The sequence below is a fragment of the Staurois parvus genome, unplaced genomic scaffold (assembly GCF_062004578.1).
Source record: "Staurois parvus isolate SC_StPar_1 unplaced genomic scaffold, SC_StPar_1.0 ptg001490l, whole genome shotgun sequence".
In the NCBI taxonomy this organism is placed as follows: domain Eukaryota; kingdom Metazoa; phylum Chordata; class Amphibia; order Anura; family Ranidae; genus Staurois; species Staurois parvus.
The window spans coordinates 1-105,000 of NW_028319286.1; the positions used below are offsets into that span (position 1 = coordinate 1).

At 46.0% G+C, this 105,000-nt stretch overlaps 4 protein-coding genes across 4 annotated transcripts in view; 3 read left to right on the forward strand and 1 right to left on the reverse strand.

Moving 5' to 3' along the window:
* Positions 1–2,051: 2,051 nt before the first annotated feature.
* On the forward strand, positions 2,052–15,036 carry COX4I2 (cytochrome c oxidase subunit 4I2). The gene is made up of 4 exons (XM_089662535.1): positions 2,052–2,175; positions 9,747–9,905; positions 10,651–10,782; positions 11,724–15,036. The coding sequence occupies exons 1-4, from the start codon at positions 2,079–2,081 to the stop codon at positions 11,858–11,860; spliced, it is 525 nt and encodes a 174-aa protein (XP_089518661.1). The 5' UTR covers positions 2,052–2,078; the 3' UTR covers positions 11,861–15,036.
* A 2,107-nt stretch (positions 15,037–17,143) lies between these two features.
* Positions 17,144–40,792, reverse strand: BCL2L1 (BCL2 like 1). The gene is made up of 3 exons (XM_089662536.1): positions 40,607–40,792; positions 29,921–30,598; positions 17,144–17,510 (listed from the first exon to the last, which is right to left on the reverse strand). Exons 2-3 carry the CDS (start codon positions 30,407–30,409, stop codon positions 17,373–17,375), a joined length of 627 nt encoding a protein of 208 aa, XP_089518662.1. The 5' UTR covers positions 30,410–30,598; positions 40,607–40,792; the 3' UTR covers positions 17,144–17,372.
* A 13,803-nt stretch (positions 40,793–54,595) lies between these two features.
* Positions 54,596–73,975, forward strand: TPX2 (TPX2 microtubule nucleation factor). The gene is given in 18 exon segments (XM_089662537.1): positions 54,596–54,665; positions 60,974–61,119; positions 61,451–61,531; positions 61,610–61,676; positions 62,504–62,617; positions 62,704–62,820; positions 64,350–64,480; positions 66,432–66,586; positions 67,031–67,202; positions 67,471–67,609; positions 68,831–69,047; positions 70,169–70,267; positions 70,496–70,669; positions 70,798–70,944; positions 71,448–71,537; positions 71,539–71,560; positions 71,833–72,020; positions 73,562–73,975. Coding segments are annotated over 17 exon segments (2,109 nt in total). The 5' UTR covers positions 54,596–54,665; positions 60,974–61,034; the 3' UTR covers positions 73,673–73,975.
* A 15,827-nt stretch (positions 73,976–89,802) lies between these two features.
* Positions 89,803–105,000, forward strand: part of MYLK2 (myosin light chain kinase 2) — a 55,355-nt gene continuing 40,157 nt past the window's right edge. The window contains exon 1 of the mRNA XM_089662538.1: positions 89,803–90,114. The gene's annotated coding sequence lies outside the window, so the exon portion shown is untranslated. The remainder of the gene's footprint in view (positions 90,115–105,000) is intronic.

Sequence of the window (105,000 nt, forward strand, 5' to 3'; positions counted from 1 at the left end):
TGGGCACTGCCTGCCAGGCACTTCAATAGTTCAACAATGCATTTCTGTAGAGTATCAACCTAAATACACATCAGTAATCTGGGAACCCCTGGTTGTGAGACAGGGGAGAAATTCCCAGGCTTTCCTCCAGCATCCTTGCTGTGTTTCCCATATAGAAAGTGTGATGTAAAATTTGTCAGTAGTAAGAAGATCCAGCTAAGTCTGAATGAGTCAAGTAGGCCCCATTCACCCGGGCATACTTAAGTGTTCACCTGTGTGAGGGATGTATTTTTTCTGCATGAGATGCACAAGTGTTCCGTGGATCTGCCTGCAGGCAACCCCATTCATGTCAATGGGGATACAGCAGATGCACAGACACAGCTGCTACTAAATTAAACAGCATTGTGGGTGCGTGTCCCCAAATGAATACTATTTGCATTTGGGGACCAATACCCGCAACCACAGGGATGTCAAATTGGGAGCAGAAGCTGTGTCCATGCATCCCTCCAATGGTCATGAATGGGACTGTCTGCATGAAGATGGAACGCAAAACACCCATGCATCTCATGCAGGCAAAACACGCGCCTCACATGGATACACACCTGAGTACACCCATGTAAATGAGGACTAATTGGTGATACCATAGAACCATAGAGAGGAAGACAGTTACACAGCACAGACCCCAGGAAGAATACTCCCAGTGACCCTATGAGGTTCTCTATGGTGAAAATGACAGTTTAGTGAACATTCTGAGGAACAACTATGTTTGGACATCTTGAATGGCTTTGTTACCTGGAACTGCCATTTAAATTCTACATTAAAAGGCCAGTCCTATGCCACTGATAGACAGAATCTTAAGAGTCAGAAGTCTGAACTATCAAAGACTTGAGTTTGAGAATATTTAGTGGACGTAGCTTCAAACTCAAGTCATTGAGAATATTTAGTGGACGTAGCTTCACTGACTTGAGTTTGAAGCTACCTCCACCAAGTTTCTGTCCTTCAATGACTTGAGTTTGAAGCTACCTCCACAAAGTCTATCCTTCAATGATTTGAGTTCCAAGCTACCTCCACCAAGTTCCTGTCTCTTAATGAGTTCCAAGCTACTTTCTACCAAAGTTTCCAGGTCTGTTTCAAGACAACCTTCAATGAATATGTAGGAACTTCCAAAAAAGTCAAGTCCACAGTGTGTTATTTTATAATACATATTAACTGCCAGTATTAAATCATCATGAGGGGATGTGGGGGGGGAAATCACCATCGAGAGGCCCTTTTATTCTCTATTCTAGATAAACAAGTTTAAGCTGGTATTGGGCTTTACAACCCAAATGTGAAATATCAATTTAAGGTCGAATTGGTTTTCAGTTGCCTATTACTCTACTTCACCTTATGCATGAAATATCTGGCAATGTTGTCCATTGCAACCAATCATATTCTCTTAGAAGAATATAGAAGATAACACAGCTCTAAGCACCCACATCCTCTATCTAGTTCCAAAAAATCCTGGGTCCTTGCCCACGAGCACGTCCTAGCTCAATTCACTGAGTATAAAGAGAATGATGGGCGGCACACCAATGACATCCCTGATATGAAAGCAATGTAACTGCAAAACATCCCACCATGTAGCTGTTTGGCACTGATGCATTTCACCCATACGGGATGGTCTCTAAGAATAAGCCCTTATGGATGACCACCCCATCCAGAGTTTCCGTATCTCAATGACTTTAGTTCCAAGCTACTTCCACCAAGTTTCTATGTTAGTCAATGACTTGAGTTCCAAGCTACCCTCACAAAGTTCTTGTCTCTCAATGACTTGAATTCCCAGCTACCTTCTACCAGTTTCTAGGTCTGTTTCAAGACAACCTTCAGTGAATATGAAGGGACTTCCAAGAAAGTCAAGTCCACGGCTTCAGGGTGGGATGTTTGACAGTTTGTTGGACCTGCACTAAAAGTGATTTTTCTTCAGTGGCATCATTGGTGTGCAACTGTCATTCGGTGCGCAGTATGTCGGCAAAGTGAAAATCTGGCTTTATTTATAACACAGACATTTCTTTTTTTTTCATGTACAAGACCCTTTTTGACTGCTCTGTCCTCCTTTGCAGATGTTATCAGTTCTTGCACAGAGGTCGCCCCTTTTGGCCAAGCTGAGGGTACTGGGAGCTGCCAGTGTACGAGGGGCCCACACCCATGAGAGCTCAGGTGAGTGCCGGCAATGTAATGACAAAAGTGTGTGTCGAGGTTCACGTGGCCTGAAATGAAATGTGAGTCACAGAATGAGGTAAGAAGGAATTCACAACTGAAGTGAATCAATACATAAGCCTGGAAGACATGACAGCCTCCTTCAGTGGAGGAAAGGTCATTGGATCAAACAGGAAGAGGATGCCTCAGGAGACAAGGATCAATATTTATAGAACAGAGGACAGGGTGACATTAGGATGAAGTCACCTTGAATAAACAAATTGAACAAAGAATGAGGAGAGAAGGACTTTCTATATGACTCAGAATGCAGATCATCAATTTCAGCAAGGTACTCCAGTAGCTCAGCAGCTCACAATCAAAAGGAAACCAGCACATGCAATCTTAGATTACAGATCATTCCTACTTAAATGTATAGGGAGTGGAGTTCTCCTTTCATTTTTAGTTTCCTGGACAATATTGCAAAGTCAACCCGAGAAATCGCATTTTCTCCTAAGGTCATTTCTACGTTTTAGAGGTTACAGGGGGCATAATTAGAAGCAGCGAATCTGACATCCACCAACTATTCATTGCAGGTGAATCTTCCAGGTGTGTGGAGGCCTCTGCCTCCCTTCTTCTGAGCTTTCAGTCAGTTGTAGATCCCTTAACCTACCACAGTGACTCCCAGTTCCTTTAGTGTCCTCCCATAATTGCCCACAATGCTCCGTAGCCTTCTCTGTGTCCTAGCCCCCACAGTGCCTTCCACCTCTCGTGTCTCCAGTCAGCTGAAGTTTCACTAAGTTACCACAGTGGCTCTCAGGTCTAATAGTGCACCCAACCTCAAACAATTGCCTGCAGTGCCCCTCAACCCCCCACAACACTACCACCACAATGCTCCCAGGCCCCTCAGAGTCCTCAGACCAGCCTTTTTCAACCATGGTAGTCCACTCACAGGTTGCTATGGGTTCCTTGAGCAGTAAACAGTGATGGATTCATCTCCTATGTTATGGTGCCAACATTGTTTTGTCTCCAGCACCACTGAAGAATTCCCAGAATGGGACCAATGGAGCTTCTCCAGTCAGTAACCATTCAGATGATTATGTTCACTGTCTATAGGGGAAAATTCTTCCCACTGGCCACCATTGTAAGGAGCATTCTTCCCACTGTCCTCCAATGTATGGGGTTCCCACACTGACCACCACATTTCCTCATGACCCACCAGTGTAACAGGTCATTTCACTAACCACCAGTACAAGAAAGCCGTTTTTCCATAGGCTATCAATGTGGTGCAATTAGTATGCCACGAGCTAGGTTCTTCCATCAGCCAGCAACAATGAACGTTGTCATCTGGATGTGCTAGGGCAGGGGTGGGCAACTGTGGTTGTTCTTCAGCCAGCAACAATGAACATTGTCAACTGGATGTGCTAGGGCAGGGGTGGGCAATTGTGGTTCTTCAGCCAGCAACAATGAACGTTGTCAACTGGATGTGCTAGGGCAGGGGTGGGCAACTGTGGCCCTCCAGCTGTTGTAGAACTACAAGTCCCATGAAGCATTGCAAAACTGACAGTTACAAGCATGACTCCCAAAGGCAGAGGCATGATGAGACTTGTAGTTCACCAATAGCTGGAGGGCCATAGTTGCCCACCCCTGTGCTAGGGTAAGAGTTTTAAAGCGGTAGTAAACTCACTATACTAACATACTATACATACTTACCTGTAGGTACAATGAATATCTCCTAATCGTGCACCATTTAGGAGATATCCACATCAGCAATAGCCGATGACGTCACCCGCGCATGTGTGATGACACTCAACATTCACATGGTATACCATAGAACGCAGAGTGCATGTGCAAGAATGACGTCATCATGGCCCTGGCCATTCAAATGGCCGGAGCCCATGAACCTGAAAGGAAGACCAGGTGAAGATGGAAGCCCTGTGACAGCCTGCAGTTTGAAAGGTGAGTATGTCATAATGTGCTAGTACGGGGGTCCGTTTTTTAAAAATGTTTTGGTGGTTTACTACCGCTCTAATATTATAATGGGGAATGTTTATTTTATTGTGCTAAAAAGTGTTGAAATCAAAAAGCACTGTGGGTTTGATTCTACTTTATGGTCTTATTATTGCGATAAAGTGTGACACTTTTACTCAAGTTTAATAATTCATATTACTCTATCCCTGGGCTTTATCTAGTAGAAAATATCTCTTCATTGTTAAATATGCTTCCCGGAATCAATAAAGATTGCTTTAGAATTGACGAGGGAAATTTAGGTATACAACCAGCGCTAGAAAACTCCCTAAAACAACCAGGCATAACAAACCATAACAACCGAACAGAAAAGAACCCTACTGTGGGGAATTCCAAGGTCACTGGACGTATATGGAAAACCAAAGGAAACATGCAAGTAGGAAGTGAAATGAAAGCCTCAGATGAGCGTATTTCAACCTTTATATCTTGGAGGAACCTTGTTAAAAAAAAAAAAAAAAATACATTCTAAACCCCAGCTTGTGTTACATATTGTAAAGGTAATGTATTCAGTGAATTGCAGATTTAATATGAAGTAGGAGAATAAAAAAGAAAATGTACCTCTTTAACCCCTTCACGCCTAAGGGTAAAACAAATCTAAATGCCTAAGCACAATTCTGCAACGTTGACATGTGTTAGTAAAACCACTTTGTACATCCAGGTGGATTATACCGCGTTTTTTTCAGGACAAATTGGGCTTTCATTTGGTGGTAAATGGTAATGGACAGCTCCTATTTTTTTTTTTATCATCAAAGGAAAAGTGGCCCAAAATAGTAAAAAAAAAAAAAATAGTTTTTTTTTTATTTACCTGTGTGTTTCTTGTTACGACCATAACCTACCTCCATAGAACAACCCAAAATAAATTCTCCAGCTCTTGAGGATCGCAGCGATACCATATATGTGTGTTTTATTTGTTGTTTGTACCCATAGTAAAGCCCAGAAACAATAGTGTGCATTTTGTTTTTGGCTTTTTTTCTTTTTTTTTAACCTAAAACACACTGACACCAATTTTTTTTAAATCCTGACCTTTGACCCTGACCTTGACACAAATACTAACCCTGGTACGGAACTAGATCAAACCTTGATCTAGGTATTTTTCTTAATTTTTTCTTTTATTTTTTAATATTTTTTTTTTATTTTTTTTTATTAAAAACATTTTTTTTTTATCTCTCTATGAATGGAGAAGAGAGATACATTGTAACTCTCTAACTCCTGACATAGACAGCGAAAAAACAAGGGGGGCGGGCTGCACAGTGACTGATCACTGTGATAGCCAATCAGAGGCTATCACAGCGATCACGTGAATCGCAAGTCCCGGGTCCCAATCGTTAGAACGGGACCCGGGGCTCTCAGTGACACCGCGGTCTCTGTGCTGGGAGCGTGCAGTGCGGCGCGCTCCCAGCACAAAGACAGGTATGAAAATATGCGACCCCACGGAAAAAAACCCAGTTCCATGAGGCCGCATATTTGTGTGCCGTCGGCGTCAGGGGGTTAAAGTAAAAGCTGGAATTGCTTCGGTGCACAGCTATCCAAGCTGTGGAACTGCATGTTACTTCATTCTGTGCGAATGAGGGCAAAATCGAATGGTAGAAGGCTATTTTCTCTCCAGGTCAAATGTTATTCATTCATACAGAATCAGGAAAATAACACATTATGGTCAGTAATGGTCAATAGAAATCAAAATCAAATCTCCAGCTCAGTCTAGTGACCTTAATGCAGCATTTTCCTGGTTCACTTTACTGTATGAAGAATAAAAGACAGAGAGGAGAGAAAACATCAACGGAAAATAGTGGAATCACTAGACAGACATCAATGACACATGCAGCCCTCAGCTTTTAGAAAGAGTTGCATTACAATGTTAAATTATCCTTGCAGAAGTGACAACTCTGCCGGCCATGATGCTCTCTTTGTATGTAAACGGATACACTTTGTGTCTACCTGGAGATATCTGGAGCTGTTCCTCTCATCCTACACTGCAAGTTCATATTTATGGCACCACATGCCGAATTTCAAAAAGTACCGCTGGGCTGATATCACTCTACCCGACGGTAAACGGCACTGCAGCCTCCAAGGGAAACAAAGGTGCTGCCCACTGAAAGGACATAAATTCACTGCAATGAGGGCAAGTGGCAGATCCCTTGGAGACCTCCCATGAGACCCCAGATTGAGTAACCCTGCCTCAGATGAATACAAGGGTTGCATCCTACCCAGGGGCGGACTGACAACTCATGGGGCCCCTGGGAAATAGGGGATCATGGGGCCCCTGTGTCCTTGCCAGCACTCAAACCACACCCAAAAAGCCTATAAAAAAGGTGCCAGGGGCATTTCATGGGGCCCCCTACTGACCCCGGGCCCTCGGGCAGTGCCCAAGTGCCCGAATGGTCAGTCCGCCCCTGATCCTACCTGCTCATTATTTCATCAAAGCATTGCTGTAGTGTACCTGTCCACCCCAGTCCATTGTGTTTGTGATCTGAAATTCAGGGAACCCCACTTGCGATGCAGGTGATCGATTCCAAAACACACTTCTTGCAGACTCCAAGCCGTCTCTGGCATGCTGAAGACCTAACTGAAAATAACAAAAAAAAAAAAAAAAAACACATAACAAAAGAATTGTCAGCACAAGGGGCTTACTTGGGCGGCCAGGGGGTGGTAAAAGCAGGTACTTGCCCCCAAAAGACGTGCAGTCGCTCATGGCTCAAGTCGCTCAAATTAAATCCCCCGTCGTATTCCGCAGGCAGTTAAATACAACCCATTAAAAGAGAAAAAAAAAATGTTATGGCACACAAAGCAAATATGCAATTTAGAGCACTTTGGATTCTGCGTGAAGTTGATAAAAGATTTAAATACATCAGTTGAACAACTATTTTTGTATAGTTTCAGGGTTGTCAGTTAAAGTTTTACTGAAAGAAGAAAAAAAAGAAAAAAAAAGAAAAAAAAAAAGCAATATAAAGATTCATAGTATAAAATTTGAAATAGCCCAACCTATGGTTCACACTAACATGACTCTCCTGCGACTTGCGACACATTCATTTCAACGTGGGCTTGTCTTAATTGCTTCGACAAACAGTTACTTCACTACTTTTCTGTGTTTTCCTTGCAAACACGAGTGCCATAGATTACAATTTTACAATCACAAAAGACTCAAGGAAGTGGTTTCTTTGTCTCGTCTTTGAAATTTTGGCTTCGACTTCAGAGGGCGTTGCGAGTTCAATAAATGTGTCACAATCTGTAATGTTATCATTGGGCAAAGTCAAACATTTTATGATTGGGTCAAAGTTACAAAACACCAAAATCGCATTCGGGGCTCCGTCCGTGCGCACTAGTGGGCTTTTTAAGCTCAAAAAAGCTGGAAAAAATACTGGTAATAGAATTTTTTTTGTAGTGTGAAGCGTTGGATTAGCATTTTTATAGTACATGTAGGAAAAAGCTAAAAAAATAAATAAAATGCCCATCTCCAGGACCTCTCCAGGGCTTCCCCCATCCTCTGGAACTCCCTACCCTAATCCATCAGACTATCACCTACTCTCCTCACCTTTAGGCGCACTCTGAAAACCTATCTGTTCAGGGAAGCCTACCCCACCCTCAGCTAATTACAGATCTCCTCCACTCTTCCTACCATTCCATCCCCCACAGCTATCCCTCCCGTACCACTATCCCCTCCCTCCTAGATTGTAAGCTCCAAGGAGCAGGGCCCTTGAACCCCTCGTGTATTGAATCGTATTGTTACTGTACTGTCTCGTGTACTGTCTCCCATTATAATGTACAGAGCTGAGCAAACTGTTGGCGCTATATAAATCCTGTATAGTAATAATAATAATAATGTTAGTAGCCCTTTAGTAGTGTTTAGCCTTTTTTTTCCCAACACTCCAAAAAACAATAGTTTGTCAAGTGGGACTAGATGCATAATGGGGTAGGTTTGACAGACGGGGGAGACGTCCATCAGAATGTATTTAATGTGATTTTGGTTGCCAAATAGGAGCAGGCGTATGGGAATAAAGAGATAGGGAAGGGAATGGGGGAATGGTCGGAGTGGGGAGGATAAATGCAAGGTAAAGGGTTAAAGGGGAAATGAAAAGGATCCAGAAGGGAAGAAGGAGCAGGGATATGAAGATCCAAGGGGCAAAAGATATATATGTTCCTGGGCAACTCCTGGTTATCTAGAAGTCCAGATTTTAAGTTTCGAAACTGGTATCCCTCAGAGGGGAATACATTTTAGAGTATTAGGGAGGGTGAAGTTACTGTGGACCAGGGGCAGACTGACCATTTGGAAACTCGGGCACTGCTCGAGGGCCCGGGGTCAGTAGGGGGACCCATGAGATGCCCCTGGTACCTTTTCCATAGGCTTTTTTGAGTTTGGGCAAGGACACAGGGGCCCCATGATCCCCTATTGCCCGGGGGGCCCCATGGGTTGTCAGTCCACCCCTGATGTGGACCAATAACATTTAAGGTTTGATTTTTTTTTTTTTTGGTAGTTGATGAACCCACTGGCTTGTTTGGTTGCTTGGTGGATTCCAGCAGGAAGATCTCCTGGAAATAATTCCAAGCAGAACTCTTGACTTCCTAAATTCTTTCTGCAGCACCGTCTATTCCATAACCAATTAATGAAAAAAAATCCACCATGGAAGGTCAACATCCACCTTAATAGCAATCAAAGAAGGGGATTGAGCTGGAAACTGAACTACAAAAAATGACCAGAAATTACAAAAATACAGTATTCACTGTGTAAGCATCTTTCAAAAACAGCTAAAATCAAAAATATGAAAAAGTAAAAATGAAGTATGTCTAAAATTGTAGTTTTATCGAAGGCTAATCCATCTGCACGGTGGCAATGCTACAGTGTTTCCATTGCAGCAGAAACAATGTGGTCACCTTGTAACAGGAAGTGGAAAAAAATGGCTGTACTGGCAGGGTCAACAGGTACTAAAACTGTTACAGAAGGGGCAAAAAACACAAGAAACTGCTATGTGTCGATTTTCTTTTCTGTTTTAAAGTGGTTGTAAACCCTTACACATACCAAATGAAGTGATTGGCTTCAGGTGATACACAGAGACATACATTGTACTTATTTATCTGCAACGTTCTTTCCTCTACAGCTTTCTAAAATGCACATTTTACACAGCATTCCTGAGTTCCAGAATGCAGGGGGCGGGGATCTGACATCACACACTGCAGAGTGTAAACTGAGACTAGAGTGGAGGGAATGGACACAACCCCTCTACACATTCTGGAAGGGATACAGCTGAGGCTGGTGGTAGGGGGTCCATGGTCTGGGATGGCATAAACTGTCAGAAATAGCAGAGGAAGGAGAGAAATCACACGATGTGCCTTGGGTTGAGGCAAGTACACACTGTTGAAGGATATGGTTTGTTCATTTTTTCATTTCAGAGCTTTACAACCACTTTAAGCTGCCACCGCTGAGGATCACAACCAGTTGATTATAAAAATCTGATTCGGTGCAAGAAACACAAGTAGCTCTTTCGACACTTTGATGAAGCCAGTCCTATGGTTAAAGTATATAAAATGATTACAGAAAATAAAGGATAACTGAATGTTTCCTTTCTGTTGGACAGATGCTGCACCGTATTACACAAGGCCAAGATATTATGACCAACGCGCCTTACCTTTACCCGACATCCCATTCCACGAGTCGTTGACCGAGCAGCAAGTGTCCCTTAAAGACAAGGAAAAGGGGCCCTGGAAGCAGCTGAGCCAAGAGGAAAAGATTTCACGTAATGCACCGCAATCATTTCTGCAAAAATTGTATGCAAACAGAAATCCACCTAAAAATTTGAGTTAGAAATTCAAATATCTGTTATAACTCTACTGTCGCCTGGCCTCCAGCTTGGGAAGATTCCACTTCCGGTCAGGGCTAACCAGGTTGGTTGGGACAAAGTGGAGAAAAGGGGTGAGGACTATCATCCAATCACAGGCTGAGGTGGGGTCTGGGCCGGGATCTATTACGTAGCTGCACCCTTACACGGAGCTTAGAACGCAGCGCAAAGCCATGGGTTCTATTCCCATGATCTGCCGGTGAAGAGGTGCAGACTATCAATATTCCCATCTAGAGCAATGTGTGCAGTAAATAGAGAAAATGCCGCTCTACCAACCAGCCACCATAACCTGTGTATGAGGACTGTCTTCAGCCTTCAGTCTACATGGCCAAGAAACCACACCACTGATGCATTTTGCCCCGGGGGCTTAGTCATAGGATCATGTAGGACAAACCCTGGTGGACAGGATGAAATGCATCGAGGGTGTGGTTTCTTGGTGTAGCTACATTGCATTTTGCAGGAGGTGCAGGATGTGGCCAAGGTATTGTAGGTAAACTGGAAGGGGGTATTTGTGGAGCAGAACTACAAATTCTATATATGTGGATGTTTCAACCATATATTTTGCTGTTTATCAGGAGATCAGCTTTGACAATTCATCAAGGCTTCCAAATTCTTACCTTTTCTTTCTTCCTCTCTTGTACAGTTTATCGGATAAAATTCAACATGACGTATGCAGAGATGAACAAGCCGAACCAAGAATGGAAGACTGTAATGGGAGCCATCTTCTTTTTCTTAGGCATAACAGGTCTTATCATCTGGTGGCAAAGAGTTTATGGTGGGTACCATGGTAGTGGCTGCTAACCCATTCACCTACATAACGCAGGCAGTAGCTCACATGGTATTAGTTAGTTGTTTAGCAACCAGCAGTCAGAGTTTGAGCGAAGAGGTGAGCCCACTCCATTCGAGATCCAAGTCATTGAATGTTGAAAGGGAGAAAAAGAAAAAAGCGAAGAGGAGATGGCGATCAAAGTACTATATGGTCATACATTTGTGAATACCTGACCATCACACCTCATATATGGCCAAAATAAAGAGAGTAAGGTTTTTTTTATCAGTTAGGCCCCTTCCCCACAAGCAGACCAATGAGGTCTGCATGTCCGTTTTTCAGGTGGACCTGATCAGACCCTCCATTCTGCTCTATGGAACTACAGGTGTAAAGACTTGTCCGTTTACACCCACATACCACTAATCTGATTCGATTTGCCAAAAACAAATGGAAGGGGATCCATTACCCTCCATCTGGAGAGATGTAAACAGACAGCCGGTCCGTTTACATCCGATTGCCTATAGAGCAGAGTGGGCTGTGTCTGTGTCCGTTCTGAATATCTGTCAAAGAACATCTTTACGGCTTAGTAAATCACTGACCAAAACCTCGTATCTAACTGCTGAAATCAGAACTTTTGGTCTAGGACTCACGAAGGATTAAAACTAGAAAGCCAAACAATAGAAAACATTTAAAATGATATCATTTTAGGTTCTCTATTGGCTAACTAAGCTGTTAACCATTCACTAATCTCTGCATGGAGAACGGTGGACTAATCAGCTGAGGAGGAGGTAAAAATCTGAGTATGCTTTACATTGCCATGACAGGCAGTCCCTAACCAGTTATAGGACAGGGACTGGTGTTCCTCTAGTTTTTAAGGACCCCCCCTCGGCTGATAACAAGCAGCATCAGTTATCAATAAGCCTCCCCCTCTACCTTCTCTGCTCCAACAGTGTTACCTCCACTCCCGCATACCCTCGAAGACGACTGGAAGGCCATGCAGCTCAAAAGGATGTTGGACATGCGTGTGGGACCCGTACAAGGTTTATCCTCCAAGTGGGACTATGAGAAGAACGAATGGAAGAAATGAGGAGACGGCGAGGAGGTGATCAGTTACAGGACCTAGCACAAGTCCAGTATCCGTGCACACTGTGTTTGTGTACCACGTCACCAAGAGCGCACAATTAAACTGTTAATAAACTGACCTTATTAGTTTGTGCAATGTCCTCAATTGTAACACTTTCCTGATTCCAGAACGGCTTTGGTTTTGGAGTTAGAAAACACTTTTTAGCCACTGTTTTATATAGGCACCCTGGACAGTTGTGGGTTACCGGTTGGTGTCCTCCAATCAGCTGCACCGGTGGGTAATTGGCCATTGGATAAAAGAATAATTACACTGTTCAACAAATTTTTATTTTTTGCCAGTTTTGGAAACAAAAGGATCCATTTCTTAATGAATTTCACATTCTGAGTTCAAATATAAAAATGAAATTTGTCAATTGGCTCTAGTTTTTCTGTAAACGGAAAGTTTTCTACTATAGGCGTAATGACTACATAATGCACAATAATTATATAGATAGATGTCTTTCCACAAATATAAAGCAAGTGATATTGACTACATAACAAAGCCTAAATGGCATAATATATTGCATAGGATTACCAAGAAAAATTATAGCCATAAGCTAAGTTGAATCATTTTAATACTTAGGATTCTCACTAGTTTTGTCTTCAGTTTGTGTCGGTTTTGCTTCTCTTGGCTTTTCTCTTCTATTCGAGGAAAGGGCTATCTCTTACAACTGCACGTGACTACACGCTTCAGGTTCTTCCTCACTTGACTCAACCACGAAGGATTCTGGTGCTTTAGGAATTGGTAGCCCCTCTCCATGAGGAACTGGACGTATTGCCGATGGAATATTTGGATAGTGCACAGATAACTTTTTCTTCTTATTTAGCCCTTTTACAATTGGAGGCACCATACAAAAGTAACAATTACTAACATGATCTGTTGGCTCTCTCCAAATCATTGGCACAGCGAAAGGCATAGATGCCTTTTTTCCATTCAACCATTGCTCCAGTGCCGTCCCACAAGAATTGCAGCATATATGTGGTGCCCAGCTCTTGTCCTGGTCTCCTATCTTGCAGCCAAAATACAAGTTGTAGGCTTTCTTAATCATTCCTGTTATCCTCCTTTTTTGTGAGATAAAAGTTATTTCAGCGCAGATATAGCAGAAATTATCTGCTTTATTCACACAAGTTCGAGGCATTACTGAGTAGCCTATATAAGCATAAAACGAAATGTAAAGACGCTGTCGAACTACAATCAGCTACAGATACTGCAGCTTTTATGCAGTGAAGTGATGCAATTAAAGGCTAATATTGCATCATCTCAGTATACATGCAATTTTCTATTGGTCACCAGTATCAATTGCGCAATATGCAGCTGAAGTTGCATCATAATTTTGAATGGCTTACGTCATTAGATGGGTGAATATATCATGGAAACTAGAGCCAATCAACATTTTTTAGGGTCATTTTCGTTTTCAGCACCCCAAAATTATGCAAGATTAGCTAATTTTATGCCCAAAACTGTTTACCTGTTGAACAGTGTTATCGCACCGGGGACTTTATAGCAAGTGATGTAGAAAACACCCGGAACAATTTAACGTCACGGACCGTTTTCTAGACAACTTTTACACTGATGCACACCGATACCCACAGCCATTTGGGTACAATCTTCAGTGACTTTTGGCCGCAGGGAGAATGTGTAGCCACCTCGGGTGGGTATATTTCCTACAAAACATGATCATTTTTCGCTTTTCTGCATTTGACACAGTGGAGGGAAAAAGCTTCCTTCACCATAATGGAGCAAGCTGGACAAAGGTGAAACAGATAGATCTAGTTCAGGTCTACCTGTGCCATGAGTGCCATAGAAAGTGGTACATGTTCCACACCTAAATAACAAAGGGATTGTGGCAGTTTTCACTATAGAAAACTGCCAAGATCCTTGTCAGATTGGTTCTGGTGCACAAGTTGCAAACTGTCTGCCAGTAACCTGGCAGTAAGCTCAAATGCCTCTCTCTGCCCGTGCAGTAAACACACTACACGGGCAGAGCCTGCAAATTGACAGGTAGAATTACTTTCCCTGCTTATACATAAGGCCAACTGCCTTCTTCCTCCCTTTTGCTCTCAGCTGAGTAAAAGTGGACAGAGAGAGAGCAGAGCTGGGCAAGCTTGTTATGCCTGTGTTCCTTTTATTAAATTAAAAGGTACAATCTGTTCTGTTTTTCAGTTTACAAGAGTGGCGCAGGCTTTACGCCTTTGCCACCATTTGTTAATTCCCCCAGCATGACTGTATAGTTGCCAAAGCATCATCGGTAACCATGCCCATCCTGTGCAACACCTCAAAATGTGTCAAATCTTACAATCCAAGGACCCATCACTCTGTAACAAGTACCTTTTCCCCTATGCATTTTTTTCCCCTGAAGCGTTTTCAATTGAAATCAATGGAATGCACCAAAACGCGTGCCAAACTGAAGCACAATGGCGTGCATTTGAAACACACATTGCAACAAACTTTGAGTTGAATGTCAACGTGTGTCACGCAAATTAATGGAGGTTAACATTCGTTGATGTGCTTTGTGATGTATTGAAGTGCGGCTTAATGTATGCATTGACATGCGCTTGATACATTGCTATTGATTTTATTTAAAAAATGCATAGGTGTGAATCTGTCCATTTTTCATGGAAAAAAAAAAAAAAAGCTAAAAACACATGAAACTAAAGTTGTTTTCAATGTGCAGCACTGGGAGGGGTTACCTTTTAGGATTGAATCACTACATCAACCCATGTACAGTATATATAAAGAAAGATGTAATGGAGACTAGCGATGACCCTTTGCTTAGTAATTGTGGCTACATGCCTGTCGTTATATTTAGAGCCCCAACGGTGCACTCTGTATCCACATCAATCATGCAATTCTATACCTAAAAGGAAACAGCGACTGTATATACCACATGAGAATGGGCTATTGAGTACCTGCATGAAAAAAGTCTTCACACCTCTACAGAAAACGGAGACATCTCACGTTTCTATGAACTTTACTTGTCAGCCAGAAAGCTTCCATTGTAGAAAAGTGCGGCATCACAATGACAAGAAATCGGTCCCGTGCTAGGAAGTGTAAATCTTTTATCCCCACCTTTAAGTGTTAAGTAAATCCAAAAATGTATTGTATTCCTCAATAGCAATAAAGGATATAAATTCACTTTATCTGTTCTACATTCCTTTACTAATTCTGAGATTACCTTGTAGAAGTTACATCATCACTATGCTGTACATAGCCTGGGCAGAGAGCATAGCTGTGGGAGGGGTCCAGAAGGCCCCACCCACTACAAGCTGCCTGCAGAAAACTACAGGAGGGGGCGGATACAAGACCAGACATTCTGCTTCCTGTTATAAAGACCACTCACTGCTGCTCTCTCCTTGTTCAAAGTGTCACACTGATATACTGCACAGTTCTGGAAGAAGTACACAAAATCTCATAAGGATTGGAGCAAGAATAACCATGGGTTGCATTTAAATATTTGCTATCCTGTGGTTCAACTTAAAGCAAATCCTTTTTTTTGGGGGGGGGGAATCTATTAGTTTCTGACCTGAAGATCCTGCCAGTAACGGTACTTGATATTTTGGACTGGCAATGGCAAGCACAGTCCTTCAGTTGGCCAATGAGATGCTCATGCCTCCTGTTGTTACTGGCAGGAACTCGAAAACGATTTGCATAAACAAAAAAAAACAAAAACAGTAACTATATATAGTGAGACATAATGCCAAACATACTAAAAATAGAGTTTGGGTTTGCAAAAACTTTTCATCTAAAATGTTACTAAACCCTGGACCCTGCATTCCCTATATCCGCTCTCCCCGGACCCTGCATTCACTATATCCGCTCTCCCCGGAGCCCGCATTCCCTATATCCGCTCTCCCCGGAGCCCGCATTCCCTATATCCGCTCTCCCCGGACCCCGCATTCCTTATATCCGCTCTCCCCGGAGCCCGCATTCCCTATATCCGCTCTCCTTGGAGCCCGCATTCCCTATATCCGCTCTCCCCGGAGCCCGCATTCCCTATATCCGCTCTCCCCGGACCCTGCATTCACTATATCCGCTCTCCTTGGAGCCCGCATTCCCTATATCCGCTCTCCCCGGAGCCCGCATTCCCTATATCCGCTCTCCCCGGAGCCCGCATTCCCTATATCCGCTCTCCCCGGAGCCCGCATTCCCTATATCCGCTCTCCCCGGACCCCGCATTCACTATATCCGCTCTCCCCGGACCCCGCATTCACTATATCCGCTCTCCCCGGAGCCCGCATTCACTATATCCGCTCTCCCCGGAGCCCGCATTCACTATATCCGCTATCCCCGGACCCCGCATTCACTATATCCGCTCTCCCCGGACCCCGCATTCACTATATCCACTCTCCCCGGACCCCGCATTCACTATATCCACTCTCCCCGGACCCCGCATTCACTATATCCAGTCTCCCCGGACCCTGCATTCACTATATCCGCTCTCCCCGGACCCTGCATTCACTATATCCACTCTCCCCGGACCCCGCATTCACTATATCCACTCTCCCCGGACCCCGCATTCACTATATCCAGTCTCCCCGGACCCTGCATTCACTATATCCAGTCTCCCACAGTACACAGAACATGGAAATGTAACTATTTTAGTATATATAAATTGCTAAATACCTTTTATCATCAGCAGTATATAGCGGTCTTGTGACTTCTATCAATGTCCAGACAAGCACTGGTTAATCTTGTAGAATTTTTCTCCTCTAACTGTCCTATGAGGCTGCATGACCCCTGACCTCTATCTGGACAGCGCTGATTGGCCCTGTGCCGATCACATGCACCTCCCCCCCCTCCCCCCCCAAAAAAAAACCTCTCTAGCAAACACCAAACAGAGCATGTGCAGACTTGCCACTGCTGCTTTGTACTATGACAGGTGGATTGGGGACAGTAAAAGAAGGGGAGGAGCAGAGAAGACAGGATCAATCAGCCTTTTTAAGCGACGCAGAGGATTAACCCCTTAGGTTCCACAATGAGTATAACAAGTATGCTTTACTGCATTTACAGATTTTACTGTTGTGGGTTTAGTAACACTTTAACATCAATGGGACTGCCTTTCGGGGGATGCACGGAATACCGGGAGGTCGGTAAACATGGCGTTCACTGTAGATTGCCCCGTATGAATGGGGCCTTAAAAAGAGAACCTGTATTTGTGACTGTGACCACGATTAAAAGATCATAAAAACTCTCCTACGTGTGTTAGCGAATGGCGGCCCTTACATTTTAGGACAGACATACAAACGCTTGGAAGAAACAAAAAAAAAAATATTTATTTAAACAGTTTAATGTTCTGCTTTCTGCAGCAGAGACCATCCAAATTCTAAAAGGGTTTAAAATGGTTAACAAAAGGTTTTGCGATTTGCAGCCTTGTGACAAGTGTGTGGCCTCCGCCTTGGCTGTGGAACCTTCATGAGTCCCTGGTCTCCCCTCCCTTCCCCCCTCCACCTCTCAGGGGACGGCCGGACCCTTCGTCCTATCTGCGGATGAGGTAAGAGGCCAATAAGACGGCTCCGGCAAGCGTTACTCCCGTCAGGAGCCACCTCCCGAAGCGTTCTTGGCTTCTCCGGCTGTTGGCGGCGGCGTCGTTCCCATATAGACTGACAAACGCTTCCTGTAAGGAAACAAGATTAAGTTAGAATTCTCAGTAAAGTCCCACACCCAGACTTGCACTGTCAGCATCCGGGGGGGGGGGGCAATCATATCCCCTACAAAGGGGGGCTGGGAGCTATTTATATACAAACTACAGGCACTCAGCAAACTTTTTTTGCGCACATTTCTTTCCGACAACTTTCGTCATGTTTTCAACAGTCACACATCTTAGGGCTCATGTACACTGCAGCTAATAAACGCACGTTCAGGGGCTGTTCTGCGGTTTTTCAGCAGCCCCTGAACTCTCCCTGATGTTTTCCTATGTGTCCATGTACACATCGTCGTTTACAGGCAGTTGAGTTTACAGTTGTTTTTTTGAACGCAACAAACTTGCGTTCAGACGTCGATTTTATCAGCGTTTCAAATGCAAAACGCTTGTAAACGCGGCAAATCGTGTTTAAAATCGTGTGCAATTTTTTTAAACTCTTACAGTTCCCAATGCTGTCCAGAGCCTTTTTTCATCATGAAAAATGTATGCAAAGCGTTTTCAAGGTACTCAAATGGACAAAACACTAAACACAGGATGTTCCTACGGAGCTTGTCACACATTGTAATGACAAATTCACACCTCAGACCTCTCCCACCCTTGGAAACAACAGATATGTTAATGACCATTCACACCTCATATCTTTTGTTTCCAAGGGTGGGAGAGGTCTGATAATGACCAATTCACACCTCAGATCTCTCCCACCCTTGGAAACAAAAGATATGTTAATGACCAATTCACACCTCAGACCTCTCCCACCCTTGGAAATAAAAGATATGTTGATGACCATTCACACCTCAGACCTCTCCCACCCTTGGAAATAAAAGATATGTTGATGACCATTCACACCTCAGACCTCTCCCACCCTTGGAAACAAAAGATATGTTAATGACCAATTCACACCTCAGACCTCTCCCACCCTTGGAAATAAAAGATATGTTGATGACCATTCACACCTCAGACCTCTCCACACTTAGAAACAAAAGATATGTTAATGACCATTCACACATCAGACCTCTCCCACCCTTGGAAACAAAAGATATGTTAATGACCCTTCATACCTCAGACCTCTCCCACCCTTGGAAACAAAAGATATGTTAATGACCATTCACACATCAGACCTCTCCCACCCTTGGAAACAAAAGATATGTTAATGACCAATTCACACCTCAAATCTCTCCCACCCTTGGAAATAAAAGATATGTTAATGACCATTCACACCTCAGACCTCTCCCACCCTTGGAAACAAAAGATATGTTAATGACCAATTCACACCTCAGACCTCTCCCACCCTTGGAAATAAAAGATATGTTAATGAAAAATTCACACCTCAGACCTCTCCCATCCTTCGAAATAAAAGATATGTTAATGACCATTCACACCTCAGACCTCTCCCACCCTTGGAAACAAAAGATATGTTAATGACCAGTCACACTTCAGACCTCTCCCACCCATGGAAACAAAAGGTATGTTAATGACCATTCACACCTCAAATTCCTCATGAAGACCCCCTGCCAGGAGGCCTTAATGACTCCCTCCACCAGACCTTTCCCACCCTTGGAAACAGAAGAAATGTTAATGAGCAACTCACACCTAATTATCAACACATACTGCTGTCTCTGCTTCTACTCTCTGTATTTCTCTGAAACAGTTTGAAATAGTTAATAATTTACCACTTTTCAGTGCATTCTGGGCATTTGGGAGGTTCTCCTGTGCTTATCTTTAAAAATCCGCTTTAACGCGTTATGCAAACGCAGCTAAACAGACGTTTTTTAACCTACATTTTCCAGCAGTCAGTTTCCATCGTTCAGAAACGTCCCGTGTACATGGGGCCTTAGAAATGGTCAGAGGCGTGTTTTATTTAAAAGTTGCAGGACCAGCTGTTGACCAGTAGAGGGGGCAATTTATGAAGAGAAGCTCTGCCCTGGACATCTCCGGATTGTAACTGTAAGGCCTTGTTCACATAGACATGCTAAAGCGTACACCCGTGTGAGGGTTGTGTCTGCCTCCATATGTACAAATATTCCATTTATCACCGTGCAATCAGTCCTAAGCATGTCAATAGGGACGCAGCTGGCCGACACCCATGTGAGTACACAACTCCCAACGTTGACAGTATGTGCTCAGGGCCCCGCACCTACATAGCTGTCCAATCAGGAGCAGCAGTTTTGTTCGTTCAGCCACTGCATCCCAAATTATATGAATGGGACTGTCTGCATGGGGGATGCATGGAACACCTGAGCATCTCTGTACAGACAAATACAGCCTTTGGATAGGTATATGCTGTAGTATGTCCTGTGTGAACAAAGGACTAAACCCCCAGCATTGACATCAGAAAGATATTACAGAAAAAAAAAAAAAAGGCAAAGAGGCAGGCTGAACTAAAAAAGCTGACCCAATTCCCCCATCCACATGTTGGAGGTAATGGGGCAATACTCCCTGCTGTACCTTTGTATTCTGACAGCAAGGAGACTTCCCTCCTTGCTTGCCGTGAGAATGCATACTGCACAGCAACGCTGATTGAACTGCAAAATCACTATATCCGCTCTCCCCGGACCCCGCATTCACTATATCCGCTCTCCCCGGACCCCGCATTCACTATATCCGCTCTCCCCGGACCCCGCATTCACTATATCCGCTCTCCCCGGACCCCGCATTCACTATATCCGCTCTCCCCGGACCCCGCATTCACTATATCCGCTCTCCCCGGACCCCGCATTCACTATATCCGCTCTCCCCGGACCCCGCATTCACTATATCCTCTCTCCCCGGACCCCGCATTCACTATATCCTCTCTCCCCGGACCCCGCATTCACTATATCCGCTCTCCCCGGACCCCGCATTCACTATATCCGCTCTCCCCGGACCCCGCATTCACTATATCCGCTCTCCCCGGACCCCGCATTCACTATATCCGGTCTCCCCGGACCCCGCAGTCACTATATCCGCTCTCCCCGGACCCCGCAGTCACTATATCCGCTCTCCCCGGACCCCGCAGTCACTATATCCGGTCTCCCCGGACCCCGCAGTCACTATATCCGGTCTCCCCGGACCCCGCAGTCACTATATCCGGTCTCCCCGGACCCCGCAGTCACTATATCCGGTCTCCCCGGACCCCGCAGTCACTATATCCGGTCTCCCCGGACCCCGCAGTCACTATATCCGGTCTCCCCGGACCCCGCAGTCACTATATCCGGTCTCCCCGGACCCCGCAGTCACTATATCCGGTCTCCCCGGACCCCGCAGTCACTATATCCGCTCTCCCCGGACCCCGCAGTCACTATATCCGCTCTCCCCGGACCCCGCAGTCACTATATCCGCTCTCCCCGGACCCGGCATTCACTATATCCGCTCTCCCCGGACCCGGCATTCACTATATCCGCTCTCCCCGGACCCGGCATTCACTATATCCGCTCTCCCCGGACCCGGCATTCACTATATCCGCTCTCCCCGGACCCCGCATTCACTATATCCACTCTCCCCGGACCTGGCATTCACTATATCCGGTCTCCCTGGACCCGGCATTCACTATATCTGCTCCCTGGACCCTGCATTCACTATATCTGGTCCCCCACAGTACACACAACATGGAATTGCAATGATTTTAGTAAATATAAACTGCTAAATACCTTTTCTCCTCAGCATTATATAGCAGTCTTGTGACTTCTATCAGTGTCCTGCAAAGCACCGGGTAAAGCTTGTAGGAGTTTTCATTCGCCCCCGTTTGTCCCGTGAGGCTGCATACCCCCTGACCCTCTGTCTGGACAGCCCTGTGCTGATCAATTGCACTCTCCCAAGAAAAAAAAAATAAAAAAATCTCACCAAACTGAGCATGTGCTCTGTTAACAGATTTTCAGCAATCTGCGCTCCAGTAGCTCTTCTATTGGATCAGACAACACAGCAAGCCTTCATTCCCCATGTATATCAATGAGCCATTGCTGCCCATGACCCGGTCGCCAGTTTTCCTTCCTTGGACCGCGTTTGGTCGGTCCTGACCACCGCAGATCGGGAACATCCCACAAGAGCTGCAGTTTTGGAGTTGCTCTGACCCAGCCGTCTAGACGCTACAATTTGCCCCATGTCATAGTTGCCAAACCCTTACACGTGTCAATTTTCTCTGATTTCAACACCAGCTTCAGGAACAACATGTTCACTTTGCCGCCTAATATATCCCACCATCCCATCAATGTTATTGACTTTACCTGTCAGTGGTCATAATGTTATGGCTGATCGGTGTATGTTGTAATAATAGACTTCAAAATAGAATGTACGTTGCATGACCGCAATTTAAAACAGCTGACTAATCAACACCTACCGTCATCTTATGTCTCTAGGATTGCAGGCACCTTAATTCACATCCATCATGTCACATGGGAACACCAAAAGGGTTTGTTTTGGGTTTTTTTATTAACCCCTTCCATACCAGGCACTTTTACCCCCTTCCTGCCCAGGCCATTTTTCAGGTTTCAGCGCTCTCACACTTTGAATGACAATTGCGCGGTCATACAACTTTGTACCCAAACTAACATTTTATCATTTTGTTCACACTACTAGAGCTTTCTTTAGCTGGTATTTAAATCACCGCTGGGGTTTTTATTTTTTGCCAAATTAACAAAAAATACCGAAAATTTTGAAAAAAAAAACCAAACAAAAAAAACACGTTTTTCTTTGTTTCGGTTATAAAAGTTTGCAAATAAATAATTGTTCTTCATAAATTTAGGCCGAGATGTATTCTGTTACATGTCTTTGGTGAAAATAACCCAAATTAGGATGTATTTTTTTAGTTTGTAGGAAAGTTATAGAGTTCACAAACTATGGTATAGATCTGAATATTGATCAATCCTGAAGTACTGACGGCCAATCTAATTTCTTGAGGTCCAAGAATGTCAGAACAGTACAGATATCCCCAAATGTCAGAACAGGACAGATATCCCCCAAATGTCAGGACGGTACAGATATCCCCCCAAATGTCAGAACAGGACAGATATCCCCCAAATGTCAGGACGGTACAGATATCCCCCAAATGTCAGGACGGTACAGATATCCCCCCAAATGTCAGGACGGTACAGATATCCCCCCAAATGTCAGGACGGTACAGATATCCCCCCAAATGTCAGGACGGTACAGATATCCCCCCAAATGTCAGGACGGTACAGATATCCCCCCAAATGTCAGGACGGTACAGATATCCCCCAAATGTCAGGACGGTACAGATATCCCCCAAATGTCAGAGCAGTACAGACAATGGAGATTTACCAAAACTGGGGCACTCAGAATCTGATGCAGCTGTACATGGGAGCCAATCAGCTTCAGCTTCTTGTTCAATTAAGCCAGGGGTCTCCAAACTTTACAAACAAAGGGCCAGTTTACTGTCCTCCAGAGTTTAGGGGGGGCCGGATTGTGGCCAGTGGGGGTAGAAAGTGTCCCGGGACCCATCAGTGAGGATAGACATTGCCACGTGGTTGGTCAGCTACATAGCGCCTGTGGTCAGTAGGAGGCGGAATAGTGGCCCACCACTGGTATCAATGGAAGAAATATCACCTTATTGTTGGTGTCAGTGGGAGGAACGGAGCCCCGCCACCGGTGTCAGTGGGAGGAACGGAGCCCCGCCACCGGTGTCAGTGGGAGGAACGGAGCCCCGCCACCGGTGTCAGTGGGAGGAACGGAGCCCCGCCACCGGTGTCAGTGGGAGGAACGGAGCCCCGCCACCGGTGTCAGTGGGAGGAACGGAGCCCCGCCACCGGTGTCAGTGGGAGGAACGGAGCCCCGCCACCGGTGTCAGTGGGAGGAACGGAGCCACGCCACCGGTGTCAGTGGGAGGAACGGAGCCACGCCACCGGTGTCAGTGGGAGGAACGGAGCCCCGCCACCGGTGTCAGTGGGAGGAACGGAGCCCCGCCACCGGTGTCAGTGGGAGGAACGGAGCCCCGCCACCGGTGTCAGTGGGAGGAACGGAGCCCCGCCACCGGTGTCAGTGGGAGGAACGGAGCCCCGCCACCGGTGTCAGTGGGAGGAACGGAGCCCCGCCACTGGTGGCACTGGGAGGAACGGAGCCCCGCCACTGGTGGCACTGGGAGGAACAGTGCCCCATCATCAGTGTCAGTGGGAGGGGAATAGTGCCCCATCATCGGTGTCAGTGGGAGGGGAATAGTGCCCCATCATCGGTGTCAGTGGGAGGGGAATAGTGCCCCATCATCGGTGTCAGTGGGAGGGGAATAGTGCCCCATCATCGGTGTCAGTGGGAGGGGAATAGTGCCCCATCATCGGTGTCAGTGGGAGGGGAATAGTGCCCCATCATCGGTGTCAGTGGGAGGGGAATAGTGCCCCATCATCGGTGTCAGTGGGAGGGGAATAGTGCCCCATCATTGGTGTCAGTGGGAGGGGAATAGTGCCCCATCATTGGTGTCAGTGGGAGGGGAATAGTGCCCCATCATCGGTGTCAGTGGGAGGGGAATAGTGCCCCATCATCGGTGTCAGTGGGAGGGGAATAGTGCCCCATCATCGGTGTCAGTGGGAGGGGAATAGTGCCCCATCATCGGTGTCAGTGGGAGGGGAATAGTGCCCCATCATTGGTGTCAGTGGGAGGGGAATAGTGCCCCATCATTAGTGTCAGTGGGAGGGGAATAGTGCCCCATCATTGGTGTCAGTGGGAGGGGAATAGTGCCCCATCATTGGTGTCAGTGGGAGGGGAATAGTGCCCCATCATTGGTGTCAGTGGGAGGGGAATAGTGCCCCATCATTGGTATCAGTGGGAGGAATAGTGCCCCATCATTGATATCAGTGGGAGGAATAGTGCCCCATCATTGGTATCAGTGGGAGGAATAGTGCCCCATCATTGGTGTCAGTGGCAGAAATTATGCACCACTGTTGGTGTCGGTGGAAAGAATAGTGCCCGATATCAGTGGGAGGACTATCACCCGAAGGGCTAGATGAAGACTAGCAAAGGGCCACAGTCTGGAGACGACTAAATCAAGCTTTGGCCATAAAACCTGGAAGCCGATTTGTTTCTATGCAGAGCACAGACTTTGCACCGTCCGGTTTTAGTAAATAATCCCCAATGTGACCTATGCACAGTATGACCACAGAATCATAAAACTCAAAAAGAAATGTTATCTTCAGACCGTAATCCATCCTCAAAAAAAAAAAATTTTTTAAAAATCACCCCTTCCCTCGCCTCTGATGGAATGTTCCAGCATTACACAGAATACCGAATGTAAACAATGAAAGGCGAAAGAACACGGCACTCCCAGCTGATCCCAGGGACATGGGCAGGAGTGTCCCCGCTGGGAGGTGAGCGCAGACAACGACATTCTTTACATAGCTTTCCGACTATACCATTCTAGTCAGGTCTCAGCCCTGGCAATAGGCACGCGGACGCACACAGGAGGTGAATACCAAACTAGAATGAAACGACAGCAGCTTGCTACTACTGACATTGCTACCCATAGAACCATATTTAAAGGGAACGCAGAACCCATTCCACTATTTTCTTGGTATCAGTTCAATAGATATCTTTCTTATTTGTGGGTTATTTTTGTTTAAAAAATGGCTATGTACTGTATATTGATAAATATATATATATTTTATATGTGTACAAGGGGCAGCCATGTTTGTTCATTACATAAGCAGCGTCAGCTTCCTTGCTTGGCAGGTCTACACAAAGCTTGTGCTCTCCTATTTTAACGGTAGCTTTGTCATTATCAGACCTCGTTCACATGGAGTGCGTCAACGTGTACGCCCGGGTCACACTGGTTTCTACCCACATGGGGATGCACAAGTGTTTCATGCATTTCCAGGCAGGAAGTCCTACTGATATCAATCGGGATGCAGCGGCTGCACAGACATCCCTGTGTGGGTCCGTGGACGCACGGAACATCTGCGCATCCCCGAGTGGGTCCGTGGGGATGCACGCAACAGCTGCGCATCCCCGTGTGGGTCCGTGGGGATGCAAGCAACAGCTGCGCATCCCCGTGTGGGTCCGTGGGGATGCAAGCAACAGCTGCGCATCCCCGTGTGGGTCCGTGGGGATGCACGCAACAGCTGCGCATCCCCGTGTGGGTCCGTGGGGATGCACGCAACAGCTGCGCATCCCCGTGTGGGTCCGTGGGGATGCACGCAACAGCTGCGCATCCCCGTGTGGGTCCGTGGGGATGCACGCAACAGCTGCGCATTCCCGTGTGGGTCCGTGGGGATGCACGCAACACCTGCGCATCCCCGGGTGGGTCCGTGGGGATGCACGCAACACCTGCGCATCCCCGGGTGGGTCCGTGGGGATGCACGCAACACCTGCGCATCCCCGGGTGGGTCCGTGGGGATGCACGCAACACCTGCGCATCCCCGGGTGGGTCCGTGGGGATGCACGCAACACCTGCGCATCCCCCGGTGGGTCCGTGGGGTTGCACGCAACACCTGCGCATCCCCGGGTGGGTCCGTGAGGATGCACCAAACACCTGCACATCCCCATGTGGGTCCGTGGGGATGCACGCAACACCTGCGCATCCCCGTGTGGGTCCATGGGGATGCAGCAACACCTGCGCATCCCCGTGTGGGTCCATGGGGATGCAGCAACACCTGCGCATCCCCGTGTGGGTCCGCGAGGATGCACGCAACACCTGCGCATCCCCGTGTGGGTCCGCGAGGATGCACGCAACACCTGCGCATCCCCGTGTGGGTCCGCGAGGATGCACGCAACACCTGCGCATCCCCGTGTGGGTCCGCGAGGATGCACGCAACACCTGCGCATCCCCGTGTGGGTCCGCGAGGTTGCACGCAACACCTGCGCATCCCCGTGTGGGTCCGCGAGGATGCACGCAACACCTGCACATCCCCGTGTGAGTAAACACAGTCCTCCATGGGTGCAAGCATTGATACACCCCGCTTGAACAAGGCCTTACACCCCAGTCACACTGGATGCGACTTGGAATGCGATTTGCATATCGCATGCCAAAGTCGCACCCTATTGTCCACCATTACAGCGGTCATATCGGTGCGGTTCCAACTCGGTCGTAGCCGATCCGGTTTCTAAAGTAGTACATGCACTAATTTTGGTGTCATTTGCATAGACATCTGTGTCAGATGTCTTGCAAAACGCACCTGAAATCAGCATTTCCCCCGACTTTGAAATAATGCAACTTTCCCTGTAAGTCGCACGATTTCAAAGTCGGGTTTGATTTGACTGGATGGGGGGGGGGTTATTGTTCATCTACTTTTTGTACCCTTAGCATCTCCCTGTTGTATACAATGTAATACGTCTGTAAAATCTTTTATCACTCCAAGTGCAAATTTCAATAAAGATTAATTTTGTAAATTGCTGAAAATCCAATAATTTAAAAAAATGGGGGGGGGGGGGGTAGACAGCACAAAAAGAAATCAAAATGAGAGCTCCCTGAAAATACAACATCCTTTCCCTTTATATGTTAAGGAGGTCATCCGAGGAATCATCTGACTGCTGGAAATAATTAATCAGATTATCACCCCCCCTCCTTCCCCCTGACATCCACTGTTCATGTACATTGAGCGATCTCGCCTTTGCAGCAAATCTCGTCCGCACACAGAAGTAAAAATGATCCCTGAAGAATGACATTTCGGCCACTTCCTAGTAATGACCCAAACATGGTGAGGACGGTGTGTGACAGCGGCAAAAATCATTCACAATGTGCGCATAGCACAGCCATGGCCCGGAAGTCACATAAATGGTAGCATCAAAAGATTCACAATAAAGGGGAACGCACTGGGCATCCTTGCGTATGCCCCCGCCCCCCCCCCCACCCTAGGGCGAGAATTCAGCACTTTGAGGCCTGCTTGTATAAATGTCCGTCATATATCCCAAGAGGCTTCACTTTCATTCGCAGAAACTGAAGGAGGGTGGGCTCGGGCTGCTTGAAGCAGAAAGAGGCATTTGGCACCCTATGACGCCAACAGCAAAGATGGCGGTGCTATGTACAGATTGTGACAGTCAGGTCACTATTAGAACGCTGTAACCTCTGTGTAGGCGAGTTTCTAAACAGAAATCGATGGGCTGAGATTCCTCTTAAAAATTTTTAAATTAACTGACTTATGGGACACTTTTAACCATTCCCTTGCCAGCCCAATTTTTCCCCATTTACCACATAATATACACTTAAAGATTTACTAAAGAGTCATTCCCCTAAATCATATGTTTTTTAAAGGCTGAGATCCGACAGACTTCTAGAGGACCTATACTGTAGAAGCTGTGACCAAAAATGACAAGCAGAGGAAAAAAAAAAGTGACCAATATTGCCTTGCAGCCAAACTCTCCCCCCCATTTCTGCCTTGTTTTGTATTGTGCAGAGGTGGTCATCTTGGTGAAGGAGCAGGGCTTTGCTTCCCGTGTCACAGCTGCCATCCCCCCCGACCAATGACTAGTGAACTGACAACTGGTGGGTACTGATCCAGAAGTAGGAGAGCAGTAAAAAAATTCACAAAAAATAAAGCAGAATCAGGGAGATCCTTGCACTGCAGCTCTACAGGTACAGCTTCCTCTCCAGCAACGAGAGCAATGGAGCAGTACAGAGATCATCGAATCTCACACCCAAAACTATTTTATGCTGCAGAGGCCAAGGAAGTATACTGCTAGTTTTCAGGAAGAATTCAAGACAAAAAGGTAGATTTTCCAGAGTACAGTTTAGGCCAGGGGTAGGCAACCTGAGAGCCGCAGGACTACAAGTTCCATCAAGCCTCTGCAAGTCATAGCTGTAACTGTCAGTTTTGTAATCTTTGCAATGCCTCATGGGAAATGTAGATCCACAACAGCTAGAGAGCCACAGGTTGCCAACCCCTGGTTTAGGCACAAGGTGTTCCGTACAACACAGCAAATGTTGACTTTTAGGGCTCGTTCACACTTGACTCACTTCTAACGCTTGCCAAACGCCCCTATAGCATTAGACAGGTGTTTGGGAAGCGTTTTTAACTCTCCTCAAATGCCCTATGCGTGTTTTTGAGGCGTTTGATAGGCGTTTTCCAAGCATTAAAACCTCAACACAAACGCGTATAATGAAGTTCAAAGGGTGCCTCCGGACTGTCCGTAATTTCAAAGGGTGGCTCGGGACTGGCCGTAAGTTCAAAGGGTGCCACCGGACTGGTCGTAATTTCAAAGCGTGCCTCGGGACTGGCCGTAATTTCAAAGGGTGCCTCGGGACTGGCCGTAATTTCAAAGGGTGCCTCGGGACTGGCCGTAATTTCAAAGGGTGCCTCGGGACTGGCCGTAATTTCAAAGGGTGCCTCGGGACTGGCCGTAATTTCAAAGGGTGCCTCGGGACTGGCCGTAATTTCAAAGGGTGCCTCGGGACTGGCCGTAATTTCAAAGGGTGCCTCGGGACTGGCCGTAATTTCAAAGGGTGCCTCGGGACTGGCCGTAATCTCAACGGGTGCCTCGGGACTGGCCGTAATCTCAACGGGTGCCTCGGGACTGGCCGTAATCTCAACGGGTGCCTCGGGACTGGCCGTAATCTCAACGGGTGCCTCGGGACTGGCCGTAATCTCAAAGGGTGCCTCGGGACTGGCCGTAATCTCAAAGGGTGCCTCGGGACTGGCCGTAATCTCAAAGGGTGCCTCGGGACTGGCCGTAATCTCAAAGGGTGCCTCGGGACTGGCCGTAATCTCAAAGGGTGCCTCGGGACTGGCCGTAATCTCAAAGGGTGCCTCGGGACTGGCCGTAATCTCAAAGGGTGCCTCGGGACTGGCCGTAATCTCAAAGGGTGCCTCGGGACTGGCCGTAATCTCAAAGGGTGCCTCGGGACTGGCCGTAATCTCAAAGGGTGCCTCGGGACTGGCCGTAATCTCAAAGGGTGCCTCGGGACTGTCCGTAATCTCAAAGGGTGCCTCGGGACTGGCCGTAATCTCAAAGGGTGCCTCGGGACTGTCCGTAATCTCAAAGGGTGCCTCGGGACTGTCCGTAATCTCAAAGGGTGCCTCGGGACTGTCCGTAATCTCAAAGGGTGCCTCGGGACTGTCCGTAATCTCAAAGGGTGCCTCGGGACTGTCCGTAATCTCAAAGGGTGCCTCGGGACTGTCCGTAATCTCAAAGGGTGCCTCGGGACTGGCCGTAATTTCAAAGGGTGTCTTGACTGAAAAAAGGTTGAGAAACACTGGTCCAGGCTACAGATCGGTAGCCATCAGAACTGGCTTCCAATTATGTCTTCCCTGCCCCCCAGGCGTTCTGAACTGTTTAAAAGGGACACCAGGTTAGGTGGGAAAGGGTTATAAATAACACACATTGGGATGTATCTGGAGGTTTTTTTAGGGAGGGAATGCATGGAAAACACCCATGTATGTGTGGAATCTGTGACTTCCTGCCAACCACCAACACCCAATCACCTCTCACTCATCTGCCAAACTCCGTACCAAGTCACTCCTGCAAATCCTTACCCAGCCTCCGTTTTCTTGTATCCAGGGCTCTAATGATGAATCCAGAAATGTTGCCATCCATTGAATAATCCTAGGCAGAAGTTCTTCCATTTCTTTATCTGCGCTCTCAAAACACAGCGCCCCCCCAAAACAGAAGAAAGCCACAATACGCCCCCAGTTTATGCCATCCCTAAACAGTTCCTGCACCACCTGCTCGAAGCTTTGATAGGCCGTGTCAGGGGTGATGTGCAGCTGGCATGCGAGGTCGTTAAACGCACGTCTGTATCTCAGTTCAAATTCTTCCGATGCTTCTAGCAGAGTTTGCAGCACTTCTTCAGCCACGGGACCCTGCGTGCTTCCTCCTGGGCGGGTTCCCACCTGCTCCGTGGGGGTGGTGCCATTAGCGAAAATCTCAGACTGAATATCTGAGCAGCAGCTGGGATCGAAGCCTTTTCTCCAGAGTTTTCTGCACACAAATTTTTTGATGAGATTTTTGTTTCCCCCTTCCATCCTCAAGACTGAGATATTACCATGTCCCGGCGCTGACAGGAAAGAGCCAAAGCGAGAAGCATATGGAAGGGCCGGTTGTTCTATACAGTCACTGGACGGCAGATTTCAATGTACAAGGATGACCAAGTGGAGGGTCACTTAGGGTTTATGTCCTCCAGTAAATAAGTCTGAATGTGATGGAAAAAACATCTGAAAAAGAAAGAAAAATACAAATTAAGGCTCCATTCACACCTGAGTGTTTTGCTGCTTCCTCTATCTCAACTCTCCTGAAATACTCTGCGCTGCCGGAGGACTCCGCTCCTTCCTCTATAACTCTCCTCTCCTGAAATACTCTGCTCTGCTGGAGGACTCCGCTCCTTCCTCTATAACTCTTCTCCTGAAATACTCTGCGCTGCTGGAGGACTCCGCTCCTTCCTCTATAACTCCTCTCCTGAAATACTCTGCTCTGTTGGAGGACTCCGCTCCTTCCTCTATAACTCTCCTCTCCTGAAATACTCTGCACTGCTGGAGGACTCCGCTCCTTCCTCTATAACTCTTCTCCTGAAATACTCTGCACTGCTGGAGGACTCCGCTCCTTCCTCTATAACTCTCCTCTCCTGAAATACTCTGCTCTGCCGGAGGACTCCGCTCCTTCCTCTATAACTCTCCTCTCCTGAAATACTCTGCGCTGCTGGAGGACTCCGCTCCTTCCTCTATAACTCCTCTCCTGAAATACTCTGCTCTGTTGGAGGACTCCGCTCCTTCCTCTATAACTCTCCTCTCCTGAAATACTCTGCACTGCTGGAGGACTCCGCTCCTTCCTCTATAACTCTTCTCCTGAAATACTCTGCACTGCTGGAGGACTCCGCTCCTTCCTCTATAACTCTCCTCTCCTGAAATACTCTGCTCTGCCGGAGGACTCCGCTCCTTCCTCTATAACTCTCCTCTCCTGAAATACTCTGCGCTGCTGGAGGACTCCGCTCCTTCCTCTATAACTCCTCTCCTGAAATACTCTGCACTGCTGGAGGACTCCGCTCCTTCCTCTATAACTCTCCTCTCCTGAAATACTCTGCATTGCTGGAGGACTCCGCTCCTTCCTCTATAACTCTCCTCTCCTGAAATACTCTGCACTGCTGGAGGACTCCGCTCCTTCCTCTATAACTCCTCTCCTGAAATACTCTGCGCTGCTGGAGGACTCCGCTCCTTCCTCTATAACTCTCCTCTCCTGAAATACTCTGCGCTGCTGGAGGACTCCGCTCCTTCCTCTATAACTCTCCTCTCCTGAAATACTCTGCACTGCTGGAGGACTCCGCTCCTTCCTCTATAACTCCTCTCCTGAAATACTCTGCGCTGCTGGAGGACTCCGCTCCTTCCTCTATAACTCTCCTCTCCTGAAATACTCTGCGCTGCTGGAGGACTCCGCTCCTTCCTCTATAACTCTCCTCTCCTGAAATACTCTGCGCTGCTGGAGGACTCCGCTCCTTCCTCTATAACTCTCCTCTCCTGAAATACTCTGCGCTGCTGGAGGACTCCGCTCCTTCCTCTATAACTCCTCTCCTGAAATACTCTGCACTGCTGGAGGACTCCGCTCCTTCCTCTATAACTCTCCTCTCCTGAAATACTCTGCGCTGCTGGAGGACTCCGCTCCGTCCTCTGGTGAAATATATATATATCACTGTATATTAGCGCACGCATGCACCATACTGCTCAAAAAGTTTTATGAACTTATGAAAAAAAAAAAAAGCTGAAAAGTGAAGATTCTTTTAAAAATAATGCATTTAATTTTTATCAACTGAGCTACAAAAATGCATAAATAGAAAAAAAATGTTGCCTTTTAGGTGTGAAATGTCTTCTGTTCCTGCACCACACAGAAATGTGCCTTCTACTGCAGACTTCACCGGGTGCCATTGATTCTTAATGCCCCCCCCCCCCCAGGCATCCAGCGAACACAGGAGCGTCTGTGGCCGCCAAAACACATAGTACTGAAATGAAATGGCCTGTCCTAAAATCTAGGAGCTGGAAACATTTTTGCATGCTTCTACATGTCCACTGTATGGGCCAAACTCAATTTTGCGCCAGAAGATGCGGCGGTCATACATCAGTACTGTGGGCTAGGACCCCAAGATGCCATCCCCTCCCCCAGTCACACAGTCCAGGATTTTGCAGGCATTTAGGCTCCATTTGCAATTGTGCGACTTCAAAGTCGTGCGACTTTACATTGAGACTTAGGATTGGTGCGACTTTGACTGTAAAAAATACTGATTGTTAAAAATCAACAAAAAGTGCCAGAAAAGGCCGGGTCTTCAAGTGGTTAAGGGTCCTTTCATATTGTATGCATTGGCAGCTTTGCCGAAAACACAAAGCCAAGCCAATTTGCCCTGAGCCCTAAACATTCAGTTGACATCACTGCGTCCTATATATTCAGTACACATGTACAGTATGTAGAACTTTAACAATGCTTGCATTAAATTCCATCATTAAAACCACTGGCTAACCCCTGCACAGGATTTTCTGCTCCGGGGGTAACTTGTGATTTCAGAAAGTCACGATGAACATTCTACATGTGATCTGAACGGACATGACACATTATGAAATATCCTTGCAGCTACAATAATTTCCATTAAGGAGTGACGTCACCTTTGTCACACGAGTCACAGACGGTAATTACATTGTGAAATGTGTAACGGGCAGGAGTGACGTCATCAGGTGTGACGTGACTCAGTGCCAGAGCATTCTACCCAGGAGCTTGTATAGGTCAGTGGAACATCTCCATTACGGATATAAACACACAGCAAAGGTTCTGTCACCTGTTAAGGCATTCTACTGTATGTGCCATCGCCACAGCCTTTGGGAGAGTTACGCTGGAAGGATATTGTTCAATTTCCTAGTTTATACAATTCAAAGTGTTTAGCTTTGGCTTCAGATTAGATGGTTTTGGTAAATCTAAAGGAAAATAGCACAAGAAAATGTGTAATGTATTGCCAGTCTTAATTCGGCTCGACTCCAGCCTTGGACAAAGTGGAAGAAAGCTTAGATGCTTCATCAGATTTCCACTGAGATAAATATGACTCTACTGGGGAGATTGCAGTGGCAGGAGACCGGAAGTGAGGACACTTTCCAGCTCCGCTCCTGCACACACTGCACTTTCCAGCTCCGCTCCTGCACACACTGCACTTTCCAGCTCCGCTCCTGCACACACTGCACTTTCCAGCTCCGCTCCTGCACACACTGCACTTTCCAGTACACACTGCACTTTCCAGCTCCGCTCCTGCACACACTGCACTTTCCAGCTCCGCTCCCGCACACACTGCACTTTCCAGCTCCACTCCTGCACACACTGCACTTTCCAGCTCCGCTCCTGCACACACTGCACTTTCCAGTACACACTGCACTTTCCAGCTCCGCTCCTGCACACACTGCACTTTCCAGCTCCGCTCCTGCACACACTGCACTTTCCAGCTCCGCTCCTGCACACACTGCACTTTCCAGCTCCGCTCCTGCACACACTGCACTTTCCAGCACATACTGCACTTTCCAGCTCTGCTCCTGCACGCAGTGCACTTTCCAGCTCTGCTCCTGCACACACTGCACTTTCCAGCGCACTTTGCTCCTGCACACACTGCACTTTCCAGCTCCGCTCCTGCGCACTTTGCTCCTGCACACACTGCACTTTCCAGCTCCGCTCCTGCACACACTGCACTTTCCAGCTCCGCTCCTGCACACACTGCACTTTCCAGATCCGCTCCTGCACACACTGCACTTTCCAGATCCGCTCCTGCACACACTGCACTTTCCAGATCCGCTCCTGCGCACTTTGCTCCTGCACACACTGCACTTTCCAGCTCCGCTCCTGCACACACTGCACTTTCCAGCTCTGCTCTTGCAAACTTTGCTCCTGCACACACTGCACTTTCCAGCTCTGCTCCTGCACGCAGTGCACTTTCCAGCTCCGCTCCTGCACATACTGCACTTTCCAGCGCCAGTCCTGCGCACTTTGCTCCTGCACACACTGCACTTTCCAGCTTCGCTCCTGCACACACTGCACTTTCCAGCTCCGCTCCTGCACACACTGCACTTTCCAGCTCCAGTCCTGCGCACTTTGCTCCTGCATACACTGCACTTTCCAGCTCCGCTCCTGCGCACACTGCACTTTCCAGCTCCGCTCCTGCACACACTGCACTTTCCAGCTCCGCTCCTGCACACACTGCACTTTCCAGCTCTGCTCTTGCAAACTTTGCTCCTGCACACACTGCACTTTCCAGCTCTGCTCCTGCACGCAGTGCACTTTCCAGCTCCGCTCCTGCACACATTGCACTTTCCAGCGCCAGTCCTGCGCACTTTGCTCCTGCACACACTGCACTTTCCAGCTTCGCTCCTGCACACACTGCACTTTCCAGCTCCGCTCCTGCACACACTGCACTTTCCAGCTCCAGTCCTGCGCACTTTGCTCCTGCATACACTGCACTTTCCAGCTCCGCTCCTGCGCACACTGCACTTTCCAGCTCCGCTCCTGCACACACTGCACTTTCCAGCTCCGCTCCTGCGCACACTGCACTTTCCAGCTCCGCTCCTGCACACACTGCACTTTCCAGCTCCGCTCCTGCACACACTGCACTTTCCAGCTCTGCTCTTGCAAACTTTGCTCCTGCGCACACTGCAGTTTCCAGCTCCGCTTGTGTTTTTACTGCCTTCTAACCACCATTGTAAATGACCTCTTTGGGATTGTGCAGGGTTCAGGTGTGCCCATCACATTACACTCTATTTTTGCAAAAGGGGCGCAGTGCATTGTAACATACTGGGACCCCTTGTCTGCATGGGACCCCTTGTCTGCATGGGACCCCTTGTCTGCATGGGACCCCTTGTCTGCATGGGACCCCTTGTCTGCATGGAGTGTCTCACTCATAAGGTGGACTACGCCTTTCACAAATTAGAAGCAGTACAAGAACAGAACGCTCCGTGTGATCCAGATGTACAATATTCCCGTGTACTAAACTATTTACAAAGCGGCAGCCGTGCTGAAATCTCAGCCAATAAGCTGGCAATGATTGCACAAGTAAAGTCCAGTATGTGCTCATCAACGTCCTCTTCAAAGATCCCGACCGACAAGTGAAATTTGTACCTCTCACAGTCCGTTCAGTTAGAATTTAATACGACGGCTATAAAAATTCTACGGATGAAAACAATCAACTTACCTGCTGAAGCTGAGTTCCAGGGAAATTAGGAAAAAAAACAAAAAAAAAAAAACAAAAACACAACATAAACAAAATAATAAAAAAGGAAAATAAAGAAAAAAAAAACAAAACAAAAACAAAACAAAACCAAACCAAACATAACTACCCGTGCAGAGGAGAATCCTGGAGTAAGGACTCGTTCACACTTGAATTATTTTTAACTCTTGCCAAACACCCCCATAGCGTTTGACAGGCGTTACACAGGCGTTTGGGAAGCATTTTTAACGCTCCCCAAACGCCCTGTGCGCGGTTTTGAGGCGTTTGATAGGCATTTGCCAAGCGTCAAAACTGCACCACAAACGCCTATAATGAAGTTAATGGTATTAACGCTCCTCAACCACCTGCCAGGCATTTGAGGAGCGGCACCATAGACTTGAATGGCAGGCTTCAACTCCTCCTGACTGGATGAGGCGTCAGTTTTGCCGCGACGCTAATGCTTCAGTGTGAACAGCACTGTGTGCTGCCATGTGCAGAATTTTCATAGGTGTTTGAGAAGAGTTAAAAACCAGCTAACTACATGGCCCGCCCACAACCTGGAGCATCAGAGGGAATGGATAGTACTGGCTGCTGTGGGGAAAGGTAAGTAACAGTGCTTTCAAGGCTCAGTTCACACTAGTGCAACTCCCAAGTCGTAGGATTTATCGTGCCGCTTTGGCAGTCAAGTTGCATCAAAGTCGGGCAGCACAGTGGCTAAATGGTTAGCACTTCCCCCTGGCAGTACTCGGGCCATTGGTTTGAATCCCAACCACAGCACCACCTGCCTGGAGTTTGCATGTTCTCCCTGTGCCTGCATGGGTTTCCTCCGGGTACTCCGGTTTCCTCCCACACTCCAAAGACATGCTAGGTTAATTGGATCCTGTCTAAATAGTCTCTAGTATGTGTATGTATGGATGTGAGTTAGGGACCTTAGATTGTACGCCCCTTGAGGGTTAGGGACCTTAGATTGTACGCCCCTTGAGGGTTAGGGACCTTAGATTGTACGCCCCTTGAGGGTTAGGGACCTTAGATTGTACGCCCCTTGAGGGTTAGGGACCTTAGATTGTACGCCCCTTGAGGGTTAGGGACCTTAGATTGTACGCCCCTTGAGGGTTAGGGACCTTAGATTGTACGCCCCTTGAGGGTTAGGGACCTTAGATTGTCCGCCCCTTGAGGGTTAGGGACCTTAGATTGTCCGCCCCTTGAGGGTTAGGGACCTTAGATTGTCCGCCCCTTGAGGGTTAGGGACCTTAGATTGTCCGCCCCTTGAGGGTTAGGGACCTTAGATTGTACACCCCTTGAGGGTTAGGGACCTTAGATTGTACGTCCCTTGAGGGTTAGGGACTTTAGATTGTCCACCCCTTGAGGGTTAGGGACTTTAGATTGTACGCCCCTTGAGGGTTAGGGACTGATGTGAATGTACAATATATATGTAAAGCGCGGCGTAAATTGACAGCGCTATAGAAGTACCTGAAATAAATTTTAAAAAGTCAAGCAGGAACCTTTTTACAGTTGCTGCAACTTTAAATCATATAGATCTGAATGGGTGCGATTGAAATCAAAGGGTTGTGACTGATCATGTGATTTTGGACACATAAGGTCACATGATAAGTCGCACAACCTGAATGTTATCCTATGTGAAAAACAGCATTTAGCCCTTGCAGTGCTGGAGGAGGAGGGAGACCAACGGCAAGGGTAACTTTTTTCAATCTCCCCAGAGTTCAGCTTCAAAGGACCATCTCCCTATATACACCCACTACATACACTCCCGTATACCAGACACACTCGCAAGACATACTCCACTTATGACTGTACACAGGTTGTGAAATAGCAAGTCCCAACATGTCCAGACTAGCAGACCCTGCTGGGAGCTGTAGTCCCACACGGCTGGAAAGCAACAGGTCAGAGGAAAACCAATTCAAGAACAACACACATCATTAGACAGAAACACAGCTGGACACCTAATACACCCGGAAACCTGAGAATTCTCCCTGCTGATGTCAACTGAAACCCACGGGAACCTGTGCGGGTTTCCAGAGTCGACTGACTGGTTCTTAAAATATTGTTTTATCCTGTAACATGTGTGAGGTCAGATAGAAAAGTGGAGATTTATCGAGAACTGATGGTCAGACATGGAAGGAAAGGTCACATTCCAGAAATAACCCTGATCGGGGAATGGGGGGGGGGGGGGGAGACTGGTAGGGGAGAGGAGGTGGTGTCTGGAATCTACCCCATAATACCAACACAGGAGGGGTACATCTCTTGTACATAGAGATCTGTCTGATCAATATGTGTGATGGAGGAGTGCGGGGATGGGAGAGCTACACCAGGATAGATAGATAGATAGATATGGGAGGGATGGATAGATAGATAGATAGATAGATAGATAGATAGATAGATAGATATGGGAGGGATGGAGGGATAGATAGATAGATAGATAGATAGATAGATAGATAGATAGATAGACATGGGAGGGATAGATAGATAGATAGATAGATAGATATGAAGGGGAGGGATAGATAGATAGATATTGGAGGGAGAGATAGATAGATAGATAGATAGATAGATAGATAGATAGATAGATAGATAGATAGATAGATAGATAGATATTGGAGGGAGAGATAGATAGATAGATAGATAGATAGATAGATAGATATGAAGGGGAGGGATAGATAGATAGATATTGGAGGGAGAGATAGATAGATAGATAGATAGATAGATAGATAGATAGATATGAAGGGGAGGGATAGATAGATAGATATTGGAGGGAGAGATAGATAGATAGATAGATAGATAGATAGATAGATAGATAGATAGATAGATATGGGAGGGATAGATAGATAGATAGATAGATAGATAGATAGATATTGGAGGGAGAGATAGATAGATAGATAGATAGATAGATAGATAGATATGGGAGGGAGGGATAGATAGATAGATAGATAGATAGATAGATAGATATTGGAGGGAGAGATAGATAGATAGATAGATAGATAGATAGATAGATAGATAGATATGGGGGGGAGGGATAGATAGATAGATATGGGGGGGAGGGATAGATAGATAGATAGATATGGGAGGGATAGATAGATAGATAGATATGGGAGGGATAGATAGATAGATAGATATGGGAGGGATAGATAGATAGATAGATAGATAGATAGATAGATAGATAGATATGGGAGGGATAGATAGATAGATAGATAGATAGATATGGGAGGGATAGATAGATAGATAGATAGATAGATAGATAGATAGATAGATAGATAGATAGATATGGGAGGGATAGATAGATATGGGAGGGATAGATAGATAGATAGATATGGGAGAGATAGATAGATAGATAGATAGATATGGGAGGGATAGATAGATAGATACTGCGTGTCGCATAGGGCGCCCCATTCACTTGAATGGGTCACCCTATGTGCGTTTGTCGCCCCGTAAAGAAGCTCCTGCTCCTTTTCGGGCAACAAGCTATAATGTAAATTGTGAAGGCGCGGTTTGCAGCGCAATCCTGCCCAGTGAAGAGCGGCGGCGGCGGAATCACATCGCGTTTGGGATGCACATTGAAGGCTAATGCACACACAGCGCCTTCTGCTGAATCTGCCGCGCACTTCTGGATCGCAGGCGGAATCACAGCGATTCTGATGTAGATCCCAAATCGCGAGATGTGAAGGTATAAAGGGTTTGATCGGGAGAGACAGACGCAGAACGATCGCTCCATAACACACACATCTCTACCATCATAGTAATGTGTAGTAATCACACTCCTCTATATATGTATAGATCTGTCATATCACCATGGTAATGAAGTAATCCCCCCCCCCCTAATATATATGATATATACAGTATACCCCCCCCCCATGTCACCACACTAATGTATTTGCCCGCCCCCCCCAAATATGTTATATACAGTATTCTTCCCCCCCAACAAAAAAAAAGTATTATGATATATACAGGATATCCCCCCACCCATGTCACCGTGGTCATGTATTAATCCCCCCCCCCAAAAAAAAAAAAATGATTAAGAAATTATATGCCCCCCCCTCATATCAACATGGTAATGAAGTAATCACCCCCCATGATATATACAGTATGTCACCATGGTAATGTAGTATTTACCCTCCTCCCCCCCCAAATATTGTTATATACAGTATATCCCCCCCACCCATGTCACAATGCCCATGTAGCAATCACCCCCCCCCCCTGAATATATGATATAGACATTATATGCCACACCCCCATATCACCATGGTAATGTTGTAATCACCCCCCCCCCCCCAAAAAAAAAAAATATAGTATAGACATTATAAGCTCCCCCCCCATATTACCATGGTAATGTAGTAATCACCCTCCCCCCCCCAAACATATGATATATATAGTATATCCCCCACCATGTCAATGTAATATTTACACCCCCCCCTTAAATGTGATATATAAATTACATCCCCCCCATGTCAGCATGGTAATGTAATATTTACACTCCCCCTTAAATATGATGATATATAGATTATATCCCCCCCACCATGTCACCATTGTAATGTAATATTTACACCCCCACCTTAAATATGATGAAATATAGATTATATACCCGTCACCATGGTAATGTAGTAATCATCCCCCCTCCCAAAATATATGATATATACAGTATATCCCCCCATGTCACCATGGAAATATAATAATTTACACACCCCCCCTTAAATATGAGGATATATAGATTGTATCCCCCCCACCATGTCACCATGGTAATATAATACTTACACACCCCCCCTTAAATATGATGATATATAGATTATATCCCCCCCACCATGTCACCATGGTAATATAATACTTACACCCCCCCCCTTAAATATGATATATAGATTATATCCCCCCACCATGGTAATATGATGATGAGTGAACCCCCCCTAGAACCCAGCCAATGACAGATCCAACAAACATCCCTCTAAATGTCTATGCCAGACCCCCACCCAGCACGCAGAGTCACAGTGGGGGCCCCAGACATACTCACCTATATTGGGCCCCTGTGGGGTCCCTCTGCCTGTCACTCCTGAGAATATTTCCTCTCTGCCTTACCCCTGAGATCCTCTTCTCGTCCACCCCCCTTCAGTCCCGCCCCTTCCTTGATGGCACGCCTATCAGCGCGCACACCGGACAGCAGGCCGTTACCAAGACAGCTGCTTTGAGACCTACTTACGCACTACACGCACAGAGGTCACTAACGGGGGAACTACAGTTCCCGGCATGCCTGGTGTCGTGCGTCGAAGACACGCCACGCACGGTGTGCGTAAGGTATTAAAAAAACGGCAGCCTTCACTCTGAACACGTTACATGGTCTACAACAAAATGGCGACCATGATTACATGGTCTACAACAAAATGGCGACCATGGTTACACTCTGTTCCATGGCTAGCTGTAACGTGTTTCCTGTGTGCAGTGATAGATTTGGGATATTTTCTTTGACTTTAAGGCTTCATGAACACAGAGCTTAAGAAAAAAACACTTTTAAAAGCTCTTGGCTTTTTTTTTCCCTGCCTCTAAACGCACCTCTGTGTCAGCCTATGCGTCCATGCACACACATAGGCGTTTACGGGCAGAAGAAAGAAAATCACCAAGTTCAGGAGAGGAGCCAAAGAGCAGAAAAAAACAACAACAAATGTGCGTAAATGCACCTAGCTGCGTTTAGCGCTTGAGCGTTCATTCACTCCATGGGCCAGAATGAATTAACACTCTGCCTGATGGAATCCATATATGCCCAAATGCTAAATGGGTGTGCAAAACGCAGTTTTAGGGCCAGTACACACTATATGCGGTTCACTTGCTTTTTTCTGCATCCAAAATGCACAGAAAGTAGATGATATGGTTGCCAGTGTCATAGTTATCAATGGCCATCAGTGCAGCCTATCAGTACCCATCAGTGCAGCCTATCAATGGCCATCAGTGCGCCTATCAGTACCTATCAGTGTGCCTATCAATGGCCATCAGTGCGCCTATCACTACCTGTCAGTGCAGCCTATCAGTACCCATCAGTGCAGCCTATCAATGGCCATCAGTGCACCTATCAATGGCCATCAGTGCGCCTATCAATACCCATCAGTGCAGCCTATCAATGGGCATCAGTGCGCCTATCAGTACCCGTCAGTGCAGCCTATCAATGGCCATCAGTGCGTCTATCAGTACTCATCAGTGCCGCCTATCAGTACCAATGAGTGCAGCCTATCAATAGCCATCAGTGCAGCCTATCAATACCCATCAGTGCGCCTATCAGTACCAATCAGTGCAGCCTATCAGTACTCATCAGTGCGCCTATCAGTACCCATCAGTGCAGCCTATCGATACCCATCAGTGCGCCTATCAGTACCCATCAGTGCAGCCTATCAATACCCATCAGTGCGCCTATCAGTACCCATCAGTGCAGCCTATCAATGGCCATCAGTGCAGCCTATCAGTGCCCATCAGTGCACCTATCAGTACCCATCAGTGCAGCCTATCAATACCCATCAGTTCGCCTATCAGTACCCATCAGTGCGCCTATCAATACCCATCAGTGCACCTAACAGTGCCCATCAGTGCAGCCTATCAATGGCCATCAGTGCAGTCTATCAGTGCCCATCAGTGCAGCCTCATCAGCACACATCAGTGAAGGAGAAAAACTACTCATTTGTAAAATTTTATAACAGAAACTAAGAAAAACTTTTTTTTTCAAACTTTTCGTCTTTTTTAATTTGTTTAGCAAAAAAAAAGTGGTGAATAAATACCTCCAAAAAAGCTCTATCTGTTTTTAAAAAATGCAACAAATTTCATATGGGTAGAGTGTTGCATGACTGAGTAATTGTCAGTGTAATTAATCGTCAGCAACAGTGCTCAAACCTGAAAATTGGCCTGGGCAGGAAGGGGGTGAAAGTGCCCGGTATTGAAACGGTTAAACACCACCAAAAGAAAGCTCCATTAGTGTGAACAAATGATAAAAATGTAATTTGCGTACAGCTTTGCATGATCGCGCAATTGCCGGTTAAAGTGGCGCAGTGCTGAATAGCAAAAAAAAAAAAACAATGGCCCTAGCCATAAAGGGGGTAAAATCTTCTGATTGTCAGATGTTAAAAAAAAATGAAAACAAATAAATAAATATATCTTCCCGACTATTTACTAATGCTAGCAACATAAGGATTACAAATAGTTCATGTAGATTGAGAGAGTGAAGTTCCGCTTACATAGAAAAACGATTACATGGAAAGACCCAAAGAACAATCGAGTGAATCTTTCAGCAGCTTTACGATTCTACATGAATAAATTCCACATCAAAATGTACAGCAACAGTATCTTGTTACAGAAAGGCTCCACCTGAGCGCCAGTCCAGCTGTCAGTATGCTACAGGAAGGGGAAGCATTTCCTCAGTCTTCTGTCCTCCAGGGATCACTCAGACTCAACAGTACAATCAGTCTGTATATGCTGTAAAGCATGCTTGTTATACTCACTGTGGAACCTTAATGTTCTGCATTGTGTAAAAAGGCTGTTTGACCCTGTCTTCTCTGATCCTCCCCTTCTTCAACAGTCCCCAATCCATTCAGAGGTCTAGAAGTCACTCTGATGCTCAGTTTAGTGTGTATGGCTAGAGAGTTTTTTTTTTCTTCTTTGGGAGGGTGCATGTGATCAGTACAGGGCCAATCAGCAGTGTCCAGACAGAGGGTCAGGGGTTAGGCAGCCTCATAGGACAGTCAGAGGAGAATGAAAACTCCTCCTACAAGATTAACCAGTGCTCTGCTGGACACTGATGGAAGTCACAAAACTGCTACATACTGCTGATAAGGAAAGGTATTCAGCAGTTTTTATTTACTACAATAATTGCATTTCCATGTTGTGTGTACTGTGGGAGACCAGATATAGTCAATGCAGGGTCCCCGGAGAGTGGATATAGTGAATGCAGGGTCCGGGGAGAACGGATATAGTGAATGGAGGTTCCGGGGAGAGCGGATATAGTGAATGCAGGGTCCGGGGAGAGCGGATATAGTGAATGCAGGGTCCGGGGAGAGTGGATATAGTGAATGCAGTGTCTGGGGAGACCAGATATAGTGAATGCAGGGTCCGGGGAGACCAGATATAGTGAATGCAGGGTCCGGGGAGAGCGGATATAGTGAATGCGGGGTCCGGGGAGAGCGGATATAGTGAATGCAGGGTCCGGGGAGACCAGATATAGTGAATGCAGGGTCCGGGGAGACCAGATATAGTGAATGCAGGGTCCGGGGAGAGCGGATATAGTGAATGCAGGGTCCGGGGAGACCAGATATAGTGAATGCAGGGTACGGGGAGAGCGGATATAGTGAATGCGGGGTCCGGGGAGCGGATATAGTGAATGCAGGGTTCTGGGAGAGCGGATATAGTGAATGCAGGGTCCTGGGAGAGCGGATATAGTGAATGCAGGGTTCTGGGAGAGCGGATATAGTGAATGCAGGGTCCTGGGAGAGCGGATATAGTGAATGCAGGGTTCTGGGAGAGCGGATATAGTGAATGCAGGGTCCAGGGAGAGCGGATATAGTGAATGCAGGGTCCGGGGAGACCAGATATAGTGAATGCAGGGTCCGGGAGACCAGATATAGTGAATGCAGGGTCCGGGGAGAGCGGATATAGTGAATGCAGGGTCCGGGGAGACCAGATATAGTGAATGCAGGGTACGGGGAGAGCGGATATAGTGAATGCGGGGTCCGGGGAGCGGATATAGTGAATGCAGGGTCCGGGGAGAGCGGATATAGTGAATGCAGGATCTGCGGAGACCGGATATAGTGAATGCAGGGTCCGGGGAGAGCAGATATAGTAAATGCAGGGTCCGGGGAGAGAGGATATAGTGAATGCGGGGTCCGGGGAGACCAGATATAGTGAATGCAGGGTCCGGGGAGAGCGGATATAGTGAATGCAGGGTCCTGGGAGAGCGGATATAGTGAATGCAGGATCTGCGGAGACCGGATATAGTGAATGCGGGGTCTGGGGAGAGAGGATATAAGGAATACAGGGTCCTGGGAGAGCGGATATAGTGAATGCAGGGTTCTGGGAGAGCGGATATAGTAAATGCAGGGTCCAGGGAGAGCGGATATAGTGAATGCGGGGTCCGGGGAGAGCGGATATAGTGAATACAGGGTCCGGGGAGAGCGAATATAGTGAATACAGGGTCCGGGGAGAGCGGATATAGTGAATACAGGGTCCTGGGAGAGCGGATATATGGAATGCGGGGTCCGGGGAGAGCGGATATAGTGAATGCGGGGTCCGGGGAGAGCGGATATAGTGAATGCGGGGTCCGGGGAGAGCGGATATAGTGAATGCAGGGTCCGGGGAGAGCGGATATAGTGAATGCAGGGTCCAGGGAGAGCGGATATATGGAATGCGGGGTCCGGGGAGAGCGGATATAGTGAATGCAGGGTCCAGGGAGAGCGGATATATGGAATGCGGGGTCCGGGGAGAGCGGATATAGTGAATACAGGGTCCGGGGAGAGCGGATATAGTGAATACAGGGTCCTGGGAAAGCGGATATATGGAATGCGGGGTCCGGGGAGAGCGGATATAGTGAATGCGGGGTCCGGGGAGAGCGGATATAGTGAATGCGGGGTCCGAGGAGAGCGGATATATGGGATGCGGGGTCCGGGGAGAGCGGATATAGTGAATGCGGGGTCCGGGAAGCGGATATAGTGAATGCAGGGTCCGGGGAGAGCGGATATAGTGAATGCAGGATCTGCGGAGACCGGATATAGTGAATGCAGGGTCCGGGGAGAGCAGATATAGTAAATGCAGGGTCCGGGGAGAGAGGATATAGTGAATGCGGGGTCCGGGGAGACCAGATATAGTGAATGCAGGGTCCGGGGAGAGCGGATATAGTGAATGCAGGGTCCTGGGAGAGCGGATATAGTGAATGCAGGATCTGCGGAGACCGTATATAGTGAATGCGGGGTCTGGGGAGAGAGGATATAAGGAATGCAGGGTCCTGGGAGAGCGGATATAGTGAATGCAGGGTCCTGGGAGAGCGGATATAGTGAATGCAGGGTTCTGGGAGAGCGGATATAGTGAATGCAGGGTCCAGGGAGAGCGGATATAGTGAATGCGGGGTCCGGGGAGAGCGGATATAGTGAATACAGGGTCCGGGGAGAGCGAATATAGTGAATACAGGGTCCGGGGAGAGTGGATATAGTGAATACAGGGTCCGGGGAGAGCGGATATAGTGAATACAGGGTCCTGGGAGAGCGGTTATATGGAATGCAGGGTCCTGGGAGAGCGTATATAGTGAATGCAGGGTTCTGGGAGAGCGGATATAGTGAATGCAGGGTCCAGGGAGAGCGGATATAGTGAATGCGGGGTCCGGGGAGAGCGGATATAGTGAATACAGGGTCCGGGGAGAGCGAATATAGTGAATACAGGGTCCGGGGAGAGTGGATATAGTGAATACAGGGTCCTGGGAGAGCGGATATATGGAATGCGGAGTCCGGGGAGAGCGGATATAGTGAATGCGGGGTCCGGGGAGAGCGGATATAGTGAATGCAGGGTCCAGGGAGAGCGGATATATGGAATGCGGGGTCCGGGGAGAGCGGATATAGTGAATACAGGGTCCGGGGAGAGCAGATATAGTGAATACAGGGTCCTGGGAGAGCGGTTATATGGAATGCGGGGTCCGGGGAGAGCGGATATAGTGAATGCGGGGTCCGGGGAGAGCGGATATAGTGAATGCGGGGTCCGGGGAAAGCGGATATAGTGAATGCAGGGTCCAGGGAGAGCGGATATATGGAATGCGGAGTCCGGGGAGAGCGGATATAGTGAATGCGGGGTCCGGGGAGCGGATATAGTGAATGCAGGGTCCAGGGAGAGCAGATATAGTGAATGCAGGATCTGCGGAGACCGGATATAGTGAATGCAGGGTCCGGGGAGAGCAGATATAGTAAATGCAGGGTCCGGGGAGAGAGGATATAGTGAATGCGGGGTCCGGGGAGACCAGATATAGTGAATGCAGGGTCCGGGGAGAGCGGATATAGTGAATGCAGGGTACTGGGAGAGCGGATATAGTGAATGCAGGATCTGCGGAGACCGGATATAGTGAATGCGGGGTCTGGGGAGAGAGGATATAAGGAATGCAGGGTCCTGGGAGAGCGGATATAGTGAATGCAGGGTCCTGGGAGAGCGGATATAGTGAATGCAGGGTCCAGGGAGAGCGGATATAGTGAATGCGGGGTCCGGGGAGAGCGGATATAGTGAATACAGGGTCCGGGGAGAGCGAATATAGTGAATACAGGGTCCGGGGAGAGTGGATATAGTGAATACAGGGTCCGGGGAGAGCGGATATAGTGAATACAGGGTCCTGGGAGAGCGGTTATATGGAATGCAGGGTCCTGGGAGAGCGTATATAGTGAATGCAGGGTTCTGGGAGAGCGGATATAGTGAATGCAGGGTCCAGGGAGAGCGGATATAGTGAATGCGGGGTCCGGGGAGAGCGGATATAGTGAATACAGGGTCCGGGGAGAGCGAATATAGTGAATACAGGGTCCGGGGAGAGTGGATATAGTGAATACAGGGTCCTGGGAGAGCGGATATATGGAATGCGGAGTCCGGGGAGAGCGGATATAGTGAATGCGGGGTCCGGGGAGAGCGGATATAGTGAATGCAGGGTCCAGGGAGAGCGGATATATGGAATGCGGGGTCCGGGGAGAGCGGATATAGTGAATACAGGGTCCGGGGAGAGCGGATATAGTGAATACAGGGTCCTGGGAGAGCGGTTATATGGAATGCGGGGTCCGGGGAGAGCGGATATAGTGAATGCGGGGTCCGGGGAGAGCGGATATAGTGAATGCGGGGTCCGGGGAGAGCGGATATAGTGAATGCGGGGTCCAGGGAGAGCGGATATATGGAATGCGGAGTCCGGGGAGAGCGGATATAGTGAATGCGGGGTCCGGGGAGCGGATATAGTGAATGCAGGGTCCAGGGAGAGCAGATATAGTGAATGCAGGATCTGCGGAGACCGGATATAGTGAATGCAGGGTCCGGGGAGAGCAGATATAGTAAATGCAGGGTCCGGGGAGAGAGGATATAGTGAATGCGGGGTCCGGGGAGACCAGATATAGTGAATGCAGGGTCCGGGGAGAGCGGATATAGTGAATGCAGGGTACTGGGAGAGCGGATATAGTGAATGCAGGATCTGCGGAGACCGGATATAGTGAATGCGGGGTCTGGGGAGAGAGGATATAAGGAATGCAGGGTCCTGATAGAGCGGATATAGTGAATGCAGGGTCCTGGGAGAGCGGATATAGTGAATGCAGGGTTCTGGGAGAGCGGATATAGTGAATGCACGGTCCAGGGAGAGCGGATATAGTGAATGCGGGGTCCGGGGAGAGCGGATATAGTGAATGCAGGGTCCGGGGAGAGCGGATATAGTGAATGCGGGGTCCGGGGAGAGCGGATATAGTGAATACAGGGTCCGGGGAGAGCGAATAGAGTGAATACAGGGTCTGGGGAGAGTGGATATAGTGAATACAGGGTCCTGGGAGAGCGGATATATGGAATGCGGGGTCCGGGGAGAACGGATATAGTGAATGCGGGGTCCGGGGAGAGCGGATATAGTGAATGCAGGGTCCAGGGAGAGCGGATATATGGAATGCGGGGTCCGGGGAGAGCGGATATAGTGAATACAGGGTCCTGGGAGAGCGGATATATGGAATGCGGGGTCCGGGGAGAGCGGATATAGTGAATGCGGGGTCCGGGGAGAGCGGATATAGTGAATACGGGGTCCGGGGAGAGCGGATATAGTGAATGCAGGGTCCAGGGAGAGCGGATATATGGAATGCGGGGTCCGGGGAGAGCGGATATAGTGAATGCGGGGTCTGGAGTTTAGTACCATTTTGTGTTTGCCACTATAGTACAGAGTCCAGATGTGTCTTTAGCAGCCTATTCACCTTCATTCACTCGTCTGAATGAGCCCTAGTAACACTGGTATAAAGAATGATTTTTACTAGCTGGGCAATACTGGCTACATAACAACTGACAATTCCGCTTCTTGCCACAACATATTAAAGGGATCAAAATTAGAAATAATCCCAATCACTATTTTTGCAGCTTTCATTAAAATAATACAATAATAGATAATAAAATATTACCTGGTAATCCTGCCATGAAGGTGTTTGTTCAGGCACTTCCTGTTTGAAGGTAACAACGCTTTTTTTGCTTTCCCTAGTTGCATTACTGCGTTGTCACTCTGTCACTGATGCGAACTACAAGTGCCCATTACAACACACATTGCTCAGGAATGGTCCAATGTTGTCACCATCAGAAACTCTGTCTTGAAAAATCCCATGTAGCCATCAATGGAGTGCATGCAGACAGGAAGTGGCTGCAAAGAAGGTGTAGGAGATCAGCAGGATTTTAAAAAATTGTGAAAAAAGTATTTTATTTAAAAAAGCTATTTTTATTATAATGTGCAGTGTTTTAACAAACTAAATGTCATTTGAGGTGTACGTCTGCTTTAAAACTTCCAAGCAACAATCAGCCACACTCTTGAAAAATATGTAGGTAATTCTATTTTTGTTGTAAATTGGATTATGACGACTCCTACCACCATGTTCTCTGAAAAGATGACGGGATGAGAGACAATAACACAGACATCACAGATTAGCTGAGTCACTTATCTGACAAACATGTCGAAAAACTTTACTTCGAGGCCACACCTATCTCATATGTATTCAACCCAATTCAAAGCTGGGTATAAATTTGTTTTTATATAGTGGTTGTGAACATTTCAGACGTCCATGAAACCTGCAGAGGGAAAAAGTATTGTAGTGCCTACTATAGCATAAGTTTGTATAATATGATGTGATATTATATTGTACTATATTATATCATATATTATTTTATATCATATTATACTGTATTATATTATATATTCCTCTCCTGTACATACTGCCCACTGTCATACCCTCCACACTCCTCTCCTGTACATACTGCCCACTGTCATACCCTCCACACTCCTCTCCTGTACATACTGCCCCCATCATACCCTCCACACTCCTCTCCTGTACATACTGATCACTGTCATACCCTCTACACTCCTCTCCTGTACATACTGCCCCCATGATACCCTCCACACTCCTCTCCTGTACATACTGCCCACTGTCATACCCTCCACACTCCTCTCCTGTACATACTGATCACTGTCATACCCTCCACACTCCTCTCCTGTACATACTGATCACTGTCATACCCTGCACACTCCTCTCCTGTACATAGTGACCCCATCATACCCTCCACACTCCTCTCCTGTACATACTGCCCCCATCATACCCTCCACACTCCTCTCCTGTACATACTGCCCCCATCATACCCTCCACACTCCTCTCCTGCACATACCGCCCCCATCATACCCTCCACACTCCTCTCCTGCACATACTGCCCCCGTCATACCCTCCACACTCCTCTCCTGTACATACTGCCCCCATCATACCCTCCACACTCCTCTCCTGTACATACTGCCCCGTCACACCCTCCACACTCCTCTCCTGTACATACTGCCCCCGTCATACCCTCCACACTCCTCTCCTGCACATACTGCCCCCCTGTCATACCCTCCGCACTCCTCTCCTCTACATAATGCCCTCTGTCATACCCTCCACACTCCTCTCCTGTACATACTGCCCTCTGTCATACCCTCCACACTCCTCTCCTGTACATACTGCCCCCATCATACCCTCCACACTCCTCTCCTGCACATACTGCCCCCTGTCATACCCTCCACACTCCTCTCCTGTACATACTGCCCCATCATACCCTCCACACTCCTCTCCTGTACATACTGCCCCCGTCATACCCTTCACACGCCTCTCCTGTACATACTGCCCCATCATACCCTCCACACTCCTCTCCTGTACATACTGCCCCCGTCATACCCTCCACACTCCTCTCCTGTACATACTGCCCCCATCGTACCCTCCACACTCCTTTCCTGTACATACTGCCCCTGTCATACCCTTCACACGCCTCTCCTGTACCTACTGCCCCATCATACCCTCCACACTCCTCTCCTGTACATACTGCCCCCATCATACCTTTCACACTCCTCTCCTGTACATACTGCCCCCATCGTACCCTCCACACTCCTTTCCTGTACATACTGCCCCCATCATACCCACCACACTCCTCTCCTGTACATACTGCCCCCATCGTCCCCTCCACACTCCTCTCCTGTACATACTGCCCCCATCATACCCTCCACACTCCTCTCCTGTACATACTGCCCCCATCATACCCTCCACACTTCTCTCCTGTACACACTGCCCCCATAATACCCTCCACACTCCTCTCCTGTACATACTGCCCATGTCATCCCCTCCACACTCCTCTCCTGTACATACTGCCCCCGTCATACCCTCCACACTCCTCTCCTGTACAAACTGCCCCCGTCATACCCTTCACACTCCTCTCCTGTACATACTGCCCCCATCATACCCTCCACACTCCTCTCCTGTACATACTGCCCCCTGTCATACCCTCCACACTCCTCTCCTGTACACACTGCCCCCATCATACCCTCCACACTCCTCTCCTGTACACACTGCCCCCATCATACCCTCCACACTCCTTTCCTGTACATACTGCCCTCATCATACCCTCCACACCCCTCTCCTGTACATACTGCCCATGTCATACCCTCCACACTCCTCTCCTGTACATACGACCCCCATCATACCCTCCACACTCCTCTCCTGTACATACTGCCCCCATCATACCCTCCACACTCCTCTCCTGTACATACTGCCCCCGTCATACCCTTCACACGCCTCTCCTGTACATACTGCCCCATCATACCCTCCACACTCCTCTCCTGTACATACTGCCCCCGTCATACCCTCCACACTCCTCTCCTGTACATACTGCCCCCATCGTACCCTCCACACTCCTTTCCTGTACATACTGCCCCCGTCATACCCTTCACACGCCTCTCCTGTACATACTGCCCCATCATACCCTCCACGCTCCTCTCCTGTACATACTGCCCCCATCATACCTTTCACACTCCTCTCCTGTACATACTGCCCCCATCTTACCCTCCACACTCCTTTCCTGTACATACTGCCCCCATCATACCCACCACACTCCTCTCCTGTACATACTGCCCCCATCGTCCCCTCCACACTCCTCTCCTGTACATACTGCCCCCATCATACCCTCCACACTCCTCTCCTGTACATACTGCCCCCATCATACCCTCCACACTTCTCTCCTGTACACACTGCCCCCATAATACCCTCCACACTCCTCTCCTGTACATACTGCCCATGTCATCCCCTCCACACTCCTCTCCTGTACATACTGCCCCCGTCATACCCTCCACACTCCTCTCCTGTACATACTGCCCCCGTCATACCCTTCACACTCCTCTCCTGTACATACTGCCCCCATCATACCCTCCACACTCCTCTCCTGTACATACTGCTCCCATCATACCCTCCACACTCCTCTCCTGTACATACTGCCCCCATCATACCCTCCACACTCCTCTCCTGTACATACTGCCCCCTGTCATACCCTCCACACTCCTCTCCTGTACACACTGCCCCCATCATACCCTCCACACTCCTCTCCTGTACACACTGCCCCCATCATACCCTCCACACTCCTTTCCTGTACATACTGCCCTCATCATACCCTCCACACCCCTCTCCTGTACATACTGCCCATGTCATACCCTCCACACTCCTCTCCTGTACATACTGCCCCCGTCATACCCTCCACACTCCTCTCCTGTACATACTGCCCATGTCATACCCTCCACACTCCTCTCCTGTACATACGACCCCCATCATACCCTCCACACTCCTCTCCTGTACATACTGCCCCCATCATACCCTCCACACTCCTCTCCTGTACATACTGCCCCCGTCATACCCTTCACACGCCCTCTCCTGTACATACTGCCCCCATCGTCCCCTCCACACTCCTCTCCTGTACATACTGCCCCCATCATACCCTCCACACTCCTCTCCTGTACATACTGCCCCCATCGTCCCCTCCACACTCCTCTCCTGTACATACTGCCCCCATCATACCCTCCACACTCCTCTCCTGTACATACTGCCCCCATCATCCCCTCCACACTCCTCTCCTGTACATACTGCCCATGTCATACCCTCCACACTCCTCTCCTGTACATACTGCCCATGTCATACCCTCTACACTCCTCTCCTGTACATACTGCCCGTGTCATACCCTCCACACTCCTCTCCTGTACATACTGCCCCCTGTCATACCCTCCACACTCCTCTCCTGTACATACGACCCCCATCATACCCTCCACACTCCTCTCCTGTACATACTGCCCCCATCATACCCTCCACACTCCTCTCCTGTACATACTGCCCCCGTCATACCCTTCACACGCCTCTCCTGTACATACTGCCCCCATCGTCCCCTCCACACTCCTCTCCTGTACATACTGCCCCCGTCATACCCTTCACACGCCTCTCCTGTACATACTGCCCCCATCGTCCCCTCCACACTCCTCTCCTGTACATACTGCCCCCATTATACCCTCTTAAGATTTAAAACTGCACACGCCTGTGAAATGGCGTCAAATTACGTTCCCTAAAATAGTTCCTAGGCCTTTACATGTTATCTGTATAGAGTTGATGGTGAGCTCTAGTGCTTGAAATATTGCGCTCACTGCGATGTCCACAGTGATACCTCGCACCGCTCACTACACATGTGTGCTGGTTCTACATGTGTGTTCACATTTGTGTGCGAACATGAGGGGCGGGGGATTTTTTTTTCATTTAACTTTATTGCTATCACAGGGGGTGAATGAGACCCCCTTGTGATAGCTGTGGGCAGTGACAGATGCTCTTTATGGAGACATTGGTGGACCCCTGATGTCCCCCCTGCCCTCCAAAGCAGCTAACCAAGCACAGTTTGTGCTTGGTTAGCTGCTTCCCTCGCTGCAGTGCTGTAAAGTAGAGCCGCCCAGATCAACTTTTACAGAAAATCAATTGCCGGCTCTAAAAAACGATTCCAGGGTCATGGTATAACCGCTTGCTGTGCAGGTCGTGTATAAACGTTCGCTGGCCAGCAAGCGTTTAAACGATCTTTCTTGAAATGTTGCAAACTTTATTGGAATGTCTCAAAGTGCCATTTCATTAGGTTCTGTTGGCTGCGGCACGGTGAAAGGTGGTCGATTGCGTCGCATTGCACACCGCAATTTTTTTCGCCTTTGCAACGTGTATATAGGTTTGCAGGATGTGTACATACGTTCGCTGGACAGCAAGCGTTTAAACGATCTTTCTTGACACGTCGCAAACTTTATTGGAATGTCACAAAGTGCCATTTCATTAGGTTCTGTTGGCCACGGCACGGTGCGAGGTGGTGGTTTGCGTCGCATTGCACACCGCACTTTTTTTAGCCTTTGCAACGTGTATATAGGTTTGAAGGATGTGTACATACGTTCGCTGGACAGCAAGCGTTTAAACGATCTTTCTTGAAACATCGCAAACTTTATTGGAATGTCACAAAGTGCCCTTTCATTAGGTTCTGTTGGCCGCGGCACGGTGCGAGGTGGTGGATTGCGTCGCACTGCACACCGCGCTTTTTTTTCGCCTTTGCAATGCAAATCAGAAAACGCAGGCATCTTCCCTCAAAGGTTCATATACATTGATATATTATGAAGAAGCGCGTTTATTTTATGTTTTACATAACACCCCGAGCTCTGGATTTCACACTTTAATGAATACCTGGCAGCAGTTCACTTCATAAAGAACACAGTGTATCTGTAAGGGGGGCACTCTGTGTATTATACATGACACAAATTCCTTCTCCTCAGGAAAGGCGGGAAAGGGCGATTTGCGCAGAAGCGCCGCGCGGGATCCTGGGATTTGGAGTCCATTTCGACCTTTGCGGCGTGGCCCGGCCCCCAAACGGGACTACATTTCCCAGGATTCACAAGAGGGCTGATTCTGACCAATGGACGATCGGCGTGACGTCCGAAGTCAGCGATTGGCCTGTTTGGAATGTAAGTTAATTTAAACTGGTAACGTGCGGGGAGCGGCAGAACAGCCAGCTGTGTGTCGGTAAGGAGCTCCGAGAGATAACGGAGAGGGTGAGGGGAAACCGGAGGAGGCGGGAGGGAGGTTTACGGGGAGCTGTAGCATGGTGTGGAGGCGGTTCTGAGACGGGAATGGACGGTTTAACTTGTTGCTTGGCTTAGAGTGGAAGTATAGGGAGGAATACAAGACATGGCGGACAGGATACGTTCTATTTGGAGGCGATAAGGAGGCTTTGAGAATTAAAAAAAAAATATATATATATATATATATATATATGTAAAGAAAATAACCCCCCCAAGAAAATAAAAATATGAATTATATATTTTTCAAGGAGATATATAATTTATTTAATTTAATAAAAGATACCCAAGAAAAATATATGCAATTATTTATATATATATATACACACATTTTTATATAATTTTTTTTCTTGAGTATAGCTTTTATTATTATTATATCTATCTCCTTGAAGTAATATATAAAATTATTTCTTTACATATATTTTTGCTATTAAATAAATGTATATTAATATATATATTTTATATTAATATATATATATATATTTTTCCCCTGGGGATATATCATTTTTAATCATACATACTTTTATATATCCCCTCGAAAAATTATAACATCTTATTTATATATTTTTATTATGTTATTTTTTGAGGGGGGTGGGGATTTATTATTATTAATATATCTTTTTTCCCTAAACGTTTCTTGCTCCTCTGGGCATTTTGCCAGTAACACGCTTCTTGTCCCAGGGTGACAACTCTCATTCATTGTACTGTATAGAGGAGCAGTGTTGTCATGAAAATGTACTGGGACACCTTCTGACTCTTCTAAGACCTTCCTTATTTTTGTTTTGTTTTTGTTTTGGACAGAATGGAGAAGGATTAGAACCCCTGTCATTTTTTTTTATTGCTGTCTGTGTCTCCATTAGGGAGATTTATTTATATATTATTTCAGGTACTTATATAGCGCTGTCAAGTTACGCAGCACTTTACATCTATATTGTACATTCACATCAGTCCTTAACCCTCAAGGGGCGTACAATCTAAGGTCCTTAACCCTCAAGGGGCGCACAATCTAAGGTCCCTAACCCTCAAGGGGCGTACAATCTAAGGCCCCTAACCCTCGAGGGGCGTACAATCTAAGGCCCCTAACCCTCGAGGGGCGTCCAATCTAAGGCCCCTAACCCTCGAGGGGCGTCCAATCTAAGGCCCCTAACCCTCGAGGGGCGTCCAATCTAAGGCCCCTAACCCTCGAGGGGCGTCCAATCTAAGGTCCCTAACCCTCGAGGGGCGTCCAATCTAAGGTCCCTAACCCTCGAGGGGCGTCCAATCTAAGGTCCCTAACCCTCGAGGGGCGTCCAATCTAAGGTCCCTAACCCTCGAGGGGCGTCCAATCTAAGGTCCCTAACCCTCGAGGGGCGTCCAATCTAAGGTCCCTAACCCTCGAGGGGCGTCCGATCTAAGGTCCCTAACCCTCGAGGGGCGTCCGATCTAAGGTCCCTAACCCTCAAGGGGCGTACGATCTAAGGTCGCTAACCCTCAAGGGGCGTACGATCTAAGGTCGCTAACCCTCAAGGGGCGTACGATCTAAGGTCCCCTACCCCTCAAGAAGGGGGCGTACGATCTAAGGTCCCCTACCCCTCAAGAAGGGGGCGTACGATCGAAGGGCCCCTACCCCTCAAGAAGGGGGCGTACGATCGAAGGGCCCCTACCCCTCAAGAAGGGGGCGTACGATCGAAGGGCCCCTACCCCTCAAGAAGGGGGCGTACGATCGAAGGGCCCCTACCCCTCAAGAAGGGGGCGTACGATCGAAGGGCCCCTACCCCTCAAGAAGGGGGCGTACGATCGAAGGGCCCCTACCCCTCAAGAAGGGGGCGTACGATCGAAGGGCCCCTACCCCTCAAGAAGGGGGCGTACGATCGAAGGGCCCCTACCCCTCAAGAAGGGGGCGTACGATCGAAGGGCCCCTACCCCTCAAGAAGGGGGCGTACGATCGAAGGGCCCCTACCCCTCAAGAAGGGGGCGTACGATCGAAGGGCCCCTACCCCTCAAGAAGGGGGCGTACGATCGAAGGGCCCCTACCCCTCAAGAAGGGGGCGTACGATCGAAGGGCCCCTACCCCTCAAGAAGGGGGCGTACGATCGAAGGGCCCCTACCCCTCAAGAAGGGGGCGTACGATCGAAGGGCCCCTACCCCTCAAGAAGGGGGCGTACGATCGAAGGGCCCCTAACTCACATTCATACATACACATACTAGGGCCAATTTAGACAGGAGCCAATTCATCTACCAGCATGTCTTTGGAGTGTGGGAGGAAACCAGAGTACCCGGAGGAAACCCACGCAGGCACAGGGAGAACATGCAAACTCCAGGCAGGTGGTGCCATGGTTTGGATTTGAACCAACGACCCGAGTACTGCCAGGCGGAGATGCTAACCATTTAGCCACTGTGCTGCCCACACACTCTTTATTTTTCTATTTTTGTCCCCAGAAAAGTAATAGAGGGGACATCTTCCAACTGGAGAACTAGTTCTGGGGGCCTATAGGGACTCCCTTAATTTTCAGGTATTTCCTCACTTCCTGTTTGGCTATGGGACAGGAAGTGAAGAGAACTCTCCCCAATGAGACACAGATAGCAAAAAAAAAAAAATATCTCAGGGGTTATAAGTGTTCCTTACTTTGCCCAAAATGAAGAAATAAAGTTTTGCCTTTTATTTCTGCTTTAGTATTCCTATGTGCTTGAGGCCTTCTGTGCAGCGGTGGTGTCCTGTTACCCCATTGAGAGAACTAGTAGCTATGTAACTGAGGCAGGCCATAGATCAGGGGTGCTCAATCTGTGGCCCTCTGATGTGGCCCTTGACCTCAAACCAGGGAAGTGCATGCCCGTGTCTGCAAACCATGATCTGGCTTTACCATCCCACAGCATCAGAGTGCATTGTGCCGGCAGCAGAGGAAGCAGGCGGGCATGGAGAGAGCAGGAGTCGCTAAGCTGATGCTTCCTCTGTAGCGAGGAGTGACACCAAGGGCCCCTCACCTGACACCTTTCTGGCAGCCTGGAGAGTGATGCCAGCAGAAGCTGCAGAACGCAGAGTTTTGGTGCGCTTTCAGAAAGTGCATCACACCCGCAAGATATATTAACCGTTTATGGCGAAGCGCAGGAACTGCATGGCTCGACGAGTTTTCTCACGCGTGAGGGAAACATGTATGTGCTGCCTTACACGCGACGTGCAGAAACACGTTGCGCCTGTACAGTGGGAACGGAGCCCTACCAGCTCACAGAACCTTTGTCAATATCTTCATTATTTTATTCTCTTTTTAATAGTACCCCAAATGCAGAAAAATGTGTGGGGAATTTTTTTGGGCAAAAAAAAAAATGACTAACTGCATGTTTATTGAAAAAAAAAAAATGCACTAAGTTCAAAAAGGTGCATAAGTTGCTTTATGCGTGTCGTTTGGAAATGCCTATATAAGTGGCATTGATTGGCATGCTTTCACAAACCGCTGCAGCCTCAGTTTTGTTCAGTACTTGACAGGACATTAAGGCTCTGTTCCGAAAGCGCAGTTTTCATGCGATTCTGTATGATTCAGTTGAAATAGCTTGTCTCAGCTGGTACACTAATGATGCGAAAAATGAATGATTCACCAATCGAAACTTATGTTTGTTTGTTTTTCAACTCATCGTTTGGGCTGCCTTAACCGCCTCCTGCCCGCCATATAGTACAATGACGGGCGCAAAGCGGTTCTCGTTCTGGGAGGACGTCATATGACGTCCTCCCATTCTAAGCGCTCATGAGCGGCAATCGGCAGTGCACTGTGTCCCTCGAATATAGCGGATCACCGATCAACGGAAAGAGCTGAAGATGTCGGCTCGGTCATGTGATCAGCTGTGTCCAATCACAGCTGATCACATGTAAACAGGGAAATGCCGGATATCGGCATTTCTCTCCTCTCAAGCTGTCACGCTGACAGGAGAGGAGAGCCGGTAATCGGCTTTCTGCGGAGGGGAAATGTTCACTGATCGTCAGGGCACTGTAGCCCCAGCAGTGGCAGCTGTCAGTGTCCATCAGTGCTTTGTGTCAGTGCTCATTAGTGCCTCATGCCAGTGCCTATCTGAGCTGCCTTTCAGTGCCACCTATCAATGCCATGTATTAGTGCTGCCTTTCAATGCCCATCAGTGATGCCTGTCAATGCCCATCAGTGCCACCTATCAGTGCCCATCACTGCAGCCTCATTAGCGCATGTCAGTGAAGGAGAAAAATCACTTATTTACAAAATTTTATAACAAAAAATAAAAACTTTTTTTTTTCAAAATTTTCAGTGGTTTTTGGTTTAAGAAAAAATAAACCCAGAGGTGATTAAATACCACCAAAATAAAACTCTGTCAGAAAAAAATGATAATTTCATATGGGTACAGTGTTGCATGACCGTGCAATTTTCATTTAAAGTGCAACAGCGCTGGAAATTGGCCTGGGCAGGAAAGTGGTATAAGTATCCTGTAGGCTAGCGGTTAAAGTGTTACTAAACCCAGGATGCCGCGTTCGCTATATATCCGCTCTCCCCGGATGCCGCGTTCGCTATATATCCGCTCTCCCCGGATGCCGCGTTCGCTATATATCCGCTCTCCCCGGACGCCGCGTTCGCTATATATCCGCTCTCCCCGGACGCCGCGTTCGCTATATATCCGCTCTCCCCGGACGCCGCGTTCGCTATATATCCGCTCTCCCCGGACGCCGCGTTCGCTATATATCCGCTCTCCCCGGACGCCGCGTTCGCTATATATCCGCTCTCCCCGGACGCCGCGTTCGCTATATATCCGCTCTCCCCGGACGCCGCGTTCGCTATATATCCGCTCTCCCCGGACGCCGCGTTCGCTATATATCCGCTCTCCCCGGACGCCGCGTTCGCTATATATCCGCTCTCCCCGGACGCCGCGTTCGCTATATATCCGCTCTCCCCGGACGCCGCGTTCGCTATATATCCGCTCTCCCCGGACGCCGCGTTCGCTATATATCCGCTCTCCCCGGACGCCGCGTTCGCTATATATCCGCTCTCCCCGGACGCCGCGTTCGCTATATATCCGCTCTCCCCGGACGCCGCGTTCGCTATATATCCGCTCTCCCCGGACGCCGCGTTCGCTATATATCCGCTCTCCCCGGACGCCGCGTTCGCTATATATCCGCTCTCCCCGGACGCCGCGTTCGCTATATATCCGCTCTCCCCGGACGCCGCGTTCGCTATATATCCGCTCTCCCCGGACGCCGCGTTCGCTATATATCCGCTCTCCCCGGACGCCGCGTTCGCTATATATCCGCTCTCCCCGGACGCCGCGTTCGCTATATATCCGCTCTCCCCGGACGCCGCGTTCGCTATATATCCGCTCTCCCCGGACGCCGCGTTCGCTATATATCCGCTCTCCCCGGACGCCGCGTTCGCTATATATCCGCTCTCCCCGGACGCCGCGTTCGCTATATATCCGCTCTCCCCGGACGCCGCGTTCGCTATATATCCGCTCTCCCCGGACGCCGCGTTCGCTATATATCCGCTCTCCCCGGACGCCGCGTTCGCTATATATCCGCTCTCCCCGGACGCCGCGTTCGCTATATATCCGCTCTCCCCGGACGCCGCGTTCGCTATATATCCGCTCTCCCCGGACGCCGCGTTCGCTATATATCCGCTCTCCCCGGACGCCGCGTTCGCTATATATCCGCTCTCCCCGGACGCTGCGTTCACTATATCTCTGGTTCACTATATCTAGTCTCCCACAGTACACACAACATGGAAATGCAATTATTTTAGGAAATATAAACTGCTAAATACCTTTTCTCATCAGCAGTATATCATGATTTCCATCAGTGTCCAGCTGAGCACTGATGAAAGCTTGTAGTTGGAGTTTTCATTTTTCTCTAGGAGGATGCAGGTTCCCTGACCTCTGTCTGGGCAGTGCTGATTGGCCCTGTGCTGATCACATTTACTCTCCCAAGAGGCAAAAAACCTCTAGCAATAAACACCAAACTTAGCATGTGTAGAGTGACTCCACACGATAGGTCTTATCAGGGGATTGGAGGGGCACATTGGAAGAAGGGGAGGATCAGAGAAGACAGGATCAAACCGCCTTTTTACACAATGCAGAGGATTAACCCCTTAGGTTCCACACTAAGTATAACGAGCATGCTTTACTGCATATACAGACTGATTGTACTGTTGTGGGTTTAGTAACCCTAAAAAATGAAATACATTATATTTTTGGTGTGTGGTGCTCGGATGCAGTGCAGTTCCACATTAAACACTTGCGTGACTTGCACTTTTTTTTTTTTCTGCAATACAGGCTTGTAAGGCGATCACAGCCCGATTAATTCTCATTGGTCGTCTTGGAGGGCGAGGCAACCATGTCTGACCATCAGGGAAGCTATACGTATGACGTTCCTAGCTGCAACTTCGGTGACGATGATAAGAATATAGACTCCTGGTTTGGTAAGGCATTTTAGGGAAAAAAAATACTTTAAAATGAAAATGACTAATAAATACAAACGTCAGTTTCTTGCCTGAAAATCCTCACCGCTTCAGGTTTTCTAGAATCTTGCTGCTGCCACCTTTTTTGCATTATTGGTGAACCCCTATGAACCCCCTATGAACAGCGAGGTACAGACGGGCTTTCCTTATTTTACAACACAATCACAGACAACTTCCCAGGCAATACAGTGAAAAAATGCCATTAAAGCGGAGTTACACCTGAAGAAGAGAAAAAAAAAGCTGAATTTTTTGTAAAACCTGGAATGTACTAATTGTCCATGATATGTTACAGATCAGGTTGCAGATACAGAAAATGTCCCTCCAGAGTCTATGATCATACAGAACCCTGAAAGTGAGAACATAGCACAAGCAGGTGAGAGTGCAATCTGTCACGTGACCTGTGTGTATTTTTTAGATTCTATATATAATATTTTCTTGTGTCCTTTCATAGGAAATGGGGTCGCCTATAATGGAGGAAGTGCCAAAAAACAGCAGACTCCAAAGACGCAAGCCAGGAGGTGGGGTGTGGTCTGCAAATTTGTATTTATTTTTTATTTTTTCCTAAAGGCATGAATTCACAAATTTGTGCTTTTTGAAAAATTCACTTATGGCTGAAGCATGATTGTTTCATTTAGAATAAATCGCTAAGTATACTTTTACCTGCTCTGGAAATCTTCTGTGCTACTGTCAGATCATCTGTTAACCACATCCCGACCGCCTTATAGCAGATATACTGCTACAGGGCAGCATGGGGTGCGCAAAATCACGCGTGTGTGTGTATATATACGCGATTTTGTATTTCCGGGTAGGGGGCGCATGTGAGCCCTAACCGTATCGCCATTCACGGCTGCCAATCACCAGGTCCCAGCCGATGATTACCCGCTGGCGCCCAGTGAGTACAGATTATCTCCGGGGAGGAGGGCTGCTTAGTTTACTAACAGTCCTCCCTGTCGGCTCGGACACACTGCTCTGGATGGCTGTGCAGTGTGATTACAGTAAAGCCTACACACGCACACGGTTAACCCTTTAATTGCCCCCTAAGTTAACCCCTTTCTGCCCAGTGCTGTTAGTACAGTGTCAGTGCCATTTGTAAACGCTATAACTTACACATAAACCAATTAATTTACACATATTGGGATTTTTTATTTTTTTTTTTTAAGCAAAGGTCGAGGCGACTAGGAATGGAAGTAGAGGGAATTTTGAGTCAAAAGGGTAACAAAACACACACACAAAAAAAGTGTGGCCATGGTTTTTAGGGTGAAACGCTTTAATTATTCAGTCGTCCTGTTTGGTTGTCTTAATTTGAAAATTTCCCGAACTAATTTTATGACTACATGTTTTTAAGGTCTTCTAAGCGTTTATCAGCTCAACAGAGGAACCGCCAAATGGCAAAAATCAGAGCTGAACGAAAGAAAGTGACTCCCAAGCAAGAGCAACCACCTTTGAAGAAACCGAAATTGTACGTGTTTTACGAAAGCAAAATCTTTTGGGAAAATTTTGGTGCTCTGAATGTTATCCTTTTTTAATTTTGTTTATTTTTTTCAGAGCTAGATGCAAATCCACAGACACTACAATAAACAGAGGTCTATCGGCAAGCGTTGCTGAAGGGTCCCCGAAGCCAAGGGCCAGAATAACTTTGCCCTCCACTCCCACAGTTCTTAAGTAAGACACAGGGGTGCTAACATTTAGGACTTTCATGTGAACTTGAGCGCTATTCATGAAATGTCAGCAACAGATTCTTAACCCCTTGATGCCGAGCGCACGCAAATATGCCACCTCTCGGCGTCTGGGCCTTGACGCCGGGCGGCCGCGTATTTGCGTGTCATTAGAAAATGTGCGCTGAGAGCGCTCGCCCTGCACGCTCTCAGCACATATGTCCATGACTCTCAGGAAAGGTCCCGATCTCCCCTTGCGATCGGGACCTTTTCTGATCATGTGATGGCAAATCACGGCGGTCACATGACTCTAAAACCCCGGCTTGTGAAACTGTTAACGGGCTGTGAGGCGCTGGCAGAAAGTGGTTAAAAGCTCAGCTCCAATGATTTATCATCCACGATTTACCTCTGTCAAGCCACAAATCCATTGCGTTCAACTTTTTTTTTTTGTAATTTAGCAGTTTAAAGAATGAGAAATCGAATATTAGTATTTTAGCATATTTCTTATCTGAAGTGGGGGGGGGGGGTATTCTCCTCATGTCATGTTGCTTTTTAGCGACTACATTTCCCATGATTACTGGCCACTGTTTTTCTGTTCTTGGGTCGAGTGGGAACAGGGGAGGCAGAGCAGGAGCAAGGCAAGTGGGTTGAATATATCAGGATCCTAATCCTGCCCACAACACTTCAGCACTGTTATACTGACAAACTCATCAGAGGAAAACTACATGGTGAAAGGACTGGTCCCAGTGCAGATAACCAACAGAAAACCATCTACAGTCTCCAGTTCAGAAATTGTTGAAAGTGCAAGTAAACGGTTATGAAAGCAGGTTTGGCTGTATGCCTCACGACTATTGTGTGGAAGGTATGGTGCAAAGAGGCACATTGTAGGCAATACATTGTTCACAAGAACTAGTGTCCCTTTAGAAGATTTCCCTTCAAATATTATTTATAATAACCCAAAATTTGGGGGTTTTATTTTACTTGCTCTTTTGAGCAATTAAACAGGACAAATAAAGCGGGTGAGTCTTCGTAATGAGGCAGGGGTAGCAATAAGAACCTAAAAGGTTCTAATCCCTCTCCACTCTCAAACTAAAAAAAAAATTTTTTTTTTTCCTGAGCAGAAACGGATCAGTGTGAAAGCAGTTTGGATGCATTTCTACATGCACATTTTGATGTGCTCTGGTGCCTTTTTTTTTTTTTTTTTTTTCTGGAAATGGAATGCACTGGAACTGCAAGTACTGGTGTGAACATTATTGACAACCATGTAACCTACTTTCTGTGCATTTTGCATGCAGAAATGTAGTGTGAACCAACCCCTAAAGAGAGCTCTTAGCCTTGCGTATTAAGCTCCATGTCAGCTTTGATGCCAGATGTATAGATCAGGGGGTAAGATTACCCAAAGGTATGTAGGATGACCAATTTTATTTTTAAATTGCAAACCACTCTCCTCAGACCATAAAGGGGTACCTGTTAATGTGGAATTTTTTACTCCTTTTGCATTTGAAATGTTGCCTGAAATTGTTCTTTTTTCGCCAGACGCAAACATTTTACTCAGAAAGCTAAGAACACAGAGGAGCAAGAACTTGAGAAAGTGCAGCAGCTTCAGCAGGAACTGGCTGAGAGGCTGAAAAAGAATGAGGAGTCCTTGAAATCTGCCTTAGCAGGAGGTTAGCGTGTTTTTATGTTTTACCATAACTCAGCTTCTTGGTAGTACAATAAAACCACAAAATGTCTTCCGTGGGACATTGCAGCAACATTAATACAGTAAAGAACTTGTTTTTTTTTTATTATTCAAAAATCTTAACCCAATTAAAAAAAAAAAATCAGAATTTATTATTTACCTAAGTCTCTCTATAAAAGACGGTTAGTCTTGTCTGGATGACTCCAATGTTATACATTTTTCTTATGATACACTTCTATACCATACAGTATAAATGTCAGATGTGTCCGCAATGGATATTATGCCACAGTTAGCCAGAAAATGCCATATATACTGTGGTATAATAAAAGGTTTATCTCCAAAGTGAAATGGCTACAAGATAAACATGAGGGTTACAGTATCATGTCAGTTTCCAGTTCAGTTACCAGATCTGCATAGAGTTTAGTGTCATTTCTCCACTATATATGGCATTTTCTAGCTAACAGTGGTATAATGTCCGTTGCGGACACATCGACGTTTATACTGTATGGTATAGAAGTGTATCATAAGACAGTTGTATGTAACATTGGAGTCCTCCAGACAAGATTGTAACTGTCTTTTATTGGAAGACTTATGTAAATAGAATTAAATTCTGATTTTCATGATTTCGTTTTTTTTTTAATTTTTGAATAAAAATACTGTTCTGTGTTGTATTAATGTTGCTGAAGTCCCAGCGGAGACATTTTGTTGTCTTGTTGTGTTAGTAAGGGATGTAGCCACATGATATTCACAATACCATCACCCCTCTATGCACAGGTGTACCTCGGTTTATGAATTTAATGCGTTCTCCAGGACGTTTCGTATTGTGAAAAATTTGTAAACCAAAATGCGGTTTCCCATAGGAATGCATTGAAAACCAATTAGTCCGTTCCAGAGGTCAGAAAAAAGTCTGTTCAAAACTTTTAGAAAGTGCGCTTTTTAAAGGCATAAATACTGTACAGAGACATGATTAAAAATTTGTAAATGAACTGAAAACCAATTAATTCGTTCTGGAATTGCATTTAAAAATCGGCACCGACATGCACTTCGTATTGCGAAAAAAATTAAACCGAGGGATTATTTTCAATGGATTTTCATATGTAAACCAAAAATTGCGTAAACCGAGGCAGCCTGTATATTGCCTCTTAGTAGTAGTATAAAACGAAGACCGTGTGAGTGCAGGCTGCAGTTTATGGTACATTTTGGGTACTCGTTAAACAGTGGCCCTCCTGACAGTACACTCTGCCTGAAGCCAATTTAAAAATCAAAACAGTACAGTGGTATCCTTGGTTAAATGGTTAAAGCGAAGGTACACGGCATATGAGCATCAAACCAAAAATACTATTTACTATATTTAACTTTTTAATATTCAAAACAAACTATCCAATCCGTGTCTCCATGCTTTTTTTTGTTTTTTTTGTGAAGAAATCATTTTGATTTTCTGACCGTGTCCATTATGCATAATGGCGGATGATTCCTATAGCATTTTACTTCCTGGAATCCATCTGCCCTTAGCTCAGGCAAGCAGGCAGGAGGGTGTGCTTAGCTGACAAAAACGCTTACTGACAACTGGGATGTTTAACATAATTTGCCTAGGCCTGGAAACCAGGAAGTAACTGAAGAAATGTGTTTTTAAAGAAAAATAAAAAAACCTTAATACAAGCAAATATGAAATGCATTCCTGTGTATTAATGATAGCAGCAAAAGGATTAAAAATAATGAATATTGATAGTCAACATTGAGAGTGTGGAGTTTCACTTTAATAGAGATGTGACCCCAGTTTTGTACCTGCAAAAGAGTAATTCTACTACAGCCTGTTCTGCTTTCTTGCTAATACTGTTCCTAAAGTGTTGCATAGATTAATTTTGGGGCATCTAAAATGTTTAACTGTCTTTTTTGTGAATGAGAACCTAAATTATTTATTTTTTTTGCATTCTTAGATCAACCAATAAAGAGGGTTCCCATTCAAGCTACAAAGCCGGTGGACTTCCACTTCCACACCGATGACCGTCTGAAACGGCATCCAAATGAACACACAGCAGAATATAAACAAGTCGATTTTACTTCCGAACTTAGAAAGCATCCACCATCTCCGGTGAGACCTTCAAGAATTTGTACTTGTTATCTCTTAATGGAGAGCTCCAGGTAATATAGCTAGAAAGGGACAGCAGGATGTATTACACTTGGATCCCACTGTCCTTTTTTTAAAATTTTTGATTTCCTGGAGTTGTAGGAAAATGGTATGTATTTTGCACGTAATTTTTACATCTGCTATCATGTGAGCAGGTTAAAATATATTCCTATTTGCCACATTAAAAATTGCACTCTCCACGATTTTATTCTCTAAGGCCTGTACTTTCCGAAAATATATAGAATTGTTTGAAGTAATCTAGCAAAAAAGATATTTAACTGATGCTTTTACCCTTTCAGTCCCTTCCCCACTGCAAGGAAAGGGTGGAAGAATTTTAATGATGGGTTTGCTTTTATTTAAGGTTTCTTTTGTTGTAAATGTTAATCCTTTTTTCTTCCTTTCTGATAGGCAAATAAATTGGGCCGCACTGTGCCCAAACCCTTCAACCTCTCCAAAAGTAACAAAAGGAAACACGAAGACACTAGTGGAGAGTACACATCCACTGCTGAGCAAGTCTTGGCTTTCCAAAAAAGAACCCCGCAACGATTTCACCTGCGCAGCCGGCAGAAGGAGATGGAAGGTAAATGAGTAGTAAATTTTGATATTTAGAGTGTTTCTGTTCTTCATGGGGAGCATTACTTCAATGGCCTTATGGAGGTTGTTTTTTTTTTTTTTTTTGTTTTTTTTTTTGTTTTTTTTTTTTGTTTTTTTTTTTTTTTGTTTTTTTTTTTTTTGTTTTTCTCGTGTTGTGGAATAAAAATACACTTCGATTTCGTACCATGTCAGTCGGGTATAATAATAAGTTGCCCATTTGGCTTCATTTCTGCATGGCTTCTTTTGATTCCTAGGACCATCGCCAGTGAAACCACTGAAGGCCAGGGTGACTCTGCCAAAGACCCCACAGCTTCAGACAAAGCAGCGACTCCGGCCACCAACTTGCAAGAGTTCCGCTGAGGTTGAAGCAGAAGAACTTGAGAAGCTACAGCAGTGAGTAGTCAGGAGTTTGAAAACTTCAAGCCTAATAATAATAATTTTATTATACAGGATTTATAAAGCGCCATTAGTTTGCTCAGCGCTTTACATTATAAAGGGAGACCATACTGTTCAGTACAAGAGTGTTAGGAGAGCGCTGCTCCTTGGAGCTTACAATCTAAGAATTCTAATGGAACTCAAAGTAAAGACTACAAGGTCCAAATCCTACTAGGTAAAGATAGTGTCATCACGTGGAAGGCTAGTCAATACAGTACATGGGTGTGAAAAAATCTTTAAAAGATAAGGGACTTCTGAATTGTCAGGGGTTGAGACAAAGCAGCTTGTTTCCTGACCACTTATATACAACTAATCATGCTGTCTGCTCACACCTTCTTTAACTTTGTAGGAGAGTGGGGGGAGGGTGGTGTTAATATGCAATATGATTTATATGCATTGACGGGACTATCTCTAAAATTGCAGATAAAAGCGAGCACAAAAAATTCCCCCCCCCTTCTTTTTTTTTTTTTTTTTTTTTTTTTTTTTTTTTTTTTTTTTGAAGCATGACTACTTGGGACCTTCACCCTAAACTAATTTTCATTTTGCTCCACCTGCCCCCTTACATTTTGAATTATTTTTTTTTTTTTTTTTTTTTTTTTTTTACAAGCAATTGCACAGCTTTTTTAGGCAGGTATATTATTCTGTGCATGCACAGATGTGCCACAGGGTTTCATGTCTCAACAGAGCCCTGCTGTTTTCTACGCATGCGCCAAAGATTATGGAAGTTCCAAAACCTTCTCGTGTTTGCACATGTGCATTGAAATCTCTTGCATCTGCTTAAGAGTTGAAGGACTCTGCCAGGACCAGAAGGTCAGGCAGAGCCCTTGGCACATATGGTGATGCCGAAGGCAGGGGGTTGGTGTTTAATTGCTCTCTATTCTGGCCTGGCTCCTCAGCTGCTCCCTCTGTTATCCTTCCTTTAGCAGGGGGTGGGGGGGGGGGAGAGAAGGGCAGTATTTTAGTGTCACTTTAGTGATGGCTTGAAAGCTGCTATTACCTTCAAGATGGCAGGCTTTGGGGCTTTTTGATGTTTGCCCAAGGGTGGCTTTTACAATAAATACACATACCCGTGCTTGTTTTTTTGCTTTATCTTTTACTTTTATAGGGCTTTATTATACTAGCATTTGAAAATATTGATATTCTTGCCCAACCATGTTAACTCACATGTCGTTGCATTAGATACAAATTCAAAGCCCAAGAGCTTAATCCAAAGATTTTGGAGGGTGGACCACTCCTGCCAAAAAAGCCCACTGTTAAAGAACCCACCAAGGCAGTCGGCTTTAATTTGGAGATAGAAAAACGAATTCAACAACGTGAGAAGAAAGATGAAGAAAACGAGGAAGCGTTCACTTTCCATTCCAGGCCATGTCCCATGAAGATTTTACAGGATGTAGTGGTGAGTACTCTGCCAGTTAGAATGGAGGGAGTTAGTTAAAGTGTAATGTCTTATGGAAGATTAGCCCAATGGACACCAGCCTGTTGGAATGGGGGGGGGGTGGTCTTGTGCATCAGCATGGTGGACTTGGTTATCAGAGAAATCTAATCTCCCGATTTTTAAACAACTTTAGTGCTTCAAGCGATTTTAGAATTTTTAGACCAACTTGCTGGAGATCCATCTGATCTAAATCCAGTCAGAAAATGTCACAGCAGTGGTGCACATCATCCACCAGGGTGGAGCTAGAAGTCTCACTGTGGTAAGAGAGGGCAAATCCTGTCCTGGACAGAACTGTATGTTCCATCTATTGACAACTGCGTAAATTCACATCTAGGCGATCCAAGCGTAAGCTGGAATGGGTATCTTTCCGCTAGCTACACACACCCTACAAAAAAAAATTCCAATACAAGCAGAGGAGGGTGGGGAGGGAGGACAATTCATTGGTGCTTCCTTTTTATTAAGTGACATTCTGCTTTTACTTTTTCTCACCCTGATTGACAAACAGGAGAGAGGTCCTGTATCCTTTTTAAAAGTAACCCAAACTGCCTCCTGGGCTGCATCCCTTAACTAATCGGATGTATTCATGGGGTATTGTTTATTCCCCTTGTCCTCTCCAAGTTACTACCATAGCTTAATTTGGAGGAATAGGCACAAAAATGTATCTCCACGTTTTGCGTTTTTTCCAGTGACGAAGGCCCATGCAAGACTTAAGACATTTTTCACATTGATCTGCAGCAAAAATAAATATGCAGTTGTGCTGTGATTGTACAGCTCTGGCAGTGCATTTTTCATAGAACATGTGACTCAAATGCAACGCAGCTGCGTTTTTTTGGGGGGTTTTTTTTGTTTTTTTTTTTTATGGAAACGCTTTTCAAACATCCTTTTTTTTAGTATGAAAGCGGCCTTAATCATTGAGGGTGATTGCACAACTTGTAAATGTAATTTGAAGAAAACTTACTGAGATCTCTGCTTGAAAGGCCTAGTTGTTATGGGAGGGATTTAAAATGTATTCCTTTTTTGCAGCTTTTAACAAAGAATGTCTGTCTTTTTTTTTTTTTAATAAATTTTCCTGTGTTCTTTAGGGGGTTCCTGATAAGAAATTGCTTCCAGTAACTATGCCACAATCTCCAGCTTTTGCACTAAAGAACAGAATTCGTATGGTGTCCCCTGAGGAGTCAAAGGTAAGTGCAGGTCATCACCTTGGATCTAGGATCTAAGGGGCTCCACTGGAACACGGGTATCATTTTTAGATGTATAACACAGGCACAGTAAGGTGTCTTTAGTTAAACAGTTTTGTTACGTCAGGCATTTTTTTTTAGGCAAGGTTCTCTTGAAGTCCTTCACAGGAATTTGGTTTTCCAGCACAAGAACTTTCCTCCGTATCTGGAAAATGTGTTCTTGTTTTACAGGAGGAGTTAGTCCCTGTTATCAAAGCCAATCCAATGCCTTATTTTGGAGTGCCTTTCAAGCCAAAATTAGTGGAGCAGAAACCAGTCGAAGTGTGCCCATTTTCATTTAGTGAACGTGATCGGCACAGGATGGAAGAGAAGGCGAGAAAACTAGAGGAACGCCGAAATGCAGAAGTAAGTAATTTGGGCTGTTTAAATTGGAATTGCCATCTCCCCCCCCCCCCCCCCCCCCTTTTTTTTTTTTTTTTTTTTGTTCTTTTTAATATAAAATCGATTCTAAACATGTTGTTTTAATAATCCAGCCTCCCAAGTTCAAGGCTCAGCCTCTACCTGATTTCGATCACATTAGTCTTCCTGAGAAAAAGGTGAAGGAGCGAACGCAACCAGAACCGTTTAAGCTGGAAATTGATAAACGAGGAGAGGCAAGGCTTCAAGTTTGGAAACATCAGGTGAGGATAGAGTTAAAGAATACCTCTTCCCATAACATTGAAAAGGAAATTGTAACATCTTGTATAGCAGTGGTCTCCAAACTGCGGCTCGGGGCAGGATGTGGAGCCAATTGATGGGGCTCTCTTCCCCTCCCCCCGATACCAAAGGTGCGTTGTTTACTCCGGGACAATTTCTACTCCAAATGCCTGCAGTCTGGCCCCCTGAAAGTCTGATGGACAGTAAACTGGCCCTGTGTTTAGAAATTTTGGAGACCCCTGCCTTCCCGGTTTACAGGGTTGCCAAGTATGCTACCTATATCTGTACATGCTTTTCAGCCAAGAAGAGTTGCACGTTTTGTACATTTTTAGTAAATCCTAATTAGAGGGGAGCTGAATCCGTGGTGGGTGAGGTTTTCCATAATCTGTAACACAGGTACACAACTAGTACAAACAGGAAGTGCCTGAACAAAGGATTTTAGTATTGGTTTTGGGACCCACTTTGAGTGTGTCTCCCTCCTGTCCAGGTTGAAGAGGAAGTTAAACAGCAGAAGGAAATGTCTATGTTCAAAGCGCGGCCTAATACTGTAACCCACCAAGAGCCATTTATGCCTAGGAAAGGAAAGTCGAGTCCTGACCGGTGAGTTCAGCCCTCTCTGTTACTTTGAATCCATTTTCTTGACTGACACAAATGTCTGTTACACATTACTGCACCCTTTTTTCTGGTATGGTTTTCTAGGTACTTGGTTATGAGGAACTCCTATTATGGAACACTGCTAATGGGCCATGCTTTATGGTTTGGTTTATTGAAAAACCAATAAATCTGTGAAAAGGATAATGACCCACAAGCAGTGTCCTCCTTTTTTCTCCTTGTTGCACCAATTTTTCTCGTTTTTTTGTTTCTAAACTTAGAGAGCCTTTCTGGTTCCATAGTTCAGGAAGGCTTTGAGTTGGCAACAGAGAGGCGCGCTAAAGAGCGCCAGGAGTTTGAAAAGCGTCTGGCAGAGCTGGAGGCCCAGAAAAGCCTTATGGAAGAAGAGGAACGTAGGCGGCAGGAAGAGGAGGAAAAGGAGGAGATCAACCGGCTAAGACAAGACGTGGTAGGTATCTCACATGCGTGGCATTAAAATTGAATTCCATTTAATCACAAATACATATGAGAACTATTACTCTTACTTGCCATTGGGTATTTCCCCTCTTAATATTCTTAAGTATTACCGTATATACTCGAGTATAAGCCGAGTTTTTCAGCACATTTTTTGTGCTGAAAAACGGCCCCCTCGGCTTATACTCGAGTCAACGTCTGCAGATGACATGCCGTCCCTGTCATCTGGACACACCCCCGGGATCAATCCTCGCCGCTCCCTCCCTCTCCCATGGTACACACTTACCCGGTCAGATGTCTTCCTTCTCCGGCCGATCTCCTCCTCTTCACTCGCTCGATCTTCGCGGTGCCGCTCGGCTCCTCCTCTCCAAGCTCCACCTCCTCGCCGGTGATTGGGCGCCTGTGTGCCTCTCCTGAGCTACAGTTCCGGCGGCCAATCACCGGCGAGGAGCTGGAGCTTGGAGAGGAGGAGCCGAGCGGCACCGCGAAGATCGAGCGAGTGAAGAGGAGGAGAGCGGCCGGAGAAGGAAGACATCTGACCGGTAAGTGTGTACCATGGGAGAGGGAGCGAGCGAGCCCAGGCTGGAGCAGGGGTCACAAACGATGGGGCACTATTCCTCCCCCCCACTGACACCAACGACGGGGCACTATTCCTCCCCCCCACTGACACCAACGACGGGGCCATATTCCTCCCCCCCACTGACCACCAACGACGGGGCACGATTCCTCCCCCCCACTGACACCAACGACGGGGCACGATTCCTCCCCCCCACTGACACCAACGACGGGGCACGATTCCTCCCCCCACTGACACCAACGACGGGGCACGATTCCTCCCCCCCACTGACACCAACGACGGGGCACGATTCCTCCCCCCCACTGACACCAAACGACGGGGCACGATTCCTCCCCCCCACTGACACCAACGACGGGGCACGATTCCTCCCCCCCACTGACGCCAACGACGGGGCACGATTCCCCCCCCCCCACTGACACCAACGACGGGCACGATTCCCCCCCCCCCACTGACACCAAGACGGGGCACGATTCCCCCCCCCCACTGACACCAACGACGGGGCACGATTCCCCCCCCCCCACTGACACCAACGACGGGGCACTAGTTTTTCCCATTTTTTTGTGGTAAAATTAGGTATGTCGGCTTATATTCGGGTCGGCTTATACTCAAGTATATACAGTACTTGTAGTATTCTTGAGTATTACTTGTAGTTACTGAATTTCTTCTAGCAACTTTCCTCGCTGCGCTCTAGCCACAGCAGCATTTTGTGCAGTTTCTTGGATGAGTGTCCCATGGTGAACGCGTTTAAGAATTGTACTTGCCCCCACTGGGTGCTGAGGGATATTTCCCTGTTGCATTTTACAGGACCAGAAGTGAAGTAAAATCTCCCCAATGGGGACATCCAATGGGGAAAAAAAAATTTTGCTAGTCGCTGCTCTATCCAAAAGGAGCAAAACGTTGTTTGGACTATGGAAAATCTTGAACGCTCAGCTTTTATGTGTATTTATTTATTTTCTTAGGTCCACAAGGCTCAGCCTGTCAGGAAGTTCAAACCTATGGATGTCAAAACAAGTGATCTTCCCCTCACCGTTCCCAAATCCCCTAATTTTTCTGACCGATTTAAGATTTGATCTGAAAATTGCACCTGGTATTGCAAGTTTGTAAAGATGTTTGAGGTGTACTGTGCCTCCGAGAAGAAATGTTACTGAGGGGAAAAGAAGAAAAAAGAAACCATATTGGGGTAGAGAAAAGAAAATGTAGGTTTAAAAGGTTTGCCTTTTAAGTATTTTTGGGAAATGTGCAAATACTAATGGGGTTAATGTAAAGTGTCTGTAAATAGTAGCCATAACCTTTTGGTTTTGTTCTTAAACATTTTGATTTAGTGTACAGTTCATTTTTTTTTTTTTTTTTTTAATAAACCTATATTAAATTCCCATGTGGGCCTTATTATTTTTTTTCTCCTTATCCTCCATTTTTATTTTGTGAATGGTTACCTGATTTCAACTCAGTGCACACTGGTTTTGGATTGTTTGTTTGTTTTTTTTTTTTTTCTTTTATGGTTTTTTATTTTTACTCTTCAGGAAAACAGACAAAAAAAAAAAAACATTGAGCTGCTTTACCTGCCATTTGTATTTCTTTCCAGTCCTGAGATGTCTAGCAGAGAAAAGTCAGATCTTATGTTCTGCCAAAGTAACACATATATACACACACCTCCTGGTCTCTCTCAGCCTGTGATTTGACAATGAAAGGAGGGGCAGCAGACTGATCTCTCTCCTCCTCCTATCAGCACATGATCAAAGCAGCACAAGTCTCCTTGTGCAGCTCTGATATTTTCCAATCAGATCTGTAATTAAAGGGATATTCATAACTGCTTGTTTTAAGTCTTTACTGTGTACTTGGAGTTCAATGTTAAAGGTAATCTACCATACTTGATACAGGTTTTTTGTTTACGGTGTGTGTGTGTGTGTGTGTGTGTGTGTGTGTGTGTGTGTGTGTGTGTGTATATATATATATATATATATATATATATATATATTTGTTTATTTGCAATTAAAAAAAAAAAAAAAAACATTTGTCTGTGGCACCTACATTTTCAAAGAGATTTTAATATCTCAATTAACTATTTCCAAATGTTGGACAAAACTGAGGTCGATAGAACATTTGTTTAGCTCATTACATGAAAGTAAAGTTAATAATATACCGTATTTGCCGGCGTATAAGACTTTTTGACCCTTGAAAATCTTCTCAAAAGTCGGGGGTCGTCTTATACGCCGGTACACATGTTAGGGGGGCTGCGGCATTAAGTACAGGGGTTTGCAGGGGCTGACGTCTCTTACCTGGATCCAGTCCCACGACGATCCGGTCCAGGAAGCGCGGCGTCTCCTTCAGTTCGGCCACTGGATGTTCGTGCGGCTGCGCGGCTCCGCCTCCTCACCGGTGATTGGCCGCCAGAACTGTAGCTCAGGAAAGGCACACAGGCGGCCAATCACCGGCGAGGGGGCGGAGCCGAGCGGCCCCGCGAAAATTGAGTGCCGGAGCAGCAGGTAAGTGCTCTGTGTAGAGGTGCTGCTGCAACCACATATGCTGGCTGCAGCAGCACCATACGAGAACAGGGACAGCAAGTCTCAGTGGGAGGAATAGTGCCCCATCATTGGTGTCACTGATACCAATGATGGGGCACTATTCCTCCCACTGATACCAACGATGGGGCACTATTCCTCCCACTGATACCAATGATGGGACACTATTCCCCCCACTGATACCAACGATGGGGCACTATTCCTCCCACTGATACCAATGATGGGGCACTATTCCTCCCACTGATACCAATGATGGGGCACTATTCCTCCCACTGATACCAATGATGGGGCACTATTCCTCCCACTGATACCAATGATGGGGCACTATTCCTCCCACTGATACCAATGATGGGGCACTATTCCTCCCACTGATACCAATGATGAGGCACTATTCCTCCCACTGATACCAACGATGGGACACTATTCCTCCCACTGATACCAACGATGGGACACTATTCCTCCCACTGATACCAACGATGGGACACTATTCCTCCCACTGATACCAACGATGGGACACTATTCCTCCCACTGATACCAATGATGGGACACTATTCCTCCCCCCCACTGACACCAACGATGGGGCACTATTCCCCCCCCCCACTGACACCAACGATGGGGCACTATTCCTCCCCCCACTGACACCAATGATGGGGCACTATTCCACCCCTCACTGACACCAATGATGGGGCACTATTCCTGCCACTGACACCAATGATGGGGCACTATTCCTGCCACTGATACCAATGATGGGGCACCTATTCCTCCCACTGACATCAATGATGGGGCACTATTCCTCCCACTGGTGTGCATTGGAAGAGGGGTAGTCTTATACGGCGAGTATAGCCCAAACACTACATTTTAGCAGGAAAAGTAGGGGGGTCGTCTTATACGCCCAGTCGTCTTATACGCCGGCAAATACGGTAACTTGATTACAAAATCTTCAGTTTTTTTTACTCAGATTAGTTAATGTAAAAACAACTCCACCCCACAACAAAAACTACATCTAATATTTTGTATGACCTCCATAATTTGTAAGGATGGCACCAAGTCTTCTAGGCATGGAAAGAACGAGCTGGAGACAGATGTTGCAATATATCTTATTCCATTCTTTAACCACTAGCCTACCGGGCACTTAAACCCCCTTCCTGCCCAGGCCAATCGCCAGCTTTCAGTGCTGTCACAGTTTGACAATTGCGCGGTCATGCAACATTGTACCCATATGAAATTTTAATAATTTTTTTGTGACATAGCTTTATTTTGGTGGTATTTAATCACCTCGGTTTTTTATTTTTTTTCTTAAACCAAAAATCACTGAAAATTTTGAAAAGTTTTTTCTTAGTTTTTGTTATAAAATTTTGCAAATAAGTGCTTTTTTTTTTTTTTCTCTTTCACTGATATGTGCTAATGAGGTTGCGCTGGTGAGCACTGGCACGAGGCGCTGATGAGCACTGGCACGAGGCGCTGATGAGCACTGGCACGAGGCGCTGATGAGCACTGGCACGAGGCGCTGCTGGGGCTACACTGATGATCAGGGCACACTGATCATCAGTGCCCTGATGATCTGTGTAGATGTCCCCTCCGAGGAATGCCGATAACCGGCATTTCCCTGTTTACATGCGATCAGCTGTGATTGGACACAGCTGATCACATGACCGAGCCGACATCTTCGGCTCTTTCTGTGATTGGTGATCCACTGTGTCTGAGGGACACAGCGCACCGCCGATTGCCGCGCTCCCTGAGCCGTGCATGTGCGTTGAGAATGGGAGGACGTCATATGACGTCCTCCCAGAACGAGAGAACCGCCTTGCGTCCGTGATATTACTATAGGGCGGGTGGGAGGTGGTTAAACTCTTAGAGGCTGGATGGAGAGTGATGCTCCGCTTCTCTTCAGAATTCTCCATAGGTGTTCGATCGGGCTTACATCAGGAAACATACTAGGCCACTGAATCACTTTCACTCTGTTGTTCTTCAGAAATGCAAGAGTGACCTTTTTTAGAGGTGTGTTTTGGATCATTTTCATGTGGGAAAAGTGCACAACTACTCAGGCCATGGAGTGATGGTAGCATCGTCTTTCAGTATAGAGCAGTACATCTGTGAATTCATGATGCCATCAATGAAATGCAGTTCCTTGACACCAGCAGCACTCATTCAGTGCCACAGAAGGACGGTGACACCACCATGTTTCATTGTAGAAACCGTGCATTTTTTTCTTTTTACTCTTCAACTTTGCAATGCTGTACAGTTATGAAGCCATCAGTTCCAAAAAAATTTCATCTCGGTCTCATCACTCCAGAGTACAGAGTTCCAGTAATCTTTTTCAGCATGGACCCTGGAAAATTCTAGGTGGGCTTTTTTGTGCATGGGTTTTAGGACAGGCTGCCTTTGGATGACACCTATGCATGCCATTCCTCTGCAGTGTACACTACATTGTCATTGAAAACCACCACCCCAGTTTGGCTTTTTTTTTAGCAAACTGCATTGAACGTGCATGTTTGATTTTTCTTCAACCCTTCTCTTCAAAAGAAGGCTCCTGTCGAGGCAGTAAAGTCTGTGGAGGGCCTGCACGTCTCTGTGAGATGGTTGCAGTTTTATCTTTGTTAAAGTTTTGCATCACTTTTGCTTCAGTATTCTGATTGATAAGTCAAGCTTTACTGATCTTGTAGCCTTCACATTATTTTCTTATTCAGGCCTTGGTGCCATTGCTGACAGCATGAAATGGGAGGGGTTTCCTTTGTTAAGTAACATCCTTTTATAATCCACTGTCTGCTGGACACTTGTTTAATGAATAATTAGTTGGACGAGAAGGCCAGGCTCGCAGTCTCCTCTCTAATTCATCCCAAAGGTATTCTATGGGGTTGAGGTCAGGATTCTGTGCAGGCCAGTCAAGTTCCTCCACCCCAAACTGGCTCCTCCATGTCTTTATGGACCTTGCTTTGTGCACTGGTGCGCAGTCATGTTGGAACAGGAAGGGGCCATCCCCCAAACTCTTCCCACAAAGTTGGGAGCATGAAATTGTCCAAAATGTCTTGGTATGCTGACGCCTTAAGAGTTCCCTTCACTGGAACTAGGGGGCCAAGCCCAACCCCTAAAGAAACAACCCCACACCATAATCCCCCCCCCCCCCCCCATAATTCATGTGCAAATCACATGCTATTTGTGTGCGATGCGATCGGAGCCATACCATTTTGTATGGCTCTAATCGCCCCGCACCAAACACGTGCAGGACCGCCTTTTGTTTTTTTGGTCTGTCCTAGAATGGGATCGCATGGGTTTTCACACCTATGCAATCCGATTCTGCACATCCGATTTGCGGACCTCTTTCGGTCCGGTGTTGTTAATTTAACACACACCCGCAGCCGTTCGCATGAACTGGGTGCGATTCTGAATTGCAGAAAACGCTGCAAATTCCACACCGCATCACTGTGAACGCTGGGCTAAAGGAAAAAGTTCTGAAATTATTATTTTTTTTCTTTTTTTACATCACAGAAATCTGACATTTTAACGGGTGTGTAGACTTTTTATATCCACTACCTCCCTAGAGGTTTCCACCCCCTCTTGGGGAAATTTGATCGAGAAAATTTGTGCCTTTTGTGTTGTATCTGAAGTAACTTCTCCTATTTGAAATGCTGAGCCTTCTCTATCTAGTAAAACCGTCTGCTGAGCAATAATGCAGAAAGTAAAACTCTAGATCAGGGGTGTCTAACTGGCGGCTTTCCAGCTGTTGCAAAACTACAAGTACCATCATGCCTCTGCCTTTGGGAACAGCGCTTGTAACTGCCAATCTTGCAATGCCTCATGGGACTTGTTTGTAGCAACAGCTGGAGGGCCGCCAGTTTGACACCCGTGCTCTAGAGTAAGGAATGCTGCAGGTGCCCTCACTTGTATACGATTGGTAGATATCCCCTCATTTCCTATACCTGTGGCCACATAGGAAGTATAAAGGAACTTCTTATGCAGTACACCACCCTCCTCTCTCAGCTGTAGGCATTTGTGAGGCATTGTCCAACCACTCTGCAGCTGCAATGTGTGCTCTTACCCCCGGTTCACATCTGTGCGGGTGGTGCAGCTGCGGATTCAAATGAAAATTCGTGCAGCCGCACCACCCGCAAAGAGAAATGCAGACCCGCGGGCAGGTGCCATTAGTTCTAAAGGCACGTCGCCCGCACTGGAAAACGCAACCGTACTGGGAACCGAGGCTGCATTTTCAGAAGTGCAGGGACTTTTTTCCTGCGTGTCACGGGGCACGGGCATCCATTCAAATGAATAGGCTCTCATGCCCGTGCAAAACGCGGCCCCGCACGGCCGCATAGATGTAAACCGGGGGTAACTATAGATCCAAGGGATGCGTACAGCATGCCTACTGCTGGTGTTGCCCCTGGAGCCATTACCTCTGCTTCTAGAGTCTTTTTCTCTCCTTTTTGGAGGCTTTGACAGGGGCAATTAGGTCCTTTGTGCGCCCTTGGCCAACGGTCTGAACAATTGTCCGCCATTTGTCACCTAGAGATGGTAGAACAAGAAGCCAGAGCACCCTTTCTTAATGCGATTGTAAAGGCAATTTTTTTTTCTTTTTAAAATAACAAACATATACTTACCTTTCCTGTGCACAGAGCATCTCGGATCATCTTCTTGGGTCCTCCTCTGGCGCTCCTGGTCCCTTCCCTCCTGTTCAGCGCCCCCTACAGCAAACCGTTTTCTATGAGAGCACCCAAGCAGGCTCGGTGGCCATTGACCCACAGAGCCGTGACTAGGCCCCGCCCCCGCTCCTCCCTCATCAGTGGCTCGCTGGCTGTGATTGACAGCAGCAGGAGCCATTGGCACTTGCTGCAGTCTCAGCCAATGAGAAGAGGTAGTCCTGGGATAGCCAAGACTCCAGTGCACATCGCTGGATTGAGAAGGGGGCTTAGGGGCGGCTGGGGCTGCACAGAGGAGTTTTTTTGTTTTTTTTTTTTTTCTTACCTTCCTACATAAAATGCATGAAGATAAAAAAAAAAACAGGAGTCTTCTTTTTTCTCTTTTTCCTTTTTCTTTTTTCTCTTTTTTTTTTCCTTTTTCTTTTTTCTCTTTTTTTTCCTTTTTCCTCTTTTTTTCCTTTTTTCTCTTTTCCTCTTTTTTTCCTTTTTCTCTTTTTTTTTCCTTTTTCTCTTTTTTTTTTCCTTTTTCTCTTTTTTTTTCCTTTTTCTCTTTTTTTTTCCTTTTTCTCTTTTTTTTTCCTTTTTCTCTTTTTTTTTCCTTTTTCTCTTTTTTTTTTTTTTTTTTTTTTTTTTTTTCCTTTTTTTTTTTTTTCTTTTTTTTTTTTCCCCTCCCCTCATAGAGCTTTCTTTTGGGTTGGCTGTACCATAGTATACAATGTTCTGGGGAAATGTTGTGTAACTGATATTGGGACCCTTCACAAGTAAGGCCATCCTGGGTTATGTGTCTGTCATCTCCCATGCTGACATGTCTGGCTGGGTCACATGACTGAGCTGTATATAGATTATTAGACAAGTCGCAGTGACAGTCCTGGAATACTGGAGGGATGATTTGGTAAATCTGCCAGGAATTGAGCACAGAAGGAAACAGAGAGGAATACATATAAAGGAGACCTTTTGCTTTAACTAACACAGTCTTGTGATTCAATAGGTGATGCCCTAATCTTTTGGGGATGCAGGTTTCTGTGTGTTCTACAATCGTCACTTTTTAACCAGTTGACTTCCGGGAAGGTTTTACCCCCCCCCCCCCCTTTTTAGATGCGTTTGAAAAAGAAGTCCCTGGAAACGTGTCACGTGAGCTCCCTGTCCCGACATGAACCAGACATTTTGACAGTTGTCATCTTTGTGTGCAGACGAGAACACTGCTGCTCCTATTGAGCTGGCTGGCTCCCCGTCATACCTGCTCACTGGTTGCTCAGAGATGCCTACAACCCCATACTGATCACAGCTGCTTGGTCTCAGATGTTCCCTATCCATGCTCATTTCATGCTAAATTCAATATAAGTGCGCTGATTATTTTAATAAAGTGATTTTTTTAGCTGATGATGACCTCAGCGCCCTGCTGTTCGTTTTTCTTTTATCCTCTTTTTTATGGCCAGGACAATTTTTTTTTTTTTTTTTGCTAGTCAGCACTCTGCTACTTTAACTGGCACTTGCTTGGTCATGTAACACTGTACCCAAATAATATTTATATCATTTTTTTTTTTCTCCACGCAAATGGTGGTATTTAATCACCGCTGGGTTTTTGTTATATCATTGAAGAGATACCAAACATTTTAAAACATGTTTTTGTTATAACATTTTGCAAAAAACAAAAGTATTTCTGCATATGTTTAGGCCAAAGTGCAGTGTATTAAATTTGTTAAAAAAAAAACAAAGCCAACAAAACTAACCCAAATCAGTGTATATTTGTGTGAAAGTCTACAAATTATGGTGTGTAGATAGATAGAGATATATATATATATATATGTGTGTGTGTATGTATGTATGTATGTATATATGTATGTATGTATATATATATATATATATATATATACACATACACACAGTATATAATTAGAATTGATCGATCCTGTTGTACTGACAGCCTCTCTCACCTCTTGAGGCCTTAAAATGCCAGGCAGTACAAATACCCCCATAATGACCCCTTTTTTGGAAAGTGAACAGTCCAAGGTGTTTAGGAAGACACATGCTGAGTTTTTTTTGTCTGAGCTTCTGAGATTTGGCTTCAATGTGTTATTGTATTGAAATCTTCAAATACATTTAACACTTCCATCCCTCCCCGAGACTCACAATGCTGCTTGCCTGCTGTGTCCTGGCTTATTCCTTCAGAGTTGTGTCTCACTAATACAGGAGGTGTGTTACTGCCCAGATCACCAGGTGAAAACAGAAAAACAAAAACTGATGCAGCCACTGTTATTATTATACAGGATTTATGGCGCCAACAGTTTGCTCAGCGCCTTACAATATAATGGGAGATAAGACAGCAATGATACAGTTCAATACAAGAGGGATAGGAGGGCCCTGATCCTGGGAGCTTACAATCTAAGAGGGAGGGGCTAGTGGTACAAAAGGTAATAACTGTGGGGGATGGACTGATAGGAGGAATAGAAGATTCCGTTATTAGCTGAAGGCGGGATAGGCTTCCCTGAAGAGATAGGTTTTCAGAGATCACCTAAAAGTGAGCAGAGTAGGCGATAGTCTGACAGATTGGGGTAGAGAGTTCCAGAGGATGGGGGAAGTCCTGGAGACTAGCTTGGGAGGAGGAAACAAGGAAGCTAGAGAGTAGGAGGTCGTGCGAGGAGTGGAGAGTACGGTTTGGGTGATATTTGGAGATTGGTGATGTAATTTGGGGCAGAGTTATAAATGGCTTTATAGGTTATTGTTGATGTTTTGAATTTTATCCGTTGGGAAATGCAAAGCCAGTGGAGGGATTGGCAGAGAGGGGTGGAGGACACTGAATGGGGGCCAGTGGAGATATTGGCAGAGAGGGGTGGAGGACACTGAATGGGGGCCAGTGGAGGGATTGGCAGAGAGGGGTGGAGGACACTGAATGGGGGCCAGTGGAGGGATTGGCAGAGAGGGGTGGAGGACACTGAATGGGGGCCAGTGGAAGGATTGGCAGAGAGGGGTGGAGGACGCTGAATGGGGGCCAGTGGAGGGATTGGCAGAGAGGGGTGGAGGACGCTGAATGGGGGCCAGTGGAGGGATTGGCAGAGAGGGGTGGAGGACGCTGAATGGGGGCCAGTGGAGGGATTGGCAGAGAGGGGTGGAGGACGCTGAATGGGGGCCAGTGGAGGGATTGGCAGAGAGGGGTGAAGGACACTGAATGGGGGCCAGTAGAGGGATTGGCAGAGAGGGGTGGAGGCCATTGGAGGGATTGGCAGAGAGGGGTGGAGGACACTGAGTGGAAGCCAGTGGAGGGATTGGCAGAGAGGGATGGAGGACACTGAATGGAGGCCAGTGGAAGGATTGGCAGAGAGGGATGGAGGACACTGAATGGAGACCAGTGGAGGGATTGGCAGAGAGGGATGGAGGACACTGAATGGAGACCAGTGGAGGGATTGGCAGAGAGAGGTGGAGTACACTGAATGGAGGCCATTGGAGGGATTGGCAGAGAGGGGTGGAGGACACTGAGTGGAAGCCAGTGGAGGGATTGGCAGAGAGGGATGGAGGACACTGAATGGAGGCCAGTGGAAGGATTGGCAGAGAGGGATGGAGGACACTGAATGGAGACCAGTGGAGGGATTGGCACAGAGGGATGGAGGACACTGAATGGAGGCCAGTGGAGGGATTGGCAGAGAGGGGTGGCAGATACGGAGCGGTTAGTAAGTAATGACTGGTAAACTGCAATATAATACATTTTTGTTTTTGGGTTTAAATGGGAGCACCTGAAAAACACTTAAAAACTCAGTTTTCAGACATTCCCATTACAGTCTACAGGGCCAAAAATTCACGATTCTGCCCTACAGGCAACACAATGCTTAGGTGAGAACCGGCCCTTTGAGAATAATCGCGCCTCAGGACAATGCTCAGGTGTGAATGGAGGTCATAGATCTGAGCTGGTCCATTATCGGTTTTATAAATTCAGTGTTAATAGCAGGTTTATGCTGATACATTGATGTGAATGTAACTGTTTTTCTTTAAATACACTCTAGAGGGAGACTAAGAGCAGCTGAGAATCCAAATTCTCACTTTCATTGCATTGCCTTAAATCAGACATGCAGCTTTAAGGTAAGATAACTATTAGATGCTTTTCATAGATACACCCCCCTCCCCCCCTCCCAAACCTTTCTGTTGCATGGATGCCTTTATAACTAGCAGCTACAACCACAGGGGATATTTGTCAATTCTGTTGCTCAGAAAGGCAATGCTAGGCCTAAGCGATGAGACAGATTAGGCAACAGATTTATTTTCTTTTTAAGCCCTGGTGCACACTGATGCAGTGCGGAATTTGCAACGTTTTCAGTGCGAATTCCGTACCGCATCAGAATCGCACCCCGTTCATGCTAACCGCTGCGGGTGTGTATGTTAAGTTAACAACACCCCGAAAGCAGTCCGCAAAACGCGGTGCGATGTGCAGAATCAGATCGCATAGGTGTGAATACCCGTGCGATCCGATTCTAGTGCGGACCAAAAAAAGGGTCCTGTACGTTTTTGGTGCGGGTGCGGTGCGATTAGAGCCATGCAAAATGTACATAAGTTCAAAGATATCTGTGACAGCAAACCAATAAAACTGAAGTAATCTCTGCAATATATAAAGGAAATGATAGAGGGCACCAACTAAGTGCAGTATATAGGAAAAGACTTCATTAATTACATTTTTAATAAAATCTTTTCCTGTATACTGCACCTAGTTGGCGCTCTCTGGTGTTTTCTTCAGCCCAGTGGTATAACGCCTCCTACTACCAACATATTTCAGCTTTAGCAGCACCCAGTGACTGATCCTGAACACAGAGGGTGGGATCTCTGTATCCCAACAGGCTCCAAGGATTTTATAGTTTAAAAAATTGATGGATATATACAGTATATATATATATGTATGTGTGTGTGTGTATATATATATATATATATATATATATATATACACACACACGTAGTGCACAGAGTAAAACTAAACCCAGCTAGGGATTACATGTACAGGCGTATCTCGGTTTACGAACGCCTCGGTTAACGTAATTTTCGGTTTACGAATAAAAATCCATTTAAAAAAATAATGCCTCGGTTTATAAATTTTTTTCGCAATACAAAGTAAGTTTCCCCAGGATGTATTGCACCTGGGAGATTTATAGCGCCGCACTTGTGCATGCTGGAGTCTGTGGTAGCACGTGGCGTCAAGTGTGGAGGTGTCGGAGCGGTTTTTGCATCGAGTTATTGTTTGATTAATCATGTCCCTGTACAGTATTTATGCCTTTAAAGTGCACTTTATAAAGAGTTTTGAACAGATAAGACTTTATTTTACTTTTTTCTGACCTCCGGAACGGATTAATTGGTTTTCAATGCATTTACAAATTAATTTTTATTCATGTCCCTGTACAGTATTTACGCCTTTAAAGTGCACTTTATAAAGAGTTTTGAACAGAAAAAAAGACTTTTTTACTTTTTTCTGACCTCCAGAACGGATTAATTGGTTTTCAATGCATTTACGAATTAATTTTTAATCATGTCCCTGTACAGTATTTATGCCCTGAAAGTGCACTTTACAAGTTTTGAACAGAAGATTTTTTTTACTTTTTTCTGACCTCCGGAACAGATTTGGTTTTCAAAGCATTTACAAATTAATTTTTATTCATGTCCCTGTACAGTATTTATGCCTTTAAAGTGCACTTTATAAAGAGTTTTGAACAGATAAAAGACTCTTTTTTTACTTTTTTCTGACCTCCGGAACGGATTAATTGGTTTTCAGTGCATTCCTATGGGAAACTGTGTTTCGGTTTAAGAATTTTTCGCAATACGAAGAGTGCCGGAGAATGCATTAAGTTCGTAAACCGAGGTACACCTGTACTGTAAAGACACAACACTGCATACCAGCACGTTATGACAGACGCACCTAAAAAAAAACGGATTCCTCCAGCAGCGCCCTGTCACAGCTGACAAGGAATCCATCTTCACCCGGCCTTCCGGGTTCGTGGCATTCCATTTATTAGGAGCTCAGTGCTCATGTCCCAGCGACGTCACCAGCTACACATGTAAATATCTCCTACACGGTGCCCGTTTACAGGATGTTTCCTGTACCTACAGGAAAGCCTTATTATAGGGAGTTTACCCCCACTTTAATGAGTTTTATTTTTGTCATTTTTTTTCTTTTTTTTAGTGGAGGTTTTGCTTTTTGTCTGTCTTGAATGTATCATAAAGGACAGCCTGGCAGTTTGTACACAGCCGTCTGTGTCCTGAATTTACTTTACCAGCGATGACAGTCTCCTGTCCGATATGCTTTTCATTGCGACAACATGTCTTTACTTGTTATTGCAATCATAGTGTCGCTTAAACGTACAGTTGCAAGAAAAAGTATGTGAACCCCTTGGGATTACGTGGAGTTTTGCATGAATTGGACATAAAATGTGCTCTGAACGTCATCTAAGTCACAACAATAGAAGAACACAGTCTGCTGAACATAATACTACACAAACATTACATGTTGCCATGGTTTAATTGCACATAACATGTAAACATTCACAGTGCAGGGAGGAAAAAGTATGTGAGGCCCTAGCTTAATGACTTCTCCCAGTTCATGCAAAACTCCACGTAATCCCAAGGGGTTCACATACTTTTTCTTGCAACTGTATAGTGAATGCAGGGTCCTGGGAGACCAAATATAGTGAATGCAGGGTACTGGGAGACCAGATATAGTGAATGCAGGGTCCTGGGAGACCAGATATAGTGAATGCAGAGTCCGGGGAGACCAGATATAGTAAATGCAGGGTACTGGGAGACCAGATATAGTGAATGCAGGGTACTGGGAGACCAGATATAGTGAATGCAGGGTCCAGGGAGACCGGATATAGTGAATGCAGGGTCCGGGGGGAGAGCGGATATAATGAATGCAGGGTCCGGGGGGAGAGCGGATAAAATGAATGCAGGGTCCGGGGAGACCGGATATAGTGAATGCGGGGTCCGGGGAGACCGGATATAGTGAATGCGGGGTCCGGGGAGACCGGATATAGTGAATGCGGGGTCCGGGGAGACCGGATATAGTGAATGCGGGGTCCGGGGAGAGCGGATATAGTGAATGCGGGGTCCCGGGATTTAGTAACAATTTAAGTCACTATTGTTAGAATTTTTTACAGGATGAAGGGTTTGCTCCTAACATGACATCACTCGGTCCTGGCAATTGGCATGTTAAGCATCCTGAACTACATCACAGATGAAATAAAAGAGAAAAGTCACATGAAAGTAACAGGCACTGCGCAGACTCTACAGGTGGATGGGGTGGTGGGAGAGAGTGAGGAATACAAATGGCAGCAATGGAGGGGACCCGTATGAGAGATTCAGACTTGCACACGGCACTCACACTTGCTCTTGGCTTATTTTTTGCTGTATAGCAAAGTGTTTCCAATAACACTTTAAGGTTTACACATGACTTTATCTTCTTACCCCCCACCCCCTCGCAAATAAACGGAATGGCCAAGCACATAACCCAAGTGCTGGTTTGGAGGGGTGGCCGTCAGCCCTATGTAAGCAACGGCCCAGTTTTGGCTCCGAAACTGACTCAGGACTTCTTTTTGGTTCCCGCAGGGGTGCAGGGAAGGTGAATAGGTAAAGTACAGGTTGACAACTTATTTACTGTAATATATATCCCCATTCTGGTACCCTCGTAATTTAAAACAGGATCACATTTTGCAGACTTGTTGATGTGGAGATATGTCATGAGCAAGTGTGAAAGTCTTCTAAGATGAAATTCAAATCTGTCAGCACTTGCGCGAGGATGACAGTTTTCCCCATGCAAAGGTAACATAGGCTGCATGTTGGGCACTCGTCAGTCTCTTACAGGGCACTTGTAGTGATATCAATCATACTGGTACGTAGTTAGGAGGAATTCCATGCATCCTTTATAACAAGCGCATAAAAAAGCAAGGCAGTTGCCTATGGTCAGTAAAATCAAGTAGGTTAAAGCAGAACTAAAATGTAACTGAGCAGCACAAACGTAAAACGCTATTCAATTCTTTTTTAATATTCAAAGCCATATCACTCATCCATCCATGTAGCCATGCTTTATTTTGTTGAGAAATCACCTCGAAAAAATCCCCATAGCATTTCTAGCTGTGGCCATCTTGAGTAAGGGCAGATGGTTCACATAGTATTTACTTCCTGGAATCCATCTGCCCTTAGCTCTTGCATGTGGGCAGGAGGGTGTGCTTAACTTCGAAAGCACCACTTCCCTTCCTGATGAGCCCTGATACGCAGTGGTGTATTTACGGTAGGTTTTTTGCTGCCCTAGGCCACACAAAAATCTGACAACCCCCCTCGGGGGTTGCATTCCATTGTTCTATTGTGTGTCTGGCTTGGGAGCAAACTATTATGGGATGTATGTGTGTTATGATCCGCCAGGTGGTGCCTCTGGCAGTCCACTGGACAGACCTACCCAAAGCGTGGAATCTAAGTCCCGATCTGTGCTTTCACCAGGGCCCCTGATGGTGGGGATGTACTTGTAACAGACCAGGGCCAGGTCACGACCTCCGAGCAGGCCTACCAGCGGCAGAGGCAACCTCCGGGGATGTATAGGTACCGGGAGAGCCAGATGTGAGGAGGACGGCGGGACCTAGCAGGATGGGTCACGAGCAGCGGTCCCGTGGGGTAAGCGAGGTACAGAATCGGCAAGCAAAGAGTAGTCAGGTCACACGCAGGGTCAGCAGGATAAGTCAGTCCGCAGATAGGTCAAACAAGCCGGGGATCAGGAGTGGAGAAGGCAGAGTAGTCAGGGCAATCCGAGTCAAATGCAGGAGAAGGCAGCGTAGTCAGGACAATCCGGGTCAAAGCACAGGAGAAGGCAGCGTAGTCAGGGTCAATCAGGGTCAAATGCAGGTAGAGGAAGTCAGGATCACAGATAGACCTTGCGGCGATTAGTGACAGTGCAGGGCATCTTTAAATATTGCGCACTGTCATTGGCCGTCCAGGACGCGCCCCCGGGCTGTCATTGGCCGCCCGAGGCGCGCCCGCGGCTCCTACTGCGCATGCGTGGCGTCCTGTCATCTGCGGCTCGCCGGGACCTGGTGCTTGTGTCCCGGCGTGAGCCGCCGCCAGTGCGCGTGCGCCGGCCGACAGGACGCCGCGATCCCTGACAATGTATTTATGTGTTTTGGCTTGGTAGGGGGGTGTCTCCAGCAGCTCTCCCTCCTGATGGGACTGGCTGTTGGTATGCCTCTTGTTACTAAATGTAGATTGCCCCGCCCTGTGTCATTATGCAGGGAGGGGGGATTGCCCCCTGAGTGTATATATCTTGTATCTGTGTTAAAATAAACTAGTCTACCTCCTGGTTTACTTCAAGACTGGTGTCGTCTAGTCTTTGTATGGTCAGCTGTGGTGTCTGTTGTCGGTGTTCGGACAGGGAAGCGGTATTCTAACGGAAGAACCGAAACGCAGACTGGGTCAGCTCCGTAACACGTCTTTGGAGTGTGGGAGGAAACAAGTTTGAAAAAAAGAGAAGGGGGTCTGAATACTTTATGAATGCAATATAAATCGGAACATAGCAGCTGCCGATTCCAGTATAATACACTGTAAGCTCTGAGCCATTGTGCATTTTTATTGTACCAATAAAGTTTTACCATTCGTTCTCTAACCTGTACTGAAAAGAAAAACAAAAATGGTAGCTACGGTCAATAGCTGCACATTAAAAAAAAAAAAAAAAGTCAGGCCTTTTAGTGCCCAAATTCTTGAATTGCTGATGAACGCATGACTTATAATTTCCCACGAACAGCAACTTGTCCAATCCTGGATTAGCTGGCCTCATCGATCCGGTCACATTCCCATCATAAACAAGGAGCAGATCATCCTTACGCCCCTGCCTGTCAAAGCCCAACCTGGGCAGGAAACTCCTGTGACTGATGGCTGCTAATGACCCAACCCAGCTGCTGAAATTTGTCCCAGTAATCCCAGTGCAGGGGCACAAGCCAGGGGGGGGGGGGGGGAGATAGGATTCCGTGTCCCAGCCCGTGGCATTAACTCTTGGTGCCCTGCTCGGGCGCACTCTGTGGGCATAAAGAGCAGAGGCTTCTAAGACAAGATGCCAGCAGACGACCTGATAAGAACCAGGAACAGAGGACTGTAGGGAGCTGGGGAAAGGGGCCATATGGGCGTTGCTGTGTTTTCTTTACATTCTTCAGCTTTAAGAATGGGACGTATCCGAGGAGTCAGATCCAACAGTGACAGGTGTGTCTGGTGGCAATAACGCAACCCCGGACTGTAAAGGATACTCTCTCCTCCCACAGCATTGTGCACTGAGCACAGCTATGTCCCTCTCTATATCAGATCAACAACGCCAAGGACCAGGTCACTTCATCTTGCCGAGACTCCGAAACATCACTCCAGGTAACTGCACCATTTCCTTCTTACGTGATTTACTTATCATATGTATTACGTCTAATATGCTGAATAGTCTATGGACATAGAGACAAACGGAGCTGGATTAGTAACATCAGTTCTCCGTCCCAAAAGTATTAATACAGCCTCTTTGACTTTTAAACTGGTTTACAACATAAAACAAAAAAATGACAAGAAGTTCCGACAGGGAGCTGTGGTTCCTTTCCTGGCTTAGGAGTAAAATATCGGAGGTTCGAAACTATGTCACATAGGTCGTAGATGTGGTTTGCACGTATTTACTAAATAAAAGTCGGTTTGAAAGAGTAAAAGTCAATGAAGAAGAAGAAGAAAAATGTTAAAGTATACCTAAAGCAGAAACGTTTTTCATTTCAATGTTTGGAATTGTTAAAGTGTACCTCTGGGATAAATAAACAATGACATGTATGATTCAGTCTGTCAGTAGCCTTAAGGGCTCATGTACGCGGGGCGTTTGGAAAACTCTTCTGAACGATGGAAACTGACTGCTGGAAAACGTAGGTTAAAAAAACAACAGTTTTGCATACCGCGTTTATGCGTGTTTAGAAGCGGTTTTAAAAGATAACCTCAGGAGACCTTCCCAAATGCACAGAATGCACTAAAAACAGTAAAAAAATTAACTATTTCAGACATTTTGAGAGAAATAGAGAGCAGTATGTGTTGAGATGACCTGTCTTTTCTTTTTTTTTTTTGTATTCTGACACCAATGATGGGACGCTATTCCTCCCACTGACACCAATGATGGAGCACTATTCCTCCCACTGATACTAATGATGGGGCACTATTCCTCCCACTGACACCAATGATGGGGCACTATTCCTCCAACTGATACCAATGATGGGGCACTATTCCTCCCACTGACACCAATGATGGGGCACTATTCCTCCCACTGACACCAATGATGGGGCACTATTCCTCTCACTGATACCAATGATGGGGCACTATTCCTCCCACTGATACCAATGATGGGACACTATTCCTTGCACTGACACCAGTGATGGGATACAATTCCTCCCACTGATACCAATGATGAGGCACTATTCCTCCCACTAACACCAATGATGGGGCACTATTCCTTGCACTGACACCAGTGATGGGATACAATTCCTCCCACTGATACCAATGATGAGGCACTATTCCTCCCACTGATACCAATGATGAGGCACTATTCCTCCCACTGACACCAATGATGGGGCACTATTCCTCTCACTGACACCAATGATGGAGCACTATTCCTCCAACTGATACCAATGATGGGACACTATTCCTCCCACTGACACCAATGATGGGGCACTATTCCTCTCACTGATACCAATGATGGGGCACTATTCCTCCCACTGATACCAATGATGGGACACTATTCCTCCCACTGATACCAATGATGGGACACTATTCCTCCCACTGACACCAATGATGGGGCACTATTCCTCCCACTGATACCAATGATGGGGCACTATTCCTCCCACTGATACCAATGATGGGACACTATTCCTCCCACTGACACCAATGATGGGGCACTATTCCTCCCACTGACACCAATGATGGGGCACTATTCCTCCCACTGACACCAATGATGAGGCACTATTCCTCCCACTGACACCAATGATGGGGCACTATTCCTCCCACTGATACCAATGATGGGACACTATTCCTCCCACTGACACCAATGATGGGGCACTATTCTTCCCACTGACACCAATGATGGGGCACTATTCCTCCCACTGACACCAATGATGGGGCACTATTCCTCCCACTGATACCAATGATGGGGCACTATTCCTCCCACTGATACCAATGATGGGACACTATTCCTCCCACTGACACCAATGATGGGGCACTATTCCTCCCACTGATACCAATGATGGGGCACTATTCCTCCCACTGATACCAGTGATGGGATACTATTCCTCCCACTGACACCAATGATGGGGCACTATTCCTCCCACTGACACCAACAATAAGGTGCAACTTCTTCCACTGATACCAATGATGGGGTACTGTTCCTCCCAGTAATACCAATAGTGGACCGCTATTCCTCCTCCTACTGACCACAGGCGCTATGTAACTGATCAACCCTGTGGTAATGTTTATTCTCACTGATGTTGGGCCCAGGACACTTTATACCCCCACTGGCCACAATCTTGCCCCCCTAAAGTCTGGAGGACAGTAAACTGGCCCTTTGTAGAGTTTGGAGACCCCTGCTCTAAAGCAACCCGGCCACTTTTACAGTACCCTGGCACGGCACTTGGCATGCGTTTAAGATTTTTCATTTTTCCTGGTTTTAATCATTGTGTCATATACAGGAGTATACGTGCTCCTTCTACGGTTTCAGTATATCCAGGAATCTGAAGTTATTGCAACAAACTGAACACGCCTTTAAAATCTATTGTGGTCAGCCAGGTCAGGCCGACCCATAGATCTGAAATCAGACAGAGAAGCAGTGCTGCACAGCTACAGGGAATTACTGCCAGGCAGGAATCACAGTATGTATATATATATATATTATACTCATATGTATTTCCAAACGCGATATTAAAATATTAAACTGGTACAAAACACCGCAATTGAACTGCTTCCCAAAATAGTCCCAGTCAATGCATGCTGTGATTGATGACTGTTACAGATGCTTGTGCTCTCATCCGAACTGTCAAGCCAACAAATGGCTGCTGTCCTAACTGAACCCATACGCAACACCACGCCAATGGCAGATCAGAGGGTAAGATGGCAGTTTCCTTGACTATAAAGGATAGGAGGGTTTAGTTCCTCTTTAACAGATATGATTATGCTGAACTAAATCTGTCATGGAAGAAATGTAGGGATGCCATTGCTGGCGTTTTGAAAATGCAAGCTGACTGGCTGTCATTCTGATCCACTGGTTTTAATATTTAATGATTCACTGAGCCAAAAGACACAAGCTGAAGCTGGAATAAAGTCAGAAACAGGGGTGGACTGACCATTTGGAAACTCGGGCACTGCCCGAGGGTCAGTATGGGCCCCCATGAGATGCCCCTGGTACCTTTCATAGGCTTTTTTGGGTGTGGTTTGAGCAGGGGCGGACTGACAACTCATGGGGCCCCCCGGGCAATATGGGATATTAGGGCCCCTGTGTCCTTGCCCAAACTCAAAAAATGAAAAAAGGTACCAGGCATCTCATGGGGCCCCCTACTGACCCCAGGCCCTCGGGCAGTGCCCGAGTTTCCAAATGGTCAGTCCGCCCCTGGGTTTGAGTGTGGGCAAGGACACAGGGGCCCCATGATTTCCTATTGCCCGGAGGCCCCATGAGTTGTCAGTCCGACCCTGGTCAGAAGCCTTTATCTGCATTATTCCTGAAGCAGGAGGGTCAGCGAGAGTGCCAGGCAACTAGCATTTTCAGAAGTAGAACACAGCAAAGGTAGCCCCCATGTTTCTGTCATGACAGTTTACCCTTAAGCAGGCCATACGTGGGCCGAATTCCGAACGATTTGTCGATCGAAAACATCGTTCGTTCTCTAATCCAATGGTGCCACCAATGATTTCAAAAATCGTTAATTTTTCACGGATTTTCCAGCATGCCCGATAAACGAAATGGGGAGGAACCACGAAAATCGGCTGGTGCCATTGCCCCACTAACAGAGCAAAAAAAAAAAAAGCCGATTGTTTTTAGGTCTGATTTTCGAACGAAAAATCATTCGAAAATCGGCCCATGCCTTAAAGTGACTCTGCCACTATTTTAAGTCAGAATCCAAGGCATCTCCCGTAAGAAAAAAAAAGTTGTCCACAACCAATTCAGTTGATCTCCACTGTCTATGTGAGCTACCCTGGCTGAAAGATCCTCTGGAAGTGTTGGATTCTTGGTCCCCCCCTCTCTGCATGCTGAAGTTCCTTTCTGTCAACCCTCACATTACTCCTGAACAAAGTAGTCACATAGCGGCCAGCAGGAACAGCCGAAGAGTGCAAATTAACGGTTTTTCACGCCACTGGTGAAAGGGGTAAGTATTAACCATTTCATCAAAGCGATTCTATTGATTATATAAATATATATACAGTTGTGTTCAAAATAATAGCAGCGTGTTGAAAAAAGTGAGTAAAGCTGAAAATCCTTCTAATAGCTTTTATTTCCATCCACACAAATGCATTGGGAACACGACACATTCTATTCCAAATCAAAACATGAAGAAAAATACATCAAATTTGTGTTGTTCCTCTAAAAAAATGGAAGAAAAGTGAATATTAGACGGTTCAAAAAAATCGCAGTGTTTGTATTCTTCTTTACAAACTCAAACATTCACTATATAAACTGAGAAATGTTTGAAGATTTTGCTTTCCTTTGAATGACTTCATGAATATTTGGTTGTAGTCGCACTGTTTCTGAGAACTGCTGTACATCTGTGTTGCATGGAGTCACCCAACTTCTGGCCCCTGTGATCAGGTATTCCAGCCCAGGATGATTGGACCACATTCCACAGTTCTTCTCTATTTCTTGGTTTTGCCTCAGAAATGGCATTTTTGATGTCACCCCACAAGTTTTCTATTGGATTAAGATCCGGGGATTGGGCTGGCCACTCCATAACGTCCATCTTGTTGGTCTGGAACCAAGATGTTGCACGTTTACTGGTGTGTTTGGGGTCGTTGTCTTGTTGGAACACCCATTTCAAGGGCATTTCCTCTTCAGCATAAGGCAGCATGACCTCTTCAAGTATTCTGATGTAATCAAACTGATCCATGATCCCTGGTATGCGATAAATTGGCCCAACACCGTAGTATGAGAAACATCCCCATATCATGATGCTTGCACCACCATGCTTCACGGTCTTCACAGTGTACTGCGGCTTGAATTCAGTGTTTGGGGGTCGTCTGACAAACTGTCTCCGGCCACTAGACCCAAAAAGAACAATCTTACTTTCATCAGTCCACAAAATGTTGGGCCATTTCTCTTTAGGCCAGTCAATGTGCTCTTTGGCAGATTGTAACCTCTTCAGCACACGTCTTTTTTCCAACAGTGGGACTTTGCGGGGACTTCTTGCAGATAGCTTGGCTTCACATAGGCGTCTTCTAATTGTAACAGTCCTCACAGGGAACGTCACACCTTCTTTCATCTTCCTGGAGCTGATTGTTGGCTGAGTCCGCGCCATTTTGGCTATTCTTCTATCCATTCCAATGGTAGTTTTTCACTTTCTTCCACATCTTTCAGGTTTTGGTTGCCATTTTAAAGCATTTGCCATCATTTTAGCTGAGCAGCCGATCATTTTCTGCACTTCTTTATATGTTTTTCCCTCTTAAATCAACTTTTTAATCAAGGTATGCTGTTCTTCTGAACAATGGCTGGAACGTCCCATTTTCCTCAGAATTTCAGAGAGAAATGCACTGGAACCGGCATGTACAACATTTGCTGCCCTCCTTCCTTAAATAAGGGCAATCATTGCCACCTGTTTTTCAAAGAATGAATGACCTCACTAATAGAACTCCACACTGCTATTATTGTGAACATGTCCCTTTCAATGAGTGATTCAATGACACAGAATCAGCAGCATGCATGTCATGACTGTTGGGTCTGTTGGATTTCTATTACTCTACTACACCTGCTAGGAAATTATTTATCATGTAGAAATATCATTTCTACCAAAAACAGTGATTGATCCGGTTAGTGATGTCTGACGGCTATTATTTTGAACACAACTGTATATATATACACACACACTGCATATTTAAGACATTTCAGGCAGAATGTTTTTTTGTTTTGGCATATTATTCACACTAGATGAAGGCCATCAACTAACAGCTTTCTTGCGGCTTAATCTCCCCTCATAACCACCATTGCTTACTGCATGACATCATCATGTTTTAATAGGATTTGGCCCCCTCCGTGAAATACTTGGACAGCAATGTGTGAGCTTGACGGTATAGCAATAGCGATCATTTAACAAGAACAACATTTTAAGATGTTTTATTTCTCTTTGTGTATTTTAGAAATGTGACTGGATATAGGCTAAGTTCATATCTGTGCGGGTTTTTTTTTTTTTTTTGCGTGTTTGCAGATCTGCAGAAACACACGGGAAGCCATTTAAGATCATTTTGTACGTGTCCTGTTCACATCTATGCAGTTTCCTCCTATGCAGTGCGTTTTTTTTTGGAAAAGCATCAGGGTCTTTTTTAAATGCAGGAAAGAAGAAAAAAGCAACCAAATGCCTGAGCTCCTGCGCTGGACTGTGGACTCCACAATCTCAATATCCTCACATATGTATGAAAGGAATGCAAGCCTTCCTGCCCTCAACAGACCAGGGAAATCCAAAGAGAACTGTATATAAAGAGACAAAAAGAGGGCGCACGGGCCTGGTGCATTACCTTTAAAAATGAGATTTATTTATAAAAAGTAAAATATTCACAAGAGAAATAAAATCAAATGGAAAGCACATCACAAGGGATGCAATGTGGTCCAAAACCCCTGAAGGTGGTCTGGTGGGGGACTGTAGACCTCTAGATAGCTGGTGTCTGACGCGTTTCGAGGTTGTACCTCTTCCTCAGAGCCAGGATTTTCGGAATGCATTTACAAATATATGTAAAAATATATGTTAAAAAAAAAATTTTTATATGTTAAAAAAATCTGAAGAATATAATTAAAATATATATATATTTTTAAAAATATTTTTCATATATTTTGTAATATATAAAAAACACATTTCAACATGCAGTGTGTGAGTATATGTATATAATACACAGTATATATGTGTATGTGTATATATATATATATATATATATATATATATATATTTTATATATATATATATATGTATTTTATATATATGTATTTTATATATATATATATATGTATTTTATATATATGTATTTTATATATATATATATATGTATTTTATATATATGTATTTTATATATATATATATATATGTATTTTATATATATGTATTTTATATATATATATATATATATGTATTTTATATATATGTATTTTATATATATATATATATGTATTTTATATATATGTATTTTATATATATATGTATATGTATTTTATATATATATATATGTATATATATATGTATATGTATGTATACATATATATATACATATAAACGCTGACGCGTTTCGAGGTTGTACCTCTTCCTCAGAGCCAGGATTTTTGGAATACATTTACAAATATATGTAAAAATATAGGTTAAAATTACTTTTTTATATGTTAAAAAAAGATTTGAAGAACATAATTAAAATATATATATATTACAAATATATGTAAAAATATATGTTAAAATTACTTTTTTATATGTTAAAAAAAATCTGAAGAATATAATTAAAATATATATATTTAAAAAAAAATATTTCTTATATATTTTGTAATATATAAAAAACACATTTCAACATGCAGTGTGTGAGTATATGTATATAATACACAGTATATATGTGTATGTATATATACAGATATATATATACAGTTGCAATAAAAAGTATGTGAACCCCTTGGGATTACGTGGAGTTTTGCATGAATTGGGCATAAAATGTGCTCTGAATGTCATCTAAGTCACAACAATAGAAGAACACAGTCTGCTGAACATAATACTACACAAACATTAGATGTTGCCATGGTTTAATTGCACATAACATGTAAACATTCACAGTGCAGGGAGGAAAAAGTATGTGAGGCCCTAGCTTAATGACTTCTCCCAGAGCTGATTGGAGCCAGGAGTGAGACAACCTTGACTCCATTCAGTGTGATGATATTGGATGTGTTGCTGACTGCTGTCCTGCCCTTAAAAAACACACACCTGTTTTGGGTTTACTGGTTTCAAGAAGCACTGTCTGATGTGAACCATGCCTCGCAGAAAAGAGCTCTCAGAAGACCTACGATCAAGAATTGTTGACTTGCATGAAGCTGGAAAGGGTTACAAAAGTATCTCCAAAGCCTTGATGTTCATGTGTCCACGGTAAGACAGACTGTCTACAAATGGAGAAAGTTTAGCACTGTTGCTACTCTCCCTAGGCGTGGTCGTCCTGTAAAAATGACTGCAAGAGCACAGCGCAGAATGCTGCATGAGGTAAAGAAGAATCCCAGAGTGTCAGCTAAAGACCTACAGAAATCTCTGGCACATGCTAACATTTTTGTTGACACATCTACAATAAGGAAAACATTAAACAAGAATGGAGTACATGGGAGGACACCACAGAGGAAGCCATTGCTGTCCAAAAAGAAGATTGCAGCACGATTGAAGTTTGCAAAAGAGCACCTGGATGTTCCACAGCACTACTGGCAAAATATACTGTGGACAGATGAAACCAAGATTGAGTTGTTTGGGAAGAACACACAACACTATGTGTGGAGAAAAAAAGGCACAGCACACCAACATCAAAACCTCATCCCCACTGTGAAACATGGCGGAGGGAGCATCATGGTTTGGGGCTGCTTTGCTGCCTCAGGGCCTGGACGGATTGTTGTCATTGATGGGAAAATGAATTCCAGAGTTTATCAAGACATTTTGCAGGAAAACGTACGACCATCTGTCCGCCAACTGAAGCTCCGCAGAGGATGGGTGATGCAACAGGACAATGACCCAAAGCATACAAGTAATTCAACAAAACAATGGCTGCAACAGCACAGAATACGCCTTCTGGAGTGGCCCAGTCAGAGTCCTGACCTCAACCCCATTGAAATGCTGTGGCATGACCTTAAGAGAGCGATTCACACCAGACATCCCAAGAATATTGCTACACTGAAACAGTTTTGTGAAGAGGAGTGGTCCAAAATGACTCCAGATCGTTGTGCAGGTCTGATCTGCAACTACAGGAAACGTTTGGTTGAGGTTATTGCTGCCAAACGAGGGTCAACCAGTTATTAAGTCCAAAGGTTCACATACTTTTTCCTCCCTGCACTGTGAATGTTTACATGTTATGTGCAATTAAACCATGGCAACATCTAATGTTTGTGTAGTATTATGTTCAGCAGACTGTGTTCTTCTATTGTTGTGACTTAGATGACATTCAGAGCACAGTTTATGCCCAATTCATGCAAAACTCCACGTAATCCCAAGGGGTTCACATACTTTTTCTTGCAACTGTATATATACACACAGATATATATATATATATATATATATATGTATGTATGTATGTATATATATATGTATGTATATATTGAAATATATTTTGAACTATATTGAATACGCCCAAAATTGTAGTATTTCAAATATATTTTTCTTAAATGTGGGAGTATACTACACAATTTTGGCTTTTCAAACAATGGGGTCTACTTATAAAAAAAAAAAAAATCTTTTTCACGTTCTGCTGCACTTTGCTGCAGTTTCACCAAATGTTGCTTAAAGTAAACCTGTGCTATAAGTAAGTTTATACACACGAAAATATATTGTATTGTGTGAAAAAGAAAATGACCGCCATGCTGTCTATTTAATATTTATTGTAAACATGAATTCTGTTCACCCGGTCTTGATCTGGGCAGCCTTGCTAGACAGGTCCCCCAGACTCCAGTGAATTTAAAAGTACAGTTTGGCCAAGGGGGTCACCCCTCAGCTGTCCCATCCTGTAGGCATTTTCACAATGTTAGACTGACATCAGGGAACAAAGCATAAACTCACAGCACTGATCCGTGTCCTACCAAGCTTGAACCATGCAGAAGAAATTTGGAAGCTGATAGAAAGTCACCGTTTTGGGTTCTTACTGTAGCTACATTTAAAAAGACATTTAATTATTTTTAATAAATTCTTAACTGGATTAAATTACGTTTTTTTTAATATCTGCCTGGAGTTCAGTTTTAATTGGATTAGGATTCGTAAGTACAAAAGGAAACAGCTGAACCAATAGTACATTCCTCTACCCTACAAATAAAGCCCAGGGCTTCTTCCACAATTATATAATCGCTATCTCACATTAGCAAACCTATCATTGGTGGCAACTTACCAGCAACAGAATTGCGCTCACCTGCTCCATTGCTATTGCTTCCTTGCTGGTTGAACCAGTGACATGTGACTTGTGGCCAGGGGCGGACTGACAACTCATGGGGCCCCCGGGCAATAGGAGATCATGGGGCCCCTGTGCCCTTGCCCAAACTCAAAAAAGCCTATGAAAAAGGTACCAGGGGCATCTCATGGGGCCCCCTACTGACCCCGGGACCTCGGGCAGTGCCCGAGTTTCCAAATGGTCTGTCTGCCCCTGCTCGTGGCTGCTCCTTGCTTGGGATGCTTGGCTTTTCGCCCACAAATGGGGCAACTTTATAAGGGCAGGCGAGTGCTCGCATTAGTGATTCTGTTTCTGGTGAGTTGCCACTGGCAGTGGGATCACTCGTGTGCACCATGAGTCTAAAGCCCCTTACACACTGGCCGAATATTGTCAATTCAACAGAAAGCGGCAGATATTTGGCCCATGTGTACACTAGTCTGGCCGGCTTCTGTTGAACGGGCATCTCTAGAAATCCAGCATTCGATCAGCGCTAGCAGCCAATGGCTGCTGATGCTGATCAGTGTGTTGTGGCGGATTGGCAGCCCCCCTGTCAGAACACAAAAGCTCAGGGAGATTGCAGGCCATACACGGGTCGAATCCCGAGCAAATTTTCTTTAGAAAATCGGAAATTTTGTGCGTATTGTAATCCGATGGCGCCACCATTGATTTCGAAATTCAACCAACCAAGCCTTCAATTTCTCCTCTGCCGCTACAGAAAAGAATTTTCGTGAGCAAGAATTTTCTTTTCTTCCTAGGTCACAGCTCATGTTCATTTCTTTTTCGTTTATAATTCCCGCACGATTCTCCCATCATTGTTTTGAAATTAGTTCGGTTTTGAAAATTTTTTTAACATGGTCCGATCACTCAAATTCAATGGTCGCGTGAAAATCGGCCATTTCTGTGACCCACTAATGGTGCGAAATTCAAATGAAAAGTCTTAGAAAAGATTTTCGAAAGAAAAGTCTTTTGGAGTTCGACCCGTGCAGTGTGAGTACAGTGAAACACACAGACACGGCCCCCTAGTAAAACACTCCCTACACACAGTTAACCCTTTGATCACCCCTCATGTTAACCCCTTCTTGCCCATTGCCATTAGTACAGTGTCAGTGTTTTTAGGGGGGTTTTTTTCTCCATTTTTATTAGTAATGGCGGCGATCAGCGACTTATAGCGGGACTTCGGCAGATATTCTGACACTGGGGGGAACTGACTTGGTGTCACTGACATCCCGAGGTGTCACTGACATCCCCAGCACACATGCGCGCTCCCAGCACACATGTCCGGTACTCACGGAAAGGTCCCGGTCTGCTCTTTCGATCGGGACCTTTCCTGATCATGTGACCGCCGTGACAACGTGTCACAGCGTTCACATGATCCCGGAACTCTGCTCCGCCTCCTGGCTTTTAAAACTCTTAAAGGGCCGGGAGGCGCCAGCGGGAAGGGGTTAAATATTACATTTTTGCCAAATTCCCCTTTTCATGGTAATTATAATAATAATTTTTTTTGCTAGTGAGGTCTAGCACTTTGACTTTTTTTCTTTTTTTAATTCACCGTTAGTTTGGAAGTGTCTTCTATAGCAAGCATGTAAGTCTACGAACAGATCATCAATTAAGAATGAGAACCATCCCTCTGAAATTGTTTCTGCAGTTGTCCGTCAGGAAACCCCTGTGGCATTCCAGCGATCTTCTGCACTGATGCTCGGAGCCCTGTCTCCTCTGTGTCATGTTCTCAGGGCGGAGGGAGTCCCATCTCTCGGCTGTACGAGATTCGTGCCACCTGAGCCAAGGATGAGGCGGAATCTCTGGCCCAGTGCCCAGGCTCCAGAGGGTGCAAATCCTGATGTTCTATACATAGACTGAGAACATGGTTTTGTCTGTGTGCCTGGCATACCATCAGGAAGATCTCTGCTTATGTAAACAGAGCGTAGACCGGGCGGTTGCATGGCTCTATGGAGCAGGAGTGCCCTGGGAGGCATGGTTCATAGGATGCCACATTGCACAATAGGCTGCGTGTGTGGCCGGGATGGAACATAACATGGTTTCTATACATAGAGAACATTTGATATTCACACGGATGAATCATTTTATGTGATCAGTGAGGTAAATCGAGAGAGGACAAACTTAGTTGACCTATAATTGTCCCCGTTTTAAAGCAAGACTAATCTGCGCCTGAGCACCACAAACTAAAAATGCTACTTCATTCATTTTTAATATTCAAAGCAAACTCACCCATCCATCCATGTCTCCGTGCTTTATTTTGTAGCATTTAGTATCTTAAAGTGTTACTAAACCCCGGACCCTGCATTCACTATATCTGCTCTCCCTGGACCACGCATTCACTATATCCTCTCTCCCCGGACCCCGCATTCACTATATCCGCTCTCCCTGGACCCTGCATTCACTATATCCGCTCTCCCCGGACCCCGCATTCACTATATCCGCTCTCCCCGGACCCTGCATTCACTATATCTGCTCTCCCCGGACCCTGCATTCACTATATCTGCTCTCCCTGGACCCTGCATTCACTATATCTGCTCTACCTGGACCCTGCATTCACTATATCCGCTCTCCCCGGACCCTGCATTCACTATATCTGCTCTCCCCCGACCCTGCATTCACTATATCCGGTCTCCCCGGACCCCGCATTCACTATATCCACTCTCCCCGGACCCTGCATTCACTATAACACTCTCCCCGGACCCTGCATTCACTATATCCGGTCTCCCAGGACCCTGCATTCACTATATCCGCTCTCCCCAGACCCTGCATTCACTATATCCGCTCTCCCGGACCCCGCATTCACTATATCTGCTCTCCCCGGACCCCGCATTCACTATATCCGCTCTCCCCGGACCCTGCATTCACTATATCTGGTCTCCCAGGACCCTGCATTCACTATATCCGCTCTCCCCAGACCCTGCATTCACTATATCCGTTCTCCCGGACCCCGCATTCACTATATTCGGTCTCCCCGGACCCTGCATTCACTATATTCGGTCTCCCACAGTACACACAGCATGGAAATGCAATTATTTAAATAATTATAGTAAATTATAGTAAATATAAACTGCTAAATACAGTTGCAAGAAAAAGTATGTGAACCCCTTGGGTTTACGTGGAGTTTTGCATGAATTGGGCATAAAATGTGCTCTGAACATCATCTAAGTCACAACAATAGAAGAACACAGTCTGCTGAACATAATACTACACAAACATTAGATGTTGCCATGGTTTAATTGCACATAACATGTAAACATTCACAGTGCAGGGAGGAAAAAGTATGTGAACCTTTGGACTTAATAACTGGTTGACCCTCCTTTGGCAGCAATAACCTCAACCAAACGTTTCCTGTAGTTGCAGATCAGACCTGCACAATGATCTGGAGTCATTTTGGACCACTCCTCTTCACAAAACTGTTTCAGTGTAGCAATATTCTTGGGATGTCTGGTGTGAATTGCTCTCTTAAGGTCATGCCACAGCATTTCAATCGAGTTGAGGTCAGGACTCTGACTGGGCCACTCCAGAAGACGTATTCTGTGCTGTTGCAGCCATTGTTTTGTTGAATGACTTGTATGCTTTGGGTCATTGTCCTGTTGCATCACCCATCCTCTGCGGAGCTTCAGTTGGCGGACAGATGGTCGTATGTTTTCCTGCAAAATGTCTTGATAAACTCTGGAATTCATTTTCCCATCAATGAAAACAATCTGTCCAGGCCCTGAGGCAGCAAAGCAGCCCTAAACCATGATGCTCCCTCCACCATGTTTCACAGTGGGGATGGGGTTTTGATGTTGGTGTGCTGTGCCTTTTTTTTCTCCACACATAGTGTTGTGTGTTCTTCCCAAACAACTCAATCTTGGTGTCATCTGTCCACAGTATATTTTGCCAGTAGTGCTGTGGAACATCCAGGTGCTCTTTTGCAAACTTTAAACGTGCTGCAATATTCTTTTTGGACAGTAATGGCTTCCTCCGTGGTGTCCTCCCATGTACTCCATTCTTGTTTAATGTTTTCCTTATTGTAGATGTGTCAACAAAAATGTTAGCATGTGCCAGAGATTTCTGTAGGTCTTTAGCTGACACTCTGGGATTCTTCTTTACCTCATGCAGCATTCTGCGCTGTGCTCTTGCAGTCATTTTTACAGGACGACCACGCCTAGGGAGAGTAGCAACAGTGCTAAACTTTCTCCATTTGTAGACAGTCTGTTTTACCGTGGACACATGAACATCAAGGCTTTTGGAGATACTTTTGTAACCCTTTCCAGCTTCATGCAAGTCAACAATTCTTGATCGTAGGTCTTCTGAGAGCTCTTTTCTGCGAGGCATGGTTCACATCAGACAGTGCTTCCAGTGAAATCAGTAAACCCAAAACAGGTGTGTGTTTTTTAAGGGCAGGACAGCTGTCAGCAACACATCCAATATCATCACACTGATTGGAGTCAAGGTTGGCTCACTCCTGGCTCCAATTAGCTCTGGGAGAAGTCATTAAGCTAGGGCCTCACATACTTTTTCCTCCCTGCACTGTGAATGTTTACGTGTTATGTGCAATTAAACCATGGCAACATCTAATGTTTGTGTAGTATTATGTTCAGCAGACTGTGTTCTTCTATTGTTGTGACTTAGATGGCGTTCAGAGCACATTTTATGCCCAATTCATGCAAAACTCCACGTAATCCCAAGGGGTTCACATACTTTTTCTTGCAACTGTACCTTTTCTCATCAGCAGTAAATAGCAGTCTTGTAACTTCTATCAGTGTCCAGCCGAGCACTGGTTAATCTTGTAGGAGGAGTTTTCTTTCTGCTCTAGGAGGATGCTGAACTCCTGACCTCTGTCTGGACAGTGCTGATTGACCCTGTGCTGATCACATGCACTCTCTCGTGAATAAAAAAAAAATTCCTCTAGCAGTACACACCAAACTGAGCATGTGCAGA

Bases quoted from the DNA above. Each gene is read 5' to 3' on its own strand.
- BCL2L1 (XM_089662536.1), bottom strand. From the start codon at position 30,409: ATGGAAGGGGGAAACAAAAATCTCATCAAAAAATTTGTGTGCAGAAAA. The intron at 17,511-29,920 runs GTAAGGATTTGC...GTTTCCTTACAG, and splicing joins TACAAGAAAACGGAGGCTGG to GAAGCGTTTGTCAGTCTATA.
- COX4I2 (XM_089662535.1), top strand. From the start codon at position 2,079: ATGTTATCAGTTCTTGCACAGAGGTCGCCCCTTTTGGCCAAGCTGAGG. The intron at 2,176-9,746 runs GTGAGTGCCGGC...TCTGTTGGACAG, and splicing joins CCACACCCATGAGAGCTCAG to ATGCTGCACCGTATTACACA. The intron at 9,906-10,650 runs GTAATGCACCGC...TCTCTTGTACAG, and splicing joins CCAAGAGGAAAAGATTTCAC to TTTATCGGATAAAATTCAAC.